Here is a 143,248-nt window from a genome sequence, read left to right as displayed (position 1 = left end):
AATTTTTCTTTAAGAGATTTTATTTTTTTTCTTTCTGCTTACGGGGGAACAAAGCTACCTCTCCAAAAGTAAACACAAAGAGAACTTATTTACACAGGGAAGTTTGAAGACCTTATCAACATGCACACAGTGTGAGATAGCAGTTAGAAACAAATTTAAGCAGGCGACTGTGCTCCAAAGGACAGAGAGGTTATTTCTATGAAATTCAACATTTGGAATCTTTCTCTAGCTTCTCCCTTTTTCATCAGCCCAAAACAGTGCAACGGTATTCTATGTTTTCTTGTTTGATTCTGTCCTTTATATAGGTCTTATATATCCACTAAGAGTGGGCCCTCCATACGTTCTGTCCTTTTCATAAGCTCTTAAAATACTATGACACTACAAAAGGTGACCCTCTCTTGAATCTCTGAATATCTGAAATTTTAACCTCATGATACCTCTTTCTTTATAGTTTATGCTTTCACATATCATTGGTACCAGATATGTTTAGATAGTTTTGAGCTTCAAAATGAAAACTAACGCTGGAAAAGGAATTAGGCTGACTACCTAATACTAGACGATGGATCTGACAGGAGAAAAAGAGTGGTCTCTTTTTTTAATAGAGAAGAAATCTGATTCCCACCACATCAAGACTAATCTTGTTTTTATGTTTTTCTCATATGTAAGAGACTGCTTTTACATCAACTATCCTCCTGTTTTTCATTAAAAACAAATGATGAAAAATAAAGCATTAATAAAAACAACTTATTGAAAGTAAATGATAAATATGTTGTGCTTTTAAAAAACAACCTCTTGTGTTTATAAAACAGAGTTTTCATTTCTAATCTCTGAGTGTCTATGAATCTCCTTTAGGAAGCAAGGGTCTAGATAGTAATAGCATCCAGATATTAAGGGGTGCAGGGGTTCTCTCAACTTTGGCTTCTCTGATAGTGAGAGTGTTGGTTGATCAAATGACTTACTGAATCCTTTCTATGTGTGGCACTGAGGAGAGTATGATTGTTATGAGATATTTTTTTCCCTTGTTACTTTGGCAATAATTTTTGTTCATGATGACATTTTAATTTTTTGCTTTAAAACTAAGAACTTTAGGGATGCCTGGGTGGCTCAGTCAGTTAAGCATCCAACTGTTGATTTCAGCTCAGGACATGATCCCAGGGTTGTGGGATCAAGCCCCACATTGGGCTCCATGCTGAACGTGGAGCCTGCTTGGGATTCTCTCTCTCTTTCCCCTCTGCCCCTTTCCCCTGCATGTACTGTCTCTCTTCCTCTCTCTCTCTCTCTCTCTCTCTCTCTCTCTAGAATTTAAAATAATAAGATAATAAATTTTTTAAAAATAATAAAACTAAGAACTTTATAAGTGAAGCTTTAAAATGTATTATTTTAGGGGCGCCTGGGTGGCTCAGTCGGTTAAGCATCCAACTTCAGCTCAGGTCATGATCTCACGGTTCGTGGGTTCAAGCTCTGCCTTGGGCTCTGTGCTGACAGCTCAGAGTCTGGAGTCTGCTTCAGATTCTGTGTCTCCTTCTCTGTCTGCCCCTTTCCCACTCACATTCTCCATCTCTCTCTTTCTCAAAGATGAATGAACATTAAAAAAAAAAAAGTGTTAATTACATGGGGCGCCTGGGTGGCTCAGTCAGTTAAGTGTCTGGCTCTTGATTTCAGCTCATGGTTTGTGGGATTGAGCCCCACATCAGGTTCTGCACTGACAGTATAGAACCTTCTTGGGATTCTCTCTCTCCCTCTTTCTCTGCCCCTCCCCAGCTGGTTCTCTTTCTCTCTCTCTCTCTCTCTCTCTCTCTCTTCCAAAAAATAAATAAATCAACTTAAAAAAATAAATAAAAGTGTGTTTACAAAGGTTCAAAAGAGAAATGTGGAAAATAGAAAACATAAGCCTATCTCCCACAATCCCATTCCCCAGAGGTCAGGCTACTAATGCACAATCTTTTGATCAGTTTCTAAGGCATACACAAGCATACATATGATAAATACATTACATTCTTTTATTGTATGTATTACATAATATGTTGATAACATACATCATATTCTGTAACTTGTTTTTTTTAACTTACCAGTGCATCACAAAGAGCTTTTTCTTTCATTAGAGTTTAACCTCATGCTTTCTCTTGGGCAAACAGTACTAAATGATATTATAATTAACGATTGATTTGTAATAGACATGTACGATGTTTCCAATTTTTCTCAGTTCATTCACTTTTTTTTTTGTCTTTTTTTTTTTTTTTTTTTTTTTTTTTTGCTTAACCAATACCTGTTGGAGAGCCTGGGCAGATGCCAGAGTCAGAAGAGCTCACCTTGTCCCAGGACACACCTACATAACAGCCGTACAGGCACAACTAACCCAGAAAAAGACTGGCACAACAGACTCTCCACAGTTCATCGTAGAGAGGAGCCCACATTAAAAAAGGGTAGGAAGGGAGACACAGTCAGGAACAAAACTCCTGGAAACTATCCACAAATGGAAAGGATGCCACAAGCATGAAGAAGGGAGAGGAACAGACCCCACATCAGGTACCCCAGAACGGGAGACCTGCACTGGGAACCCAAGTTCCCATAACATTTGGCTTTAAAAGTCAATGGGGCTTAACTTTGCAAGTTTTTATAATCAATGGGACTTAACTCCAGGTACCTTCAAAATCTGTGGGTTCAGGCTCTGGGAGAGCCAAAGGGCAATAGGAAATAGTCCCCACCCTTAAAGAGACAGCATAACAAACAATCCCTCCAAGATACAACATAGAAACAGCACTTTGAGAAGCATCTGAGGTATGTGGGAAGTAGATTTATTTACTAAACTCAGAACATGCCCTGGGGAGGCAGGGATCTTTAGGATATTTCTTTTTTTCTTTTTATTTATTTTTTTATCTTTTTTTTTTAATATATGAAATTTATTGTCAAATTGGTTTCCATACAACACCCAGTGCTCATCCCAAAAGGTGCCCTCTTCAATACCCATCACCCACCCTCCCCTCCCTCCCACCCCCCATCAGCCCTCTGTTCTCATTTTTAAAGAGTGTCTTATGCTTTGGCTCTCTCCCACTCTAACCTGTCTCTCTTTTTTTTTCCCCTTCCCCTCCCCCATGGGTTCCTGTTAAGTTTCTCAGGATCCACATAAGAGTGAAAACATATGGTATCTGTCTTTCTCTGTATGGCTTATTTCACTTAGCATCACACTCTCCAGTTCCATCCACGTTGCTACAAAGGGCCATATTTCATTCTTTCTCATTGCCACGTAGTATTCCATTGTGTATATAAACCACAATTTCTTTATCCATTCATCAGTTGATGGACATTTAGGCTCTTTCCATAATTTGGCTATTGTTGAGAGTGCTGCTATAAACATTGGGGTACAAGTGCCCCTATGCATCAGTGTCCTGTATCCCTTGGGTAAATTCCTAGCAGTGCTACTGCTGGGTCATAGGGTAGGTCTATTTTTAATTTTTTGAGGAACCTCCACACTGTTTTCCAGAGTGGCTGCACCAATTTGCATTCCCACCAACAGTGCGAGAGGGTTCCCGTTTCTCCACATCCTCTCCAGCATCTATAGTCTCCTGATTTGTTCATTTTGGCCACTCTGACTGGCGTGAGGTGATATCTGAGTGTGGTTTTGATTTGTATTTCCCTGATGAGGAGCGACGTTGAGCATCTTTTCATGTGCCTGTTAGCCATTTAGGGTATTTCTTCAAGAGCAAAAGACCTGGGGGTGCCTGGGTGGCTCCGTTGGTTAAGAGACTGACTTCAGCTCAGGTCATGATCTCCTGATCCATGAGTTCGATCTCTGTGCTGACAGCTCAGAGCCTGCAGCCTGTTTCAGATTCTGTGTCTCCCTCTCTCTCTCTGCCCTTCCCCCGCTCCCACACACTCTCTCTCTCTCTCTCTCTCTCTCTCACAAAAATAAATAATCAATAGAGGCGCCTGGGTGGCTCAGTCAGTTAAGTGTCTGACTTCGGCTCAGGTCATGATCTCACAGTTCGTGGGTTCGAGCCCCACATTGGGCTCTGTGCTGACAGCTCAGAGCCTGGATCCTGCTTTGGATTCTGTGTCTCCTTCTCTCTCTGGCCCTCCCCTGCTCATGCTCTGTCTCACTCTGTCTCTCAAAAATAAATAAATGTAATAAATAAATTTTTAAAAATAATCAATTAAAAAATTAAACAAACAAACAAACAAAAAGAACAAAAGACCTGACAGGTGCCATTTCTCTTCCATGCTTCCTACCCCCCCCCCCCCCAGCCAAGATCGCCCAACGCTGGTGGGAAACAGCTCCAACACTCTCCATATAACTTGCTAACACTGCTTGCCCTGCTCCCATGTTCTCTTGTGGACTTGTCCCATCCACCGCAGCACACCCCACTCCAGGGTGGCTCCTGACATAGCTCATTCTGCAAGCAGCTTCAAAAGTGACCAATGCCCCTCTTTCCCAAAGGAGAGGGAAAGATAACCACACATGCCAGTTTGACAGCAGCCCCAGCAGGGGTCTGGGGGCAGACACCTGATCTGACTGCCAGTCCACCCACCACAAAAAGCTCACAAGGGGTAGTACAAGGAGAGAGTCCTATAGTTCAGGGTCACTGAAATCCCAAAGGACTGGGAGAAGATATCTGGTCTAACTGTAGGCACCGCCCATCAACAAAAGCCTTTCAAAGGACAATATAGGAATGGTGCCCTACAGTTCCATGCAATCACAGCCCTGGCAAACAAGTTTAGGGCAGGCATGTGGTCTGACCCATCTACAAGCCTAAGGCTCCCCCATATTGGCCCCTTAACAGGACAGACACCAAATCCTGCCCACGACAGGCAAAGGGAGCCATTGCAGCCAACTGGACTGAAAACAGACATGGCTCAGCCACAACATAAAGTGCAAGCCATACACACAGGAGACCCCCTGAAACATCTGGTTCTGATGAACTGGGGACACTGCCTAGGACCTCTTCTTCATGAGGACATTACTTTCAAGATCAGGAGATGTAACTAACTGTCCTAAAACATAGAAAGAAGAGAAAGAGCATGCACACAAGCAGGGGAGAGGCCGAGAGAGGGGGAGAGAGAGAATCCCAAGCAGGCCCCACACTGTCAGCACAGAGCCTGCCACAGGGCTCGACCCCACAAACTATGAGATCATGACTTGAGCCAAGATCAAGAGTCAGATGCTTAACCAACTGAGCCACCCAGATGCCCCATTCTCATCACTTTTATTCAACATAGTACTCAAAGCCCTAGCTGCAGCAATCAGGAGAAAAATAAATAAATAAATAAAAGGCATCCAAATTGGTAAGGAAGAAGTTAAACTGACACTATTTGCAGATGACATGATACTATTTATAGAAAACTTTAAAGACTCCACCAAAAATAACTGCTAGAACTAAAACTGAAGCAGCAGAAAGAGAAATTAAGAAAAGCAACCTCATTTACTATTGCACCAAAAAGAATAAAACACCTAGGAAGAAACTTAACTAAGAGGTGAAAGACATATACTTCAAAAACTGTAAAACTTTGATGAAGAAATGCAAATGACACAAACAAATGGAAGGATATTCCATGCTCATGGATTGGGAGAACCAATATTGTTAAAATGTCCATACTGCTCAAAACAATCTACACATTTAATGTAATCCCTATCAAAATACCAAAAGCATTTTTCAGAGAACTAGAACAATTAATCCTAAAATCTGTATGAAACCACAAAAGACCCAAGAAGAACCAAAACAATCTTGAAAAAGAATAAAGCTGGAGGTATCACAATTCCAGATTTCAAAATACATTACAAAGCTATAGTACTCAAAACAGTACGGCATTGGTGCGGAAATAGACACATAGATCAATAGAACACAATAAAGGGTCCAGAAATAAACCCACAACTATATGGCCAATCAGTCTACAACAACAGAGGCAAGAATATACAACGGGAAAAGATAGTATTTTCAACAAATAGTGTTGAGAAAACAGGACAGCTACATGCAAAAGAATGAACCTGGGCCATTTTCTTAGACCATACACAAAAAATAAAGTCAAAATGGGTCAAAGACCTAATGTAAGACCTAAAACCATAAAACTCCTAGAAGAAAACCTAGGCAGTAATTTATTTGACATTGGCCATAGAGACATTTTTCTATGCATGTCTCCTGAGACAAGGGAAACAAAGTCAAAATTAAACTATCGGGACTTTTGTGCAGTGAAGGAAATCATCAATAAAACAAGAAGGCAACCTACTAAATGGGAGAAGATATTTGCAAATGATACATCCAATAAGGGGTTCATATCTAAAATGTATAAGGAACTTTAACTCAACACCAAAAAACCACAAATAATCCAATGAAAAAATGGGCAAAAAACATGAATAGACATTTTTCCAAAGAAGGCATACAGATGGCCAACAGACACATGAAAGGATGATCAACATCACTCATCATTAGGGAACTGCAAATCAAAACCACAATGAGATGTCACCTCATACCTGTCAGAATGACTAAAATCAAAAAGACAAGAAACAGTAAGTGTTAGTGAGGATGTGGAGAAAATGAACCCTCGTGCACTCTTTGTGGGAATGCAAACTGGTGCAGCCACCCTGGAAAAGAGAATGGAGGTTCCTCAAAAAGTTAAAAACAGAATTGCCATACGATCCAGTAATTCCACTACTATGTATTTACCTAAAGAAAACAAAAATACTAATTCAAATGACACATGCACCCCTATGTTTATTGCAGCATTGTTTACAATAGCAAACATATGGAAGCAGTCCAAGTGTCCATCAACTGATGAATGGAGAAAGAAGATGTGGTATACATATACAATGGAATATTACTCAGCCATAAAAAAGAATGAAATCTTGCCATTTGCAACAACATGGATGAAGCTAGAGGATATAATGCTAAATGAAATAAGTCAGGGAAAGACAAATACTATATAATTTCAGTCTCACGTGGAATTTAAGAACCAAAACAAATGAACAAAGACACAAAGAGACCAAAAAAACACCCCAGATTCTTAAACACAGAGAACAAACTGATGGTTACCAGAGGGGGGACAGGATGGGGAGAAGGATGAAATAAAGGGGATTAAGAGTACACTTACCATAAAGAGCACTGAGTATGTGTATTGTTGAATCACTAGATTGTACACCTGAAGTTAATATAACACTGTGCGTTAATTATACTTAAACAAACAAACAAACAAATAATTGAGTATCAGCCACAGTAGTAGGCCCGGGGGAAACATGAGTTTCCTGCCTTAGTGAAAGTCACATTCTAGTAGGTGGGGTAAACAATAAACAAACGAAAAGTATTATGAGAGCATATTTAAAATGGTGGAGTCAGGGAAGACCTCTCTGAAAGCAACATTTGGGTGCAGAAATATGTGTGAAGTGATGGCATCCCTTCATGCAAATACCTAAGGAAAGGAACATGCACACCCTGACAAAAAATAAACTTCTGTGAAGGACTGTTTGAGGCCAGAGTGGCAGCACAAGTGGGTAGAATTGTAGGTAATACACTAAGAGAAGTAGGCAGGGACCAGATTACTGGGACCACATAGGACACTAGTAAACATTTTTATTTTTCTGAGTGTGAGAGGAAGGATCTGAGAAATATGAGTTAGGGATTGACCCAAATAAATACAATCCTGTGTTAGTTGCAAAGAAAACATTTCTTTTTATTTCCATTTTTGGTTTTAATCCTTTATGAGGGAAACTCAGAGAAATGCCTGGAAGCACAAATATTGAGCTCTTTTTTGCCCGTTTTCCTAAATATTTTGGGTGTAGACTTCTTCCTTATAAGTTCCAACTGAGTTTCTAAATGCTTTACTATGACAGGCATCCAGTCATGATTCTCCCTGCAGGTTCCCACTCCCACTGGTGCAGCCACCCTGGAAAAGAGAATGGAGGTTCCTCAAAAAGTTCTCGGCTGTCTCTAGGGTAGGCAGGTCCCTGGGCAAATATTTCGTCGGGGCTCCTGTCTATAAAAATAAGTTGATTTAGGAGCATCTAGATGGCTCAGTCAGTTAAGTGTCCAACTTAGGCTCAGGTCATGATCTCGCAGTGAGTTTAAGTCCCACGTTGGGCTCTGTGCTGATGGCAGGGAGCCTGAAGCCTGCTTGGGAATCTGTCTCTGTCTCTCTCTCTCTCTCTCTCTCTGTCTTTCTCTCTCAAAAATAAATAAAACATTTATAAAAAAAAAAACAGTTTAAGGGGCATCTGGGTGGCTCAGTTGGTTGAGCAGCCAACTTCAGCTCAGGTCACAATCTCATGGTTCGTGAGTTCAAGCCTCACATTGGGTTCACTGTCAGCCTGTCAGTGCAGAGCCTGCTTCGGATCCTCTGTTCCCCTCTGTCTGCCCCTCACCTGCTTGCACTCTCCCTGAAAATAAATGTTTTTTTAATTAAAAATAAGTTGATTTAAAAATATATTATAAAAGGCTACCGGGGGCGCCTGGGTGGCGCAGTCGGTTAAGCGTCCGACTTCAGCCAGGTCACGATCTCGCGGTCCGTGAGTTCGAGCCCCGCGTCAGGCTCTGGGCTGATGGCTCGGAGCCTGGAGCCTGTTTCCGATTCTGTGTCTCCCTCTCTCTCTGCCCCTCCCCCGTTCATGCTGTGTCTCTCTCTGTCCCAAAAATAAATAAACGTTGAAAAAAAAAATTTTTTTTTAAAAGGATACCAGGCTGGCTCAGATGGTAGAGAATGTAACTCTCTGTCTCAGAGTCATAAGTTCAAGCTCCATTTTGGGGATAGAGGTTACTTAAAAATTTTTTTAAATACATATTATAAAATTCATAAGTCCATGTGAAGTATAGTGACTTATTGATGAAGACTTAAAATAATAGGTAGATTTCTTTATTGTTCAATCAGTACATGTAAAGTTTCTTCTTGATATCCAGCTATCATCTCTTCTTGTTTGGTCCAGGAATCATTTTCCACTTTCCTTTTTTTTTTTTTTCCTTTATTACCAAATGAGCTATTTATTGCTAATTTCATATGTTTTGCCACAAGAAACAGTAACAATGCTGTTATTACTCATAATTCCATGGCATTTGTAACATGTTTGTATTGAAATAATATGAATCTTCTAGCCTCTACAATACCTTACTACCATTTATTAATATTAGTTGCATCATTACCTTTCACTTTGCATTATCCATTGTGCTACCTATAAATACTGGCTTCCAATCATTCAAAGATTGCTATGGCACTTCTTAAATAATAATCACAAATTCAAATCTGATCTAGAATGTGCAGGAACATGTGAAGAATTTGTTTTCTGATCCTGTTGAATGTGTGATTTAGAATCCTAAAGCATAGCATGGAACAACCATCTTCCAACTGTATCTTGTCTTGATATAATATTGAATTAGGGGCTTGACTTATTTAATATGAAATGATATAACTTGGATTGGATTAATATGAAATAAAGAATATTTCTAATAATATAACATATAGGATTTGCTTAAAAATAATAGAAGAAAGAGGTGGAAGCAATCCAAATGTCCACTGACATACGAATAGACAAAGAAAATGTGGTACGTATGTGCAATAGAATATTATGCAACCTTAAAAAAGGAAGGAAATCTTGTCACATGCTACAACATGGATGAACCTTGAGGACATTGTGCTAAGTGAAATGAGTCACTCATAAAAAGACAAATAACATATTATTCTACTCATATGCATTATCTAAGGTAGTCAAAATCATAGAAACGAGATAAAAAGACTGGGAGCAGGAGGAAAAGGGGAATTCGTATTTAACGATAAACAGTTTAAGAAAGTATAGTTTCAGTTTTGTAAGATGAAGAAGTTCTAGAGATGTGTTACACAACAATGTGAATACACTTAACACTACTGAACTGTGCACTTGAAAATGATTAAGAAGGAAAATTTAGTGCTTTTAAAATCATATATTTAAAAACTAATAGATTTGTTCATTTTGGCCACTCTGACTGGCGTGAGGTGATACCTGAGTGTGGTTTTGATTTTTATTTCCCTGATAAGGAGCGACGCTGAACATCTTTTCATGTGCCTGTTGGCCATCTGGATGTCTTCTTTAGAGAAGTGTCTATTCATGTTTTCTGCCCATTTCTTCACTGGGTTATTTGTTTTTCGGGTGTGGAGTTTGGTGAGCTCTTTATAGATTTTAGATACTAGCCCTTTGTCCGATATGTCATTTGCAAATATCTTTTCCCATTCCGTTGGTTGCCTTTTAGTTTTGTTGGTTGTTTCCTTTGCTGTGCAGAAGCTTTTTATCTTCATAAGGTCCCAGTAATTCACTTTTGCTTTTAATTCCCTGAGAAACTTAACAGGAACCCATGGGGGAGGGGAAGGTAAAAAAAAAAAAAAGGACGTTAGAGTGGGAGAGAGCCAAAGCATAAGAGACTGTTAAAAACTGAGAACAAACTGAGGGTTGATGGGGGGTGGGAGGGAGGGGCGGGTGGGTGATGGGTATTGAGGAGGGCACCTTTTGGGATGAGCACTGGGTGTTGTATGGAAACCAATTTGTCAATAAACTTCATATAAAAAAAAAAAAAACTAATAGAGGAGGTGAAAGTCGGTAGAAATATAGATCAAACAAGTTGGCCAAGAGCTGACAACTGGAGAAGCTGTATGATGTGTAAAGAGATTCTTTATACTATTTTAATGTATATTTTATAAGTCTCTATAATAGAGAGCCAAGAAAAAAAATACAAAGGTTTTCAATTCCTGGATAATATCTTAACATAATTTCTAATCACACAGCACTCTTTATCCAAAATGAAAATAGCTTTTCTCTTATGAAAATTTTTTATTTTAAATGTTAACTGTTGGGGTATCTGTGTGGCTCAGTTGGTTAAGTGTCAGAATTCAGTTCAGGTCTTGATCTTACAGTTCATGGGTTTGAGCTCCGCATAGGGCTCCATGCTGTGTAGAGAGTGCTTGGGATTCTCTCTCTCTGTCTCTCTGCCCCTCCTCTACTCATGCTCTCTCATCTCTCTCTCTCTCTCTCTCTCTCTCAAAATAAATAAGTGTTAAAAAAAATAAATGTTGGCTGTCAAAATGAAAGAGAAAAAAAAGCCCTAACCCAGATAAATAAATAAACAAATAAATAAATACCTGAAAAGACCTTGAAAATAGAGATGAAAATAGAAAAAAATAAAAAATCATCACCTACAATCCACTGGAAATATTTCAGTGTATATCCTTCCGGAATTAAATATTTATATTTATATTTATATTTATATTTATATTTATATTTATATTCATATTCATATATTTTTTTAATGATTGCTTATCTTGAGAGAGAGCGAGAGAGTACACACACGAGTGAGAGTAAGAGAGGCAGAGAGAGAGAGGGAGAGAGAGAGAATCCCAAGCAGGCTCCATGCTGTCAGCGTGGAGCCTGACACAGGGCTCAATCTCGCAAATCGCAAGATCATGACTGGAGTTGAAATCAAGAGTCAGACGCTTAGCCCATTGAGCCACCCAGGGCACCCCATAAAAAATCTATTTTTAAATATTATTTGTTGCTATCAGATAAAAAGAACCTATACTTACACCATGTGGGAAATGACTCCTTCCTTGTTTTCAAGAAAGTCTTTCAGGGTACCTGGCTGGCTCAGTCAGTGGAGTATGTGACTTGATCTTAGGGTTGTGAATTGGAGGCCCATGTTAGGTATAGAGATTACTTAAAAATAAAATAAAATCTTTAAGATAAAAAAAGAAATAGATCCATTTTGAAATCTTTCAAAATAGATCCATAATGAGCAACTACATATTGTATATGCAAAATTATGTGTTTATGTGCAGATTTTTTTTCCTCTAGAGTTAGTATTGAAAAAGATCACATTCTAGAAATGGAAGGATTATAGCCTATATACATCTGGATAATCATTATGTTAAATGATATGTAATTGGGCAAAGGGCATAATAAAAGAAGAAAAAGCTTATCAGTGAATAAAATGTTCAAATTTTTTAAATCTAGGGCCTTGTTGCATTGATATTGAAGCTCACCAGTTTATCTTTCCAGAGTTAGGAGGCAACAAAAGTCCATTCAAGCTCTAAAACTGGATAATTTATATAGAGATTGCCTTAATATGACAACTTCAGGTTTTCACCAGTATCAGTGTTTGCTCTAAGACTACAAACAACTCAGATGGTAAACACATTTTAGGGAAAAATTCTGAAATCAGAAAACTACATGTTATCAGCTATATCTTACTAAAACTCAGTTTGAACATTTTAATTTTTTTTCAAGTATAATTAACATACAGTGTTATATTAGTTTCAGGTGTACAATATAGTGATTCAACAATTCTGTACATTACTTCAGTGCTCATCATGATAAATGTACTCTTAATCTTCTTTATCTATTTCACCCATCCCCCTATCCACCTCCCCTCTGGCAACCACCATGTTGTTCTCTAAGTAGTTTGAACATTTTATTTTATTTTTTTAAAGATTTTATTTTTTGTTATCTCTACATGCAGCATAGGATTGGAACTCACAACCCTGAGATCAAGTGTCACATGCTCCACTGACTGAGCCAGCCAGACACCCCTGTAGTTTAAACATTTTTTTAAAAACTTTTTACATTTGTTTATTTTTGAGAGACAGAGAGAGACAGAGGATGAGTGGGGGAGGGGCAGAGAGAGAAGGAGACACAGAATCTGAAGCAAGCTCCAGGCTCTGAGCAATCGTTCAGCACAGAGCCTGAGGCAGGGCTCAAACCCACAAACCGTGAGATCATGACCTGAGTCGAAGTCAGACACAACCGACTGAGCCACCCAGGTGCCCCTTAAACATTTTAAAATTAGTAGAATAAAGGGCAAGATTTGAATAAAATTATAACAATGTTAATTTCCCAGTTTTAATAATTGTACTTTGGTTTATGTAAGATATTAACATTTAGAGAAACTGGTTGAAGCTTATACCTGCACTATTTTTACCACAGTTCTGTAAATCTGAAATTATTTCAAAATGAAAAAGGTTTTGAGTGCTAGTTTCTCTATATATGATTGGCATCTTCTGAGTAAAACTTAGATTTGTCCACCCAGGGGGCTTGGGTGGCTCAGTCAGTTAATTTGATTTCAGCTCAGATTCATGAGATTTCACAGTTAGTGAGACCCAGCCTCACTCCGGGCTCTGCACTGACAGTGAGGAACCTGCTTGAGATTCTCTCTCCCTTTCTCTCTCTGCCCCTCCCCTGCTAGCTCTCTCACTCTCATATATATATATATATATATATATATAATAAAATAAATAAAACAAAATAAAATTCCAAGCTTGATGGTTTAGAAATTGAGAAACGCACACTGTGAGAAGGTAAAAATAAAAGGATGATGGTCTTAGTTACCCTACATCCCAGCAAATAGCAGACATGCAGAGGGCTTCCTGCCCAGAGACCCAGCTACCTTTTTGATGTGTAAAGGAGAGCCAGATACTAATAACTAAGCATAGATACCCATCAAATTCTTAATCTTTAACTTTTTATATAAAATGGAATTCTTATCTGCACAAAGACAAACTAAATATGGAACTTAGAGCCATGCAGACTACAGGAGAAAGGGGACTTAGTGTCATTTTAATTTATTATCATTAGCATAAAGGAAAATATACAAGTTAAGTAAACTAATTTTGTTTTCCTAATAATTGGACATAATTACACTTTCATGAATGTCTTCTTCATGCTTTCTTCCTATGCGTCTGAATGAACTTATCACAAGTTCTCTCTATGTTCAATAAATTTAAGCTAGTGCCTGACCCTTTAATGTGCAATTAAGAACATCTCTGAGCCTGGTATTTAAAACTATGAATAGCTATTAATTTCACAGTAGTTATTATCCAGTAAGCAGGCACAGGTCTTATCTTAAAGCTGTTAGCAACAGAGCCAAGTACGAAAAAAAAAAAAAAAACTGAGTTAAATTGATATAACACAAGGCAAATAGATGGCCTAAGAAAAATTCAAAGCAACGAAGCAATGGTGCCAAAGATCCAGTTTCAGTAAACCAGATGGTTTTATATCATATAGACATTACTGAAATGTTAATTCTTTTCCAGCTTTCTGGTTTTGCCAATATGTTGAAGATAAGATCAGCTTCGTGGAAATGCAAGCTGTGCAATAGCACAGAACTCTGTGCTAAGAATGGCCCCACGATTGTTTAATGGTCTGCTATCCCCATCTTGAAATTCTTCATATATATATGTGTGTATATATATATATATATATATACACATATATATACACACACATATAATTTATTGTCAACTTAGCTAACATACAGTGTATACGGTGTGCTCTTGGTTTCGGAAGTAGATTCCTGTGATTCATCAATTGCATACAACACCCAGTGCTCCTCCCAACAAGTGCCCTCCTCAATGCCCATCACCAATTTTCCCCTCTCCCCCTCTCCCCTCAATCAACCTCAGTTTGTTCTCTGTATTTAAGAGTCTCTCATGGTTTGCCTCCCTCTCTTTTTTCCCCTTCCCTTCCCCCATGATCTTCTGTTAAGTTTCTCAAATTTTACATATGAGTGAAAACACGTTATCTGTCTTTCTCTGACTTATTTCACTTAGCATAATACCCTTGAGTTCCATCCACATTGTTGCAAATGGCAGGATTTCATTCTTTCTCATTGCCAACTAGTATTCCATTGTATGTATAAACCACATCTTTATCCATTCATCAGTTGATGGACATTTGGGATCTTTCCATAATTTGGCTATTGTTGAGAGTGCTGCTGTAAACATTGGGGTCCATGTGCCTCTATGAATCAGCACTCCTGTATCCTTTGGATAAATTCCTAGTAGTGCTATTGCTGGGTCATAGGGTAGTTCTATTTTTAGTTTTTTGAGGAACCTCCACACTGTTTTCCAGAGTGGCTGCACCAGTTTGCATTCCCACCAACAGTGCAAGAGGGTTCCTGTTTTTCCACATCCTCACCAACATCTGTTGTTGCCTGAGTTGTTAACTTTGGCCACTCTGACTGATGTGAGGTGGTATCTCAATGTGGTTTTGATTTGTATTTTCTTGATGATGAGTGATGTTGAGCATTTTTTCATGTGTCTGCTGTCCATCTTGAAATTCTTAATTTTGGAACAAGGGATCCTGCATTTTCATTTTGTACAGGGCCTTGCAAACTGTGGACCTGCTCCTAGCTGAAGGCACCTCCAATACCAATCAGTCTTCATTCATTCTCCTTTTCCCTTTTCTCCTTTCATTTCTTCCCCTCCTGATTCACCCACCAACTAGCGAATTCTTCCTCCTTCATTGGCCTCCTCTGTCCCATTTCTAATGCTTCAAATTCTCACTCCCCTCTCCTCCTTTCCTTTCTATCTAATCCTCACCCATCCCATTCCCCATTCAGGGTGAGATCCTCAAGAACTGGTGTCCCAGGAGCCAGTATGACCAGAGACAACCTGGCTTAGCATTTCAGCCAATGCCAGCTCTGTAGTCTTAAAATGACCATGCTCTCAGATCCTTTTGATCCTGCAGAGATGGGGTGAACTACTGTCCCTTGACTGTTCCAACACACATTTAAAATTTGTATTCCCTGAGGCACCTGGGGAATCAGTCGGTTGAGTGTCTGACTTCAGCTCAGGTCATGATCTCACAGTTTGTGGATTCAAGCCCCACGTCAGGTTCTGTGCTGACAGCTCAGAGCCTGGAGCCTGCTTCGGATTCTATGTCTCCCTCTCTCTCTGCCCCTCCCCCACTGGTGTGCACTCTCATGCACTCTCTCTCTCTCCCTCTCTCTCAAAAATAAATAAAAAATAAAAAAATTGTTTTAAATTTGTATTCCCTGCTTCCTAATTATTCCAGACTGAATACAAGGAAAATCCACCTTTCAGTTAAAGGATGTCTTAGAAAACAAGCTATCTCTCTGAAACAACCTGAAAAATGGATCTGAGGGAGGAGATAGACCAGATACCTGGAGGGCTCCTGGAATCTTGGAAATCTGGGCAGTCCAGTCTGACTCTGTAGTCACTCTTCTCAGCATGGAAATGTTGCTGTGTTTTATTCACACTTACGTAACCTGTCACCTCATGCTGTTAAGATCAATCTGTACACATTTCACAAAAGGCGATGCCCTCTGTTTGCAGAACCTTACTAAATAAGGGAAAGGTGAACATTATAAATTTTGTCTAGCAAAGCTTAAACAAAAACAAATGAAACACATCTGGGGGTGGTGCCAACACAAATGGCAGTAGTTACTCTTGATTTTCAGGGCCCCTGGCAGGTGAAGGCCTGATGATTTTGGCATGAAGGGCTTTGCGCAGTTTCATAAAAGAAAATTCAGTATTTGAACTGAAACATGATCCAGGGTCACACAGACAAATATCTTAGCTCAGTCAAGGTAAAAGAGGAGCTGATCTTGAGTAGGTTCTGGAAAAGAAGTCACGATTCTTAGTCTTGATGATGGGGCAAAGTGCCCCATCAATATTGCTTTCAATAAAGCCCCCTTTCAATATTGCTTGCTTTCTTGATTTTTGAGGGACTGTGGTTTTCTAGTAGAGACATTGTGGTGGTAGAGAGAGGGAAAAAATTATTTTTGTGGGTCAGTGACCAAAAAGTATTTTGTCAAGTAAGTAATGGAGAATGAGTAGCCCGTGGTAACACAAGATATTGTAGCAGATAAACTCCACATTTCCAGTGGTTAGTTAATACAATGAAAGTGTGTTTCTTACTCATATAAAGGACCCATGCAGGTATGCCTGGTCAGAGGGCAGTTCCCGTGGTTATTCCAGGGCTCAAGATCCTTCCTTCTTATAGTTCATTTGTTTTCCAAGATCTCAGGCTCTCTAAATTGGATAGTGTAAGAGAGATGGAGAAGCTGCATCTACTTCTAAAAATCCTGTAGCCCCATTCAAATATCCACCAATAGATGAATGAATAAACAAAATGTGGCATAAGCCTGCAATAGAATTCCACTCCACCATTAAAAAGGAAGGACATTCTGACACAAACTATAATATGAGCGAACTTTGAAGACATGGTAAATAAGCCAGAGAGGAAAGGACAAATATTGTATAATTACAGTTATAAGAGGTATATGAACTGGTCAAATATGTGTAAACAGAAAGTAGAACAATGGTTGTCAGAAATAGATGGGAGAAAGGAATGGGGAGTTATTGTTGAAAACATACAGAGTTTCAGAGCACCTGGGTGGCTCTGTTAAGTGTCTGACTTCAGCTCAGGTCACAATCTCATGGTTCGTGAGTTTGAGCTCTGCATCGGGCTCTGTACTGACAGCTCAGAGCCTGGAGCCTGCTTCAGATTCTGTGTCTCCCTCTCTCTCTGCTCCTTCCCTTCTCATGCTCTATCTCTCTCTCAAAGATAAAGAAACAAATAAACAAAGAAACAAACATACAGAGTTTCAATATCACTCATCACCAGAGAAATGCAAATCAAAATCAAAATGACATATTGTTTTATACCTGTCAGAATGGCAAATGTCAAAAACACTAGAAACAACAAGTATTGTCAAAGATGTCAAGAAAAAGGAAACTTTGTGCACTGTTGGTAGGAATGCAAACTGGCACAGCCATTGTGGAAAAGAGTGTGGAGGCTCCTCAAAAAGTCAAAAATAGAACTACTCTATGATCCAGTAATTGCCGTACTGGGTATTTACCCAAAACTATAAAAACACTAATTCAAAAGGATGAATGCACCCCTATGTTCATTGCGGCATGATTTACAACAGCCAAATTATGTAAACAGCCCAAGTGTCCATCATCTAATGAATGGATAAAGAAGACATGATATATAGATGTATAGACAATGAAATATATATACAATGGAATATTACTTGGTCATAAAAAAGAATGAAATCTTGCCATTTGCAATAACATGAATGGAGTCGGTCAGATCAAATACCATATGATCTCACTTATATGTGGAATTTAAGAAACAAAACAAATGAACATAGGGGACAAGAAAGAGAGAGACAAACCAAGAAACAGACTCTTAACTATAGAGAACAAACTGGTGGCTACCAGAGGGGAGGTGGGGGGACAGGTGAAATAGGTGATGGGGATTAAAGAGTATACTTACCATGATGAGCACTGATATCTAGAATTCTTGAATCACTATATTGTACACCTGAAACTAATATAACACTGTATGTTACTATACTGGAATTAAAATACAAAAAATTCTAAAGCTTAAAAAATAATAAATAAATAAATAAATAAATAAATAAATAAATAGAATGTATACAGCTTCATTTGGGATGATGAAAAGTTCTAGAGATGGGTAGTGGCAACAACTGTTACAACAACGTGAATGTACTAAACACCACTGGGCTGTAACTGAACCATTCAAAAATGGTTACAATAGTAAATTTTATGTTATGTATATTTTACCACAATAATAATAACAAAACCCTCAGCCAAGAACTAATTAAGAGGGTCTAGGAATGAATAGAGAGTGCGAACACCACACTGTAAGAGGAAGCACAAAGTTTGGATGGACAGCTAGCCTTTCTGCCATAACCAGGAAGGGAAAGGGGCAAAGCACTGAAGTATCTAAAATCTATAAAGAGCTCACCAAACTCCACACCCGAAAAACAAATAACCCAGTGAAGAAATGGGCAGAAAACATGAATAGACACTTCTCTAAAGAAGACATCCAGATGGCCAACAGGCACATGAAAAGATGTTCAGCGTCGCTCCTTATCAGGGAAATACAAATCAAAACCACACTCAGATATCACCTCACGCCAGTCAGAGTGGCCAAAGTGAACAAATCAGGAGACTATAGATGCTGGAGAGGATGTGGAGAAACGGGAACCCTCTTGCACTGTTGGTGGGAATGCAAATTGGTGCAGCCGCTCTGGAAAGCAGTGTGGAGGTTCCTCAGAAAATTAAAAATAGACCTACCCTATGACCCAGCAATAGCACTGCTAGGAATTTACCCAAGGGATACAGGAGTACTGATGCATAGGGGCACTTGTACCCCAATGTTCATAGCAGCACTCTCAACAATAGCCAAATTATGGAAAGAGCCTAAATGTCCATCAACTGATGAATGGATAAAGAAATTGTGGTTTATATACACAATGGAATACTACGTGGCAATGAGAAAAAATGAAATATGGCCCTTTGTAGCAACGTGGATGGAACTGGAGAGTGTGATGCTAAGTGAAATAAGCCATACAGAGAAAGACAGATACCATATGGTTTCACTCTTATGTGGATCCTGAGAAACTTAACAGGAACCCATGGGGGAGGGGAAGGAAAAAAAAAAAAAAAAAAGGACGTTAGAGTGGGAGAGAGCCAAAGCATAAGAGACTGTTAAAAACTGAGAACAAACTGAGGGTTGATGGGGGGTGGGAGGGAGGGGCGGGTGGGTGATGGGTATTGAGGAGGGCACCTTTTGGGATGAGCACTGGGTGTTGTATGGAAACCAATTTGTCAATAAACTTCATATATAAAAAAAAAAAAAAATAATAATCCCGGCCTGATCCTCACTCCTCTCCATTCCAATAAAATTTCTGAGCCATTATTTGCTTTTAATGTTAATAGTTCATTCTCACCTTTTAAAATGTTATCAGGGCACCTGGGTGGCTCAGTTGGTTAAGCATCCGATTCTTGGTTTTGGCTCAGGTCATGATCTCATGGGTTCGTGAGCTCTGCTCTACAATATCATTTAAGGACCCAGACTCTTCTTGCTCCATCTTCTCCTAGCGTGTATCTCTTATGCTCTAGCACATCCTAGTTCCAGTCCAAAGGAAGTGGGAAAGAGGAAGAAAAAGGAAGGCAGCTTCCTTCCAAGTGAATGACCTGGAAGTCACATAAGACTTCCATTCCTATGGCTCAGCCACAATTTAGTCATATTGTCACACCTAGTTATCAGGGGGAGCTGAGAGTTAAGTGTCTACCTAGACAGTGATGAACACATTGGAAACAGGGGAAATTTGATTATTAGCAATCTCTGCCATGCGTGGTCATCACATTAAAATCCTGTGCTTAGGGGCGCCTGGGTGGCTCAGTCGGTTGAGCGTCCGACTTCAGCTCAGGTCACCATCTCGCGGTCCGTGAGTTCGAGCCCCGCATCGGGCTCTGGGCTGATGGCTCAGAGCCTGGAGCCTGCTTCCATTCTGTGTCTCCCCCTCTCTCTGCCCCTCCCCCGTTCATGCTCTGTCTCTCTCTGTCTCAAAAATACATAAAACGTTAAAAAAATTTTTTTAAAAATAAAATCCTGTGCTTAACCATCAGACCATATGTAGTAACCGGGTACCAGAGATGGAGAGTTACTAAGAAGAATTTGTATTGAAAGCAACTTAAAGAAATTCTAGGTCATAGAGAATAAGGTAAAAAATAGTCTGTAGAAACAGGTGGCACAAATTGGTAGTGGGATGAACCCTGATTTTGGATTCCAGAAGACTCAGGTTCTCTTTTGCCTTTGCCATTTATTAGTGTACAGGCATGGGCAACTTGCTTAACTTCTCTCAACTTTGGTTTTCTCATCCGTAAAATTAAATTGACAACAGTACCTACTTTCAGAATTACTTTGGCAATTAATAAGTTGATGCCTATGATATCTAAAAAACATGTCAAGTTTAATTTCCAAAACCAGGCTCTCAATATTCTTTCTCAAACCTGCTCTTCTTGTTGTCTTTTCTGTCACAGTAAATGGCAACCTCACCCTTCTGACTTCTCAGACTACAACCCTCGGAGTTGTCATTGACTGTCATTTTCCATCTTCATATCTAAATCATCAGCAAATCCTGTCCACTCTTCACTCAAACCACATCCATAATTCAACCCCTTCTCACCACTTGTTATCCCAGCTGCTGTCCTAGCCAAAGTCATTATATTTCCTTTGCCTGGATTATTGCAACAGCCTAGACAAGAGACTGGCAGCTATTTCTTTGAGAAACTGAATCACTCCAGAGAGAAGATCTATTGATTCTGACATTTGGGGGTCCAAAGTGGAAAAATTTAGTGGTCTTGCAAAAAAAAAAAAAAAAAAACTACAGTGAAGCTGACCTAACAAGACCTACTGACCCATTTCTCCAGAACTTTTTAAATTTAATTTTATTTTTTTTAGTATCTGGGGACACAAAGATTGCCAGACACTTGAAAAATATGTTTTCTGCATGGCAGGTAAAGGTCATAAGCAATTTTTAAAATACTAAGAAAGAAACAATAAAGAGGAAAATAAAAACTTACTCTTTAATTGATATCATCAGAGAGATAAGACGATATTATTAATAGGAAACAACAGAACAAAATCGAGTCCTTGACAATTACAAATTACATAGCAGGCATAAAAAATTCTGTGAAAAAGTTGACAGATGAAACTGAGGAAATATCTAGAAAGAGGAACCAAATGAGAAAAAAAATGGAAAATAATAAGGAAAAGGTTTTTTTCTAGTTTGTTTTGAGAGAGAGAGAGAGAGAGAGAGTGTGTGTGTGTGTGTGTGTGTGTGTGCAAGGCAAGGAGAGGAGCAGAGGGAGAGAAAGAGAGAATCTTAAGAGGCTCCATGCTCAGGGTGGAGCCCGAGGTGGGACTCGATCCTGAAACCCTTGGATCATGACCTGAGCTGAATTCAAGAGTCAGACACTTGGAGGAGTTAAGATGGCGGTGAAGTAGGGGGACCAGGCCTTCCCTCATCCCTGAAACACAGCTATATTGCAGTCAGATCACTTGGAACACCCAGGAAATCTATGGAGTGGCAGAAGGATCTCCACAGGTCAAGGGAGACAGCTTGGTGGGGTCGGGGGCGTGTATGTGAATTGAGGGAGATAAAAGGTGCAGGCACAGAGGGGAGGGAAGCCCTTCTGTGGAGAGACAAAAGGGAAAGATGGAGAGGCTGTGAGATTGTGGCACTGAATTAGTACAGGAGGAAAACCTCTCCGGACCACAGACTAGGGAACAAGAAATACAAAGCATACCTGTTACTATTGTGAAAGTCTCAGGAGCTGAAGATCAGAGTCTTCAAAAGTGCGAGACTATCTCCAGACAGAAGCCACAGCCACATGTGCATGTCTGTGGGGAGGGAGCCGGCCCCAGTGGCAGTAGTGATCTCAGGGTCACATTGGGAGAGAACAGACCCCTTCCTCAAGTACTGTGCAAAGAGGGCTTATTGCCTCCCCAAGGATAAAAGACCCTGCAGGTGCCAGCCAAAGGCCGTTTATTGGCAAGGCAGAGTGGCACCACCACAGAACTGGGTCTATGCGGGTGCAGGATCCTTTAAGACATCAGGTTTTGAATCCCAGTCAAACACCTAGGAGACATGAGAGACTGTGGAGCAGGGCAACCCAACTGTGGGCGTTGCTCTGTGAGGGCTGCCTGAACAGTGTGATTTGAGACACCCAGTTCAGGAAGGAGAGACTGGGGTGTCGCCATTTTTCTCCCCATCACCAACACAGTGGGCCTTCAGGGAACAGGACAGGAGACCCCAGTAGAGGTGGGACCTGCTTACACCAAACCCCACTCCTCTGGGCCTGGTAACTGATTATCTACTGGAAGAAGACTGACATTGAGCCAACCAGACGACCTCTCCTCCAGACCAGCACAGCTACTGGTCCCAGGCACCAACAGCCAGCTGTTTTGTGTTTTTGTCTGTCAGGCTGTCTTTTTCTTCTCTTTTTTTCCTTCCTTTCCTTCTCTTCTCTTCTCTGTCTTTTTCTTTCCATCCTCTTTTTCTTTTTGTGTCAGGCTCATAGTTCCTGACTTTTTTTTTTTTTTTGGTCAGATATATGTATCTGTAGATATATATCCACAGATATATATATATATATATATATATATATATATATTCTCTGTTTTGTTTGTTTAATCAGGCATTTTTACTCTATTCTTTAAAATTTTTTAACGTTTATTTATTTTTGAGAGAAAGAGACAGACCGTGAGTGGGAGGGGGGGGCAGAGAGAGAGGAAGACACAGAATCAGAAGCAGGCTCCAGGCTATGAGCTGTCAGCACAGAACACATGGGGCTCAAACTCACAAACCACGAGATCATAACCTGAGCCAAAGTCAGATGCTTAACCAACTGAGCCATCCAGGTGCCCCTTTTACTCTATTCTTTTTACACCTTTTCTATATCTCCTTCTTTATTTTCCTTTCTCTCTCTCTGGATTAAGCCTTATGGGTTTTTTTTTTTATTCTCTGTTTGATCTTTTATGTGCCCCTTTCATTTTTCTCTTTGTGTGAGATAAGGCTCCCCCCCACCCAACCACCTTCGCTTTTTTCCAGGGTTACTGCAACAAAGAAACCAAAGCACACCTAGTGGAAGGTCCAAACACTCCACTACTACAAGCAAGGATGAGTTTTGCAGAGGACTGACCAGTGCAATAGAGCAGCCAAAATGCAGCAACAGAGTGCATGCAACACACTCCAAAAACATTTCCTGAAGTTCCAGGCCCTGAACAGTATATGACCCTTTTATTATAGTAGTACTTGCAAGTGCAGGACACATAACAAACTATTAAAACATGTAAAAGACAGAAACCTGGCCAAAATGATGAAATGGAAGAATTCTCTTCAAAAGAAAATCCAGGAAGAAATGACAGCCAGAAAATTGCTCAAAACAGATATAAGCAATATATCTGAACAAGAATTTAAAATAACAGTCATATATGACTAATAGCTGAGCTTGAAAAAAGCATACAAGACAGCAGAGAATCTAATGCTACAGAGATCAAAGACCTAAGAAATAGTCACAGTGAATTAAGAAATGCTATAAATGAGATGTAAAATAAACTAGATACAGTGACAGTGAGGATGGAAGAAGCAGAGGAGAGAATAGGTGAAATAGAAAAATAAAATTATGGAAAATGATGAAGCTGAAAAAAAGAGGCAAAGGAAATTATTAGACCACAAGGGGAGAATTAGAGAGCTAAGTGATTCCATGAAACTAAATAATATCTGTATCATAGGAACTACAGAAGAAGAAGAGAGAGAGAAAGGGGCAGAAGGTTTATTTGAACAAATTATAGCTGAGAACTTCCCTAATCTGGGGAAGGAAACAGGCGTCAAAGTCCAAGAGACACAGAGAACTCTCTTCAAAATCAACAAAAACAGGTCAACACCATGACATATCACAGTGAAACTGGCAAAACACAAAGATAGAGAGAATTGTGAAAGCACCTAGGGACAAATGGGCCTTAACCTACAAAGGCTGACACATAAGGGCAGTAGAAGACCTGTCCACTGAACCTTGGTAGTCAGAAGAGAGTGGCAGGAAATATGCAATATGCTGAACAGGAAAAATATGCAGCCAAGTATCCTTTATCCAGCAAGCCTGTCATTCAGAATAGAAGGAGAGATAAAGGCTTTCCCAGACAAACAAAAACTAAAGGAGCCCATGACCACTAACCAGCCCTGTGGGAAATCCTAAGGGGGACTCTTCGAGTGGAAAGCAGCAATGACTACAAAGGACCAGGGACATTACCACAAACACAAAAATCTACAGATAAAACAAGGGCACTAAATCCATATCTTTCAATAATCACTCTGAATGTAAATGAACAAAATGCCCCAATCAAAAGACATAGGGTATCAGAATGGATAAAAAAAAAATAAGATCTAATATATGCTGCCTATAAGAGACTCAGTTTAGACCTGAGGACACTGCAGAATGAGAGTGAGAGCACAGAGAAACATCTATCATGCTACTGGAAAGATAGCCAGAGTATCTATCATGCTACTGGAAAGAAAGCCAGAGTAGCCATACTTATATCAGACAAACTAGATTTCAAAACAAAGACTGTAAAAAGAGATGGAAGAGGGCATTAATCATAATTAAGGGGTCTGTCCATCAAGAAGAGCTAATAATTGTAAATGTTATGCCCCCAGCATGAGAGCACCCAAATATATAAATCAATTAATCACAAACATAAACAAATGTATAGATAATAATACCATAATTGTAGGAGACTTTAATACTCCACTTATAGCAATGGACAGATCATCTAGGCAGAAAATCAATAAGGAAACAATGGCCCTGAATGACACATTGGACCAGATGGACTTAACAGATACATTCACAATGGTTCATCCAAAACCAGCAGAATACACATTCTTCTCAAGTGCACATGGAACGTTCTCCAAAACAGATCACAAACTGGGTCACAAAACAGCTCTCAACAAGTATAAAAAGATTGTGATCATACCATGCATATTTTCAGATCACAGCACTATGAAACTTAAAATCAACCACAAGAAAAAACCTGGAAAGTCTCCAAATACATAGAGGGGACACCCTACTGAAGAATGAATGGGTCAACCAGGAAATTAAAGAAGAAATTTAAGAATATATGGAAGCAAATGAAAATGAAAATACGACAGTCCAAAACCCTCTGGGATGCAGCAAGGGCAGTCCTAAAAGGAAAATACATTGCAATTTAGGGCCATCTCCAGAAGCAATAAAGGTCCCAAATACACAACCTAACCTTACTAGAAAGAAAGGCAGAAGCAAAGAAAGGCCAAAGCCAGCAGAAGAAGAGAAATAATAAAGATTAGAGCAGAAATAAACAATATAAAATTAAAAAAAAAACACAGTAAAACAGATCAGTGAATAAGAGCTGGTTTTTTGAAAGAATGAACAAAATTGAAGAGTCAGATACTCAACCAACTGAACCACCAAGGCACCATGGAAAAGGTTTTTGGTTTTCTTGTTGATTTTTTGTTTGTTCGTTTTGTTTGTTTTTTAAGGCTATCCAGCATGCCTAAGTATCTGTCTAACAGGAAGGCCAGAAAAACAAATGTCTAATTAAAAATAAGAAAGGAAGGAAATTTCAATAAAACCAAAAAGAAAGGTAACCAGGAATGTTGGAAATAATTATTCAAATTGAAAGGGCAAGTTATATATACGTGAGTGTCCAGATTGAAAGATTGCTACAAACAGTGAATGAGAAAATATTTATACCAAAGTGCATCATCATGAAATTGCAAACCACTAAGGATAGAGATGATCCTCAAAGCTCACGGAAAGAAAAAAACTTCACATTAAAAGTTTGAAGAGATAATGGTATCATAATTGTCAACAGCAACATTGGGAAACTAAAAGACTAGGGAGCAATGCCTACAAAATTCTGGGGAAATATAATTTTAAAAACAGAATGCTTTATCTAAGAAAATTATCAGAGAAATATAGGGTAGAGGGAGAGATTCTCAGAAGCACACGTTTGCAAATGTAAATGCAAGCAGAACTGGAAGCTTGTCAACCCACTCTACAGCCTTTCACAGGAAGTAATCAGAGGATATGCTTTGTCAAAATGACAGGATAAACTAAGACAACACCTATTGCAAGAATCAGAAGAAAAACAGGGAAATACAAGAGAGGTGAAGTTACAACAGGCCTACAGAATGACAAGTCCAGATTGGAGCAAGAGGAAGAAGAGTTCCAAGAGGGCTATCTCAGTAATGTGACAGAGCCAACCTGTACAGGCTCGCAAGAGTAGATGGTGTGCTTCTCTTTCCAACTTTTCATTTGGTGACATCACAACTGGTACTTTGAAATCTATCACGGTGGGCATATTTACACAATGGAAGGGAAAAAGCTTAGGGTTCAGTTCCTTCTACCCCCCAAGGAGGGCTAGTTGTTAAACATTTACCAGTCCACTCCTGAACTTAGCAGATTTGCTCCTAAGTTTGAATATATGGAAATTTGTAGCAAGAGATTTTTTACAAAGCTATTGGGAATGTGGGGAATTAGCCATAATTTCAAAACTAAACAAATGGGAAAAAATGAAGCAATTATTATCTCTAGGAAAAACAAAAAGTACACAATAAATATACTATAATTATGATGCATTATCTGGCTCAGCGATGAGCAAATTTTACATAATCATAATAATGAAAGCACTAAATACGGATTTAATCAAAATTGGAGTATAATTATACTGGAAGGAAGAAATGAAGGGAAAGGGTCTGTGAAAGGGAGCTAAAATCTTCACCTGTCATACTGGAAGCAGTGGCAGGCATGAGAATGTCCCTTCTCAGATCTCTAACTGCAGGGAGCATATCTGTACATTGGGCCCTGTTGCTGCACTTTGAAATCTATCACTACATTTATGCAGAGGCCATACTTCCCATGGGCTGCTCCAAACCGGTGACTGAGAGAGAAAGGGATATTAAGGTAGACTGGTTTCTAGGAGATAGGGGATTTCTCCAATAGGTGACTATGATTCAAAGACTCCCCAAGAGCTTGCTGACCTTTCCTTTGAACTGCTCTGTGCTGTAAAGTGATTCTACCCAATATTCCCCCTTTCCCTCTCTCCTGACTTAGTAAGAACTACATAGCAGTCTGACAGCATTTCAGTTTTCCTTTGGTTCCCTCTCCATTTTTCCTTATAGGCATTTCCCTAATAAATTTCCCACTTTTGTGTCCGTCTCTGGGAGGGTCTATACTAACATAGATATCAATTAATAATACCTAAAATTAATTAATCAAAAGATAGCTGTATATACCTTTTTCTCTTAGGATATACATTTAAATATCAAAAGAAATAGCTAAAAGGAGTGATAAAGGGGCATACATTTTTATTTTACTTTTTTAAATATGAAATGTATTGTCAAATGGTTTTCCATACAACACCCAGTGCTCATCCCAACAGGTGCCCTCCTCAATACCCATCACCCACCCTCCCCACCCTCCCACCCCCATCAACCTTCAGTTTGTTCTCAGTTTTTAAAAGTCTCTTATGCTTTGGCTCCCTCCCTCTCTAACCATTTTTTTTCCTTCCCCTCCCCCATGGTCTTCTGTTAAGTTTCTCAGGATCCACATATGAGTGAAAACATATGGTATCTGTCTTTCTCTGTATGACTTATTTCACTTAGCATCACACTTTCCAGTTCCATCCATGTTGCTACAAAGGGCCATATTTCATTCTTTCTCATTGCCACGTAGTATTGCATAGTGTATATAAACCACAATTTCTTTATCCATTCATCAGTTGATGGACATTTAGGCTCTTTCCATAATTTGGCTATTGTTGAGAGTGCTGCTATAAACATTGGGGTACAAGTGCCCCTATGAATCAGCACTCCTGTATCCCTTGGGTAAATTCCTAGCAGTGCTACTGCTGGGTCATAGGGTAGATCTATTTTTAATTTTTTGAGGAACCTCCACACTTTTTTCAGAGCGGCTGCACCAATTTGCATTCCCACCAACAGTGCAAGAGGGTTCCCGTTTCTCCACATCCTCACCAGCATCTATAGTCTCCTGGTTTGTTCATTTTAGCCACTCTGACTGGGGTGAGGTGGTATCTGAGTGTGGTTTTGATTTGTATTTCCCTGATGAGGAGCGACATTGAGCATCTTTTCATGTGCCTGTTGGCCATCTGGAGGTCTTCTTTAGAGAAGTGTCTATACACGTTTTCTGCCCATTTCTTCACTGGATTATTTGTTTTTTGGGTGTGAAGTTTGGTGAGCTCTTTATAGATTTTGGATACTAGCCCTTTGTCCGATATGTCATTTGCAAATACCTTTTCCCATTCCATTGGTTGCCTTTTAGTTTTGTTGATTGTTTCCTTTGCAGTGCAGAAGCTTTTTATCTTGATGAGGTCCCAATAGTTCATTTTTGCTTTTCATTCCCTTGCCTTTGGAGATGTGTCAAGTAAGAAATTGCTGCGGCTGAGGTCAGAGAGGTTTTTTTCCTGCTTTCTCCTCGAGGGTTTTGATGGTTTCCTGTCTGACATTCAGGTCCTTTATCCATTTTGAGTTTATTTTTGTGAATGGTGTAAGAAAGTGGTCTACTTTCATTCTTCTGCATGTTGCTGTCCAGTTCTCCCAGGACCATTTGTTAGAGACTGTCTTTTTTCCAGTGGATGTTCTTTCCTGTTTTTTCAAAGATTAGTTGGCCATATGTTTGTGGGTCCAATTCTGGAGTCTCTATTCTATTCCATTGGTCTATATGTCTGTTTTTGTGCCAATACCATGCTGTCTTGATGATTACAGCTTTGTAGTAAAGGCTAAAGTCTGGGATTGTGATGCCTCCCTCTTTGGTCTTCTTTAATATTACTTTGGCTATTTGGGATCTTTTGTGGTTCCATACAAATTTTAGGATTGCTTGTTCTAGCTTCGAGAAGAATGCTGGTGCAATTTTGATTGGGATTGCATCGAATGTGCAGATAGCTTTGGGTAGTATTGACATTTTAACAATATTTATTCTTCCAATCCATGAGCACAGAATGTTTTTCCATCTCTTTATATCTTCTTCAATTGCCTTCATAAGCTTTCTATAGTTTTCAGCATACAGATCCTTTACATCTTTGGTTAGGTTTATTCCTAGGTATTTTATGCTTCTTGGTGCAATTGTGGATGGGATCAGTTTCTTTATTTCTCTTTCTGTTGCTTCATTATTAGTGTATAAGAATGCAACTGATTTCTGTACATTGATTTTGTATCCTGCGACTTTGCTGAATTCATGTATCAGTTCTAGCAGACTTTTGGTGGAGTCTATCGGGTTTTCCATGTATAATATCACATCATCTGCAAACAGTGAAAGCTTGACTTCATCTGCCAGTTTTGATGCCTTTGATTTCCTTTTGTTGTCTGATTGCTGATGCTAGAACTTCCAACACTATGTTAAACAACAGCAATGAGAGTGGACATCCCTGTCGTGTTCCTGATCTCAGGGGGGAAAGCTCTCAGTTTTTCCCCATGGAGGAGGATATTAGCTGTGGGCTTTTCATAAATGGCTTTTATGATGTTTAAGTACATTCCTTCTATCCCGACTTTTTCAAGGGTTTTTATTAAGAAAGGATGCTGAATTTTGTCAAATGCTTTTTCTGCATCGATTGACAGGATGATATGGTTCTTATCTTTTCTTTTATTAATGTGATGTATCACGTTGATTGATTTGCAAATGTTGAACCAGCCCTGCAGCCCAGGAATGAAGCCCACTTGATCATGGTAAAAAATTCTTTTTATGTGCTATTGAATTCAATTTGCTAGTATCTTGTTGAGAATTTTTGCATCCATATTCATCAGGGATATTAGCCTGTAGTTCTCTTTTTTTTTTTTTGCTGGGTCTCTGTCTGGTTTGGGAATCAAAGTAATGCTGGCTTCATAGAATGAGTCTGGAAGTTTTCCTTCCCTTTCTATTTTTTGAAACAGCTTGAGAAGGGTAGGTATTAACTCTGCTTTAAATGTCTGATAGAATTCCCCAGGGAAGCCATCTGGTCCAGGACTCTTATTTGTTGGGAGATTTTTGATAACTGATTCAATTTCTTCACTAGTTATGGGTCTGTTCAAATTTTCTTCTTCCCGTTTGAGTTTTGGTAGTGTGTGGGTGCTTAGGAATTTGTTCATTTCTTCCAGGTTGTCCAGTTTGTTGGCATATAATTTTTCATAGTATTCCCTGATAATTGTTTGTATCTCTGAGGGATTGGTTGTAATAATTCCATTTTCATTCATGATTTTATCTACTTGGGTCATCTCCCTTTTCTTTTTGAGAAGCCTGGCTAGAGGTTTATCAATCTTGTTTATTTTTTCAAAAAACCAACTCTTGGTTTCATTGATCTGCTCTACAGATTTTTAGATTCTATATTGTTTATTTCTGCTCTGATCTTTATTATTTCTCTTCTTCTGCTGGGCTTGGGGTGTCTTTGCTGTTCTGCTTCTATGTCCTTTAGGTGTGCCATTAGATTTTGTATTTGGGTTTTTTCTTGTTTCTTGAGATAGGCCTGGATTGCAGTGTATTTTCCTCTTAGGACTGCCTTTGCTGCATCCCAAAGCATTTGGACTGTTGTATTTTCATTTTCATTTGTTTCCATATATTTTTTAATTTCTTCTCTAATTGCCTGGTTGACCCATTCATTCTTTAGTAGGGTGTTCTTTAACCTCCATGCTTTTGGAGGTTTTCCAGACTTTTTCCTGTGGTTGATTTCAAGTTTCATAGCATTGTGGTCTGAAAGTATGCATGATATGATCTCAATTCTTGTATACTTATGAAGGGCTGTTTTATGACCCAGTATGTGATCTATCTTGGAGAATGTTCCACATGCATTTGAGAAGAAAGTATATTCTGTTGCTTTGGGATGCAGAGTTCTAAATATATCTGTCAAGTCCATCTGATCCAATGTATCATTCAGGGTCTTGTTTCTTTATTGATGCTACATGATCTATCCATTGTTGTAAGTGGGGTATTAAAGTCCCCTGCAATTACCACATTCTTATCAATAAGGTTGCTTATGTTCATGAGTAATTGTTTTATATATTTGGGGGCTCCCGTATTCGGCGCATAGACATTTATAATTGTTAGCTCTTCCTGATGGATAGACCCTGTAATCATTATATAATGTCCTTCTTCATCTCTTGTTACAGCCTTTAATTTAAAGTCTAGTTTGTCTGATATAAGTATGGCTACTCCAGCTTTCTTTTGACTTCCAGTAGCATGATAGATAGTTCTCGATCCCCTCACTTTCAATCTGAAGGTGTCCTCAGGTCTAAAATGAGTCTCGTGTAGACAGCAAATAGATGGGGCTTGTTTTTTTTATCCATTCTGAAACCCTATGTCTTTAGGTTGGAGCATTTAGTCCATTGACATTCAGTGTTATTATTGAAAGATATGGGTTTAGAGTCATTGTGCTGTCTGTAGGTTTCATGCTTGTAGTGGTGTCTCTGGTACTTTGTGGTCCTTGCAACATTTCACTCACAGAATCCCCCTTAGGATCTCTTGTAGGGCTGGTTTAGTGGTGATGAATTCCTTCAGTTTTTGTTTGTTTGGGAAGACCTTTATCTCTCCTTCTATTCTGAATGACAGACTTGCTGGATAAAGGATTCTTGGCTGCATATTTTTTTCTGTTCATCACATTGAAGATTTCCTGCCACTCCTTTCTGGCCTGCCAAGTTTCAGTAGATAGGTCTGTCACTAGTCTTATTTGTCTCCCTTTATATGTTAAAGTGTGTTTATCCCTAGCTGCTTTCAGAAGTTTCTCTTTATCCTTGTATTTTGCCAGTTTCACTACGATATGTCATGCAGAAGATGGATTCAAGTTACGCCTGAAGGGAGTTCTCTGTGCCTCTTGGATTTCAATGCCTTTTTCCTTCCCCAGATCAGGGAAGTTCTCAGCTATGATTTGTTCAGCCCCTTTCTCTCTCTCTTCCTCTTCTGGAATTCCTATTATATGGATATTGTTGCGTTTGATTACATCACTTAGTTCTCTAATTCTCCCCTCCTACTCCTGGATATTTTTATCTCTCTTTTTCTCAGCTTCCTCTTTTTCCATAATTTTATCTTCTAATTTTCCTATTCTCTCCTCTACCTCTTCAATCAAGCAGTGGTCACCTCCATTTTATTTTGCACCTCATTTATAGCATTTTTTAGTTCCTCATGACTATTTCTTAGTCCCTTGATCTCTGTAGCAATAGATTCTCTGCTGTCCTTTATACTTTTTTCAAGCCCAGCGATTAATTTTATGACTATTATTCTAAATTCTTGTTACGTTATACTGCTTAAATCGTTTTTGATCAATTCATTACCTGTTGCTACTTCCTGGAGTTTGTTTTGAGGAGAATTCTTCCATTCGTCATTTTGGATTGTCCCTGGGGTGGCGCGGAACTGCAGGGTACTTCTCCTGTGCTATCTGGAGTAACTTGTGTTGGTGGGCGGGGCCACCCGATGTCTGTCCCCAGCCCACCACTGGGGCCACAGTCAGACTAGTGTGTACTTTATCTTGCCCTCTCCCAGGGGCAGGAATCACTGTGGAGTGGTGTGGCCCCTGTCTGGGCTACTTGCACACTGCCAGGCTTGTGGTGCTGCTTCGGTGGGATCTGGCGTAGTAGCCGGGGTGGATCCACAAGGTGCACGGGGGGGGGGGGGGGCAGGAGGGGCAGGCTTAGCTCACTTTGCCGTGGTCCCTCGTGGGAGGGATCAGGCAGCACCGGGAGGGACGCAGGCCTGCTGGAGGGATGGATCCACAGAAGCACAGGTTTGGGTGTTTGCACGGTGCAAGCAAGTTCGGTGATGGTGAATCCCTTTGGGATTTTGGCTGGGGAATGGGAGAGGGAGATGGCACTTCCCAGCGCCTTTGTTCCCCGCCGAGCTGAGCTCTGTCTTCTAGGGCTCAACACCTCTCCCTCCTGGTGTCCTCTCCCCCTCCCACTCTCCAAGCAGAGCTGTTAACTTATAACATTCCAGATGTTAAGTCCTGCTGGCTGTCAGAACTCACGCAGTGCGGCCTCTCCGCTTTTGTAAGCCAGACTCGGGGGCTCTGCCTTGCAGGACAGGCTGCCCCTCCACCGCCCTGACTCCCTCCTGCCAGTCCGTGTAGTGCGCACCACCTCTCTGCCCTTCCTATCGTCTTCCGTGGGCCTCTTGTCTATACTTGGCTCCAGAAAGTCCGTTCTGCTAGTCTTCTGGCAGTTTTCTGGGTTATTTAGGCAGATGTGGGTGGAATCTAAGTGATCAGCAGGACACGTGGTGAGCCCAGCATCCTCCTACACCGCCATCTTCTGAACCTCTCCTCCAAGGGGCATACATTTTTAGTCATCTTTAGCACTACTTGACTTTTAGTATATGTGTATATATCAACTATTTTTAAGTAAATTGTCTTTAAACATTTGTTTATTTTGAGAAAGAGAGAGAGAGTGAGGGAGGGGCAGAGAGAGAGAATCCCAAGCAGTCCCACTCAGGGCTCAATCCCAGAAACCATGAGATCATGACCTGAGCTGAAATCAAGAGTCAGACCCTGAACCCACTGAGCCACCCAGGCACCCCTTAAGTAAACTGTTTTTAAAATGACAAACTACTGCTGTAGACATTGGGTGCTTTAGATTATTGAGAGAAACCAAGATTTTATCTTGACTTTATAATCTGTACTTCCAGGAGATGATCAGTCTTTACACGGACTCCTTTCACTTTCCTTTGGACATCAGTGGTTTCCGGTTGATTCATTAAACTCCTTGCAGACAGCTCCACCAAAAGGGAGCAAATGAAGCTGCCATCTAAAGGCCTATGCTGGAATGCAAGCATATTGACAATGTCCTTGAGTTGTTGTTTCTAGGTTTAATATATATGGAAGAATAATTTTTAGAGATGTTATTTTTTCCCTCTTCTCCTATTTTGGGTAGACAAATGTTTAGTATTACCTTGCCTTGGGATTTTTCCAAATGTCATCAAAAGTAGCATGCATCCTCAAAAATTTCACTAGAACTTTTAAATAAAATCCAGGAGAGTAATTTTACACTTACAAAAAAATATTTTATATGCCAGGACAATTTATTAAAACATTATATTTTATTATCTAAAAATAATAATAACTCCACTCCCCGTTTTGGGGATAAAGATTATTTTCCCATGCTTTGCTCAAGCCTTTATAAAAACATTACCTAAGCCTAATCCTTTAAGTTTTCACTGAAAATGTAGTGGGGAGTTCTAGATAAATTAAGAGATTGAAACATAAACTTACAACTATTCCTTTTCATAATTTCTCAAAAATGGCAATTAGGGAAACTTTAAAAAGTATATATAAAGTGGCAGGATTTTTTTTTTAAAGACTACAACAGAGAAGAGAATGTAGAAAGCAGATGGAGGAGTGGAAAATAACTTAGGAGAACAGAGAAAGCTGAAGCCTAACCCCCCAGAGGGATAAACCAAAAAGAAGCAAACTAATCTTCTTGGCACCTAAGTTTTAAGTAAATTAAAGTGAAAAAAGCAAACAAGCATGATATCCTCAAGATTTAAGATACATATAAGATATCAGATATTTCTAGAACAAGAAAAATGTGCTATTTTATAAAAGGAACATTTTGAAAACAAAAGGGGTAACTTGGAAGTTAAATATATTATGGACATTAGAAATGCCAAAAAAGGGGGGGAGGGGGTCAGGTTAGAAGATAAAGTGAAGGAAATTTCACAGAAATTAAAATAAATACAAAGAGATTTAAAATAAAAGGAAAGACAGATAAGAAAACCCATGCACCTGGGTGGCTCAGTCGATTAAGCATCTGACTTCAGCTCAGGTCATGATCTCCAGTTTGTGAGTTAGAGCCCTGCGTCAGGCTCTGTGCTGACAGCTCAGAGCCTATAGCCTGCTTTGGATTCTGTGTCTTCCTCTCTCTATGCCCCTCCCCCACTCATGCTCTGTGTCTCTCTTTCTCTCAAAAATAAACATTTAAAAAAAGAAAAGAAAGAAAGAAAACAAGAAAACCAGAGGAGTTCTAGAGAACAGAAGAAAGAGAGGAAGAAAATTAATAAAGAACTATCACCAAAAAATTCTCCTATTCATTTAGTCATGAATTCACTTATTCACTTTTTAGTGAGTACCTAATATGTGCTAGACCCTGTACTAAGTGATGAGAATTCAGCAGTAAACAATAAAGCAGTTAATTTCCTGACGTCATGGAACTTTCTCGGAAATGAAGGTTATAACTCTTTAGATAAAAAGAGCCCACTGAATACCATTGGCAATAAATTTTAAAATATTGGCAATAAAGCACATCGTCATGAATTTTCAGAACACCAGGGTGACGAAAACCTCCTAAAATCTTCCAGAAAGAGAAGACTTTATATTTAAAAAATCTTGTGAATGAAAAAAATAGGCTTATTAATTCATACAAGAAGCTAGAAGACGATGGGATGATGTCTTCACAATACCAGAAGAAATTATATTCTACCAAGAATTAAATTCCCAGCCAAACTATTAATCAACGTGAGGATAGAATATAGTCATCTTCAAACATTCCAAGTTTTCAAAACTTTTATCTTTATCATGTATCTCTTATTGGGAAGCTACTTAGAAGAGATTCTCTACACAATGGAAAGTTAACTAAAGAAGATGAAGGATCTAGGAAACAGGGAGTCCAACACAAGAGAGGCAAAGGAAGTTCCAGAATGACAGTTGTGCATCAGACCTAGAGAGAAACCAATCCCAATTGGAACGAAAGACCAGGGAGATCCAAGGGGTGGCTGTTTGCAGAAAGAGCAAGAGTAAGAGAGAAAGGGCTTGTGGGGCACAGATAGCTTACCTGATACATATGTGTGACTTAAGAGGACATTTATCCTAGGGGCGCCTGGATGGCTCAGTCGGTTAAGCGGCAGACTTCGGCTCAGGTCATGATCTCACAGTCCGTGAGTTCGAGCCCGCGTTGGGCTCTGTGCTGACAGCTCAGAGCCTGGAGCCTGCTTCGGATTCTGTGTCTCCCTCTCTCTCTGACCCTCCCTTGTTCATGCTCTGTCTCTCTCTGTCTCAAAAATAAATAAACATTAAAAAAAAGTTTAAAAAAAAAGAGGACATTTATCCTATTATCAAACATTATGAATAAATGAATAAAGAATGGGTGAATAAGAAAAGAATAAACCAGGGGCACCTTGGTGGTTAAGCGCTGACATCGAGGAGTCTGCTTGGGATTCTCTCCCTCCGTCTCTCTCTGCCCCTCCCCTGCCCATGTGTGTGCTCTCTTTCTCCCTCTCTCTCTCAAAATAAATTTAAAAACTTTTAAAAAAGAATAAGCTAAAAACAAAAAAGGTAAGTTGTTGAGGTGTAAGATAACTAATTTGTAGAAAGCAATTAAGAATAGGTAAAATTGACAGCTCAGAGCCTGGAGCCTGCTTCAGATTCTGTATCTCTCTCTCTCCCTCCCCCTCCCCTGCTCATGCTGTGCCTCTCTCTGTCTCTCGAAAATAAATAAATGTTAAAAAAAAAAAAAAGAATATGTAAAATTGGAGGGGCACCTGAGTGCTTCAGTGGCGCAGTCAGTTGAGCGGCTCAGGTCATGATCTTGAGGTTCATGAGTTCAAGCCCCATGTCGGGCATTGTGCTAACAGCTCAGAGCCTGGAGCCTGCTTCGGATTTTGTGTTTCCCTCTCTCTCTGCTCCTCCCTTGCTCATGCTCTGTCCCTCTCTCTCTCCCTCTCTCTCTCAAAAATAAATTTTAAAACATTAAAAAAAAGTATGTGAAATTGGAGAAAAAATAGTAGGGTGAACTTGATATTTATCAGGAAATAAATACCTGACAGCCAGTTAAAAATAAGTAAATGATTTTTTTTCTTTGTTTCCATTGCCTCAGGAGACATATCTAGAAAAATGTTGTGATGGCCATTGTCAGAGACATTACTGGCTCTGCTCTTTTCTAGGATTTTTATGGTTTCAGGTCTTACCTTTAAATCCTTAATCCATTTTGAGTTTATTTTTGTGCATGGTGTAAGAAAGTGGTCCAGTTTCATTCTTTTGCATGTGGCTGTTCAGTATTCCTAACTCCATTTGTTGAAGGGACTGTCTTTTTCCCATTGCATATCCTTGCCTGTTCTGTATTGGGACTACATCAAAATAAAAAGCTTCTGCACAGCAAATGAAATTGTCAACAAAACTAAAAGACGACCTACAAAATGGGAGAAGATATTTACAAACAACATACCCAATAAAGGGTTAGCATCCAAAATAAATAAAGAACTTACAACTCAACACCCAAAAAACAAATAATCCAGTTAAAAAATGGGCAGAAGACATGAATATGTATCTCTCCAAAGAAGACAAAGATGGCTAACAGACACATGAAAGGATGCTTGACATCACTAACCATCAGGGAAATGCAAATCAAAACTACAATGATATATCACCTCACACCTCTCAGAATGGCTAAAATAAGAAACATAAGAAACAACAAGTGTTGGTAAGGATGTGGAGAAAAAGGAACACTTGTACTCTGTTAGTGGGAATACCAACTAGTACAGGCAACTCTGGAAGGGAGTATGAAGTTTCCTTAAAAAAATTAAAAATATAACTACCCTAAGATTCAGTAATTACATTACTGGATATTTACCAAAAAAATACAAAAACATTAATTCAAAGGGATAAATGCACCCCTATGTTTATAGCAGCTTTATTTACAGTAGCTAACATGGAAGCAGCCTAAGTGTCCATCGACTGATGAATGGATAAGGAAGATGTGAGATAGATATAGATAGATATAGATACAGATATAGATATAGATATAGATATAGAGATTGAGATATAGATATATAGATATACATATCACAAGGATTAAGAGTACACTTACCTTTTTTTTAATTTTTTTCAATGTTTAGAAACATTACTTCTATTTTTGAGAGCAACAGAGTGTGAGCAGCTTAGGGGCAGAGAGAGAGGAAAACACAGAATCCAAAGCAGGCTCCAGGCTCTGAGCTGTCAGCACGGAGCCCAATGCAGGGCTTGAACTCACAAACATGACCTGAGCCGAAGTCAGGTGCTTAACCGACTGAGCCACCCAGGGGCCCCTAAGAGTACATTTATCTTGATGAGCACTGAGTACTATATGGAATTGTTGAATCACTATATTGTATACCTGAAACTAATATAACACAGTATGTTAACTACTGAAGTTAAAAGTCAAACAAAAGAAACAAACAAAAAAGCATCTTCATAGATTCACATAGATCAGTAGGGATGGTTATGGTAGTGAGGACAGGAGAGGAGGCAGACTTGGGCTTTTTGTTTGTTTGTTTTGTTTTGTTTTGTTTTTCTGGTAATTCCAACAGGTTACACATCTTGGGGTCAGTTTCTATTAATTCCTGTTTTTCTTGATTTTGTGTTCACTCTTTTCCACTTCTTGGCATGTCTAGAAATCTTTTTGTTTTGTGTAGAACATTGTGAATAACACACTGTTTACAATTTTTTTAATAAGTAAATGTTTCTTCTGGTGAGAAGGGTGATGGTTGGATGAGTGTGGCAGAGGATGTCGCTTTTCATTACAAGCCTTGCTAAAATCTGGGGGCACCTGGGTGGCTCAGTCGGTTAAGCGTCTGACTCTTAAATTTCAGCTCAGGTCATGATCTCATGGTTCATGAGATTGAGCCCTGTGTCAGGCTCTGTGCTGACAGTATGGAGACTACTTAGGATTCTCTTTCTCCCTCTCTCTCTCTCTGCCCCTCCCTGGCCCATGCTCAGTCTCTATCTCTCTCTCTCTCCCAAAATAAATGAATAAACTTAGAAAAAAATCTGAGTACGTGTATTTAAATTAAATTATAAGAAAGGCAGGTGGTTAAAAATTGACACTACTTGGAGCAGTATCAAACAGTATATAATAAAATGAAAAATGATGACTTTATAAATCTGTTTTATTTAACATATTTTTAAAGAGTGGTCTATTCTGGCTAGTGCAGGTCCTCTCTGAATCTGAAGAAAGAGCAAGGTAATTAGTCATCCATGAAAATAAGTCCTGGTCCATGACCCTGGAACAAAGAGAAATTAGGTAACTACACCTATCGTGTGAGCATTGCATAATGTATAGAATTATTGAATCACTCACTGTGCTGTGCTCCTGAACCTAATATAACATTATAGATCAACTATAGTTCAATAGTAAAAAAAAATATTTTTAATCAGGAAAGGCCTAAAGCAATTTAGGCAGTGGGTCAACAATGGATCATTAAATAGGCACAAGCTTCTGATCTGCCTTCCATTCACCATTTCTCATTTTTCATAGAAGCCATGTTTGTAAGGAACACTGAGTCATTTTGCAGCCTGATTATATGCATATTCTCCTTTCTTCTGAAAAGGGAAGTGGTATACAATTCTCAGTGTCAAAAGAAGAAAGAGGGAACAATGTTAAATATTTGTAAAGTATTATAAACAGAATAAAACTGGAAAAGAAAGGGAGAGCACAAGTGCATTGAATGAAATTTTATAACTTGGCAATTTTTATTATTATATAAACCTTGGGCAAAGACTCTGAAGTCTCAGCTGGGATGGATTTAATACTGAACCAGGAAAATAGCTCTGTAAATTCTCCAAGCACTTAAAATTTTTAAAAAGTTGGGGCACCTGGGTGGCTCAGTGGGTTAAGCTTCTGACTTCAGCTCAGGTCATGATCTTATAGTCTGTGAGTTTGAGCCCCACGTCGGGTTCTGTGCTGACAGCTCAGAACCTAGAGCCTGCTTCAGATTCTGTGTCTCCCTCTCTCTCTGCCCCTCCCCTGCTCTCTCTCCCTCTCTCTCTCTCAAAAATACATAAACACTAAAAAATATTTTTAAATAAACATTTAAAAAATTAAAAATTTTAAAAAAGTATTCTTTAAATTCCTTCATGTAAGTTTTGACTAAATAAGTAAAATGCAGAGATTCCCCCAAGAAAGAGAAATAATGGAATAAACAAAAGGATGAAAACTCCTGTCCTCCCCTCAATGATTGATGATACTATAAAGATGAAAAAAGGCATTTCCTTATAATCCATTCTTGGTCAAATACTCCATTAATAGTTTGTTCTCCCCATCACCTACTAATATCATGCTTAATAATGTATATCAAATGGACTGGAGACTGTATAGCACGTAAGGGAAAACAGCAACAATGATTAAGTAGCCCTTCACCTCCCTTCTTCCTTTCATTCTTCCTCTAACTTTCCCTTCTTCTTTTCAAACAGTCTGTTTAAATAGGGACAAGTAGATAAGCAGAATAAGGAGAATGGCAAGGGACAAGGGTACGGAGGATCTCAGCTTTACTTTTCGCAGCAATAAAGAAAAATCGGGTAATTACAATAGCAGCGATTCTGCATCACATTAGAGTCTTAAGGAAAAGTGATAAAATAGAAAGCATTATCAAATCAACAATATCTGGGTCAAAGGTGAAGTATTCCTCTATCTATGGAGCCTGTAAAAATTATTCCAGCTGGTGCTACTTGAAGCTATTTGGCAAAACAAACTAAAAAAAAAAAAAAAATAGACCACAAAAGTAAAGATGAAATATTACCTCCTCCTCCAAATGTGGCACTAAGTAGTTCTGGCCATAGCATGACCTTTCCAAATCTATTTTCCTAGTGCATTGAAGTGGAAAAATTGAATTCACCAGAATTCCCTTCAGGGAGAGGGCTGTATTAGTACAGAAGACAAGCTTTGTCAAACCTGCATATGTTGGAAGCTGAGAAATTGAGAGTGTCTGTGGATAGAATGCCCTATGGAGGACAAGGGGATGAATTTTGTGGTGGTTTCAGGAAAGGAAGAGAGAGAGGCAGAGAGGTGGTAGAAGGTGGATAATAGAAGCCACAATGTGACAGCTCCTTAAGACTACCAACCCATTCTTCTTGCAGATCTACAGGAAAAAAATCATGGCAGGCTTGAGGTTAGTGAGTAGGAAATGGTGAATGTACAGATTTCATCTCCAGGGTGTCGTGGGGGCTGATCAGAGATGTATCCGAAGGAAAGAGGAATTAGTAAAGGCAGAGGAAAGCATGAGGAATCAAGAGGACATCAGACCCTCACAAGCCATGATATTAGGGTTTTGAATCAAGTTTAGCCAACTCTTAGACAGACCACGTGCCCAAAGGACATACAGGTAACCAGTTATTTGTTTGTGAACTGAGAAAAGAGACAGAGCAGATTAAACAAAAGCATTTATTTGCATCAATACTTACTGCATATCAGAATTGCAATTCAGGGAGCATAAACATGAGTATAAACCCAAATTGTGTCCCCACAGGGAACAAAAATCAAGGGTTTTAAAAGATGAAAGGGAATGCTCGTACAATTGTTTACAAAGAATTTTGACTGATGTTGTCAGCAGAAAAATTAACCTTGGCTGAATATAATCGGTTGGTAAGGCTATCACTAAGCAAAGCAGCAAGTTGCAGGTGCTTTTGCAGAGTCTTTGGAATATTTGCAGCTTGGCCCAGTTCAAAAATTCATGGTTCCATCTGCTCAGGACACGCACAAGGCCCACTTCCTTGATGGTCTCCTGGGGAGCTCCATTTTAAAACCCCTTGACATAAGTGACTCCATTTCATTTTACCTTTCACAGTTTTATTTTGTGGTTTTTGTTTTTCAACTTTTCCAGGCTGCTTTGAATGAAGGTAGAAAGTCCAGTTTGATCTCAGATGAAATCATTTTAGAACCAGGCACGCCCCTCACAGTTACTGCCAAACTGTTAGACTCATGTGGAGGAAGGGGGCATGAGCTGTAAGAGCCTTTGGAATTCAAACTGTGTCACAGGGGAATTAAGGAGACTGCTGGGGTAGTGATTACAGACTGGGATGGGGGGTATTGAGAGTTACGGGAGGTGCAATTTAAGAGAGAATATTTCAGACAGAGGCCCAGGCATACCCAGTGAAGTATGAGCTTCCTAGAATGCAAAAATCCAAGAAAGTCTTGATGACCTGGGGGGCTGGATGTTGATATACCCTCGCCCTTATCCTACTTTACCTACCTAAAAAGGATTTTCAAAAGACTGAATGGCTTCTGTGGAGACGGTGATCAAGCAGATACAGGGAACCCTCCTCTAGACTCCAGTTATTAGAGACAATTTGAAAGAGGGCAAGGATAGGACAGGAGGACTTGGAGTTATAAGCCAAACATACCACTGACACAAAGAAAAAATGGCTATTAATGTAAAATGAGCAGGGTCCAGCACTGGGCAAAGGCATCAGTGCATTTATATTGGTGACAAAATGCTTGCCAGACCTCAAGAAAAAATTGCTACAAGTCATATGCCAATTTTGAGGCTATTGCAAAATGCAAATTTGGAAAGATCTCTCTATATATGTGAATATTAAAAGGACTTTTGCATGAAAGATGCAACAAGGTGGCAGGGAACACAATTTGGAAAACAGGACCAGTTGGAAGACATTGCTCTAATAGTGATTTAAGCAAAAAATATTATAAAAAGTCAAGTTCAAGGATCTCCTTCTCTCCCTCACCCAGGGTGAAAAGGTATACCACTTCAGATTCGGGAGTGCTCTAGAGGTAACTTAGTCCCCTTTGTTCACTCTGGTCCCTTAAATAGCTGATTATACATCCACATATTATACTCTCTCTAATCAGGAAATGGTGTTCCCATATACAAGCCATTCACCTAAGAAACCCCACATCTTCCCAGCTTTGATTCTTGGCTCTCTCTGCATATTCAGCAAACTGCATATGTTCTTACTCCTGGTATCTCCTCTGGCACTCTGTGCTAGCACCAGGATCTTGCTTAATTTGTACAGTTCCCTGGAAGAAGCAGCAATTATTATCTTAGGTGGGGATTCCACACCCTTGCCCCTGGACCCAAGATATAAAGAGAGGGCATCCAGATGAAAATCAATATTTATGGCCTTAAAGCCCCAAATAACAACATTAAATAAACATAAGCAATATGCAAAATATAACAAGTCTTTCTCCAAGGTTCCAACACCTGAAAAAATAAAAATCCAAGGAATACACCTAAAACAAAAACACTAGCTACAAAATATTCTAGAATATTCTCAACCTGTGTCTGGCAAGTGCAATTACTTGAATCCCAGCCTCTTCTAATTTTTTTTCTGTCCTTGAAACAGTTTCAAGATCATTTCCAAAAGGGCCCTGCTATGGCAGGCCAGATGAAAAAAAAGAAAAAAAAAGAATAAGGAAGCTGCCTTCTTAATGCAAATTACAAAATTGCTATATTTGAATCAGCTGAAGAGCAATGATCTGAAAATGTCCTGATTTGCCTGACAGTTTTATCATATAGAGGAAGTGACTAGGGGAATTGCTACTCTGTGGCAAACTCTAACCAGTAAACAAGCCTTTGCTGGTGAAGTGGAAATGACTAGAATCTCAGGAGAGGGGTGCCTGGGTGGCTCAGTCAGTTAAGCAGCCAACTCTTGATTTCAGCTCAGCTCACGATCTCATGGTCAGTGGTTGGAGCCCTGCATCAGGCTCTGCACTGACAGAGTGCAAGCTGCTTGGGATTCTCTCTCCCTCTCTCTCTCTCTCTCTCTCTCTCTTCCCCTCATCTGCTCGTGCTCTCTCTGTCTCTCTCAAAATAAATAAATAAACATTAAAAAAAAAAAAGAATCTCTGGGGCGCCTGGGTGGCTCAGTCGGTTAAGCAGCCGACTTCAGCTCAGGTCATGATCTCGCAGTCTGTGAGTTCGAGCCCCGCATCGGGCTCTGTGCTGACTGCTCAGAGCCTGGAGCCTGTTTCAGATTCTGTGTCTCCCTCTCTCACTGACCCTCCCCCGTTCATGCTCTGTCTCTCTCTGTCTCAAAAATAAATAAACGTTAAAAAAATTTTTTTAATTAAAAAAAAAAGTCATATTGGAAAGGGCTGAGGTACAGGGAGGAATGAAGGATTGTTGTCCTCTTTGCTATCTTGTACAGAAAGTTACTCAAGGATGTTTAGCAGAGGAATAATGTAATCAAATGGACATTCTAGAATGATTACCCTAACAGTGTATTGAGAGGCATTGCTTTAATCCCTCAAATTATACTACAGAAAACACACAAGTTATATTCAGTCATCACTTTGCATGGTTCTGATATGCACAAAATTCAGTTATCATAAGTTTAAGTTAAATAGCACTATCCCTCAAGGATGCAGTTGAAATCTCTGTTATCAGGGTATAGTAACTGCATGATTATATAAGGTATCAACTTCCCTGCTTTTCCTCAGTCCACAAATCACTGTGTAAATAACAGCTGCATATCATGATCAGTGACTAATCACATCACTGTTTTCAAAGTCTGTTAGTGATTGATCACTGCACATCTGTAATTCAATTCACAGATAACAAAGGATGTAGTTGCAGATGCTTCTTGTCTCTCAGTGATAAACCCACGTGACATTTTATGAAAACAGATCATTGAAAGAGGGAATTGGCCAAGAAAAATGGAAGTACAGGAAAGAAACAAAAAGTAGTAACACTAGATGTAACATAGTAACACTAGATGAAATAGCTGACCATGGGACTGGTGACATTACATATGCAGCCAGAAGAACTTAACAAAGGCAAACTTATGAACATAAAGCAGGAAAGTAGTGACTAAAAGGATAAAAATGTCCCAGGGGATGGCAACAGCAAAAAAAACTTTGCATTAAAGCAACTCTTGGGGCGCGTGGCTAGCTTAGTCAGTTAAGCATCCAACTTTGCCTCAAGGTCGTGATCTCATGGTTTGTGAGTTTGAACCCACATGGGGCTCTCTGCTGAGTGTAAGGAGCCTGCTTCAAAACCTCTGTCCCCCTTTCTCTCTGCCCCTCTCCCACCTGTTCTCTCTCTCTCTCTTTGTGTGTGTGTGCGTGTGTGTGTGTCTCTCAAAAATAAATTTAAAAAAAAATTAAATAAATAAAATAAAGCAACTCTCAGAGCTATTTTACAACACTAAAAGCACAAGGGATAAAATGTTAGAAACTGATTCAAACTTAGGAGTATAATGGGGCGCCTGGGTGGCTCAGTCGGTTAGGCATCCAACTTCAGCTCAGGTCATGATCTTGCAGTCCATGAGTTAAAGTTCTGCGTCAGGCTCTGTGCTGACAGCTCAGAGCCTGGAGCCTGCTTTAGATTCTGTGTCTTCCTCTGCTCACCCTCTGTCTCTTTCTCAAAAATAAATAAAAACAAACAAAAAAGAAATTAAAAAAAAAAAAAGGAGTATGAGAATTAGCCAAAGCAGAAAAAGGATGCTAGCTCCACATCATAAATTATACGATGAGAAGGCAAGTGTTATTCAAACTACTTGGGATATTTGTTTTACAAATAAACATTTTAATTCTCAATCGAAGGTTTTAAATTATTTAATTAATTATTTATTACTAAACAAATATTAGTTTTACTATTCTTTTTTCTTTTTCTTATACATTTATAACCAACAATAAGACAGTTTTTAATGTTTTGACAAAGGGTCGCAGGACAACTGTAATTCTTCCCATTGATTATTAAGATTGCTTGGCATGGTTCCAGTTTGCATAGTCATTTTTATGGTCCCATAGTAGTGTGTAAACAGAGGACCGCCTGTACGGGAAACTTTCAAATCAGGCAATGAGATTGTTATTTACAGTTACCTGGTTTGGAATTGCTTTGGGAGTAGCAACTCTGTAATTAATAAGTAAATAAAACATTAGTTGTTAGGGAAACAAATTGAGTTTTAATCAGCAAAAATATTTTTAATTAGAACTAATACGATGGCTTAAAAAAAAAAGATTAAACTGCTTTAAGATCTAGTGAACTACTTCAGAAGGAAAACTGGGGATATGTTTTTCCCTAAACATTACTTCAGAGACAGCAATAATGATGCATGATGAACAGCAAGTAGACCTTTATCAAGAATAAAAGCTTTCGGGGCGCCTGGGTGGCGCAGTCGGTTAAGCGTCCGACTTCAGCCAGGTCACGATCTCGCGGTCCGTGAGTTCGAGCCCCGCGTCGGGCTCTGGGCTGATGGCTCGGAGCCTGGAGCCTGTTTCCGATTCTGTGTCTCCCTCTCTCTGCCTCTCCCCCGTTCATGCTCTGTCTCTCTCTGTCCCAAAAATAAATAAACGTTGAAAAAAAAATTAAAAAAAAGAATAAAAGCTTTCTGTTTCAAAATAAAAATCTGTTACAACATCATCAAAAATGAAAGCCTCCAATTCTTTGAAAGCTGCCAGTGTTCGGGGGGCTGGGGGCTTACTACCAATCTTGGGAACAGCATACTCTGTACTGGTCCCTCTGATCATCTGAGCTAGAGGAATAAACAAAAACACCTCAAAAGCCAATTCTTCCATTGCTTTCCTATACCCTTGGTCTGTCTGGTCCCAAAATGCCAGTTGTGAAAGCATTAAGGGTGAATACCAAATTGTGTGTCCAACAAACCAAGTTCATGCACCAAAAAGGGTTTTAAAAAGATAAATGTTTAAATCATAGCTCTCTTCCCTCCACAATAAAATGGATAAAAATACATATCGCTTTTGAGAAAAGGAAGAAGAAAAGAGACAGGGAAAATGCAAACATGGGCCGTGGGTAAGTTACAGGTATTTCTTCCGAGACTCTCTTCATACTAAATTACCCTAGCAATCTAAACATGCATTTGTTTTAAGGTATTAAGAAAACGGCCATATTTATTTATTGAACAAGTGCCTACTGTGTGCCAGGCACTGTCCTATGCACCTTATGAATATTCACTCAGAATTATCCCACTTTAGAGAAAGAAACTAAGGTACAGAGAGGCTAAGTAACTTGCCCAATATTCCAGCAAAGCTGGAATTTGAAACCAGGCAGACCGGTCAAACAGTCTGTGCTGTTTTTCACTGTACTATGACAGACATATCAATGCTTTCCACCCAGAAGTTTAGTTTGCTGTGTTTTTATTTTACTTTTCAGATCCCTCCTATTGACTTCTGCTTGTTCTGTGGAAACTTGGAAAGCATTATCCTCTTTACCCATGTATAGGAACTTGTACCTGATTCAGGATCTATGATTTTCATTCTGTGAACTTTCAATGAGATCAGATTCTACATAGAGCAGACATGTGCCTCTGTTTCTTAAACAAAGGCAGGACTATTTTTATAAAGTGATAGTCTTTGAATAAATAGTTATAGCTACTCAGCTCTAGTGTTAATATGTATCAGGCAACGTGCTAAGCACATTTATGCACAGTTCCTTCTGTGCGTTACATAATAACTCTAGAGGTAAGCACCCGTATAATGTCTATTTTAATAGATCAGAAAACAAGGTTAAAGAAGTTAAGTAAGGTTCTAGGGTGCCACCTGGGTGGGTGCACGAGAGTCCCTGATTCCAGCTCAGGCCTGTGTACTGGGTAGTGAGGAAGAGCAGGACCGGAGTTCAGGGACCTGGGCTGGAGTCCTGGCTCTATTACTACCTCACTTTGTTGCTGTCGGCTTCAGTTTTCTATTTCAGGAAATGGCCACCGTTCTCCATGCCCTTCCTTCCAAAACAGGTGGTGGTTATAAAGGCACGAAAGCTCTTCAGAAGTCGCAGTCTGCAGGCAGAGCCCCCCGCCTTAATTTTCACCCATGGGTGGCTGAGACCAGCAGAGGCTTCAGGGATCACCCTGGTTCAGAGCACAGCCCAGAAGGGCAGGTGTGTAATCACTTTGGATGGAGCTAAGGAGGGCCCTGCTCATCTACCTCTTGACCAGAATTAAGGACCCTCACGTCTGAGTCCTGACTTTACAGAAGCTATGTTTGGAAGTAAGGAGTCCTTAGACCTGAGGAGGAGTGAACCTGGGTTCCCATAGCCACTCACCTGGGCCCATGGCTTTCCTTCTTTGGGTCCCGACGTTTCTGAGCTGTAAGGTAAGAGTTTAGGACTTGAACCCAAAGTGTGGTTCTCAGCATTCCTAAAGCCTCCACCATTCATCTGAGAGGAGGAGCAACAAAGTGACATTCTGTTCCTTTATCTACTTACCTTTCTAAATTATAAAAGTAACACAGTGACATTTTGAATAGAGCCTTTCCCTAAGACTAAGGGCTGAGTGGGAAGTACCTGTTTCCTGTCTCAGGGCCTGATCTGTTTCAGCTTGGCCTGGGAGAATCTTTCTGCTAAGGGACTGAGGAGAGTATTAGGTTGAAGAATAGACTCCTTAGATCAGGGGTCGACAAACTATGACTGACCTACAAGCCAAATCTGGTCCACCTGAAAGGTTTTTAAATTTTTTAATGACTGAGAAAAAAATGTGACATGTGAAAATGATATGAAACTGAAATTTCAGTATCTGTAAATGAAGTTTTTTGGGGAACACACACACACACACACACACACACAAAGGTTATAAGTAACTTGTTCAAAGCATCACAGTCAGTAGTTGTGGAGCCTGGACTCAAGCCAAGTTCATCTGACTCTGAAGATCACTGCTTTGTCTACAACCTTATATCATTCTGTGTCATTTTCCAAGGTGGATGTTTTCTTACAAGAATATTCAAAGAGTTTAAGGAAAAGCAGAAGCCAGATATGGTTTACAAATAAAATTCTTCCTCTGAAAAATGAGAAGCCACACAGATAACCAGTGACTAACCTTTTACAATCAACAAGTCATTGATGAATAAATACTACAAAACAAAATTTAAATGGAAGTTTTAACTATAATGAAGACTCCCTTCTAAGGCATAATTGTCATTAATATTTCTTACCTAATCCAGAACATTTCTCAGAAAAAAACATAACACTTTACAAACACCTTGCCCGAGTCTTCCTTAAAACCCCTAATAGTGCTGACTTTTCCAAAATAACTATTTTTCAAAGTGCCTGGGTGGCTCAGTCGGTTAAGCATCCAACTTCGGCTCAGGTCATGAACTCACAGTTCGTGGGTTCTAGCCCCGTGTTGGGCTCTGTGCTGACAGCTCAGAGCCTGAAGCTTGCCTCAGATTCTGTATCTCCCTCTCTCTCAGTGCCTCCACACCCCACTCATGCTCTCTCTCTCTCTCTCTCTTTCTTTCTCTCAAAAATAAACATTAAAAAAATTCAAAATAATTATTTTTCAGAACCTAGACAGCCTTCACGGTGTTCAACAATCCCAGCCAATGTTCCTACCACAGTTTTTTCATTGTCTCTGTATTTCTCTATTTCCTATTATCAGTGAAGAAAGAGAACACTTTAAAATATGGCACATATCCTTTCAAACACCATTTCCTTGAAAAAGAAATATAAAGAGAAAGCAACAGGAAACAGTGTGTGCTAAATTGATTTTAGACCCAATACCTGATGTTTTCCAAGATGGATTAACTTATAATTTGGAGACCATTCTACATGCTTATTTACAACTTGGCTATTTTATTGTAAATTATTTATTTAATATTTATTTATTTATTTTTATGTTTTTATTTATTTTTGAGAGAGAGAGAGAGAGAGACAGAGTGTGAGCAGAGGAAGGGCACAGAGAGAGGGAGACACAGAATCTGAAGCAGGTTCCAGGCTCTGAGCTGTCAGCACAGAGCCCAACATGGGGCTTGAACTCGTGAACTGCAAGATCATGCCTTGAGCCGAAGTCAGACACTTAACTGACTGAGCCACCCAGGCGCCTCTATAAATAATTTAAATGACTCTCATATTGATATCTTTCTTTTTCTAAGTTATCTTATTTTATTTTTTTCAGGATCCTAGTGTTCCCGAACAATTACCATGATTTAATGGCAGGCGGAGGAGGATAAGAGTTGCCATTTCACTTTATTCCCTCTTCAGTTACAAATGCCCCTCTTCCTACCAAACACACACACACACAACACACACACACACACACACACATACACATATATACACACACACAGAAAAGTAAAAGCCCCATTCATTTTGGAAGAATGTGTTCAGTTATGATCTTTTTACATGAACTTTACCTGTTCCATTGGGAATCTATCAAAATACATTTAAGAAAATATAAAAGAAACCTGATTTAAAATGAGATGTTTTATTATATTTCAAATTAACCATAAGGCATCTATTTACTAATTAATCAATCCTTAATTCTCAAATTTTCCTCTGGGATAACTCCTTTTCATTTCTCCCGTAACCCCACCTTGGTCCCATTTAAAAATTTTTTGAATATTCAATAAAATATGTTTTTAAGTAATAAGGAATTTCCTCCATTTTTTAGGTGTTGGACATATTACCTGAAACTGGATTCACCTCTTATGATCTAGCCAAAAAACGCAACCAGGCCAAAGAATATAAAAGGTAAGGAGAGTGTTAGGGATGTTTCCCAAAGCAGTGTCTGTTTGAACAACAAAACTGGGTAAATTTTAGGCTACGGGTGCATACATATTCATGACTGGGCTTGAGCAATGGGGAGCTCAGCACAGAATTGAGGCATCATCAGTTCTCTGGTTCCAGTTAGTTCGGTATCTAAGTGCTCAATGGGGGTTCAGCCCTGCAAAGTTAGCACAAGAATGTGAGTCAGCTCAATCTTTACTTTTGAATAAGCACTGAGAGTTTTACCACTGATTTATTGTCTCAGGTTATCTCCTGGCATGATAATGGCTGTTTGCTCTTACATTCTTTTGTTCTTTTAAAATCATTGACTACTGAGGTCTATTCTGCAATTTCATCATACCCCAGCAAGTTCTGCAAGAAGTGTGCTTTGGACAAGTAGTGCCAGTCAGGCATAGGTCACAAGATGGCTATGGGCCTAACATGACTTTTCTTATGTCAGAAAGCTATGTCTCATCTTTCTTTTTCTGGGAATCCCTAACTCTTTCTGCCTGAAGACAGAGGGGTGTAAGAGCTAAGCACGTAATTTTCCCCTTCAAAGCCATGGGTCAAGCCTGCAAGGAGGATAGAGAAAGAAGCAAGATTCATATAGAATTTAAGAATGAAGCATTAAGCTGGAGTGAACTGAGTACTATTAACTAGAATAGGTAGAGACTAGATGAGGTAACACAGGAAGCTTCTTTGCCCTCACACAGCAGTGAGAAGGCAACAGGAAAGTCTCCGTCAGCATTCATTTACACAAAGCCACAGATAACATCCCTTTCTTTTTTTTATATTTTTATTTATTCTTCAGATAGAGAGAGACGGAATGCAAGTCCCGGAGGGGCAGAGAGCAACAGAGACACAGAATGCAAAGCAGGCTTCCAGCTCCGAGCTGTCAGCACACAGCCCGATGCAGGGTTCGAACTCACAAACGGTGAGATCATGACCTGAGCTGCAGTCAGAGGCTTAACCGACTGAGCTACCCAGGCGCCCTCATAACAGCCCTTTCCGATGCATTTCCTCCAGCCTTCACTGGCCTAGGGTGTCTAAATCAGGTGTTTTTGCTTGCATAATCTAAAAGTAGAATGAAAGGTTGAAGAATTTTTCTACACATCTCTAAAAAGCACATACAATGTGGTATCATCGTTCTCAGAGCTCATTCCTATAGTGAAATGCCCACGTGCATAAAAGGAAAGCAGCTGCCCCCTTTGTAACCAGTACCAAAGAAAAAGTGCACTTTGCCGTCTTTATTACAGCCGCCATCCGTCTTCATGCATCACTCCCTAAAGCTCTAGCATTACAGGGAGTTTCTGCTAATGCTAGATTGAACTGTTTAATGGGTGGAAGAATTAAACAAAAACAAAAACAAAAGAGCCATCACAAACTGCAAATTAAGGGATCAGCAAAACCCCTGCTGGTTTAAAAATCCCATTCGACCTTGCCAATACACTAATTAATATAATAAAACACACAAAGATCTTGCTTAAAATTAAGCTAGCAGGCTGCCCACGGCTTGCTGCCCACTCTCTGAGCAAGCATCTGCTTAGAATGTAACCAATTGTCTCCTTGGGAGGTTAAAGGAAGGGAGGGGAAAATGGCTTTGGCAGAGTCTAACAGTTAACTATGCCCTTTTTGAAAATAGAATTCTTACCCTGTTTTTAATGCCAAGCACATACAATGTCAAGTAAATTGGTCTCAATACAAAACATGACAGAACTGCAGCGAGTGCATGAAAGCACTACTATTTACATTAACAAAAATAATAGCAAAATATATATATAATCTCATAATGTTACCCAGTATTTGAAAATTTTCTTCTTGGGGCGCCTGGGTGGCTCAGTCGGTTGAGCTTCCGACTTCGGCTCGGGTCATGATCTCACAGTCTGTGAGTTCGAGCCCCGAGTCGGGCTCTGTGCTGACAGCTCAGAGCCCGGAACCTGTTTCGGATTCTGTGTCTCCCACTCTCTCTGACCCTCCTCCATTCATGCTCTGTCTCTCTCTGTCTCAAAAATAAATAAAATAAACATTAAAAAAAATTTTTTTTTAAAAAAGAAAATTTTCTTCTTTCCAACTTTCAGCGTTCTCTTATGCCTAGAACAGAGCTTGGTACATGTGAATATGTATTTAAGAACTCTAGTAAAAAACCATACACCTGTTGATGTTTCACAGACATTGTTAATGTTAGTGATGCAGTGTTAGTTCTTGATGTCCAAACTCAGAAGCCAAACATCTTGTTTTGCTTTGTTCAATCACTACTCATTATGCCCATCACTGTTCCAGGCACAATAAACAATATTAAAAAAAAAAAAAATTAAAGCTTCCAGGGGCACCTGGGTGGCTTAGTTGGTTAAGTGTCTAGCTCTTGATTTCAGCTCAGGTCATGATCTCAGAGTTCATGGGATCAAGCCCCTGTCAGCGTGGAGCCTGGTTGGAATTCTCTCTCTCCCTCTCTGCCCCTCCCCCACTCTCTCTCATACATACACACACAGTCTCTCTCTTTCTCTCAAATAAATATATATATATATATGTTTTTTTTTTTTTAATTAAAGCTTCCAGGGCATCTGGTTAGCTCAGTTACTTAAGCATCTGACTCTTTTTTTTTTTTTTTTTTTTAAATTTTTTTTTTTCAACGTTTATTTATTTTTGGGACAGAGAGAGACAGAGCATGAACGGGGGAGGGGCAGAGAGAGAGGGAGACACAGAATCGGAAACAGGCTCTAGGCTCTGAGCCATCAGCCCAGAGCCCGACGTGGGGCTCGAACTCACAGACTGCGAGATCGTGACCTGGCCGAAGTCGGACGATTAACCGACTGCGCCACCCAGGCGCCCCTTAAGCATCTGACTCTTGATCTCAGCTCGTGTCTTGATCTCAGGGTTGTGATTTCAAATCCCATGTTGGGCTCCACACTGGATGTGAAGACTACTCTAAAAAAATTTTTTTTTTAATTTAAACCTTCCTTAAGCTGTTTCGGTCTGCAAGAAAAAAATGCACAAATAGGAAAAGTTAAATAACAGTACAGAGAAATAAGAACTGAGTGACTCATAACCAGGAGTAAACTGCTATATTTCTCTTACTGTTCCTTTTTTAAAAAATTTTTTTCATGTTTATTTATTTTAGAGAGAGACAGACAGACAGACAGAGTGCGAGTGGGGAGGGACAGAGAAAAAGGGAGACATAGAATCCAAAGCAGGCTCCAAGCTGTCAGCACAGAGCCCAACGTGGGGCTCAAACCCACAAACCGTGAGATGGTGACCTGAGTCAAAGTCGGATGCTCAACCGACTGAGCCACCCAGAGGCCCCAGCACATTTTTTGAAAATTTACCTTTTACACCATTAAATTACCTTATCATCTTTGACCTGAGCTGAAGTCAGACATTTAACTGAGCCACCCACGTGCTCCTCTCTTACCGTTTCTTATGCCATTTATTAAATATCTTCTGCATGCTAGACACTGTAGTAAGCCACGTACCTATGTGATTTCATTGAGTTCTCACTGCTTTGCTTCAGAGTAGGTTTTATAATCCCTAGTTTTATAGAAAAGAAAATAGATACTCAGAGAGATTACTCAAGGTAATAGTAAAACACGGAGTTTAGGATTCCAGATGTCTTACCTCAAAGATTATACCTTTCCAAGATGTCATGCTGTCTCCTATTTTTAAAACTTATAAAGTACATTTGTGCCCCTTCTCAGAGCTACAGAGGTATTTAGGAATGGTATAATAAATTGCCATGTACTCATCGTCCATCATCAGTAACTATCTCCTTGTAGCCAATCCTGTTTTATATATACTTGCACACCCCTCACCCTACTCATTACATTATTTTGAAGAAATCCCAGATACCATGTTATTTCTTTTTTTTAATTTTTTAAAATGTTTATTTATTTATTTTGAGAGACAGAGAGTGCATGCGAGCAGGAGAGGGGCAGAGAGAGAGAGAGAGAGAGAGAGAGAATCCTAAACAGGCTTCACACTGTCAGCACAGATCCCGACTTGGGGCTTGAACCCATGAACCATGAAATCATAACCTGAGCCAAAACCAAGAGTCAGACACGTAAACAACTGAGCCATGCAGGCACCCCAGATACCATGTTATTTCACCTGGATTTTAGTGTATCTCCAAAGACAAGGGCTTTTGTAAAGAAAAATCTATAGGGGCACCTGAGTGGCTCAGTTGGTTAAGTGCCCAACTTTGGCTCAGGTCATGCATGATCTCATGGTCCATGGGTTCTAACCCCGCGTTGGGCTCTGTGCAAAAGCCCAGAGCCTGGAACCTACTTCAGATTCGATGTCTCCTTCTCTCTCTGCCCCTCCCCTGCTCACGCTGCCTCTCTCTCAAACATAAACATGAAAAAAATTTTTAAAAATCTATAATCACAATACCATTATTACACCTAAAAAATTAACTAGAATTCTTTCTTTTTTGTGGGGGGGAGAGAGACAGAGCATGAAGTTGGACGCCCAACCGACTGAGCTACCCAGGCGCCCCTTAATTAACAAGAATTCTTAATCCAAATATCCAATACATGTTCAAGTTACTCCTCTTGCCTCATAATTTTTTTATGGTTGTTTAGTTCAATTCAGAATCCAACTAGAATTCACACATTGCATGTGGCTTCTAGGTCTCTTAAGTTTCTTGAAACTTAGAGTTCTCCCTTGAACACTTTCTTTCTTGGTAGTCTGTTATTGAAAAAACCGAAAGTAGGAGACAGGCTCAGATATGCAAGCATCTAAAGGGTTTTATAGGCCATTGTGAGAACTTCAGGTTTTAAGTGCAATGGAAGGTCATTAGGAAAATAAAATGTGATCTCAATTTTTTCTAGCCTCATTCTCATGTGGACAATGGATTATGTAGTGGGCAGGAGTAGAAACAGGCAGAGTCATTGCCATCTCCAGCATTAGATACTGCCCTTAATCTTGTGTCCCTCAGCTATGACTTCACATGAAGATTTTCCTGTTTTCAAGATTATCAGTGACTACACTGGATGTAGACATTTCCTACCAAACAGTTCTATTTGGGACAGGGGACAACTTTCTTTTGGGGATTCTTGATAATTAACATGAATGAACATACAGCAGATTAATCTTGGCATGGCAGAGAATAAGCCCTCACTTGCTCTGAAGTGCTCCCCTCTGTGCAGAGACAAAGTGGACCTTGGCGAGACTTGCCAGTATGAACTAAACCCCACTGTTAGCAGCAGCTTGTAGCACAAGCCTCACTGAGCCTGCTGAAGTTGGCAGCATTAAAAGAAACTCGGCCCTTGTTAATTATCAGAGCTAAATGCCCCATTCAGGTTTTTCCAGCTTCTACTTCAAAATAAAGTGAATATTTCTAATTCTCAAAGATTTAAAAAAACACACCTTTCAGAAAGAATTAATATGAAAGCTTTTGGGTTTGCATGCTGCCAATAATATTGAAATGTAAGTGCCAGGAACGGACCTTTCCTAAACCGGGGTAATTAATAATAAATTATTTTATTCTTCTCTTTTAAAAGATTAAATTTCCCCAGGGCACCTGGTTGGCTCAGTCGGTTGGGCATCTGACTTTGGCTCAGGTCATGATCTGTAGTTGGTGAGTTCAAGCCCTGCATGGGGCTGACTGCTGTCACCATGGCGCCTGCTTGGGATCCTCTGTTCCCCTCTCTCTCAGTCACTCCCCCACTTGCATGCTCTTTCTCTCTCAAAAATAAATAAACCTTAAAAAAAAAAAGATTAGGGGCCCCTGGGTGGCTTAGACTGTTAAGCTTCCGACTTCAGCTCAGGTCATGATCCAACGGTTAGAGCCCCGCTTCAGGCTCTGTACTGGCACCTTGGGGCCTGGAGCCTGCTTCAGATTCTGTGTCTCCCTCTCTCTGCCCCTTCCCCACTCATACTCTGACTCTCTCTCTCTCTAAAAATAATAAATAAACATTAAAAAAATTTTAAGGATTAAATTTCCCAATATTCTCTAGAAGGCACAATAATTTTTGTCACTATGAATTGTTTTTTATAAGTTACTTCCTGTTTACCAGTTCCTTTGGAACTCTGTTGCATAGTCACAGTGACAACCCAGAGGAATGTCCTGGTTGAACGTACTTCATGTCAGACTGCTTAGGTTTGAATCCCAGCTCTGCCTCTTAATTGTGTAACCTTCCTGAGATACTTAATCTCTCTGAGTTCAGGTTTTCTCCTCTAAAAAGTGGAGATGGTAATAGGAATGTGTCATAGGCTTGTACTGAGGACAAATGGGTTAATATCTATAATGGATTTTGAATACTAAAAATAGTGCTATAATATTTAGTGCTATATTATTATTATTAGCTACCTCCAAAGATTTAAAATGTTGTTGAGGTTATGATTCTTTCTTTCTTTCTTTCTTTTTTTGTGTTTAATTTTTTAAGTACATAGTTCAATGGATTTTGGTATATTCATAAAATTGTACAGCCGTCACCACTATAATTCCAGAGCATTTTCATCATTGCAAAAATAGATTTGTACATTACCAGTCACTCCCCACTCTCTGGCAACTGCTCATCTACTTTTGGATACTATGGGTTTGCCTGTTATGGATATTATACATAAATGGAATCATAGACTACATGGCCTTTTGTGTCTGATTTGTTTTTTTTTTTTAATTTTAAGGATTTTTTTTTTAATTTTTAAAATTTTTTGAGAGAGAGAAAGAGTGTGCCGGTGGGGGAGAGGGGCAGAGGAAGAGAGAGAGACAATAATAAGTAGCCTCCACACTCAGTGCGGAGCCCGATGTCGGGGTTCCCATGACCTGGGGATCATGACCCAAGCTGAATTCAAGAGATGGAGGCTCAACTGACTGAGCTACCCAGGTGCCCTAAGGTCTGACTTCTTTCACTTACTATAGTATTTTCAAGGTTCATCCATGTTGTAGCATGTATCACCAGTACTGCATTTCTTTTTGTGGCTGAATAATACTCCATTGTATGGACATACCACATTTTGTTTATCCTTTCATCAGTGGATGGACATTTACATTGTTTCCACTTCGGGGCTATTATGAATAATGCTGTTATGGATATTCATACACAAATTTTTGTACGGACATAAGTTTTCGGTTCTCTTTGGTAGATACTTAGGAATGAAATAGCTGTGTCACGTAATAAGTCTACTTTTAACTTTTTTGAGGAACTGCCAAAATGTTTTCCAAGGTGAGCACATCATTCTGTATTCCCACCAACAGTATATGAGGATTCCAATTTCTCCTGTTCCTCATCAGCACTCATTATTGTTTGCCTTTTTTAGCATAGTCATCCTAATGGGTGTGAAGTGGTATCTCACTTTGGTCTTGATTTGCAATTCTACTAATCACTAATCATGTTAAACATCTTTTCATGTGCTTATTGGCCATTTGTGTATCTTCTTTAGAGAAATGCTTACTCAAGTCCTTTGCCCATTTTAAAATTGAGATGTAAATATTCTTTATACATTCTGGTTACACGTATCTAATCAAGTATATACTTTGCATATATTTTTCCCAAGTGAGTTGTCATTTCACTTTTTGATAGTGTCCTTTGAAGCACAAAAGTTCTTATTGTTGAGGAAGCCCACTTAAGAATTTTTAATTTTAATCTTTTATTATTTGTGCTTTTGATACCATATTTAGAAACCATTGCCCAATCCAAAGCCACAAAGGTTTATGCCTAGGTTTTCTTCTAAGAGTTTTATAGTTTAGCTTTTACATTTAGGTCTTTGATCCATTTTGAGTTAATTTTTGTATATGGTGTAAGAGAGGGATCCAAACTCATTCTTTCGCATCCTGGCTAGTATGTCTATCCATCTAGCAGTACTACACTGTCTTGATTACCACACCTTTATAGTAAGTTTGAAATTGGGAAGTATAAATCCTTCAACTTTGTTCTTCTTTTTAAGATTGTTTTGGCTACTCTGTGTGCTTTGTATTTCCATGTGAATTTTAGGATCAGCTTGTTAATTTCTGCAAAAAAAAAAAGAACAGTTCGGATTATGTTGAATTTCTGGATTAATTTGGGAAGTATTGACATATTAATGATATTAAATCTTCCAACCTATGACCATGAGATGACTTTCTATTTATTTAGGTCTCCTTTTGTTTTATTCAACAACGTTTTATGGTTTTCAGTGTACGAGTCTTATATTTCTTTTGATGTTATTATAAATGGAATTATTTTCTTAATTTCATTTTCAGATTATTCATTGCTAGTGTATAGAAATACAGCTAATTTTTGTGTATTGATCTTATACCCTGCAAACTTACTGAACTCATGTATTAGCTCTAATAGTTTTGTGTGTGTATGGATTCCTTTGGATATTCTATATATAAAATTCTGTTATCCATGGATAAAGTGACTTTTACTTCTAGCTTTCCAATTTGAGTGCATTTTATTTCTTTTTCTTGGTTAATTACCCTGGTAAACCTCCAGTACAGTGTTGAATAGAGATGGCAGGAGGGAGCATCCTTGTCTTGTTCATGATCTTAAGGGAAAGTTTTTAGTCTTCCACAGTTAAGTATGATGTTTAGCTGTGAGTTTTTCACAGATATTCTTTGTCAGGATGAGGAGGTTCTCTTCTATTTCCAGTTTGTTGTGTGTTTTTTATTATAAAATGTTGTTGGGTTCTCTCAAGTGTTTTTTTCTGCATCTATTGAAATGATCATGTAGGTTTTTTCCCCCTTTCAGTCTTTAATATGATATATTAAATTGATTGATTTTTCATAGGTTGAACTGTACTTGCATTCCTGAGATAAATCCCACTTAGTTGTGGTGTACAATCTTTTAAATGTGATGCTAGATTCAGTTCACCAGTACTTTGTTGCAGATTTTTGCATCTGTGTTCATAAAGAATATTGATCTATAGTTTTCTTGTGATGTCTTCGTTGGTAATGGAATAATGCTAACTTCACAGAATGAGCTGGGAAATTGGGACAGCTATAGGAATCTGTTCATTCATGTAGGTTATCTAGACCTTCAGTTGACATTTAATTGTTTACAGTATTCCATTGTAATCCTTTTTGTTTCTTTAAGTTGGTAGTAATTACCCTATTTCCACTTGTGATTTTAGTAATTTCAGTCTTCCTTCTTTTCTTCTTCATCAGTCTTGCTAAATCTACCCTTTTGCTACTATTTTTCAAAAAAAACCCTTTAGGTTTCCTTAATTTTCTCTTTTGTTTTTACATTCTCCAGTTTATATAATTCCACTCATTGGGGCCTCTGGATGGCTCAGTTGGTTAAGCCTCTGACTTCAGTTCAGGTCCTGATTTTGCGGTTTGTGAGTTTGAGCCCCGCATCTGGCTCCATACAGACAGCTTGGAGCCTGCTTTGGATTCTGTCTCCCTCTCTCTCTGCCTCTTCCCTGCTTGCACACTGTCTTTCTCTTTCTCTCTTTCAAAAATAAATGAACATTAAAATTTTTTTTATATAATTCCACTCATTTATTATTTCCTAACCTCTATTTGCTTTCAGTTTACTTGATTTAAGCTCTTTATTGTTTTTTTTTTCTGATATAGGCAATTGCAGCTATACACTTTTTCACCCTGCTCTAAGAATATGCTTGTTGATAAGTCATTCAGGACTAAATGCATGGAATATCAGTTGTAATGCCTAGCATCCGAAGACCTAAAGGTATTAACAGGACACAGATTTGTTTTTCTGCAAGAAGAGCAAGAGCAGAGCTCATTATCAATGTTAAATTTGTATTATTATCTTCAATATACCAACTAAAAGCTATCAAGCCTAATATTATTTTCAGAAATAGGCTATAAATAATAAATGTAAAACTTAAAAACTAACACTCCATTAATTTCTCCCTGTCGATCAGCCAATATTTTCCTCATGTCCACACTGATATATCTATCTCAAACTAATTGTTTATTTATTTAACCAATGGTTGAATCTCTATGTTGTTTGTTAAGCCTTCTGATGAAAGAAACTAGAACTAGGCTAACTCTCTGTTCTTCTAATTATGCTTTAAAAAAAATTTCTTGGAAGAGAGTTTCTACTGGGAACAGCTAAATAAACAATTTTAAGAAAGAAAAATGTACTGGCAAGTACCTCATCCCTCAAGTCCCAGTGCAAATACAACTTTTCTTTGAAGACTTTTCTGATCTTCCGGAAAAATTATGTGTTCCCATAATTTTCCAATATATTTTTGTTTTATAGGATTTGCCATGTTTTATTGTTATTATTTGTGTTATGGTGTCTTCCCTAGTAGACTGGTAGACTGTAAGTTCTGGGAGGGTGAGGAGCATGCTTTATTCATCACTGTGTCACCAGGGCCTGGTACCGTGCCTGAGACTCAACACTATATTCATCTGGGAACATGGCTACCAGCCAGTTCTGGGATTTTAGCCATGAGAATATGTGACACTTTGGAAGTTCATTTCACATCTGTTGTCTTCTCATTTATTCTCTCATTATCAAAGTGGTTGGGATTGATTTTGTCATCTTCATTTTAAAATTAGAGAGACATAGTATGGAGAAATTAAATGACTTCCCAAAAGTTACACAATGAATAAAAGTCTAAGCTTTTATGTAAATATTAAATTTTATTTAAATTTATTTGGAATAAATTCTCTATCATCAGCCTGCTAAAATGATGCCATGTGCTTCTCTGAGGCTGCCTCCCATAAGGTATCTATCTATTAACAAATCAAGTTCATGGGTTTTTTTTCCTAGTATAAGGCAAATATTCCTAAAATAGAAGGAAACATGGCAAATTTTACCAAAATCCCTAGGTGAGAGACTACTGTTGGGTTTTTTTTAAAACTTTCTCTTTAACTTGTATCAAAGCTATCAAATTTAACTTTTAGAGAGTTGTTTCCTTTTGTTTCCATTCCTTCCACCTTGAAGGTAGAGTGCTTCCTTCACTACTGCTCCTTTACCAACATGCTCCAGCAGAGGGCGCTCCAAGGGCTTTACAACTATTAGAGAGTCTCACTTCCTCCCACTCCACATATCCAAAAGACAAATTTTAATCTAATTCTGGTGCCAAATCATTGAATGGGTCTGGCTTTTCCCTGGCTCCTACATTAGGAGCTGGTAGGCTTTGAACAACTTGAAGAGAAAGACTGTATTATATCATAAATCTCCATATTCAATTAAGGTTGTATTTAAATATTCAATATGAAGTACAGAACATTTTTAACACTTGATTTGTTATAGTTAGAGATCATAACAGATGATGATTAAATGATAACAACCATGCTCCCCTGCCCCCCACCCCCAACAAAGGTGTAGCTTGTCCAGTTGTCTCAAAGGATGACACACAAAATTTTTTTCCTGGAGGAACAGTACTTTTTAACGACAATATGCTCTATGCTTCACAATCTCATCACTAGAGATGACCACTGTTCAGTGTGCCACGTAACTAACATTCCTATGCATATACAAATGTGTTTATTTTTATAAAGCAGGGATTGGACTCTATACCTTTATATCTATTTATTTGTTTGTTTGTTTGTTTATGTAATTTTTTAAGCCCAGTATAATTATATTACTTATATTACAATATAAGGATTCAACAATTCTATACATTACTCAGTGCTCATCACAGTAAGTGTCCTCTTAATTCCCTTCACCTATTTCACCCATCTCTCGTCTACCTTCCCTCTGGTAACCAGCAGTTTGTTCTCTGTATTCAAAAGTCTTGTTTTTGGTGTGTCTCTTTCTTCTTTGTTAGTTTGTTTTGTTTCTTAAATTCCACATGTCAGTGAAATTATAAGATATTTGTGTTTCTTGGACTGACTTATTTCACTTAGCATTATACCCTGTAGATCCATCCTTGTTGCAAATGGCAAGATTTCATTCTTTTTCTCGGTGAGTAATATTCCAGTGTGAGTGTGTGTGTGTGTGTGCGTGTGTGTGTGTATGTGTATAAAACATCTTCTTTATCCATTCATCTATTGATGGACACTTGGGCTGCTTCCATAATTTGGCTATTGTAAATAGAAGAATATTTTTCTATTTTCTTAGTTTAGCAGGTCAAATCCTTAAAAATATCTTTATACCTACAATATGGACCCAAAATTCATCCTACTCTAAATGTACTGATCCATCCAATAATTGAACGTTGATTATAGCAAATTGTTAGTTGGCCTGTGTTTTTGATAGTTTAAGCAATGTCTAAACAATGACAAAGAATGCATTGTGGAATGCTTCTAAAAGATACATTTAGTTTGAAATAAACACTTAAAAAATATTTATTTAAAATAGTAAATCAAGGGATACCTGGGTGGCTCAGTTGGTTGAGTGTCCGCTTTGGCTGAGGTCATGGTCTCACAGTTCATTAGTTCAAGTCCCACATCAAGCTTGCTGCTGTCAGTGCAGAGCCTGCTTCAGATTCTCTGTCTTCCTCTCTCTCTGTCCCTTCCCTGCTCATGCTCTTTTCTCAAAAAATAAATTTTTTTAATGTTTATTTTTGAGAGAGAAAGAGAGAAAGACAGACAGATAGGGCCCAAGTTGGGGAGGGGAAAAAGAGAGGGAGACACAGAATCTGAAGCAGGCTGTCAGCACAGAGCTCAATGTAGGGCTGGAACTCATGAACCATGAGATCATGACCTGAGCCAAAATCAGATGCTTAACCCACAGAGCCACCCAGGTGCCCCTTCTCAAAAATAAAATTTAAAAAACCTTTAGGGACACCTGGGTGGCTCAGTGGGTTAAGCGTCTGACTTTGGCTCAGGCATGTTCTCACAACTCATGAGTTCAAGCCCCTCATCCAGCTCTGTGCTGACAGCTCAGAGCCTACTTCAGATTCTGTGTCTCCCCTCCCTCTCTTCCCCTCCCCGGATCGCACTGTCTTTCTCTCTCTCTCTCTCAAAAATGAATAAAATTTTTTTAAAAAAATTTTTTAAAAATGATAAAATAATAAATCAAACAATGAAAAAAGAGATGGAAAATATTGAGTATCTTCTATAGGCTGGCTATGATGCTAAAAAATTTCATTTGTAAAAATCACTTCCAGGCAGACTAAGGATTTACATATAAAATGTAAACCTCAAAAGCTTTAGAAAAAAAAACAACTTTATGTTTCATGAATAGGAAAGTTTTTTTAAGTTATGAAAACCTCAACCCATTAGATAAAGCTTGATACATTTTATTATCATTCTAATTAAGAATTTCTGATTATCAAATGTTACTATTAGAAAGTAAGAAGAGGGCACCCGGGTAGCTCAGTCCATTAAGCATCCAACTCTTGATTTCAGCCGAGGTCATGATCTCACCGTCATGAGATCCAGCCCTGTATTGAGTTTTGCACTCACAGCAGAGCCTGCTTAAGATTCTATCTCTCCCTCTTCCCCTGCCCCTCCCCTACTTGTACACACTCATTCTCTCTCAAAAAAAAAAAAAAAAAAAAAGGCAAGAAGACAAGCCATAAGCCAGAGAAGATATTTAGTATTCATATAATAAACAGAGAATTACTATTTAGACTATAAAAAATTACTCCTAAAAACCTATCTTGAATTTTTTTTAATTTAAAAAAATCTGAAAAAGAATGAAAATCAAATTTAAAATGGAGGGAAAATTAAACAAAAATTTTGCAGAAAAGGAAATCTGAATATGTAATATTAAAACTCATTTATAACTAGATAAATGCAAATTAGAACCAGGAAATGCTATTTTTTTAAGTAGGCTCCACACCCAATGTGGAATTTGAACTCACAACCTCAAGATCAAGAGTCACATGCTCCACCAACTGAGTCAGCTAGGGCCCCTAGGAGATACTATTTTTATCTACCAGATTGACAAAAATGAAAAAGTCTGGGAAAACTAGGTGTTGGCCAGAATGTGGAACAACTGAAATCCTCAGAAAGTTTTCTCAAAACTGTAAGTGATATAACCATCTTGGAAGACAATTTGGCACTATTTAGTGACATGAAAGTCACCAACACTATGAAATCAGCAATTCTACTTCTTGAGAAACTCTTAATTTTTTTTTAATTTGCTCTTTTTTTATTATTATTATTTTTAATGTTTATTTTTGAGACAGAGACAGAGTGTGAATGGGGGAGGGTCAGAGAGAGGGAGACACAGAATCTGAAGCAGGCTCCAGGCTCTGAGCTGTCAGCACAGAGGCTGATGCGGGGCTTGAACTCACAGAGTGTGTGATCTGACCTAAGCTGAAGTCGGATGCTTAACTGACGAGCCACCCAGGCGCCCCGAGAAACTCTTAATTTTCTATGTAAACTTATACATGTCACAAATGTTCATAGCAGTGTTGTCTGTAATCGTAAAAAACTAGGAATGACTCAATTACCCATCAACAGAAAAGATGAGAAAAGTATGGTATATGCATTCAATGCAATACCATACAACAATAAAAAATGAATAAACCATAACCAAATACATTAACAAGGACAAATATCTCAAATACAATAGTGAGCAAAGAAAGTAAGTTGCAGAAAAATACATATGTTACCATTAATTTAAAGTTCAAAAACATGAAAAATAAATGCAAATATGATAAAACTACAAATAAATATGTGGGAATGATAAATATTACTTTTGGGATAGTGTTTATCTGTGGAAGAGAGAGAGGGATGTGTTTGGAAAGCACCCCACCAGGGTAAGTACACAGTTTATTTAATTACCCTTTCTACCTTTATTTTTTTTCCTTCTACCTTTATTTAAGTGGTACATGCACATATACCATTAAGTGCCAAATAAATGTAATTATTTTAGAACATTTAAAAATTTGTATTAAACATATAATTAGCTCTGAATTGAGATAAGTCATTCTGATAGAATGTGTTAGATTTAAAGAAAAAAAAATTTTAATGTTTATTTATTTTTGAGAGAGAGAGAGAGTGAGTGTGATCAGGGGAGGGGCAGAAAGAGAGGGAGTCACAGAATCTGAAGCAGGCTCCAGGCTCTGAGCTGTCAGCACGGAGCCCAACATGGGGCTCGAATTCATGAACCATGAAATAATGACCTGAACGAAAGTCAGGCGCTTAACCGACTGAGCCACCCAGGCGCCCCCAGAATGTGATAGGTTTAAATTTGAGTCACAAATGTAGAGATAAAGTGTTAGGAGTGTGGTAGGGTCTCCCCCCTAAGGAATATGGTAAGAAAAGACCTCAAGATAGGGGAAGGCAACCTTCCTTATGTTATGTGCCATGCCTATGTGACATCCCTCAAGCCCTTGTAACATGAGACTATCCAATCAGACTGTATGTCTATACATTATCCATATATGGGGGACAAAGAAGTAGAAAACGCGTAAAAAGCCCCTGTGGTGTTCAGGGCTCAGTTTTTTTGGGTACAGACCCAACTGAGCTCGTGCCAGCACAAATAAAGTTGCTTCCTGGAAAGAAAAACCTCGGTGTCATGATTGTGCGAGAATCCTGCTGAAGGAGAAAATGAGATATTGTGAACAAAGAAACTGCAAAATCATATTTGGATTGGGGTACAAAAAAGAAAAGAGATTAAAAAGAAGTTCCTCTATTTCAAATTTTGGAGGCCAAGAGAATTTGGGTGCCACTGAGGAAGTTGGGAATAGTAACTGATTGGAAGTCAGGACTCAGCATGCTGATAATATTGATAGGACATCCAGTGGAGGGATCCACTAGGTTTTTAGAAAGACTCATGTGAGGGGTGCCTGGATGGCTCAGTCAGTGAGCTTATGACTCGTGATCTTGGAGTTATGGGTTCAAGCCCCGTGTTGGATATAGAGCTTACTAAAACAAAACAAAACAAAACAAAACAAAACAAAACAAAAAACCTTCATGTGAGGGGTCACTGGTACAGGGGTCAAGGTAAAACTTAAATGTGAATTCGATACCTGAAGCCAGAAGATGTCAGAGGACTCTATTAGACAGGTCTGTTCTGCAAGAAGAATAACTGAGTAACAAAGAGCAATACAGCATGACCTTCAGCTAGTACTACAGCAGCATCTTCCTATAACTGTCTTTATGTATAGGAATAAGGCAATTCAGGGGTGCCTGGGTTAAGCGTCCGACTCCATTTTGGCTCAGGTCATCATCTCATGGCTCATGAGTTTGAGCCTCTCATCCAGCTCTGGGCGGATCCTGTTTAGGATTCTCTCTCTCTCTCTCTCTCTCCCTCTCAATATAAATAAATAAACTTAAAAATAAAAAGAAAGAAGGCAATTCATAAAAAAAGGAAAAGAATTACCAATGGGAATATTAAAAGTTCATCCTTATTATTAATCAAAGAAATAAATATTGGCAAAGACTTTAAAAAGAAAATAGAATTGATAGAGTTGTCAGGAAATAAACAATTTTATCATTCCTGGTAAGAGGATGAACCTTACTAGGGGCTGCTTAGGTTAAGATATCACAAATCTTTTGAATTTATGTGCCCTCTGATGTTGTAGTTTCACATTTGGGGAAATATCTTGATCATTTAGCTACAAGTTATACAGCCTTTTTTGAAAACCAAAAAACTCAAAATAACCAAAAATGAAAGCTTGATTAAAGGGATAGTAATGGTAAATCCATACAGTGAAACAGGCTACAATTTTTCAATGTTGTCAAACATAAATATTTTTTAACTTGACAATTTATTCAGTATATATTCTCAAATGAGAAAAAAAAAAAGAATGTTAATTCATGTAAAGAAAATGGTCCAAAGGATACACAGCAAGATATTAACTGTTGCTATTTTAGAATAATGATGCTGTTTCAACCATAAATACATGGTGCTTTTATAATAAGATAAAATTACACTAACATTTACTTCTAGTTTTAAAAATGTCTTTATAATTTTTCTGCAGTGGTTCAAAAATATGTTTAGATATCATGAAAGCAAAGAACAAGGAAAACATCAGGATAGAGAAGTTATATCCAGCAAAGCACGTCCTTTATATATTCCTGCCACAAGTAAGCTATCTTTGGTATATCTCATCATTCTACCCTAGAAGTAAAACTGAAGAATTTAAGTTAGAATTATTTCATTTGGGAGGTGATTCCCAGAAGCAGGGGCAGCAGAGATGCAGAATGAGAAAGAGAAGGAAGCTATTAAAGGTGCATTATCATGTAGATTACCTCTGTAGGCAATTGAGTTCAGTTCCCTGAGGAATTCTGGGAAACTGTGTGGAAGGTACCTCAGAGTTACCCCCCACCCCTGCCATGTAAGTGATTTTGCTTTGATTTTTAGTCAACTCCCTCAGTCACTGGTTGAGAGATGCTTGTAAGAGAGAGGGAAGACAGCTAACTTCCCAGCTTCTGGCCTCCTTTGCCTTTGGGTACTCAGGAAGCCAAAAACAAAACAAACAAACAAAAAAACCACAAAAAAAACAAAAAACAAAAAAACCCTCAGGTAAAGAGTCACAGATGTCTGCACAGGGAAGCCTAGGTTCCACCTGCCCAACTTCAGGAAAACCCCTACTGACACAGTGTGTAAAAGTCCTAACATCTGGATATCTCCCGCTTTCCAATACTGACTTTGAATGATTTTTTCCCCACTGAATGCCTACATAATAATATGAAGGTACAATATGAAGGGGTAGGTAGGTTGTGATGATGATAAAAAGAGGGAGAGGATTAACAAGTCTACAGTTTGTTTTAACTGGTCTGTGCTGAACACTGTTAGATGCTGTGGAAATAGAAAGGAAGTGTAATTCAGGGTGCCTGGGTAGCTCAGTTGGTTGAGCATCCGACTGACTTTGGCTCAGGTCATGATCTACAGTTTGTGAATTCAAGCCCTGCATTGGGCTCACTACTGTCAGCGCAGAGCCTGTTTCAGATCCTCTGTCTCTCCTGCCACCGTACCTCCCTTCCCCCACCCCCATCCCCCATGGCCTCTGCCCCTCCCCCCTCTCAAAAATAAACATTAAAAAAAATAAAAGAAGTGTAATTCATAAATTCTGGTCCACAGAGCTTACAATAGAATGGAATGTATACACACGTGAAAATTTAAAGTGATAATAAGGATGTATATAGTCAAGTGTCAGTGCCAGTGATACAGATAAAATGTTGAGGAGAGAGGCCTTTCCGTACTTAAAAGTAGGTCATACACTGAATCATAGGCCAGACCAGAGGATTATATTACAATTGACAATAATGGCATTCTAGGTGATAAGCCCAGCACCAACAAAGGTGTAATAGCAGGTATGCTGAACATCTTCCTGTTGTCTCTATCCTGATTGGTGCCAGAAAATCTGACCTTTTGGACAAAATTAAAAGACTTCCTTGTCCCCTGGCTCCCAGCAGCCACTTTTGGCAGGGGCTGTGCTTGAGGTGAAAGAGAAGGACAAGGAGGTATCTATCCCAACTTCCTTCTCTCAGGGTCACTACAAGTTAGCTGCTTTCCCTTAGCAAGTCTTTACTGTAGTCAGGAGGGCCTGTACACACAGCTTTCTCTCCTCTCCCCCTTCTAGCAACTACTCTCTTGCTAGCTCAGGAATACCGCATTGTTTCTAGGAGCTTTTCCTAGAATCTAGAACCTTTTCATACCTTTATTAAATTTCAAATTGCTCCTCAAATACACCGTGAGTTTTCTGTCAGCTGCCTGATTGAAAGGATGGGAAGAGGCTCTGTTGAGAGAAGAGTGAAATGTTTGACAGAACCTGATAAAAGGGTTCATGTTGCAGAGTAGAGGCAGGTAAGATGGACATTTTCTTTTGAAATTTTTAAAGTTTATTTACTTATTTTGAGAGAGAGAGAGAGAGAGAGAGCGGGTATGTAAATACATGCATGCAGGAGAGAGTCAGAGAGAGAGGGAGAGAGAGAGAGACACACACACACACACACACACACACAGAGAGAGAGAGAGAGAGAGAGAGAGAGAGAGAGAGAATCCCAAGTACCATCAGCTTAGAGCCCAACACGAGGCTCAAACTCACAAAATGCGGGATCATGACCTGAACCAAAATCAAGAGTCAGACGCTTAACCGACTGAGCCACCCAGGTACCCCTTTAAAGAAAAATGATACTACAAATATGAAGATAATATTCTGAGTGAAGTTTAAGCATTCTTTTTTTTTGTTGAAATTTAAACATTCTTGACTGACATGTAAGTGGCTGTTTGCCAATGAGCATGCAGCAAAGGTCATCTCATATTCTCTATCCTGAGCTCTCTTTGGCCTCATTTGTTTTCTACTCAATGGTTGGGAGCATAAAGGAAGTCTTTTTGTGGGTACCTCCACGAGGTAGGCACATATCCAATTACCCGCTGGTCTTCTATGATACAAGTTTTCAGCTGATGATAAAATTAGCAACTGAAACCTTCCAACTAGGCTGAACAACATGCTATTCTACTAGTAATCCAGTTTGCCTCTGAGGAAATTGGCTGAAAGTTTCACTTCTGGTTCTGCTTCCTTAAAAAATAAATGAACTTATAACAATTTCTGTTGTTTAATGTTGGCTTGTAAACTCCCGAAGACAATTACTTACAGAAAGGATCTGAAATTTGAGCTTCTTTCTGGACCATCTTGTGTAAGGATATTATGGGTTCAGGATGGTTACAGGACAGCCAGCAACTATTGAAGGGAAAGAATTACAACATCTACAAAAGGTTGCAACGTGATAGCCTCAAAGTATTGTCTTAAAGTTTCTATGAGAAATGGTCACTGGCTAGTGAAGTAAATTCACATCCATTGTACATCCTCTGTCTGATTACTCAATCTTGGTTTACCGCTTTTCATCAGTGGTTTTCATCTGCTCATCTCTTCTTGGCTCCTGACTGTTGAACCATCTTTCTCTACTGACCCATTGAAAAAAGCAGTCTTAAATTGCTAATTAACAAGGAAAGAAAGCCTGCAAGCCTGGGCAGGCCTCTGTGGCAGTTCCAAAATTTGTAAGCAGCTACATTTTGTTTATCACATATAGATATTATTCTTTTTGCAATTGGAAATTCACACTCCTCAAGGCCTATACTATAGTGAGACTGTTTGGTGGTTCAATGGTCATCAAGGACTCAGGCTCCTCTGTCATTTGCCATCCTATTCATAACTCAAATAACCTCTTGGTCCAAGACGGCTGCTAGAACTCAAGCTATTACTACACTTGATCTTACCCAAAAGGCCGAGAAGGTATTACTTCCAGGAAGAGAGAAGATGAGAGGATCCTCCTAGCTGAATCAATTCCCTTTAAGCAGCCATCCCCAAACCTCCATGCAATGCTTTTATCTAATGCTTAGAACTTACATTTTCAGAGAGGCTGAAAGATAATTTGTTAGCTAGGTACATAGCCACCCCTCAAGAAACTGGGGTTCTTTTATTAACAAAGAAGGCAAGAAGATATTTTTTAAGCAACTAGCAGTATCTGCCATGCTGCATTTAATTTAATTAAACTAATATGAAGATGTTATCAGAAACCTAATGTAGGGGCGCCTGGGTGGCGCAGTCGGTTAAGCGTCCGACTTCAGCCAGGTCACGATCTCGCGGTCCGTGAGTTCGAGCCCCGCGTCAGGCTCGGGGCTGATGGCTCGGGGCTGATGGCTCGGAGCCTGGAGCCTGTTTCCGATTCTGTGTCTCCCTCTGTCTCTGCACCTCCCCCGTTCATGCTCTGTCTCTCTCTGTCCCAAAAATAAATAAAAACATTGAAAAAAAATTAAAAAAAAAAAGAAACCTAATGTAATATAGATCTAAATCTTAATGAAACGAGTACTTTTCCTTTTTTTAATGTTTTTATTCATTAATTTTTTTTTACTTATCTCTACACCTAACGTGGGGCTCAAACTCATGACCCCAAGATCAAGAGGCAAATGTTCCTTCCATTGAGCCCGCCAGGTGCCCTGAAACAAGTACTTTGCATACAGATCACACATTTGGAATACATGTTGGAATTGAAACACAATTGCATTTGTTACACTGTGTCAGTTTCTACCATGTATATGGATACAATTTTGCTCAGGATTGTATTGCACATATTTCAAACATAGATATTGGAAAACAGAATTTCTCTAAATTTGTTTTTCTGATGACTGAAGTCACAATACTTATAGAGGGGGTAGGGATGGAGGCAAATTGCTCTCATCCTGTTACTTCATGGATTGCTCTAGAGAGCCAAATATATAGCCTGAAAGCTCAAACATGTCTAGGCAAGTTCACAGGAAATTGACTTGGGCAGGATGGAGTAGCAAAAGTGAAATGTTAAAAATGAGGGGAACGTGGGTTAAATTATAAATTGTGAAAACTCACAAACACAAGTGATTTTCAAAAGAAAAAATTAGTGCACAAATTGAACCAGCAATGGCCATACCAAAGATGCTTTCTGTTTTAGCTCCATCCATTGACCCAGACTACCCAAAAAACTTATTACTGTAAACAAGAACTATGTATCTACTGTGTAAATATATCCTCAAGTAATGTTCTCTAGCCCAGAGTTGCCCCCACTCCTTTCACTCATTTTTTTTTAACTCAAATTCTGTCTTACAGAGATATTCTGAAGCCACCAGTGGGAATTAGCTATCATCCTTTAGAAAGCAGAGTTGAATAGTTGAGACAAGACCTTAGAGTCTGCAAGCCTTAAATATTTACTATTTGGCCCTTTTCTGAATATATTTACTCAATTCTCCTTTATTTCACAAAGTTGATATGGATTCATTTATTGTCTGAGTGTTTATTAAACAGCTACCATAAATCAAGTACTATGCTCCTACTTTCTATTTAAGCATCCTTCGGATGAATGAAAGAGGTAGATAACTAATTAAATTTCTCACCGGTAAGTGCTACATTTGGGGCAAAAATAGGTTACAATGTGAGCATATATGTAAGAAACTAACCCAGAATTGAGGAGAGGGGACTGTAACCAGGGAAGACTTCCTCAATGAAAATAGTATCTAAGTTGATATTGGATGATGAGTGGAAGTTAGCCAGGCAAAGAGGGAGAAGGCACAGCAATTACAAAGGCCCAGAGAGAAATTAAGGAAATGCAAATATTTCAGAGACTAGAATGGAAAAAGGTTAGCGAAGGTTTAGAGATACCCATGTCTGATTATTGGCAAGGGTAACGAAGGTTAGAACAGTCATAAATTAAAATAGCATAAGCTGGGCTGCAGGGTGAAGGCCAGAAAACGTAGCCATCAGTGTGTTGTGGGGGAGAAGTCAGGAAATGACAGTTAAGGGAAGTTAACACACCACAGTAGAGTTTGGCTGTGAAAAAGGTGATAAGATGGGGTGGAGGAATGGTAAGAAAGTGCAGTCCAGTGACTCTGTAGGACTTGGACGGGCGAGGTGGTGCTGCATAGTGGTTCTTAGGCTACCAGTGTGGAGCCTGACCTGGGTCCTTGAATTCAGGAAATCAGAGATCATTATCTGAGCCGAAGCCAAGAGTCGGATACTTAATGACTGAGCCACCCAGTCGCCCCTAACAAGGTTCGTTCATATAGCTTTCTCCATCCTAAATTCCATTTCTGGTGATTAAAATGTCTTCTTTCCTCCTGGTACAGGGAAGGCAACTTTCACATGATAGTTTTATGAACTCTTTCAGGGAAGAAAGGTGAGAGGGTGAAGCGCAGAGTGACCTTCCTCCTTCTGCCATTTTTCTCAAATTCCTTTAGCTTTATTCCATATGCTAACGTGCCATATTCTGGGGTAGCATGTCTTGAACCCCCTCAAAGGTATATCTTGTTTTGTGAGATATATATATCTTTAAAATAATTGAGAGCACTGCTGTGGCTATATTATTTTTTAGGGAACGACTCTCTCCCCCCCTACTCCTAGTTTATTGACATTTGGTTTGAGAATTTAATTTTCAGGTTTTTTGTGTGATTCTCCTCTCCCAATGAAAAATTCTAGATTGGTCTACTTTATGTGTTCCCCACTCCCCTTGCCATTCTATGCATACCTTTTTATTTCTCTGTTCGTTTTCTGTTTCCTCCACTAGATCTCAGGTCTCCAGGAGTGCAGGGACTATTTAGTTTTGTTCACTGTGTATTTCCCATTTCCTGGCTCAGTGCCTGGCAAATAGTAAATGCTCAATAAATATTTTTGAATAAATAAATGATGAGTATTGAAATTTTGTGTATATTTCTTTGATGTAGTTAGTGACTACAGGTAGTATATTGCTTTGTATATTCAGCAGAGAAAAAAGCAGCTCTGCTGTATAAGCATTTTTTATTTCATTTTTCTTTTAAGTAAGCTCTAAGTCTAACAGGGGTCTTGAACTCATGATCCTGCGATCAAGAGTCACATGCTCTACCAACTAAGCCAGCCAGGCCCCCCTCTATGAGATTTTTTAGGAGACATAGTACACCTGATTAAAAAAAAATTTCTAATTACAGAAAAAAATTCTATTAGAACACAGTTTTATTTATTTATTAAAAACATTTTTTAATGTTTATTTTTGAGAGAGAGAGAGAGTGAGAGAGAGAGCAAGAGCCAGCAGTGGAGGGGCAGAGAGAGAGGGAAACACAGAAACCGAAGCAGGCTCTAGGCTCCCAGCTATCAGCACGGAGCCCAGTGCAAGGTTGGAACCCATGAACCATGAGATCATGACCTGAGTGGAAGTGAGACGCTTAACCCATTGACCCACCCAGATGTCCCGGTTTTATTAAATATATATTGTATTACATCATGCTTCCAGACAAATTTTATAATTGTGTGTGTGTGTGTGCACACTTTGTTTTTTTATGTATTTATGCATTTATTTATTTATTTATTTATTTATTTATTTATTTATGTGTATGCGTGAGAGAGAGAAAGAGAGAGAGAGAGAGAGAGAGAGAGAGAGAGAGAGAGAAAGACTCTGTGTGTGAGCAGGGAGGGAGCAGAGAGAATCCCAGTCAGGTTCCACACTGTCAACACAGAGCCTCAGGCATGACATCAAATGTGGTTTGCTTAACTCACTGAGCTGGAGCTCTGTGTGTGTACACTTTAAAACGGGTCTTGCTCTATTTTTCTAAGGGCATTGACATTAAATTTGTAAAATACAATGCTCTGAAGAGAAATATTTTGAAATCTTAAGGATTATTTATTTCAATTTCTGTTATGTAAAAAAAGTGATTTTTTTTCTGGAAATGAAATTTCAGATTCAAGTAGTCATTTTTTGGTTTTTAGCTAACATGATATTTTTTTAAAAAGCTCTTTTTCCAGCAAACCTATGTGTCAATACAAACCTATGTGTTAATATTCATAAATGTACCTAGAGTTAGATTTATTCTGAAATATATTTCTGGGGTTGTAAATGCTTGAGGTTGTCTAACAAAAGACATATTAGGAAAATATACTTAAAAATTTTTTTCTTTGCTCTCTCTTAATCTCCCACCTCTATATTCCATTGACTTTATGGAAAAATTGGTTTCTTTCAACATCATTTTTCTTTCAATGGTTTTTGGCAGCGTGTGCTTAGGTCAGTTAACTGCTTGCTTAAGTTTACAAACTGTGGGTCTATATTTATAAACACAAGCTGCTGTGTATATCCTCTGCAGAAAGCGTGGAGAAACTGTCATAGGAATAAAAACGGAAGTCCTCCCGCTCCCCCACCTTTTTTTAAAAAAGAGGTATAAACCCCAAGAATACCCAAAGCACAGGAGGGAAGTTGGTGGATGTAAAAAGAAACTGAATTTTGCACGGCCATGGAAATGTAAGCAATGGATAACTCCAGAATTATTTATGCGGTGTCCTGTCTCGATCTGTTTTGAGGACGTCCCTTAGGCCCTGCTCAACCTTCCCCCGCCCCCCGACAGCATCGCGTCAACAGTCTCCTAAAGCCTCCAGCCGCTCCTGAGCGAGAGGGGGCGGGGAGGACGCGGTGGGGGGCGGGCACCCGGCGGAGGTAACAATAAACCACACCTCCCAGAGTGCTGTGCGCGGGCCTCGGCGCGCGCTTCTCTCGCCGCGCCAGAGGCAGCCGTTCTCGGGGCTGAGCCGAGAGGAAGACTGGCGCCTGCCAGGGCTCTACGGGGCCGCGCAGGAGGGCGCGCGTCCGTCGGGTGCTCGCGCGGGTCTAGTGCGGCGCCGCTAGGTGCTGCGGGGAGACGCTGGGTTGCGGTAGCCTGGTTGCGCGTCTGCTGCTTTAGCGAGGCCGGGAGGAACCGAGCGGAGGGACAAGCGGAGGACCGAGGTAACCGCTCTTCTTCCCCCCTCATTCCTCTCTTCCTTTGTGCGGTGCTGTGGGTTCACGCCGAGCCCTCCTTTAACCCAACCCTAAATATCGTTACGCCGCTCGAGCTTTCGCTTCTGGCTCCGGGATACTCCAGCCCTACCAAGCAGTAACTAAAACTCCACAGCTGAGAGGGTGTGGGGCCCATTAAACCGCTGCACGTTTTCTGTCGCTCTGGTTGGCGGGAGGAACGGGGTCGCATTTCCTCAAGGAGATCCTCTGGCTCTGTCATCCCCGTCGGTGGCCCCTTGGCTGTCTCCTCTCGGTCTTTCGGAGACGGACAGGCAGGTGCTTGGTGGCGTGCAAGGAATGAACAGTAGCGGTGCGGCCGGCCGGGTTCGGGGCCCAGGGAGGGCGGCCGGCCTGTGGGTGCGCGGCAGGTGGGCTGTCTCCTGGCCCTGCGGCGTGGGGACTCGCAGCCCGCCGGGGACTGGCTCGCTGGAGGGGCTCGCTGCCCGTTGGGACTTGCTGGTACCGGGGGTTTGCTGCTCGCGTCAGATGTCCCTTCTGCGGGAGTATAGATCCTAATGGAAGAGTGCCTCCTGGTGTGACACCAGTAACCAAAGCCCCTTTCCGAACACGCAGCCGCTCCGTGGAGTTTGTTTTACTGCTCCACAACCAGCTCTTTCTTCCTTCCACTCACTTCTGGGCTTAGTTAACTTGCTGATTTCTTCAGGGAGGGCGATTTGTCTACATAGTTGGGAGTTTTCTAGTCCGGGGTTTACCCTTTACTGGATTTGCACAGCCGTAGCGTTTGCGCTCCTGGGTGTGAAAAGCATTTTACGTATTTTCCCACTTGGCAGTGTTGAATCCGATGACTTTACGTAGGAAATTGAACCTTTCTCAGTGATTCCCTTTTATCCATTTTAATAGCATAACTGTTTTTGGCCCTTTACCCTATGCTAATGTTACCGCCTTGGGAGGATACTTTCGGGAAAGCGTCTCGAAAAACCTGGGTTGACGAAAGTAGTTTATCTGCTGGTTGCACTTTTTCATTATTTTTGTTTTCTGTAAGTTGATAATTGACGTTTGCTGTTCTTTATTCTCACTTTATGAGGAAACCCTTTCTCCATCTCCCTTGAATCCTGACTCTGGCAGAGGGTGGTCTTGGGAGAACAGGAGGACCTCTGCTTGGCGGTTCCTTTTTTCATTGGCTGCTGCTTTTCCTTTTCCTTCCTGAACTACAACTTTCAGTCCCTTTGTATATTGCCTTTTAAAATATCAAATAATAGGAACATAAATATAAAAAGGAATCTTAAGATAACTGTACTCACATATGCACTGTTTCGTATTAACATTTAAAACATTCTTTTAGTATTTGATAAGATTACTATTACTGTGGGTTTTTTTTAATGATAATATATTCTGTAATAATTGCACATTCTGTATTCTGGCAGGAAACTTAATTCACAGTCGGGGTAATTTTTACAAAACAGTATTTCCTCATTTGTTAAGAAAGCCAGGTAAATTTTGACACACCCACCGACTCCTTTTTCAAAACAGAGTTTATATTTAGGGCAGTTTTAGGTTCATAGCAAAATTAAGTAAGGTACAGATTTCCCATATACCTTCTGCCTCCATATGCCTCCTGCCCTGCTCCACATATGCACAACCTCCCTCACTATCAAAATTGCCACGTGGGAATGGTAGTTTTGTTAGAAAAGATGAATCTACATTGACATCATTATCACCCAAAGTCTGTAGTTTAAATAGGGTTCACTCTTGATGTTGTATATTCTATGGGGTTTAGACAAATAACACTTTTTTTTTTTTAAGAGAACTTTTAATAAGAGTTGTAGAGAATGGAAATGAGTATTGTTATTGAAAAAAGATTACAAGGGTGGGTGCCTGGGTGGCTTGTGGGTTAAACGTGGGACTCTCTTGATCTTGATTTTGTTCAGGTCATGGTCTTGCAAGTTGGTGGGATGGACCCCAACATGGGGCTCAGAGTTGACTTTGAAGAAGTCTGCTTGGGATTTTCTCCCCATGTCTCTGCTCCTCCCCTGCTTACACACACACAGTCTCTCTAAATAAATAACCCCCCCCCCACACACAAAAAGATTACAAGATATTTTGAACATCCTAAAAATTAATTTCAGTTAGTTTTTGTGTTTTAAAAAAATTGGGTGTTTAAACTTTTGGTTTCTTATGTTTAAATTTTCAACAAAGTTATCTGTTTTTGTATATTAAGAATTAAAGAGATGAATGAGAAGAAATTCTTCATAGAATAACAAAAATAATCATTTTCTTAGCTGTAAAAGGGGTATAAAATATTGTTATAATGTGAAATCATTTTATAAACTGTCATAATACACTATAATGTTTATTGATATCATTAGTTAGATGCTGTATTTTAAAATTCTGCCAATTCATCATATTTTCAGGTGAATACGGCTTAATACCATCAAACTTTTTTTTTTTGTTTGGCAGAACATGAGAGTTTATTGTCTGGTTATGAATGATTTAGTTTGATGAGTCAGAGATAAAATTATGGAAGAGAGTCAAAAATGCCTTGGGAAAATTTCTACTTCATCTCTCTGGTTCTTAACCTAGATCTATGAGGGTGTCCATAAATAGTCTTCCCAGAGTCTGTGAACTCTGTGTATCTGTACTTTCTGGGGAAAAGACCCCTAGCTTTCAGTAGATGTTCAAAAGGTGTTCATGCCACCCCCCCCCCCCCCCACCAAAGGTTTTAAGAACTATTAGGATCGGTTATCTAGGCAGGCTTGTTTGCTAAACATTTTGTAGATTATTTTTAATATTAGGTTTTAAAAATTTTTTTGAAGAAAGGTAATCTTTGAAGCACCATGAGTGCCTGTTTTTCTTCCAGAACTAGTAGTTGATATTAATGATATACTATGTTCATATAAATAATAGTGCTGCTTCTTATATATGGAGATGACACCACTGATTGGTCCATTGTTGTTAGGCAGATACTGCCCATTCCTCTCTTCCCTTAATGTTTATTATTTATTTTTGAAAGAGAGAGGGGGGGGGGCGCCTGGGTGGCTCAGTGGGTTGAGTGTCCAGCTTCGGCTCAGGTCATGATCTCACAATTCGTGGGATCGAGCCCCGCATCAGGCTCTGTGCTGACTGCTTGCTAAGAGCCTGGAGCCTGCTTCAGATTCTGTGTCTTCTTCTCTCTCTGCCCCTCCCCCACTCACGCTTTGTCTCACTCTGTTTCTCAAAAATAAAGAAATGTAAAAAAAAAAAAAAATTAAAAAAAAAAAAAGAGAGAGAGAGACAGCACGAGCAGGGGAGAGGCAGAGAGAGAGGGAGACACAGAATCCAAAGCAGGCTCCAGGCTCTAGGCTCTGAGCTGTCAGCACAGAGCCAGACACAGGGCTTGGAATCCATGAACCGTGAGATCATGATTTAAGCTGAAGTTGGAACCTTAATGGACTGAGCCGCCTAGGCGCCCCTCCCCTCCACTCTTGATGGGCAATAGAATAGGTCCCAAGGAATGACACCCAAATACAATCCAGCATGTTAGAATCTTATTTTGAAATGCTTAAAGATAATTTGGTTTCCTTATTTTAAAATTTGAACATTTTTTCTTTTCTCTACAGAACACCAAATGCTAAAGAAAATTAAGTATTTTGTTTTCCAAACTAGATATTTGTTGTTATGTGATATTTCTTCTTGTATAGCACGGAGTGTAAAGTTTTATTAAATCCTAATTGATGGTTATTTTGACTTACAGTGTTGCTGGTTTGGAAAGAATTTGGGTATGATTTTTCAAGAAATTGACCACCTGCTTATATAAATTAGATTATAATTTATAATTTTAGTTTATAACATTTAAAATTAATCTTATTTGCATTTGGGGAATTTTAGAGTTAGGTTAGAGTTCTAAGTTTGGGTTCATTCTTATAATAGAGTTTGGAAGTAAGCTATATCAAACTGCCCTATTTTTCTTTTTAGTATTAGGTTGCTGGGCTCTGAGGCTTTACGGTGTGAAGCCAACTTGTTTCTGGATCAGTTTCGAGTAGCATTCACAAGGCCTGAAGAGTAGGAAGTGAGTTAAGTGTTGCAGCACAAACTTAATAACGAATGTATGCAGCAGAGTAATATCTTTTTGTCTTTTTCCTTGAGATATTTTTTACTTTTCCTTTTGATATTGTTATTTTCATATGAACTGGAAAGCTTTTCGAAGTTCAGATTCTAAGTCAATTCTTGGGAATTTATAGAGTAGTGTAACAGAACTGTGTTTGACTCACCAGGTTTGCTTCTTAATAAAATTAATCTGAGAGGTTTAGATAAATCTCAAAGATCAATTAGAGGTGGATACTAGCATTTGCATAGTACTTTGCATGTACAAGGTAAGTCACTATGCTGCATCTTTAGTTATTTTAATGCAGAGGATTGCTTATTACTTTAATAATGAAAGTTTGAGTTAAATTAATTGGATCTAAAACAAAGGGGGATCATTTCAGTAAAAATTTTACCTATGGAAAAACTATCATTTTAAGATCAGTGATTTTATGTGTATTCTCTTATCTTTGAACTTTAAAAAATTGAAAAACATTTCCTGTATGGGGAGATAATTATTAATTTTTTTTTTTAACGTTTATTTATTTTTGAGACAGAGAGAGACAGAGCATGAACAGGGGAGGGGCAGAGAGAGAGGGAGACACAGAATCAGAAGCAGACTCCAGGCTCTGAGCCATCAGCCCAGAGCCCGACGCGGGGCTCAAACTCACAGACCGTGAGATCATGACCTGAGCTGAAGTCGGACGCTTAACCTACTGAGCCACCCAGGCGCCCCGGGAGATAATTATTAATACCCCATTTTAGTTCTTATAATTTATATATACCATACAAAGATATAGTTAACGTCATCTTTGGCCTTGTGGTAAGACTTTTGGCTTTGTAGTCAGGCAAGCCTATGTTGAGTCCTTGGCATTGCCACTTAATAGCTTTGTGACCTTGGGTAGCTTTCTTAGCTTCTCTGAACTTCTTTATCCACAACTGTCAGGTAGGAATAATACCTCTTTGGGTTGTCCCAAGGATTGAAATGAACAAATGTTACATATCTAGCTCAAATAATAGCAGTTACTTGTATAGTTTATGTGCTAGACAGTTTATTAACTCATTTAATTCTTATAACAGTCCTGTAAAGTTGGTACTGTTGTTTTCCACATTTTTACAGATGAAGAAACTGAGGCTAATGAAAAGTTATATAACTAAACCAAGGTCATACAGCTAGTAAGTAGATAGTAAGCACTCAAAGCTGACTGTTGTCATTGAAAGAACAACAACAATAAGGAAGACTTAGGCTAATATAACCAGTCCTTATCTTCTTCTGTAGTGAAAAATGCATCTGCATGTAGATTATTATAAAGCATATTTTATTTGTTGGAAAAGATGTTGATTGGAGTATTGTGTTCCTGACTAAGGACTCGGGATCACATAATTTATAAAAGCAATAATGTTCATTTATTGAATGCCTATTGTAAACTAGATACAGGGTTAAACATTTTATATATTATTACTTCATTTAAACTTCACAACAAACTTAAAGCTGAGGTTCAGAATGATTTTATTTTATTTAAAAACAATTGTTTTTAATGTTTATTTCTGAGACAGAGAGAGACAGAGCACGAGTGGGGAGGGGCAGAGAGGAGGACACAGAATCTGAAGCAGGCTCCAGGCTCTGAGCTGTCAGCACAGAGCCTGACGCAGGGCTCGAACTCACAGACTGCGAGATCATGACCTGAGCCGAAGTCGGATGCTCAACCGACTGAGCCACCCAGGCACCCCCAGAGTGATTTTAAGTGATGTGCCCAAGGCTAACAGCTAACAGAGAATCCCAAACTGATCATAAGGTCTGCTATTAATCATTAGTTTATGTGCCTTGTGTTAGCTATTGCTAACAGATTTTTCTAAAAATCTAAGCAACAGCTTAAGGAATTTCAAATACAAGAAAAGTACTCTCGTAGTTTAGAAGTAAACAGTGATTACCTAAAACTAGGGTCTTAGAGGCCAAACTCAGCTTATTCTCACTTTTGTAAATAAAGTTTTATTGGAACACAGCCACACTTAGTTCCCTTATGTATTGTCTCTTGATGCTTTCATACTGTAATGGCATACTTGAGTGGTCATGAAAGAGACTGTATGGGCCACAGCGCCTAAAATATTGACTGTTTGGTCCTTTATGGAAAAAGATTGATGATCTGTGACCTGCCCAATCCTGTTCTTTTTATAAATGAAGAAACTGAGACTTGGGGAGATTAGGTAACTTACCCAAAATGTAGCTAGTTAAAATCCAATTATACTGATTAACTCACTGTTACTTCTGCTATATCATGCTACCTCTTTTTCTTTTTGTTTTTTAAAGTTTTAACTTATTTATTCATTTAAGTAATCTCTCTACCCAACATGGGGCTGGAACTCACAACCCTGAGATCAGGAATCACATGTTCTTCTGACTGAGCCAGCCAGGTGCCCCATGCTACCTCTTTTTAAGTTCTAAAAACAACTGTACCTTATGGTCATTATATGAGGGACTCTAAAGCATTGTAAAATGTTTATGACCTATAAGAATATTTCTTTTTAAAATTTATTTATTTTTGAGATTGAGAGAGAGAGTGCAGGGAAGGGACAGAGAGAGAGGGAGAGAGAGAATCTCAGGTAGACTCCACACTGTCAGTGTGGAGCCTGATGCAGGGCTCGAACCCACAAACTGTGAGATGTGATCTGAGCTGAAATCAAGAGTTGGATGTTTAACCAGCTGAGCCACCCAGGTGCCCTGACCCATAAGAATATTTAACCCAGTTAAAACAGGCATGCTAGCTGTGATAGTAAGTATTTAGTCATTTCTTTTTTATTCTTAAAATTTGAAGAAATTTTGGGAATATGCTTTGTATGTCCCATGCCATAAATTTCTGTGGCCCACTTTCAACTTATGTTTCCTTATTTTCCTTCACAGATTTTTCTATAGTAAATAGAAATTTTTGTAATCATTCCTTAATTGATTCCGAAACAGCAATTGCAGTTGGAACCTATCTTGTAGTTGGAAATCTATCACATCTCCATATTTACAAAATAGAGATTGTACATCTTGCCTCCAGTTTTCTTTCCATTTACCTTTACATTATCCATGGAACCTTCCTTCCTTCCTTCCTTCCTTCCTTCCTTCCTTCCTTCCTTCCTTCCTTCCTTCGTGTCCAGCACATAGCGTAGTGCAAGGCTTGAACTCATGACCCTGAGATCAAGACCTGAGTTGAGATCAAGAGTTGGATGTTTAACTGACTGAGCCACCTGAGTACCCGTATCCATGGAATTAAAAAAACACATTTTTTAAAATCTTTATTTATTTTTGGGGGGGGGGGACAGAGTGTGAGCGGGGGAGGGGTAGGGAGAGAGGGGGACACAGAATCTAAAGCAGATTCCAGGCTCTGAGCTGTCACCACAAAGCCCCACGCAGGGCTCGAACTCACGAACCATGAGATCATGACCTGAGCTGAGGTTGAACGCCCAACTGACTGAGTCACCAAGATGCCCCTGGAATTTTTCTTTTTTTAATGTTTATTTATTTTTGAGAAAGAGAGTGTGAGCTGGGGAGGGGCAGAGACAGGGACAGAGGATCCGAATCAGGCTCTGCTGATAGCAGACAGCCCAATATGGGGCTCGAACCCACAGACAACGAGATCATGTCCTGAGCTGAAGATAGATTTAACTAACTGAGCCACCCAGGCTCCCCTTCATGGAATTTTTTAAGCATTGAGTTGATATGATCAGATTTGAATTAAGGAATGATAACTGGCAGCAGTAGGAAGGATGCACTGGTGAGAGAAGAGGCTTTGGGAGGTTGTCATCATAGCTGTGAGATGATGGGGCCTGTGACTAAAGTGGTGTTGCCGGAGAAGAAGGGCCAACATTATATGAGAGAAATTGAGGAAACATAATGTATGAAACTTGGTTATAATTAGGTAGAGTGGAGTGGGAACTTTGAATGCATGGGAGCTTTCGCATTCAGTGGGGAACCTTGATCACCTGGGATAGTTTGTGTTCTCCCTTAATATCCAGTACGTCTCTTTACTGTTGACTTTACTACATTATTTTTATCATCTGTTTTTGTCCCATCTGGGTAATTCAGGCTCATTAATGGTAGGAATTATGTCATGTCTTATCCTTTTTCAAGGGGGACTTATTTTAGATAACTTTTTAAAAGGTTAGATTACTTTTGTGCATATGTTTTTTAAAAGTTTTTTATTTAGTTTGAGAAAGAGCATGTGTGAGAGTATGAGCAGGGAGGGGCAGAGAGGAAGACGGAGAGAGCGAGAATTGCAAGCAGGCTCTGCATCCGGCTCAGCATGGGAGCCCAATGTGGGGCTCTATCTCACAACTGTGAGATCATGACCTGAGCTGAAATCAAGAGTCAGGTGCTTAAGCGACTGAGCCACCCAGGTGCTGCCAGACTCACCTTGAATAGCACTGCTGTAAAGCACTTAGTTGTTGCTTTCCATATTCATCTTTGAATTTCCATAACCTGCAATATAACATGTGACTGGTTGACGAAATGAATAGGTTTCAAGGCAAATAAATGGTGTTTGCCCTTAACACTGATAATATTTCTATTTTTATTGGAATTCCTTGAAATGTGATTTTAAAACCATGTGACTTGCATACACATATATATATATGTGTGTGTGTATGTATGTTGGTTCCTGTGCTCACCTTGTGAAAGTAAAAGGAAGTTTCCAAACTCCTAGAAGACGGATTCTTGTATAGCCATGGTAACAATTAGTCACTTGAACCAGTTTTAAACCTGCTTACTGAATACATGACAGTTCTTTGGAATTATTGTTTTTAAGTCACTGTGATCAATCAATAACAACCTACCTTACTGAACAGGATTTTGCAAGCCAGCTAGTCAGTGGTAGCCCTTTTAGTAGCACTGCTTCTAAACCTCTAAAAATCCACCAATCCCTGAACTCCAGATTTCCTCCTAAACCCTATATAAGATTAGCAATCTGCTCTACTCAGGTCTGTGCCTGACCAACATAGCTCTCCCTAAGTAAGTAATTATTATCTAGCTTTGTGTTCTTTATTTTGATTGGCTATTGAGTGAGAAACATCTTTTCACAGTCAGAAACAAATTATTGGTAAATTTATTTTTTGGTAGGCTTTATATTTTTATTCAGATTGTCATTTATTAATTTAAGTACAACCCTGTGACCCCTATGACCTTCTTAAAACAATTTCTTTTAAAGTTTATTTATTTATTTTAAGAGAGACAGAGACTATGAGCAGGGGAGGGGCAGAGAGAGAGAGAGAGAGAGAGAGAGAGAATCCCAAGCATGTTCTGTGCTGGCAGCATTCGATGTGGGGCTCAAACTCATGAACCACGAGATCTTGACCTTAGTGTAAACCGAGAGTCAGAGTCGGATGCTCAACTGACTGAGCGACCCAGGCGCCCCACTCCTGTGACATTCTTAAACAAAACTAGTAATAGAGTCCCTACTTAAGAGAGAGTTCATACACATTACTCACATACTTAGGTAAAAATTCAAGTTTTTAAAAAATATTTTTGTTTCTTTTACTACTTTATATTAGACTTTCTGACTATTATGACTATAATAAATTTTGTTAGCCAGTTCAAATAAGGGAGGGGATGATTATGATAGTGAAACAATACTAGATAGCTTTCTTAATAAAACAGACCCCAAAATAGGAACATCTTACAAAGTATTCAGTGTAGTAAAAACGTTGATCATAGACTCTGGAAATGACATTAGTATTTAACGAGCAGACTTTGATAACAATTGTATCTAATATGTGGTAATGCTAAGAAAAGCATTTTTTAAAGAAAAACATTTTTTTAAGTCACAGTAGTTAATTGTTAGGAGTCATGTGTACCTTGACCAAGTAGTAACTATTGAAACTGTAATCCAGTTTGTCAAAGCAGGGTCTTCTCTTTTAATTATTGGTTCAATATATTTTCTTTTGGACTGTTTTTTTTTATTAAATATAATTTATTGTCAAATTGGTTTCCATACAACACCCAGTGCTCATCCCAAACAGGTGCCTACCTCAATGCCCATCACCCACTTTCCCCTCTCCCCCACCCGCATCAACCCTCAGTTTGTTCTTTGTACTTAAGAGTTTCTTATGGTTTGCCTCCCTCCCTCTCTGTAACTTTTTCCCTCCGCTTCCCCTCCCCTCTAGTCTTCTGTTAAGTTTCTCAGGATCCACATATGAGTGAAAACATATGGTATCTATCTTTCTCTGCCTGACTATTTCACTTAGCATAATACGTTCCAGTTCCATCCACGTTGCTACAAATGGTCAGATTTCATTCTTTCTCATTGCCAAGTAGTATTCCATTGTATATATAAACCACATCTTCTTTATCCATTTGTCAGCTGATGGACATTTAGGCTCTTCCCATAATTTTGCTGTTGTTGAAAGTGCTGCTATAAACATTGGGGTACAAGTGCCCCTATGCATCAGCACTCCTGTATCCTTTGGGTAAAGTCCTAACAGTGCTATTGCTGGGTCATAGGGTAGATACATTTTTAATTTTTTGAAGAACCTCCACACTGTTTTTCAGAGCGGCTGCACCAGTTTGCATTCCCACCAAGAGTGCAAGAGGGTTCCTGTTTCTCCACATCCTCACCAGCATCTGTAGTCTTCTGATTTGTTCATTTTAGCCACTCTGACTGGCGTGAGGTGATAGTGTGGTTTTGATTTGTATTTCCCTGATGAGGAGTGACATTGAGCAATGTTTCATGTGTCTGTTGGCCATCTGGATGTCTTCTTTAGAAAAGTGTCTATTCATGTCTTCTACCCATTTCTTCACTGGATTATTTGTTTTTTGGATGTGGAGTTTGGTGAGTTCTTTATAGATTTTGGATACTAGCCCTTTATCCAGTATGTCATTTGCAAATGTCTTTTCCCATTTCATCAGTTGCTTTTTAGTTTTGTTGATTCTGCAGTGCAGAAGCTTTTTGTCTTGATGAGGTCCCAGTAGTTCATTTTTGCTTTTCATCCCCTTGCCTTTGGAGATGTGTCAAGTAAGAAATTGCTGTGGCTGAGGTCAGAGAGGTTTTTTCCTGCTTTCTCCTCTAGGGTTTTGATGGTTTCCTATCTCACATTCAGGTTCTTCATCCATTTTGAATTTATTTTTGTGAATGGTGTAAGAAAGTGATCTAGTTTCATTCTTCTGCATGTTGCTGTCCAGTTCTCCTAGCACCATTTGTTAAAGAGACTGTCTTTTTTCCATTGGATACTCCTTCCTGCTTTGTCAAAGATTAGTTGGCCATACATTTGTGGGTCCAATTCTGGGTTCTCTATTCTATCCCATTGGGCTGTGTGTCTGTTTTTGTGCCAATAACATACTGTCTTGATGATTACAGCTTTGTAATAGAGGTTAAAGTCTGGGATTATGATGCCTCCCACTTTGGTTTTCTTCTTCAGTATTACTTTGGCTATTTAGGGTCCTTTGTGGTTCCATACAAATTTTAGGATTGCTTGTTCTAGCTTCGAGAAGAATGCTGGTGCAATTTTGATAGGTATTGCATTGAATGTGTAGATTGCTTTGGGTAGTATTGACATCTTAACAATATTCTTTCTTTCTTTTGGACTGTTTGATTCAAAATTTAAAATCTCTATTCTTTGCGGGGCGCCTGGGTGGCTCAATTGGTTAAGCATCTGACTTCAGCTCAGGTCATGATCTCATGGCTCGTGAGTTTGAGCCCCACGTCAGGCTCTGTACTTAACAGCTCAGCGCCTGGAACCTGCTTTGGATTCTGTGTCTCCCTGTTTCTCTGTCCTTCCCCCTGCCCTGCTCACGCTCTGTCTCTCTCTCAAAAATAAATAAAAATTAAAAAAAATAAAAAAAACCCTCTATTGTTTTTGTAAATAAAAAGGAAATAATGAATATAGCCTAGGATGTAATATTTTGTATCATCTAAAATCTTCACATAACTGAATTATAAAGAGTACGAAGTTACTTTAAAGAAGAATGAGTCTAGGCTTTCTAGAACAGGAGCTTGTGAAGATGCCCGGGTAGGAGGATTCTAAGTGCACCTCCTCCAATGGACACACCAAGGTACAACTAAATAATGTGCAACTTACTCTGAAAATGACCTGAAGACTAACAGAAAAGCTGTTTCACAACTGAAGACATATAGAAAAAGCCCCATTGACTAAGGTAGGGAGGGACAGAGATGTGGCTGGGAACAAAACCCCCCGTACAGGGAGAGGGATCTCACAGGTCTGGAGGTCCTCCCTGGGAAGTGAAGGGATCAAGCCCCATATTGGGTATCCCACAGGAGACCTGTGCTGGGAAAATGAGCCTCAATAACATCTGGCTTTGAAAATCACCACAGCTTAACTCTAGGAGAGTTAGAGTGCTATAGGAAATGGAGACTCTGCTTAAAGGGCCCCCACACTATATCACTCTCTCTGAGACCCAGCACAGAGGCAGCACCTTGAAAAGTACCTGGCTTATATGTGGAAGAGATTTGTTGACTAATTTTAGAGCACATGCTAGAGAGGCTGAGACCTGTAGGAACTTTCTCTAGGAATAAGTGCTGGCAGGCATCATTTTTCTTGCCCTCCTTCAGCCTAACTGGCCCAAAGCTGATGGGAGCCAGTTCTGACACTCTCCATCTACCCTGTTAGTACTGCTCCCCCACCCAGCATTCTTTTGTGGATCTGACCTCAAAGCAACTCTTATCCTGACATACCCAACAGACAGCCTTGGTGTTCCCTTTCCCTCTAAAGCAATTGCTACCCCATCATACCCAGCAGGCAGCTCCTCCCAGTGACTCCTGCCCCAGGTGGGAGCAACCTTGCCCATCAGCACTCCTGCAACAGTTATGGCTAGGCCTCTCAGCCAGCTGCACCAGGGGTTAATCCCACCCACCAGCATGCCCATAATAGCTGCATCTGGGTCATTTAGCCAGCTGTGCTAGGGGCCAGCCCTGCCGTCAGTGTGCCCATGGTAGTTGAGGCTGGTCATTGCAGTCATCCTGGGTGGGTGCCAGCCCCATCAACCAGTGTACTTGCTGCAGTCATGGCCCAGTTACAATAAGAGGGCACATGCAGTCCACACAGGGGATTTCCCTGGAGCACCTGGTTCTGGTGACCAGGGAAGTATTATGCTGCTGGGCTGCATAGGAAGTCCTCTACACAAGGCTGCTACTTTCAAGACCAGGAGACTTATCTGACCCATTTGACATAGAAACAGAGTCAAATGACAGGAGGAGAGAGAAGACTATGTTCCAAATAAAAGAATATGATAAAACCTCAGTAAAAGAAGTAAATGAAACAGATAAGCAACTTACTCGATACAGAGTTCAAAGTAATCGTCATAAACATGTTTGCAAGACTTGAGAGAATAGATGAACTGAGTGAGAATTTCCACAAAGAGAAAATTAAAAAAAAAATCAGACCTGAAGTATATAATAACTGAAATGAAGAATACATTGAAGGGAATCAATAGCAGATTAGAAGATGCAGAAGAATGGATCAGTGATCTGGAAGGTGAGAGAGTGGAAATCCAGCTGAACAGCAAAAGGAAAAAAACGTTTAAAAAAATCAGGATTGGTTAAGAGACTTCTGGAACAATATCATACATACTAACATTTGCATTATAGGGACCCCAGAAAGCAAAGGGAAAAAGGGGCAGAGAATTTATTTGTAGAAATGATGGCTGAAAACTTCCCTAACCTAAAGAAGGAAATAGACATCCAGGTCCAGGAAGTTCCTAGACTCGATGAATCCAAAGAAATCTTCGCCAAGATACATACTAATTAAAATGCTAGAAATTAGAGGTGCCTGGCTGGCTCGGTTAAGCCTGTGACTTTGGCTCAGGTCGTGATCTTGTAGTTCATGGGTTTGAGCCCTGTGTTGGGCTCTGTGCTGACAGCTCAGAGCCTGGAGCCTGCTTTGGATTCTGTGTGTCTCTCTCTGCCCTTTTTCTGCTTGTGTGCTCTCTGTCTCTCAAAAATAAACAAACTTTAAAAAATTATAAAATGTTAAAAATTGGAGATTCTTAAAAGTAGCAAAAGAAAAGCAACTAGTTATATACAGGGGAAACCTCCTAAGGCCATTAGTTGAGTTTTCAGCAGAAACTTTGATGACTTTAAGGGAGAGGCATGATATATTCAAAGTGCTGAAAGGAAAAAACCTACAACCAAGAATACTCTACCCAGCAAGATCATTCAGAGTTGAAGGAGAGTTAAAAGAGTTTCTCAGAAAAACAAAAGTTGGAATTCATCATCATTAAATAGAATTTACAGGAAATTTTAAAGGGACTTCAAGTAAAAGAAAAGGCCAAATTAGCAATTAGAAGATCATGAAAGGGAAAAATTTCACTGGTAAAGGCAAACATATAGTAAAGGTAGTAGACCAATCACTTAAAATGCTAGTATGAAGGTTAAAAGATAAAAGTATTAAAATTAGTTGTATCTACAGTAATCAAGAGATAACACAAAATTAAAAGATGTAAAATATAACATGAGCATAAAATATGGAAGGAGGAGTAAAAATGTAGTGCTTTTAGAATGGATTAAAACTTAAGTGACAAAATATACTGCCATATACAGAGAATGTTATATATGAACTTCATGGTAACCACAAAATCAAAGCCCTATAATGGTTACACAAAAGATAAGGGATTCCAGTCGTACAACTAGAGAAAGTCATCATATCACAAGGGAAGAGAGCAAAAGAAGACTAGAACAGAGAAGAACTATAAAAACAACCAGAAAACAATGAAACAGGTACCTACCATATCAGTAGTTACTTTAAATGTGAATGAAATAAATGTCCCATAAAAAGACATAGGGTGACTGAATGCTTGATGAATCAAGACCCATCTTGCTTAAACTCAGACCTAAAGACACATATAGACTGAAAGTGAAAGGATGCAAAAAGATACTACATGTAAAAAAAAAGACATTACCTGTAAATGGAAGTGAAAGAAAAGCTGATGTAGCAATTCTTATATTAGACAAAATAGATTTTAAAACAAAGAGTGTAACAAAAGACAGAAGGGCATTACAAAATGATAGAGATCAATCTAGTAAGAAGATATAACAATTTAAATATCTATGCACCCAATATATAAAGCAAATATTAACAGACATAAATGGAGAAGTTGACAGTAATACAGTAATAGTAGGGAACTTTAAAACCCCACTCATATCAGTGGACAGATCATCCAGATCAGGAAACAATGGGTTTGAACTATAAATCAGATGGTCTTAACAGATCTATATACAACATTCCATCCAAAAAGAGCAGAGTGCACATGGAACATTTTCCAGGATAGATCATGTTAGGCTACAAAACAAGTCTCAGTACATTTAAGAAGCAAGCATCTTTTCTCATCACAACGGTATGAAACTAGAAATCAATACAAGAAAAAAAAACCTGGAAAAAAACACAAATATGGAAGTTGAACAACATGCTACTGAATAACTAGTGGGTCAATGAAGAAATCAAAGAGGAAATAAATACGTGGAAACAAATGAGAATGGAAACACTCTGGTGTGTGGCAAAGGCTTACCTCAAGAAACAAGAAAAATCTCAAACAATTTAACCTTATACTCTAAAGGAACTAGAAAAAGAACAAAGCCCAAAATTAGTGGAAGGAAAAAGGTAACAAAGATTGGAGCAGAAATAAAATGCTCTTAAAAAATGGCAGAAATGAACAATGAAACTGAGAACTGGTTGTTTGAAAACAAAATTGATAAACCTTTAGCCAGGCTTATCAAGAAGAAAAAAAGGACTTAAATATATAAAATTAGAAATGAAAGAGAGTTACTATCAATACCACAGAAATATAAAGGATTATAATAGACTACTGTGAAAAATGATATGCCAACAAATTGGACAACTTAGATGAAATGGATAAATTTCTAGAAACATAGTCTTCCAAGACTGAATTAAGAAGAAATAGGGGCGCCTGGGTGGCTCAGTCGGTTGAGCGTCCGACTTCAGCTCAGGTCACAATCTCAAGGTTCGTGAGTTCGAGCCCCGCGTCAGACTCTGGGCTGATGGCTCAGAGCCTGGAGCCTGCTTCCGATTCTGTGTCTCCCTCGCTCTCTTCCCCTCCCCCATTCGTGCTCTGTCTCTGTCTCAAAAATAAATAAACATTAAAAAAAAAAAAAAAAAAAGAATAGAAAATCTGAATAGACTGCTAGTAATGAACTTGAATTGATAATCAAACTGCCAACAAACAAAAGTCCAGGACCCACTGGTTTCCCAGGTGAATTCTACCATGCATTTGGAGAAGAATTAGTACCTATTCTTATTAATTATTCCAAAAAACAGGAGAGGAAGGAGTGCTTCCAAATTTATTTTACCAAGCCAGCATTACTCTGATACCAAAACCAAAGACACCAAAAAAAAAAAAAAAAAGGAAAATTACATATAAACCATTATCTCTGGTGAGCATAGATGTAAAAGTCCTCAACAAAATATTATTAGTTAATGAAATTCAATAATACATAAAAAGGACATTCACCACTATTAAGTGGGATTATTCCAGGGATGTGAGAATGGTTCAGTAGTCATAATTCAATGTGATATATCACATTAACAAGAGGAAAGAAAAAAAAACCACATGAATATCTCCATAGATGTGGCAAAAACATTTAACAAAGTACAACATTCATTCATGTTAAAAACTCAACATGGGTTTAGAGGGAACATATCTCAACATAATACAGGTCAAATATGAAAAACAAGCAGAGGACCTGAATAGACATTTTCCACAGAAAGCATTTAGATAGCCAACAGGCACATGAAAAGATGCTCAACATTACTAACCCATCAGGGAAATGCAAATCAAAACCACAATGCAGTATCACCTCACACCTGTCAGAATGCTCATTATCAAAAAGACTAGAAATAACAAGTCTTGGCAAGGACATGAAAAAAAGAGAACTCTTATGCACTGTTGGTAATGTAAATTGGTGTAGCCACTATGGAAAACAGTATGGAGGTTCCTCAAAAAATTAAAAATGGAAATTACCTATGCACCCCTATGTTTATTATAACATTATTTATAATATATATGGAAGCAAGCCAAGTGTCCATCAATAGTGGATAAAGATGTGGTATGTAAATACAGTGGAATATTACTCAGCTATAAAAAAGAACGAAGTCTTGCTGTGTGCAACAACATGGATGGACCTAGAGGGTATTATGTTAAGTAAAATCAATCAGAGAAAGACCAATACTATATGATTTCACTTCTGTGTGGAATCTAAAAAGCAAATGAACAGACAAAAAAACTAAACAGACTCTTAAATACAGAGAACAAGTTAGTGGTTGCCAGTGGTGAGGTAGGTGGGAAACTGGTGAAATAGATTAAGGGGATCAAGAGGTATAAACTTCCAGTTATCAAGTAAATCACAGGAATGAAAAATACAGCATAGAGAATATGATCAATAACACTGATAATTTTGTAGGTGACATATAGTGACTACACTTACTGTGGTGATAATGCATAGAACTGTTGACTCACTGTGTTATACACTTGAAAAAATAAAATGTGTATGTCAACTATTCTTCAGTTAAAAAAGAAATAAGAGAAGAATGAGTCTAATAACACTATGTTGCCTATATAGCAGTAGTTACTATATAGTGATTCTTCAAAGTACCATTTGGAGTTCCTCTTTCTACTTAGTACTGTTCTGATTAATGTGTAGTATAAAAGTCATTCTTTGCCTATAAAGACTTTAGTTATGAGAATAATACAGTATGAATTAATATAGTGTTCTGCATAACAGTATTATATATTGATAGCACATGTAGATTATAAGTGCAAAGAAGTTAGAAAAAAGAAAATAGAGTGACCTAATGTAGTATCTTTATGCTTTTGCTGTAAGTCTTGTTTTCTATAATTCATTGTAAGTTGTGTTTACATGTAAAAACACATTAGTTATATATTCTCTGCATCAAACCAGTAAAACCGTCTGCTTCTGTTTGAAATACCTTTTCTTCAGAACTTCTTATTTTCTGGATTGATAATGATTTTACTAGCATTTAGGGAAACAAAAACATGGTCTCATTTCCTGTCTGCTTCAGTAGGATTAACACAGTACGGTGTGGTAGAAACAGACCTCCGTGGATCATCTCTTTTTTTCTTTTTCTAATCTCTTAATATATTTGAGGAAGGAGTAGTATCTTATTTTTTTCTCCCTAAGGGCCAGAATCTAAGTACATTTTTTTTTTAACATTTTGGGTTATAGAGTTTAGGTTGAGATTTACTTTCACTTAATACTAACATACAGCCTTTATAAGTCCTAAAGTCTGCTAAGTTCCTTGGAGGAGTGAAGTGTTGTAGGGAATATTCATTTCCTGCTTTTATCTCCCATTTTATTATATATAATAGATTTTTTAAAAATTGAGGGTGCTGTGTTCTTTGAATAGACCATTTTAAAAGAATTTGATATAGAAAGTTTTTGAGCTGTTGTGTCTTACTCAAATCTGATGTCAAATGTAAAAATGATTTTATAAAAATGAATATAATGCCCTTTTCATAGAGCAGTCCTCTGACAAAGGAAATAGATTTGTGACAATAATAAATTAAGCCTTTAAACAGAAGCTAGAGTGGTTTGGTACAAGGGAAAATGTGTATGATAGTTTTGAATCATGTGTACATAAACCTAGTGAACTTTAGAAGTAAGATCAGTAATACTTGCCATCATAATACTCAGACTCTTGGGCACAAAATATGGTATGATGAAAGTTCTGGATGAAGGAAGACTCATTAGCTTAACTAGCAATGAAGAGTTGACCCTGTTTTTTTATACTGGGGGAAAAACACAGCCAACAAAATCATGCTGACTCAATCACTTATGACCCAGGCTTATGTGGGCAAGATACATAGATTTTTTTTTTTTTACATAGATATTTTTAAGATACTCTTCTTTAAGAGTTAACATTGTATTAAGCAGGCAAGTCTAAAACACAAAAGGAATAAAATCATTCAGAGAACTGCAATGTACTGTGTGGATTCACAGAAGGGTGATCATACCCCATCGGGAGAATTTAGAGAAGGCTTCCTACAATTCAGAAACATTGTTTAAGTTTGGCCTACACATCATTCCCTCACAAGAAATAGCTTGAGTACTTGCACATATATTTGAGAAAAATGGAATAGTGAAGTCTGATAAAGTAGAAAAAGAATGGGCTGAATTAGAGCTGAATTGAAAGCTCCCATATTCTACCTGTGTGACTTTGGGCAAGTCAGGGATGTTTAGGCCATCTATAATGTAGTTGTGGTGCTTAAATGAGAGTATGTGTAAGACTTCTGGCAAATGTGACACACAGTGGTTTAGTCAGTAGCCTTTCCCCCTCCCTTCTCCTACTTTATGTCAAAAAATAATGGAGGAAAAGACTGGAAGGTAAGTTGGAATCAGAGCAAGGAGAGGTTGGCTTTGAATGCCAGGAGAAACAATTTAAACTATGGTTTGATCAAACAGTTTGGAATTGACACTGAGAGCTAGATAAATCTGGCAGCATTGCCCTTATTAGTTGTTTAGGGATGATAGGGGCATGGTGATTGGTTAATGGGAGCTATTCTAATCCAGGCAAGTTTTGTAGGTCTCAGAGTACCATAGTCTCCTACCCCCCTTATCCATGGTTTCATTTTCTGCAGTTTCAGTTTTGTGAGGTCAACTGCTGTTCAGAAGCAAATGATCTTCCTAACGTATCATTAGAAGGTCAGTAGTAGCCTAACAGTGTGTCAATGCCCATCATTCATCTCACTTCACAACTTCACTTCAACTTATCATGTAGGCATTTTGTCATCTCACATCACAAGAAGTGTGGGTACAGTACAATAAGATACTTTCAGATGGAGTACACACAACGTCTGAGACAGACACCACACTCACATGACATTTATTACCATATATTGTTACAATTGTTCTATTATTAGTTGTTAATCTCTTACTGTGTCTAATATATAAGTTAAAGTTTATCATAAGTATGTATGTATAGGAAAAACACATAGTATGTATAGGGTTTGGTACTATCTGCAGTTTCAGGTATCCACTGGGGGTTTTGGAACATATCCCTTGCAGATAAGGGGGTCACTGTACAGTGAAAGAGAGTTGAATTCAGTGAATTCAGGAATAGGAGAGATTTTCCCAAGCAGGTTCAGGGGAATTGAAAGTGATAGGTTATGAAAGTTAGAGGAGTTAGGTATGGCTCAGGTTATGAACTAGGGCAACCTAAAAAATGACATTGCAGGGGCACCTGGGTAGCTGTTGTTTAAGTGTCTGACTCTTGGTTTTTAGCTCAGGTCATGATCTCAGAGGTTCGCGAGTTCAAGCCCTGCATTTGGCGCTGTGTTGATAGCACAGAGCCTGCTTGGAATTCTCCCTCTCCTCTCTCTCTCTGCCCCTCCCCACTTGCACTCTCTCTAAATAAATAAACTTAAAAAAAAATGACATTGCCACATGCAAAAGTCGGGGAATTAGAATGGCTGGTTTTAGAGGGGAGAAGAGAGGGACCTTGATTTTTCATGTCTTTGTTGTTTTTTTCTATTTCACTTGCTAAGTGCTCTGAGCAGTAGTATAGTGGATGATAGCACAGACTCTTGGAGCTGTGCTGCCTAGGTTTGAATATTGGCTCTCCCACTTACTTGGGCTGCATTCCATCTCATTGTGCCTCAGTTTCCTCATCTGTGAAAGGGGCAAGACAAAAATTGCTGCCTCACAGAGCCATAGTGGGAGCTAAATGATTTACTAGACATAAAATACTGAAAATAGTGGTAGGCAGATAGGGTTGTGGATCGTGAGGTTGATGATGGTAGTATTTCGAATGATGGTGATGGTGATGATGTCTGCCTTTATATCTTAATCTAGTGGGCTGATTTATCCCTTTAGGAAATAGACTGGCTTGTGATTATATTGCCTTTTGTGTCCTTATCATGAATATGTTGGAATGTAACTGTCTTTTTTCTATTTTATTTTAATCAGATTTTATTTTTCCATTTTATTTCTTGTCATACAGTAAATTTTTATATTTTTGGTGTTTGTGAAGTTTTAGTCTAAAACTTATATATATGTGTAGTTTCTGATCCATTTTTAGTTAATTTTTATGTGAGGTGTGAGGCTTAGGTCAAGGTTCATTATTTTGTATATGGATATCCAATTGTTTCAACATCATTTGTTGAAAAGACCATCTCTTCTCCATTGAATTGCTTTTGTACCTTTTCAGACCAATTGGCTAATTGACAGATGAAAGAATAAGGGCGTTATATATACACACAATGGAATATTAGCCATAAAAAAGAATGAAATCTTACCATTTGTGACAATATGGATGGGCCAAAAGGGTATTATACCAAGTGAAATAAATGAGACAGAGAAAGAGAAATGCCATATGATTTCACTAATATGTGGAATCTAAAAGACAACAACAAATGAACAAACAAAAAACATAAACATTCTGATAAATACAGAGAACAAACTGGTAATTACCACAGGGGAGGAGGCTGGGAGTGGATAAAATGGGTGAAGGGGATCAAGAGGTACAAACTTCCAGTTATAAAATAAATAAGTCATAGGGATGAAAAATGCAGCATAGGGAATATAGTTAATAATATTATGACAACAGTCTATGGTGATGTATGGTAACTACACTTGTTGTGGTGAGCATTGCATAATGTGTAGAATTGTTAAATCACTGTGTTATACACCTGAAACCAGTACAGCGTTGTATTTCAATTGTACTTAAATAAATAAATAAAAAAAATCAGGGGTGCCTGGCTGGCTCAGTTGGTAGAGCATGTGATTCTAGATCTTGGGGTCATGAGTTTGAGCCCCACATTTGGTGGAGATATCACTTAAAAAAATAAAGATTAAAAAAATCAATTGGCCATATTTGTGTGAGTCTGTTTCTGAACTGTGTTCTATTGATATATATGTCTGTCCATCATTATCACATTGTCATTGTTTATTTAAGCTTTTACATTTAAAATAGTTTTAGATTTCTCGGAAAATTGTGAAGATAGTACAGATAATTCCTGTATACCACCATCCACTTTCCTTTAACATTTTTCACTAAATTGGTACATTTCTTAAAGTTAATGAACCAGTATGATACATTATTAATGAAAGCCCCATACTTAATTCAGATTTTCTCATATGTTTTTGTTTGTTTTTTGATTTTTTAAATAAGCTCCATGTGGGGCGCCTGGGTGGCTCAGTTGGTTGGGCTGCCGACTTTGGCTCAGGTCATGATCTCGCAGTCCGTGAGTTCGAGCCCCGCGTCAGGCTCTGTGCTGACAGCTCAGAGCCTGGAGCCTGTTTCAGATTCTGTGTCTCCCTCTCGCTGACCCTCCCCTGTTCATTGCTCTGTCTCTCTCTGTCTCAAAAATAAATAAAACGTTAAAAAAAAAATTAAAAAAAATAAATAAGCTCCATGCCCAGCACAGAGCCCAACACAGGACTCCAGCTCGTAACCCTGAGACCAAGACCTGAGCTGAGGTCAAGAGTTGGATGCTTCACTGACCGAGCCACCCATATTTCCTTAGTGTTAACTAATGTCCTATTTCTGTTAGAGGATCCCATTCAGGATACCACATAACAGTTAGTTGTCATGTCTTTTTAAGCTCCTCTTGGCTGTCATAATATCTCAGATTTTTCTTGTTTTTGATGACTGTATTTCTTCAACACTTGAGTAGCACACTCCACTGAGTTCTTTTGCATCTCCTCCAACATATTGGCAGTTTTGATCAAGACCTTTTAGTAGCACGTGGTTACAGAGGAGTAGGGGGTGGCCAATTGCAATGGTCTCCTGGGGTAGAGGCTGGCGACCTGGTGGGAGCTACTGTGCTATCCAAGCCCTAGCATCTAAGGAGCTCCATGCCAGCTGCTGCTGTCTAGTCTGTCTCTATGTATTTTGTGATTTCCTCTTTGATTTCTGGATTAGCTCATTCATTGTTTACTAGCATGTTATTTAGCCTTCATGTGTTTGTGTTCTTTCTAGGATTTTTCTTGTCATTGCTTTCTAGTTTCATACTGTGTGATTAGAACGGATGCATGATATGATTTCAGTCTTTTTGAATTTATTGAGACTTGTTTTATGGTCTAACATGTAATCCATTCTGGGGAATGTTCCATGTACACTTGAAAAGAATGCATATTCTGAGGTGCCTGGATGGCTCAGTCTGTTAAGCGTCCAACTCTTGATTTTTGCTTAGGTTATGATCACATCATTCATGAGATGGAGCCCTGTGTCAGGCTCTGCACTGACAGCATGGAGCCTGTTTGGGATTCTCTCTCTCCCTCTCTTTCTGCTCTCCCAACTCATATTTGCACACGTTCTCTCTCTCTCTCTTAAAATAAATAAACTTAAAAAAAAAAAAGAATGTGTGTTCACTGTTTTGGGATGGTGGGATGTTCTGAATACATCTGAATGTTTTGAGATACAGTGTTCTAAATACATCTGTCTGGTCAAGTGAGTCATTCATTCAAAGCCACTGTTGCCTTGTTGATCTTCTATCTGTATTATCTATCCCATTAAGTGGGGGGTTAAAGTCCCCTACTATTATTGTATTACTGAAATTCTTTCCTTTGTCTTTTAACAGTTACTCTATTTAAGTGCTTTCATGTTGGGTGCATAAATATTTATCATTGTTATACATTCTCTTGTTGGATTGTGCCCTTTATCATTATGTAGTTTTCTTTGTCTCTTGTCACAGTCATTGTTTTAAAATTTATTTTGTTCAATATAAATATTGCTACCCCAGCTTTCTTTTCACTTCTATTTTGTATGATTAATGTTTTGTCATCCCTTCACTTTCAGTCTGCGTGTATTTAGGTATGAAGCGAGTGACTTGTAGGCAGCATATAGATGGATCTTTTTTATGTATTCAGTCACCATATGTCTTTTGATTGCATCATTTAGTTCATTTACGTACAGAGTGATTCTAGGTGGGGGTGCCTGGGTGGCTCAGTTGGTTAAGCTTCTGACTTCAGTTTGTGATCTCAAGGTTTGTGAGTTCAAGCTCCACATCAGGCTCTCTACTGTCAGTGCAGAGCCTGCTTTGGATCCTTTGTCCCCCTCTCTCTCTGCCTCTTCCCTGCTTGCTCTCTCTCTCCCTCTCTCTCTCTCTCTCTCTCTCTCTCTCTCTCTCTCTTTCTCTCTCTCTCTCATAGACATACATCAAAAAAAGTAATTATCAGTAGGTATGTACTTATTGTCATTTTGTTACCTACTTTATAGTTGTTTTTGTAGTTCTCTGTTCCTTTCTTCTCTTGCTTTCTTCCCTTGCTGTTTGATGGATTTCTTTAGTGATATTCTTAGGGATTCCTTTCTGTTCATTTTTTGCATATGAATTACAGATGTTTAATTTGTGGTTACCGTTAAGTTCACATACAACATCGTATGCATATAGCCATCTTTGTTAAGTTGAAGGTCATTTACTTTAAACCCATAAACCCATTCTTCTTCTTTTTTTTTAATGTTTATTTTTGAGAGAGAGAGACACAGCGCAAGTGGGGGAGGGGCAGAGAGAGAGGGAGACACAGAATCTGACAGCTCAGCAGAGAGCCCAATGCAGGGCTCAAACCCATGAACCATGAGATCATGACCTGAGCTGATGTAGGACGCTTAACTGACTGAACCACCCAGGCGCCCCTTGATCTACTGCTTTTATTATGTTTGTATTTACCTGTGAAATTTTTTCATTTTTTAATTTTCTTACTCTTGACTACAGCCTTTTCTTTCCACTCAGAAAATTCCCTTTAGTTTTGTTGGTATGGGAAACTATTTATCTCTCCTTGTAGTTTGAATGATAGTCCTGTTGGATAGAGTATTCTTGGCTGCAGTTTTTTTTCCTTTAAGCACCCTGAGTATATCATGCCACTCCCTTTTGCCTGCAATGTTTCTGCTGAAAACTCAGCTGATAGCCTTATAAATTTTCCCTTGTATGTAACTGTTTTCTTTTCTCTTGCTGTTTTTAAAATTCTCTTGTTATTACTCCTTTTTCCACTGTGTTATGTATCATGGTGTGGACCTCCTTGTGGTGATTTTATTGGCAGTTCATTGTGCCTCCTAGATATGGGTGTCTCTTTCTTTCCCCAGAATTGGGAAGTTTTCAGCTATTCTTTCTTCACATCAGTTTTCTTTTCCCTCTTCTCTCTCTTCTCCTTCTGGGATCCCTATCATGAGAATGTTATTGCACTTGATGATGTCACTCAGTTCTTTTAACCTATTCCAATTTGTATCATTCTCTTTTTCTGTTCAGCTTGGTTGCTTTCTTTACTCTCTCTTCCAATTTCCGTATCCATTCTTTTGTGTTTTCTAGTCTGATGTTGATTCCCTCTAGTGTATACATTTTTAATTTCAGATATTGAGTTCTTCATCTCTGGTTCTTTTTTCTTGCCCTTTTGTGATAGTCTCACGGAGGTCTTTCAGTCTTTTCTCAAGTTCCATAAGTATCTTTGTGACCCTTTGAATGCTTTATCAGATATATTGCTTATCTCCATTTCATTTAGCTCTTTTGCTGTGATTTCCTATTCTTTCATTTGGGACATATTCCTATGTCTCCTCATTTTATCGAAGTCTGTGTCTTTGTTTCTATGTATTAGGAAAATCAGCTGTGTCTCCTGTTCTTGAAAGTGTGGCTTTATGAAGAAGAGTTCCAGTGGTGCCCTGTAGTACAGCGTCTCCTGTTCACCAGAACCAGGCACTTCAGGGGTGTCCCCTATGTGTGTTGCGTGCACCCTCCTATGAGTGTTGTGGCTGAGCTGTGTTTGCTTCAAGTCCAGTTGGTTGGAGTGGCCCAGCTTCTCTGTTGTTTGCAGGGTTTGGTTGCCATGCCGTTAAGTTGCTAGTCTGGGGCTACTGTGGGCTTGTAGTTGGGTGGTGTCAGCAGTCAGACCAAATGCCTGCCCTCAGCTTGTGTGCTGCAGCTGTGGTAACACTGAACTGCGGGGCACTTTTCCTGTGTTGTCCCCTGAGAGGCTTTTGTTCGTTGGCAGGTCTGATATCAGACCAGATGCCTGCCCCCAGTAAGTCTGCTGAGGCTGCAGTTGCACTGGTGTGTGTAGTTCTCTTCCCCTCTCCCCAGGCACAGGGAGTGGTGCTGTTCCCTGATTGGGCTTCTTATAGGATGTGTTGTAGCAGGAGCTGCTTTGGAGGGATGCTTGCCAAGTTGGACAGGGTTGGATGGGGCAGATCCACAGGAGAACACAGGGGCAGGGTATGTGGTGTTAGCTAGTGCCGTGGAGCATGTTCCTAGAAATGTCCAGCTACCTAGGCTTGGGGGTGGGAGGAGAAATGGCACCGGCCAGATCTTTTGTTCTTAAGTCTCCTAAAGATTCCTGCCTGTCCAGCACATGTTCTGAGATTAAATAACACTTCTTCCTACGTATCCCAGGTGCTTTTCAAATTGCTGCTTTTATATTGGGTCTTTCAGGGCAAGGACTCAATTTCCTAATACCTTCTGGCTTTCCCAGAGTCAAGCCTGCTGATTTTAAGTACCTGGAGTTAAGCCCCACCGGTTGTAAAAACTCATGTAGTTAATCCCTACTGGTTTTCAAAGCCAAATGTTACGGAAATTTGTCTTTCCAGTGCAAGTCCCGATGCCTGACGTGGGTGGGTATTGTATGGACATAATTCTTTTGTTGTCTGTACTTTTGGTGTTATATTCAAGAAATCATTGCCATATCCAATGTCATGAAGCTTTTCCTCTGTTTTCTTCTAACAGTTTTATAGTTTCAGGCTTTAAATTTAGATCCTTAATGCATTTTGAGTTAATTTATGCATATGGTATAAAGAGTCTAACTTCATTCTTTTGTGTGTTGGTTATCCGCTTTTTAGGTAATGTCTTTTTATAACTGGTAATTTTCTTGGCTTTGATGTCTGTGTTATGAGATAATGTGTCTCCTTCAGTTTACTTTTAAGTACTGTTAGCATGGTATATCCGTTTCTATCCTTTACATTAACTTATTTGTATTTTTATACTTAAAAGTTGGTGTTGTTTCATAGGCAATTTAATGTTGAGTCACACTTCTTATGCAGTCTGACAATCTTTTTTTTTTTTTAATGCCTTTATTTGAGATAATTTTAGGTTTATTTGCAGTTGTAAGAAATAATCTTGTATACCCTTCATCCAGTTTTCCTCAATGGTAATATCTGACATAGCTTTAGTACAATATCACAACCTGGAAATTGACACTGATTCATGTGACCACATCATAGTCAAGGTCTAGTTCCATCACAAGTATCTTTTTTTCCAGTTCCATCACAAATACCTTTTGCAAACCCAGGCATTCCTCACTTCTCATCTTTCCCTAACCCCTAAACCACTAATATGTTCTCCATCTCTATACTTTGGTCATTTTGAAAATGTTACATAAATGGAATCATACATTCCAAAAGCAGGTAACCCTTTGAGGTTGGCTTTTTTTTTTCTTCATTCAGCATGTTACATGTTTTAGTGGCTAACTTTTTAAAAAATTGCTGAGTAGTATTCCATAATCTGTGCCTTTTTTGTTTATTGGTGTTTAGGCTGTTTATATTTAACATGATTTGATATAGTTGGGTTTAAATCAGTCATCCTTCTCAGGTTATTACAACTATGGCCCTGGGGCTAAATCATGCCTACCAGTTGTTTTTATAAATTTTTATTGGAACACAGTTATGCTCAGTTATTTACTGTTGACTGTGGTTGCTATTGTGTTTCAGTGGCAAAGTTGAGTAGTTGTGATAGAAACCTCATGCCCCATTGAGGCTAAAGTATTTACTTTTTGGGTCATTTACAGACAAAGATTGCTGACCCTGTCCTAGACCAGTCTTGTTCTTTTATAAATGAAGAAACTGAGAATTAGAGATGTGTATGGACATGCAGTTGATTTTTGTGTGTTGACTTTGTAGTCTGCTTTGCTGAATTCATTAATTCTGCAGGTTTTTTTGTGGAGTCTTTGGGATATTCTGCCTATAAGATCATATCATCTATGAGTAGAGGTAATCTTCTAATTTGCATGCCTTTTATTTCTTCTTGACTAAGTGCTCTGGCTAGAACTTGCAGTACTCTTGAATAGAAGTGGTGAAGGATGGGCATCCTTGCCTTGTTTCTGATTTTAGCAAAAATGTGTTCTTTCACCATTGAGTATGATGTTCACTGTGAGTTTTTCATGAATGGCTTTTATTATGTTGAGGTAGTTTCCTTCTGTTTGTAGTTTATTCAGTGTTTTTATCTTGAAAGTGTGTTGAGTATTATGAAATTATTTTTCTGCATCAGTTGAGATGATCATGTGGTTTTTTTTCTTTCATTTTGATATAGTGTACTATATTTATTCATTTTTATATGTTGAACCACCTTGCATTCCAGAAATAAATCCCACTTGGTCATTGTGTATAATCCTTTTAATATGTCACCGATTTTGTTTGCTATTATTTTGTTGAGGATTTTGCGTTACTGTTCATTAAGATTTATACGTTTGTAGTTTTTTCATAGTCTTTGTTTGTCTCTGAATCAAGGTAATGCTGACCTCACAGAATGAGATGGGAAATATTCTGTCCTTGTCAATTTTTGGGAAATGTTATGAAGGAATAACATTAGTTCTTCTTTAAATAAAATGCTTGGTAGAATTCACCAGTGAAGCCGTTAGGTCCAGGTCTTTAATTTTGGGGGAGATTTCTGATTATTGATGTAATCATTGACTCTTTTTTTTTAAGTTTATTAATTTATTTTGAGAGAGAGAGCATGAGTGAGGAGGAGCAGAGGGAGAGGGAGAGAGAATCCCAAGCAGGCCCCACAGTCTCAGTGCAGAGCCCAATGTGGGGCTCAGTCTCACAAACTGTGAGATCATGGACCTGAGCTGAAATCAAGAGTCGATCACTCAACCAATTAAGCCTCTGAGACACCCCAATAATTGATTCTTAGTAGTTGTAAGTCTCTATTTATATTTTCTTTTTTTTATTTTTTTTTTATTTTTTTTTTATTTTTATTTTTATTTTTGGGACAGAGAGAGACAGAGCATGAACGGGGGAGGGGCAGAGAGAGAGGGAGACACAGAATCGGAAACAGGCTCCAGGCTCTGAGCCATCAGCCCAGAGCCTGATGCGGGGCTCGAACTCACGGACCGCGAGATCGTGACCTGGCTGAAGTCGGACGCTTAACCGACTGCGCCACCCAGGCGCCCCTCTATTTATATTTTCTATTTCTTTGTGATTTAGGTTTTATTTCCTAGGAACTTGTCTATTTCATATTCAATTTGTTGATGTATAATTGTTTATAGTATTCTTTTATAATTATTTTTATTTTTGTAGAGTCAGAAGTAATGTCCCCATTTTCATTTCTAATTTTACTAATTTGAGCCTTCTCTCTTTTTGTCTTAGTTGATTTACCTGAAATTTTGTCAATTGTATTGATTTCTTCAAAGAACCAACTTTTGGGTTGTTTTCTTCTGCCGTTTATCTGTTTTCTGTTTTATTTATTTTTTACTCTATATTTCATTTCTTCTGCTAGTTTTGGGTTTAGTTTTCCTTTTCTGGTTTCTTAATTTGTAAAGCTAGGTTATTGATTTGAGATTTTTAAAAAATGTGTTTATAATCGTAAGTTTCCTACTTAGCACTGCTTTTGCTGTGGCTCCTGTAAGTTTTGGTATATTGTGTTTTTATTTTCCTTTGCTTCTAAGTATTTTCTTTGTTTTTTTCCCCTAATGTTTATTTTTGAGAGAGAGAGAGAGGGTGCAAGCAGGGGAGGGACAGAGAAAGAGGGGAACAGAGGATCCAAAGCAGGCTCTATGTTGACAACAGACCGCCTGATGTGGGGCTCGAACTCACAAACCATGGGACCAGGACCTGAGCCGAAGCCAGATGCTTAACCAACTGAGCCACACAGGTGTCCCATGCTTCTAAGTGTTTTCTAATTTCCCTTGTGATTACCTCTTTGATGCATTGGTTGTTTTTGAAAGGGTATTAATTTTCCCATTTCTTCCAATTTTCCATTGTTCTTTTATCATTGATTTCTAACTTCATCCTGATGTGATTCAAGAGGATACTTGGGGGAGGGGCCAACATGGCAGAGAAGTAAGGGGATCTGAACTTCCTGCGTCTCTCAAACAAAGAAGTGTTGAAGCCAAAGGACTTTGAGCCCCAAGAGTTTGGGAGGAAAAGAGACTGGGTTGCTACCAGGAGTACACCGGGACAACCTGCCGGGCCATAGGTGTGTGATTGTAAACTGGCAGAGATAAAACAAATGGAGGGGAGAGATCGCCTTCTGTGGAGAGACAAAGGGAAAGAAAGAGCGGCTGGGGAAGCATAAGACTGTATCTGGACAAGAGAAGAACCATGACGGGGATGGAGAAAGATCCAATCTCTAATTGTGGGCCTTTCTCCGGATTGGGGCCAGCTGCCCTGTTTGTGCACCTGGGGAGGAGGGGAGCCAGCCCTGGGCTCGGTGGCTAGGTCAGGGGTGCAGTCTGCAGTAGGAGAAAGTGATCCCCTCCCTTGGAGTGCTGTGGGACAGGACAAAGCCTGTCGGGGGACCACATATGGGATGGCAAAGAGCTGTGCTTCCCCAATACCAAGGAGCATGGAGCAGGAGTTTGAATCCCAGCCAAGTGCTGGGGCATGGGAGTCGGTGGAATGAAACGAACTGCCTCGTTTGTGCCTGCGGCACAGTGAGGACGGCTTTTACAGAGTGGTTTGGGTCACTGGTCTGTGGAGGAGAGACTGGCGGGGAGGAGGGTGTCGTCATTTTTCTCCCCACCACCACCAAGGTGGGACCTCAGGGATCAGACAGTAGGGCCCACATTGGAGGCGGAACCCCCCTACATCAAACCACACCACTCTGCGCCTGGTAACTGCGTATCTACTAGAGCGGCATAGATGCTGAGGAACTAGATGGCCCCTCCTTCAGACCAGTGCTGCTGCATTGCCTGGATTAATTCGCAGACAATTCTAATTATATAGATATATTTTTCCTTCCTTTTCTCCTTATCTCTTCCCTCCTGTAGTCTGGGTACGCTGGTTGTTGGTTTGTTTAAGCAGACATACTTAATCCATTCTCTTGATACATGTTCTGTACCTCCTTCTTTACTTTCTCTCTGGAATAATTAAGCTGTATAGTTTCTCTCTCTGGACAACCTTACCTTCTTTTATTTTTCCCCCGGCCTGCTCCTTTACTTTCCTTTCTGTCTTTCTGGATTAAGCCATTTAGTCTCTCTGCCTCGTCAGTGTTTTTCTTTTTCCCTACCCTTGTCATTTCTCTCTTTGTATGTGCTCTTCCATCAGCACCACCTCTACCCTGTTCTTTACTTGCAGCTGGTATTTCTGGTTTTTTGCTTTTGGGTTGTTTTTTTCCTTTCCTTTTCTTTTTTTATTTGTGTGTTTCTGTGTTTTGTTTTCTGTTTGTTTTCCTTTCCAGGGCTACTTCAAGGAACAAATCAAAGCACATCTGGTGGAGGGTCCAAAGCATCACTATGAGTAGGGAAATATAATAACCAAAGTCACAACAACACAAAGCAAGTAACACTCTCCAAAAAACACCTCCTGAAGGGCCAGGCCCTGGACAGTGTATGACCCCTCTTTAATATAGCAGTGCTCACAGGTGCAGAGCACATAACAAACTTTTAAAACACATAAGGTACAGAAAACTAGCCAAAATGATGAAACAGAAGAATTCTCCTCAAAAGATATTCCAGGAAGAAATGACAGCTAAAGTATTGATCAAAACAGATATAAGATTAATTGGGCTTGAAAAAAGCATAGAAGACACTAGAGAATCTATTGCTGCAGAGATCAAGGAACTAAAAAATAGTAATGTTGAATTAAAAAATGCTATAAACGAGGTGCAAAATAAAATAGAGGTGGTAACAGCAGGGATTGAAGAGGCAGAGGGGACAATAGGTGAATTAGAAGATAAAGTTATGGAAAAAGAGGAAGCTGAGAAAAAGATAAAAAAATTCTGGATCACAAGGGGAGAATTAGAGAACTAAGTGATTCAATGAAAGGTAACAATAGCCATATCATAGGAGTTCCAGAAGAAGAAGAAAAGAGACAGAAAGGGGCCAAAGGTGTACTTGAACATATCTGAGAACTTCCCCAAACAGACATTCACGTCCAGGGGGCACAGAGAACTCCCTTCAGGTGTAACTTGAATTGATCTTCTGTATGACATATCATAGTGAAACTGGCAAAATGTGAAGATAGAGAATTCTGAAAGCAGTTAGGGATAAACGGGCCTTAACATACATAAGGGTAGTAGCAGACCTATCTACTGAAACTTGGCGGGGCGGAAAAGAATGGTGGGCGACCTTCAATGTGATGAACAGGAAAAATATGCAGCCAAGAATCCTTTATCCAGCAAGCCTGTCATTCAGAATAGGAGAGATAAAGGTTTTCCCAGACAAAAAAACCAAAAAACAAAAAACAAAAAACTGAAGGAATTCATCACCACTAAACCAGTCCTACAAGAGATCCTAAGGGGGACTCTGTGAGTGAAATGTTGCAAGGACCACAACGTACCAGAGATATCACTACAAGCATGAAACCCACAGATGACACAATGACTCTAAATCCCTATCTTTCAATAATAACACTGAATGTAAGTGGACTAAATGCTCCAATCAAAAGACATAGGGTATCAGAATGGATAAAAAAACAAGACCCATCTATTTGCTGTCTACAAGAGACCCATTTTAGACCTGAGGACACCTTCAGATTGAAAGTGAGTGGATGGAGAACCATCTCTCAGGCTACTGGAAGTCAAAAGAAAGCTGGAGTAGCCATACTTACATCAGACAAACTAGATTTTAAACTTAAGGCTGTAACAAAAGATGAAGAAGGGCATTATATAATAATTGTGGGGGTCTATCCATCAGGAAGAGCTAACAGTTATAAATGTCTATGCACTGAATTCGGAAGCACCCAAATACATAAAACAATCACAGACATAAGCAATCTTATTGGTTAGAATGTGGTAATTGTAGGGGGCTTTAATACTCCACTTACAATAATGGACAGATCATCTAGACAAAATCAGTAAAGAAACAAGGGCCTGAATGATACACTGGACCAGATGGACTTGACAGATATATTTAGAACTATTCATCCTTAAGCAGCAGAATATACTTTCTTCTTGAGTACACATGGAACATTCTCCAATATCACATACTGGGTCACAAAACAGCACTCAATAAATATAAAAGAATTGAGATCATACCATGCACACTTTCAGATCACAATGCTATGAAACTTGAAATCCACCACAGGAAAAAGCTTGGAAAACCTCCAAATACATGGAGGTTAAAGGACATTCTTGTAAAGAACGAATGGGTCAACCAGGCAATTAAAGAAGAAGTTAAAAAAATATACAGAAACAAATGAAAATGAAAACACAACAGTCCAAACCCTTTGGAATGCAGCAAAGACAGTTCTACGTGGAAAATACATTGCAATTCAGGCCTGTCTCAAGAAACAAGAGAAATCCCCAATACAAAATCTAACAGCACACCTAAAGGAACTAGAAGCAGAACAACAAAGAAACCCAAACCCAGTAGAAGAAAAGAAATAAAGATCATAGAAGAAATAAACAATACAAAATAAAAAAAAATCAGGATAACAGATTAATGAAACTAAGAGTTGGTTTTTTGAAAAAATAAAATTGATAAACCTCTAGCTAGGTTTCTCAAAAAGAAGAGACGGGGCACCTGGGTGGCGCAGTCGGTTAAGCATCTGACTTCAGCCAGGTCACGATCTCACGGTCCGTGAGTTCGAGCCCCGCGTCAGGCTCTGGGCTGATGGCTCAGAGCCTGGAGCCTGTTTCCGATTCTGTGTCTCCCTCTCTCTCTGCCCCTCCCCCGTTCATGCTCTGTCTCTCTCTGTCCCAAAAATAAATAAACGTTGAAAAAAAAATTAAAAAAAAAAAAAAAAAAGAGAGGACCCAAATAGATAAAATCACGCATGAAAATGGATTTATTACAATCAATCCGTCAGAAATACAAGCAATTATCAGTGAATACTGTGAAAAATTATATGTCAACAAACTGGACAACCTGGAAGAAATGGACAAATTTCTAAACACCCACACACAACCAAAACTCAAACAGGAAGAAATAGAAAATCTGAACAGACCCATAACTAGTGAAGAAATTGAATCAGTTATCAAAAATCTCCCAACAAATAAAGAGTCCAGGACCAGATGGCTTCCCTGGGGAATTCTACCAGACATTTAAAGCGAGATAATACTTATCCTTCTCAAGCTGTTCCAAAAAATAGAAATGGAAGGAAAACTTCCAGACTCATTCTACGAAGCCAGCATAATTTTGATTCCCAAACCAGACAGAGACCCAGCAAAAAAAAGAGAACTACAGGCCAGTATCCCTGATGAATATGGATGCAAAAATTCTCAACAAGATTCGAGCAAGTCATATTCAACAGCATATAAAAAGAACTATGATCAAGTGGGATTCATTCCTGGGCTGCAGGTCTGGTTCAATATTCACAAATCAACCAATGTGATACATCACATTAATTAAGAACCATATGATCCTGTCAACCGATGCATAAAAGCATTTGACAAAATTCAGCATCCTTTCTTATATTTCTTTTTATTTTTTATTTTTTAACATTTATTATTAAGGGACAGAGAGACACAGAGCATGAGCAGGGGAAGGGCAGAGAGAGGGGGAGACACAGAATCTGAAGCAGACCACAGGCTCTGAGTTGTCAGCACAGAGCCCGATGCAGGGCTCGAACTCACAAACTGCGAGATCATGACCCGAGCTGAAGTCGGTTGCCCAACTGATGGAGCCACCCAGGTGCCCCTCAGCATCCTTTTTTAATAAAGACCCTCAGGAAAGTTGGGATAGAAGGAACATACTTAAACATCGTAAAATCCATTTATGAAAAGCCCACAGCTAATATCCTCAATGGGGAAAAACTGAGAGCTTTCCCCCTGAGATCAGGAACACAACAGGATGTCCACTCTCACCACTGTTGTTTAACATAGTGTTGGAAGTCTAGCATCAGCAGTCAGACAACAAAATGAATTAAGAGGCATCAAAATTGGCAAAGATGATGTCAAACTTTCACTTTTTGCAGACGACATGATACTCTACGTGGAAAACCCGACAGACTCCACCAAAAGTCTGCTAGAACTGATACATGAACTCAGCAAAGTCTCAAAGTACAAAATTCAGGTACAGAAATTGGTTGCATTTTTATACACCAATAATGAAGCAACAGAAAGAGATATCAAGAAATTGATCCCATTTATAGTTGCACCAAGAACCATAAAACAACTAGGAATAAACTTAACCAAAGATGTGAAAGATCTGTATGCTGAAAACTATAGAAAGCTTATGAAGGAAATTGAAGAAGATACAAAGAAATGGTAAAACATTCTGTGCTCATGGATTGGAAGAATAAATATTGTTAAAATGTCAATACTACCTAAAGCAGTCTACACATTCAATGCAATACCTATCAAAATTGCACCAGCATTCTTCTCAAAGCTAAAACAAACAATTCTAAAATTTGTATAGAACCACAAAGGACCCTGAATAGCTAAAGTAATACTGAAGAAGAAAACTAAAGCAGGAGGCATCACAATCCCAGACTTTAGTCTCTACTACAAAGCTGTAATCATCAAGACAGTATGGTATTGGCACAAAAACAGACACACAGAATTGGACCCACAAATATATGGCCAACTAATCTTTGACAAAGCAAGAAAGAGTATCCAATGGAAAAAAGACAGTCTATTTAACAAATGGTGCTGGGAGAACTGGACAGCAACATGCAGAAGAATGAAACTAGATCACTTTCTTACACCATTCACAAAAATAAACTCAAAATGGATGAAGAACCTGCATGTGAGACAGGAAACCATCAAAACCCTAGAGGAGAAAGCAGGAAAAAACCTCTCTGACCTCAGCTGCAGCAATTTCTTACTTGACACATCTTCAAAGGCAAGGGAATTAAAAGCAAAAATGAACTATTGGAACCTCATGAAGATAAAAATCTTCTGTACTGCAAAGGAAACAATCAGCAAAACTAAAAGGCAACCAGTGGACTGGAAAAAGATATTTGCAAATGACATATTGGATAAAGGGCTAGTATCCAAAATCTATAAAGAACTCACCAAACTCCACACCTGAAAAACAAATAATCCAGTGAAGAAATGGGTAGAAGACATGAATAGACACTTCTCTAAAGAAGACATCCAGATGGCCAACAGACACATGAAACGTTGCTCAATATCACTCATCAGGGAAATACAAATCAAAACCACACTGAGATACCACCTCATGATGGTCAGAGTGGCTAAAGTGAACAAATCAGGAGACTATAGATGCTGGAGAGGATGTGGAGAAATGGGAACCCTCTTGCACTGTTGGTGGGAATGCAAACTGTTGCAGCCGCTCTGAAAAACAGTGTGGAGGTTCTTCAAAAAATTAAAAATAGAACTACCCTGTGATCCAGCAATAGCACTGCTAGGAATTACCCAAGGAATACAGGAGTGCTGATTCATAGGGGCACATGTACCCCAATGTTTATAGCAGCGCTTTCAACAATAGTCAAATTTGGAAAGAGACTAAATGTCCAACAACTGATGAGTAGATAAAGAAGATTTGGTTTATATATACAGTGGAATACTACTTGGCAATGAGAAGGAATGAAATCTGGCTGTTTGCAGCAACGTGGATGGAACTGGAAGGTATTCTGCTAAGTGAAATAATTCAGTCAGAGAAAGACAGATATCATAGGTTTTCACCCATATGTGGATCTTGAGAAACTTAATAGATGACCATGGGGAAAAGAAGGGGAAAAAAATAGTTAAAAACAGAGAGGGAGGGAGGCAAACCATAAAAGACTCTTAACTACAGAGAACAAACTGAGGGTTGATGGGGGGGTTGGGGAGAGGGGAAAGTGGGTGATAGCCATTAAGGAGGGCATTTGTTGGGACAAGCACTGGGTGTTGTATGGAAGCTGGTTTGAGAATAAATTATATTAAAAAATAAACATCAAAAAATTTTTTAAAAAGTATACTTGGTATGCTGTGTATTTTTTTAAATCTGTGAGACTTAAATAGTGGCCTAATGTATTGTCTATCCTGAAAAATGTTCCACATGCACTTGAGAAGAATATGTATTATGTTGGTGGACTGTTCTTTATATGTCTTAGATCTAGTTGGCTTACTGTGTTATTTAAGTCCTCTATTTCTTCTGTTTATCCTTTATTGTCAACGGAGTATGAAGTCTCCAATTATTATTATGGAACTATTTATTTTTCACTTGAGTTCTGTTAGTTTTTGCTTTGTATATTTTCATGATCTGTCATTATATGCATAAATTCATAATTGTTATATTTTCTTGCTGTATTGATCCTTTTGTTAATACATAATATCCTTTTGTTTTTGTAACATTTTTTGACTTAGTCTGTTTTATCTGATATGCCATATTTGTTCTCTTTTGGTTACTTTTGGCATGGAAAATCTTTTTTTTCCATCCTTTCCATTCTAACTTACTTGTGTCTTTGGACACAGCTAGTAATTATTAAATTTTGGTTTAAATTTTTAAATTTTAATTAAAAGGTTTTTTAATGTTTACTTATTTTTGAAGGAGAGAGAGAGTGCTAGCACGAGAGGGGCAGAGAGAGAGGGAGACACAATCTGAAGCAGGCCCCAGGCTCCAGGGTGTCAGCACAGAGCCTAATGCAGGACTCAAAGTCATGAACCGGGAGATTGTGACCTGAGCCAAAGTCAGATGCTTAATCGACTGAGTCACACAGGCACTCCTAATTTTATTTTTTAAATTTATTTTAAATTATTCCCTTGAATTGTAGAGGAAACAAGATTTGGTGTTGGAAACCAAAGTTATAGTAATAGCAGCTTTTACATTAATAATTGCTTTTTCTTCTTTAAATGTAGTAGTCTCTTAAACCTGTTGGAAACAAAAAGTGTAGTTACCAACCATTGCTACAGTAATACTAGGTTTTGTAGTCATACATGTGTTTACTTTCTTGAGCTCTTTATTTTTCCATATGGCTTTGAGATACTGTTAAGTGTTCTTTCATTTCACCTTGTAGGACTCTCTTGAATATTTCTTGCATGACAGGTCTAATGGTCACAAACTCTCCCAGCTTTTGTTTATCTAGGAATGTCTTATTTTCTCCTTCACTTTTGAAGGTCAGTATTGCCAGATATAATATCTTCGATTTGTCTTTTAGTACCTTAAACATATCTGCCTATTCTATCTGGCTTCTGAAGTTTCTGATAAAAAAATCTGCTAAAACTCTTATTGAGGATTCCTGTGTCTGACAATTCACTTTTCTCTTGTTGTTTTCAGGAATCTCTTTTTATCTTTGGGTTTTGAAGGTTTGATTATGTCTTGATGTGGTTTCCTTTGAGTTCCTCTTTCTTAGAACTTATTGAATGCTTATATTGATGCTTTTAATCAAATTTGGGAAGTTTTCGGTTATTATTGCTTTAAATATTTTCTCTTCCCCTTTGTCTGTCTTACTCTTCTAGGATTCTCATAATGTGCATGTTGGTCTGTTTGCTGGTTCATAGGTCTTTTAGGTTTTGTTCGTGTTTTTTCAGTCTTTTTTTCTTCTGTATTTACCTGAGAGTTGATATTTCCCATTGTCTTGTCTTCAAGTTTGATAATTCTTTTTTTTTTTTTTGCCTGTTCATATCTGTCACTGAGTGTCTCTAGTGACTTTTTCATTTCAATTATTGCACTTGTCACTTCCAGAAACTCTTTTCAGTCTCTATTTAGTTTTTCTTTTTCTTTTTTGAATGTATTGGTTATTTTCCTGATTTTCTTTATATCTTTAGTTCTTTGAGCATCTTTAAAAGAGTTTTTTTTAAGTCTTTACTATAAAATACTCCATTAGTTCTTTTTTAGTACAGTTTGTTGTCCCTCTCCCCACCCCACCCCTTGAATGGGCCATATTTCTGTTTCATTGTATCCCTTGTAATTTTTCTTGTTGTTGTTGAACACTGGGTATTTGAATCTAATAATGTAGTAATTCTGGAAATCATTGTCCAGATTAATTCTTCTTTAAGGTCTGCCATTTTTTGTTTTTGTTATTGTTCTTTTTGTTTGTTGTAAGCCATCTCTGTGCTAATGATCAGCCTGAGGTATATAATTTAAGGTCTTCTCACATCTTTTCTGAGCATTTCCCTTGGCATGCATTGTCACTTTCTAATTTTCCTTGTATATGCTCTTGTTTTTTATTGTCTTGACTGTGAAAAGGAGAAGGGGGGAACAAACAGTAAGAATGGAAAGGAAGGGCACGAGCCTTTTAAATTCCCTGTAAGGCACGTCAGCTGAGAGGGAGGGACTTCTAACAGTAGGTGGAGGTGTATTACCAATGACTGTCCACCTCTTTACCTGCACTTCTGTGATCAGAAGCAGTAGTCAGCACTCAGCAGAGATCACTGATATTTGGAGGACTAGGTCCTTTTTGTCCACCCCAACTCCTGAAAATTGTGTAAGCTGCTCTAGGAACATGTACCTGGCTGCTTACTTGCGATCTGACTGAGGATGTGGGGATGGACAGGTGCTGTTGTACTTAAGAGCTGAAGTTGACAAAATTAAACATTTCAGTCTTTCCCTGAAGTTGTAAGCCTTCCACAGACTCTACAGTTTGATTCTGCCAGTACAATTTTTGCCTAGGTATGGGAGATAGATTCCTGCTGCTTCTATTCCACCATCTTTCCAGAATTTTCAAATTAGATTTTAAAGGCATTCCTTCACTGATATAATTAGCTGAGGTAATTATTATGACATTTAGCATAGAGCTGCAAAGTTACTTGTTCTTAAGTAGTAATTGATGTGGTCATTTTATATCTAGTTTTGTAAACTATAATTATTAATGATACTTTTCTTTTGGTTTGTTTTTATGTGTTTTACTGTTTATTTTTCAGTCTCAGCCAATTGGACAATGGCAGTTTGGGTTTTGAAAAATGTCTGAAGGTTAGTGGGCTGCATCTACCTTCTGCTTCCTCCACACCCCTTTTAAGAGAATAAATGGAATATTTGAGAAGAGAGCTATATTAAAAGAAGAGTGTTGCAAATGGCTTCAGAATCTGTGAATGCAAAACAAGCTAGGAATCACTGCACAAAGGGGAAAAGGCAACAGCACCAGCAAATAAAGAATAGGTCTTCAATTAGTGATGGTGATGGAGAAGACTCTTTTATCTTTGAAGCAAATGAAGCTTGGAAAGATTTTCATGGTTCCCTTCTTCGGTTTTATGAAAATGGAGAACTGTGTGATGTCACACTAAAGGTAAGACTTTTCTTCTTTTTCAAACTATTGTATTATGAAAAATGAGGGTTTCTATAACCATAGAGGGTGAATTTTTGGTATCATAATTGTTATAGTCAAAATGATTTTAGTCTCAATCCTTTTTTATTGAAGGTGAAAGGATATAAAGGAAGGTGAGTAAAGGAGGATTAGCACAAGGTAAACTTGTACTTATTAAGTATTAATATTCATTATTTCATAGTTAATTTAACTTCTGAGAGTTCTGGACCTTACAACAACAAATAGTTATTATTACTGAAATTAATAAATTGCTGTCGACCAGTAAGCTTTTAACTTGTGTATTTAAAAATCCTAGCATACTCACTTACTCTTAATGTAAGTTAAAAGTTAGGAATTCTTGGTTGTTTACTCAGCTGCAGTAGTATTTTAGTACATGTTCCTATTCTGGTAATTTAATCTCTACTTTAAAACAATGGTCTCTTAAGTGAGATTCTCTATACCTGATAATGAAGTAGAATCTATTTAGACTTGGATGAAAAAGTGTAGTAAGTTTTAAGTCTGTGGTCTATAGACCACATGTTGTGTTATTCTGCTGCAAAAGACAGTTTTAGTAAAATTGGAAAAGTGATAAAACAGTGTGGAAGTCTAATTGTTCCTCATTACTTGTTTAAAGTACTTTTACTATTCTTATATCTCAGTGTAATATTAAATTTTTTTTTGATGATTCATATGCATCCATGAAGCATTTTCCACATTTGATTTGCCACTTTGGGATCTCTTAAATTTTGCTTTTGCTTTTGCTTTTGATCAGACAGCTTTTTAAAGCTGAGTCATAGGGATGGAAAGCATACTTGAAGAATCAGACCAGAGAATACTCAACAGGAGTCTGTAAACTGAAAGCATAAGCTTTGAATTTTAGATCCAGAATGTCCAGGGGTATAGTATTATACTGTGGATAAATGAGCTATATTCTCTTTCCTTAAACTGTTACTGGTGTTATGTATTTCTAGGCCCTAAGATTTTGAGAAGAAAACCATTATATAATTCTAGCTCTGTGTGAAATTTAGCTATGTATATATATTTTAATGTAGAACACTTAAGTTCTTTTGTTCTGTATGTATATTGTTTAATTTTATGCCATTGCTCTAATTTTTAACCGTGGTGTGAAATTCAGTGACCCACACTGGCTTTAGCAAAAATAAAAATGTAAAATAGATTGTTGGAATTCAGTTATCATTCAGCAAATGGAAAATAATTAGAGTATTGATTTTATAAATTTTATAACTGAATTTTAGAATAATTTATATAACATATAACATACTGCATATAGATATTAAGTGAAAAATAGGGATATAGCCACTTAAAGACAACTCATAACTTTGTTTATTGTGTAACTTTAGCAATAGATTGAAATAAAAACTCCCAAAGAGTCAGTGGTTGAAAATTAAAATACTATGTTTTAAACACTGACAGGGGCGCATAGGTGGCTCAGTTGGTTAAGTGTCCAACTCTTGATTTCTGCTCAGGTCATGAGCTCATGGTTCATGGGATCTAGTCCCACATTGGGCTCTGCCCTGGCAGTGCAGGGTCTGCGTGGGATTCTTTCTATCCCTCTCTTTCTTCCCTTTCCCTGCGCATTCTCCCTCTCTCAAAATAAATAAACATGAAAAAAATTAAAAAAAAAAAGTAAACAGTGACATGAGAAACACTTCATTAGGCATGAGAATCACTTCAGTAATTTAAAGGGACCATCATTTTTATTTTTTCATCTGTAAAATTAGAGTGATGATTAGGTTTTTGTGAGGAATAAGTGAATTGGTACAAGTAACGTCCTTATGGCAGTGCTTGGTACATAATAACAAGTATCAGCTCTTTGGATCATTATGTATACTACTATAATAGTTCCAAGAGTATCAGATAATTCTACCTATCGGTGTATTCTGTTCCTATTCATTAGAAAGTGTTACAACTTAATCTCTTAACAGGTCTCTTACTGGATTTGTTTCTTAATTCTTTTTTTTTTTAATTTTTTTAGCATTTATTCATTTTTGAGAGACCGAGAGAGACAGAGAATGAGTGGGGAAGGGGCAGAGAGAGAGAGAGACACACACACAGAATCCCAAGCAGGCTCCAGGCTCTGAGCTGTCAGCACAGAGCCCAACACGGGGCTCAAACTTACGAACCGTGAGTTCATGACCTGAGCTGAAGTCGGACACTCAACCGACTGAGCCACCCAGGTGCCCTGTGGATTTGTTTCTTAATTCTAATTCAATATTTCTTCAACTGTCAGAATTTAACTGTCATAGAACAATTAAGTCAAATAGGATTACAGATAATTCATAATGCCCTGTTCAACATAAATTTCACTTTTTATATTCATCTAATCTTAAGGATTATTCTGATATAAAGTCATCCCCTATTTTTTTTTTTAATTAGTATGTTTCCTTTGACCATTATTGCTTTTAAGGCAAACATTTTAGAAAGACAGTTATTGGGGCACCCAGCTGGCTCAGTCAGTGGAGTGTGCAACTCTTGATCTCAGAGTTGTAAGTTTGAGCCTTTGTATGTAGAAATTACTTAAAAAGAAAATCTTTAAAAAAAAAAAACAATTATCCAAATATATTTTATTGTCCATATATAAGGTCATTAGCCAATTTTAAAATTCCAAAATGAGCACTTATATTGGAAACAAAAAAAAAGTTTATTTAGCAGATACTTACTAAGGTCTTACCCTAGTATATGGAGAGTATAAATAAATTTGAGTAATATTCTGTTCTTGCCTTGAGGGTATTTGAAATTTATCCAGAGAAAGGCACATACACACCTAACTATAATATAATTTAGTGATTATCATTTTTGTGTTATTTTTATGGCAGCATAGGAGAGATCTATGAATTATGCCTGAAAGGTGATTGGAAAGGCTTCACATAAGAGATTATTATCTTGAGGTCATTCCAGGGAGAGGTGAAATTTGCTTATATATTTTCTTTGTTTATTAGGGAAAAATTTTATTTTTTAATTTATTTCTTAGATGTTTATTTTAAGAGAGAGAGCACGAGCAGGGGAGGGGCAGAGAGAGAGAGAGAGGGAGAGAGAGAATCCTAAGCAGGCCCCACTCCCAGCACGGAGTCTGACACGGAACTCGATCACACGACCCTGGGATCATGACCTGAGCTGAAATCAGGAGTTCGTTGCTTAACTGACTGAGCCACCCAGGTGCCCCAGTGGAAACATTTTAAAGAATATATCCAGGGCGCCTGGGTGGCTCAGTTGGTTAAGCGGCCGACTTCGGCTCAGGTCATGATCTCGCGGTCCGTGAGTTCGGGCCCCGTGTCGGGCTCTGTGCTGCCAGCTCAGAGCCTGGAGCCTGCTTCGGATTCTGTGTCTCCCTCTCTCTCTGACCCTCCCCCGTTCATGCTCTGTCTCTCTCTGTCTCAAAAATAAATAAACGTTAAAAAAAAAAGTTAAAAAAAAAAAAAGAATATATCCAGTAGCAGGTCTAAAATTATATAGGGGGAAAGCTTTCTTAAGGGCAGCAGTTTGGTGATAAAAGACAGGGGAATTTGTCTTGCAGAGGTTGCATAGCACTCATGCTTAAACCATGTGTTCTAGGTCAACAAAAGTAACGTTTACAAAGATGCTTCTACTTCTTTATGATAGTTTGAGGAAATGTAATTGTTTTTGTTAAAGATCATAGTTAAATTTTACTTGAAGAGATTAACAGAGATTATTAGAGGAAGGAAACCCCCTAACTTGTTGATGCTTCCACTGAATAGTTTTATTCATATTATTTGGCTGCTTCTTCTTTTTTTGAAAATACATGTTTCTTTGAGTTTTTAAAATAAACATTTATAGAATTTGGATAAATATTTTCAAGATTGTGTTATAATTTTTTGGTGTCAAACTTCCAAATGACCAGGTAAGAATAAGTACTCTGAAAGACTGCAGGGAAACAAAATATGTGAGCTGCATTATAGTACCATACTTCCAATAGGTAGAAATGATAAAATTATTATCCTTATAAATGTAACAGTTAACTCCTGATGGGAAGGCAGACATAATCTAATGAAATGATAAATGAGAAGGTGATTCTGTCTTTAACACTTAAGCATTCTATGTTAAGCTGTCTAATGAATGTTCATCTTTCTGACATTCAAGTAATAAATTGATATTTTAACTTTTTTCATGTTGCTCAGAAGGTGTATTTAAATACTTATATTAGTAGATTCTTGTTTATTTGACCCCTAAAATGTTATCCATCGTTTCCATTGTGCAGGTTTTTCTAATGAATGTAGTAAGATTAACCAAGATTGTAGCATAGTGAATGTGGCTAGACATTATAATGTGATAATTCACTACATGTAAGCCAAACTATCTTGGTTTTGTATATCTAACCCCTTCTTGACCTTGGCTGTAAAATGCTATTTTGACTATTCAAACTGATTAAAATTGGTGGATTATCGAAAAGAGTAGCTAAGAGGTTAAAAGGACAAAATTAACAAGGGATTAAAACTGAGAAATTAGAATATAGCTTCTAAACAAACATAAAAGACGGGCATTTGGATTTTTTTCTTCCACCCTATTTCTGTCTCACTGTTTGTCTTCTGCATTTTTATTTCAGTGTAGTTCTCAAACACTTAGTTTTAATTAAATGGCATAATTATGAACATTTCAAACTAATACACTTTAGTTTTTGTTTCAATGATTTAAAAACAAGTTTAGTGTATTTGTAAATGATTTTTAACAGTCTGTATTAATGGGATTTTACAATTAATACTTAGAAGTAAAGTGAACCTATGTAATAACAACTAGTTCACAAAAGAATAGTTACCAGAATGACCAAATGTTAAAAAAGTATTAAGTATTAAGGGGGCACCTGGGTGGCTCAGTTGGTTAATAAGCATCTGACTCTTGATTTCAGCTCAGGTTATGATCTCACAGTTTGTGGGTTTGAGCCCCACATTGGGCTCTGTGCTGACAGTGCGGAGCCTGCTTGAGATTCTCTCTCTGCACCTCTCTCCCTCTCTCTCTCTCTCTCTCAAAAAAAAAAAAAAAAAAGAGTGGGTGTATTATCTTTAATCACTTTGATTAGGGGTGTGATTGTGTGTGTATTAAATATTCAAGTTTTAGTTTATTGAATCAAGAAATTAAAATAGAGTTGTTGAGGAACAAAGTTTTATGAACAGTATGAAAATAATTTGTGGACCATTGATTTGTACAGTTGGGGTGAGAAGGTAGTGTTAAAATATTGTTTATCTGGAAATTGTAGAATTATGTTTTATGTAATGGCATGTTGGCAAATTTAAGCAGATTTATGCCATGTGAGGTTTACATATATTTGCATAGAAACTAAATCTCAATGGTGGCATGTGCAGAAAATTTTAAAAAAGGATATTTTCAGCCTGTTTTTAAAATGCTTAATATCAGATTTCAGATCCCATTTTAGGGCTTAAGTGAATTTGAAAACATGCCAAACTTTCTGCTTTAGTATAGGGTGCAACTTGAGTCTCAGTAAAATCTGAATCTTACCTGTGGATTCTTTTAAAAAATTAAATACAATATAACCAACAGAGATGATAATCTTGTATTTGTTTTTTTTGTTTGTTTTGTTTTTATAATGTTTGTTTATTTTTGAAAGGCAGAGACAGAATGTGAGCAGGCAAGGGGCAGAGAGAGGGAGACACAAAATCTGAAGCATGCTCCAGGCTCTGAGCTGCCAGCACAGAGCCTGACGCCGGGCTCAAAGTCACGATCCACGAGATCATGACCTAAGCTGAAGTCAGCCGCCCAACTGACTGAGCCACCCAGACGCCCCATAATCTTGTATTTGTTGAAGGGATATTCATTCTTCCTCCACATTAGTGAGAAAAGGTCAAGAGGAACATTTATAAACAAAAGCATTTATTATACATTGTAATACTCCTCAGGCCTTTTTCTTTAGAAGTTCTCATTTTAAAATTCATTCCCAAATAATGAGACACAACTGTAAGTGTATTACATAGTCAAAATGCTACATGAAAACAGGAATATTGGTAAAACACTAGCCTACTGTATTTAATTTTCTTTTTTAATGTTTGTTTATTTTTGAGAGGGAGACAGAGCATGAGCAGGGGAGGGGCGGAAGGAGAGAGGGAGACACAGAATCCGAAGCAGGCTCCAGGCTCTGAACTGTCAGCACAGAGCCTGACATGGGGCTCGAACTCACAAACTTTAAGATCATGACCTGAGCTGAAGTTGGACCCTCAACCGACTGAGCCACCCAGGTGTCCTGTAGCCTACTGTATTTAAAGATTACCTAACACAAAGTGCTAAGAAAACTGGGTAACTACTGCTGTGTTAATAAGGAGATAACTGGTACTCAGTACCAGAACTTCCAGATGGAAATAAAGGTGTATGTATAAAACATAAAACCCTAAGAATACTAGAATACGTGAAGTTAATGTGTTTAATATTAAGCATAGCATCTAAGGCAGAAATTATAAAGACAAAGATTGGTTTGATTGTGTAAAAATCTAGAGGGGGTGACTAAAAAAGCACACTATAAAAGAGAAAATTTTGAACTAATATATGGCAAACGACTCACACTCTAAATATATGAGGAGTTCTTACAAAAACATAAGAAAAAAAACATAGAATAAGTTTATAGAAGAGGTAAAAATAGCCCAAAATTAATGAATGATTCGATGATATTAGTATAAGATAAACTAAAATAGATAATATTTTCATGCATTAAATTAATAAATACTTTTTAATAAGTTAGTACTCAGAATATGGCACAAATATTGTAGGGAGATCAGAGATGGACAATTTAGCAGTCTGTATCCCAAACTGTGTCTATCCTTTGAAATACCATTTCTGGGGCGCCTGGGTGGCGCAGTCGGTTAAGCGTCCGACTTCAGCCAGGTCACGATCTCGCAGTCTGTGAGTTCGAGCCCCGCGTCAGGCTCTGGGCTGATGGCTCAGAGCCTGGAGCCTGTTTCCGATTCTGTGTCTCCCTCTCTCTCTGCCCCTCCCCTGTTCATGCTCTGTCTCTCTCTGTCCCAAAAATAAATAAACGTTGAAAAAAAAAATTTAAAGAAATACCATTTCTTTTTAGGATTTTATCTGTAGGAAATTAAATAGAGTGGGAGTAAAGTTTCAATTACAGCAAAACTTACTACATTGTCACTTAAAATAGCAAACTATTGACAGTAGTGTAATTTTTTAGGAAATAAGGTAAAATTTTAGTGTTTAAGTTTATTTATTTAAAGCAGAGGAGGGACAGAGAAAGAGAGGGGGAAGAGCATCCCAAGCAGGCTCTACACTGTCAGCGTGGAGCCAATTCATGGCTCAAACTCACGAACTCTGAGATCATGACCTGAGCTGAAATCAAGAGTTGGACGCTTAACCAGCTGATCCATCCAGGTGTCCCTTCATTATTATTCTGTTTTTTATATTATTTCAAAATAATTTAATAAGGAATGAAAAAAACTTTATTTAAGCTCATAGTAAATACTACTAAATAGTGGTCTGTTTACTTTGTGCTTCAATTTTCTCACTGATAAACTGTGGTTATATAATAGTGCCTACTCATAGGGGCATTGGGACAATTAAGTGAGTTAAGTAATATGTGAAAAGCACTTAGAACAGTGCCTGACATGACGACTGCGGTTGATAATACTGTGTTGTATATTTGAAAGTTGCTAAGAGAGGAAATCTTAAAAGTTCTTGTTACAGGGAAAGATAAAATTCAGAATTATGTGAGGTGTTAGATGTTTACTAAACATTGTGGTAATCATTCCATAATATGTACATACATCAAATCATTATGTTGTTTAACTTAAACTTACATAATGTTAGATGTCAATTATATCCACAAAACTGGAAAGCTTTTTTTAGAAAAGGGACTCACAGACCAAAAACAAGAATAGTGCCCAAGTAGTGCTAGATGATATATGCTGTTCTTCTTCATTCACAGAATGCTTCTGAAATTTGAGATTAATACAGAAAATCAGCTTACCAAATATACATTGTGGATAGAAGTGTAGAAGATAAGGGGCTAATCTGGAAGAAGAAAGTTGCCTGACTTTAAGAAATTGCCCTACATTAAAATAAGTGACCAAAGGATTACACTGTTAAACAAATACACTAAATTTGTGTGAAGTTTTTGTTCCTGCTACAACAGATGCTCAATGCTGATGTAAAACTGATTTTGATATTAAACTGTCTCCTTTTGTTTGTTTGTTTTGAACAGGTTGGCTCAAAGCTAATCTCTTGTCACAAACTAGTATTGGCTTGTGTTATCCCTTACTTCAGAGCCATGTTTCTCTCTGAAATGGCTGAAGCCAAGCAAACACTGATTGAGATCAGAGATTTTGATGGTGATGCAATAGAAGACTTGGTAAAGTTTGTCTATTCTTCAAGGCTCACTTTGACTGTTGACAATGTCCAACCTCTTTTATATGCAGCCTGTATTCTACAGGTTGAACTGGTGGCTAGAGCTTGTTGTGAATACATGAAGTTACATTTTCATCCCTCCAACTGCCTGGCGGTAAGAGCCTTTGCAGAAAGTCACAATCGAATAGACTTAATGGACATGGCGGATCAGTATGCCTGTGAGCATTTTACTGAAGTAGTGGAGTGTGAAGACTTTGTGAGTGTGTCACCCCAGCATCTCCATAAGCTTTTGTCCTCCAGTGATCTAAATATTGAGAATGAAAAGCAGGTCTATAGTGCAGCCATCAAGTGGCTTCTTGCCAATCCTCAGCATCATTCCAAATGGTTGGATGAAACACTTGCACAGGTAGGGGCTGAAATAGGATTGTGTATAGAAATGAAATGATATGGAAGCAAATTAACATGTGTCATTTATCAAGAAAAGTGCAGACTACCCAAAGGAATATAGAAATCATTGTGTAATATGATGTGAAAATGGCTTTCTGTTTACTTTTCTGTTTATTCACTATGCTATTTAAGGATAAGTCTGAATTGCATTTAATTAGAAATATCATTCTTTGCTTTTTAACCTGAATGGGTTTCTTGTTTTTAAAGTTTCTTCCTTCCTTTCTTTTCTTTCTTTGTTTCTTCCTTTCTTTCGTCCTTTCCTTTCTTTCTTTCTTTTTCTTTCTTTCCTTCTTTCCTTCTTTCTTTCTTTCTTTCTTTCTTTCTTTCTTTCTTTCTTTTTTCTTTTCTTTTCTTTTCTTTTCTTTTCTTTTCTTTTCTTTTCTTTTCTCTTCTTTTCTTCCTTTCTTTCCTTCTTCCTTTCTTCCTTTCTTCCTTTCTTCCTTTCGAGAGTGAGCACAAGTTGGGGAGGGTCAGAGAGAGAGGGAAACACGGAATCTGAAGCAGGCCCCAGGCTCTGACTGTCAGCACAGAGTCTGACGCAGGGCTTGAACTCACGAGTCGTGAGATCATGACCTGAGCTGAAGTCGCAGTTTTAACCCACTGAGCCACCCAGGCACCCCTAACATGAATGTTTAAAATAGCCCTTTGAGATTGCAGTACTGAATATTTTATTTATGTTGATAGAAAATGGTTCTGAGGAAACAGCTCTAAATAACTATTGTTTTATGATGAAGTTTCTAAATTTTAGTGAATTTCTTATTTGGAAAGAACCACAAGACATCACTTTCCATTTTGTTTTCTCACCACAGTTTTACTTTTGTAACCTCAGAAACATGGCTGTTTTTTATTTATTTGTTTATTTACTTATTGTCAACAGGGTAACTTGGATCGGGAGATAATAGGCCTTAGAAATGCTTTGAATATGTTTGTTAACAAAAACAAAAAGTTTTTTTTTTTAAATTTTTTTTTTTTCAACGTTTATTTATTTTTGGGACAGAGAGAGACAGAGCATGAACGGGGGAGGGGCAGAGAGAGAGGGAGACACAGAATCGGAAACGGGCTCCAGGCTCTGAGCTGTCAGTCCAGAGCCCGACGCGGGGCTCGAACTCATGGACTGCGAGATCGTGACCTGGCTGAAGTCGGACGCTTAACCGACTGCGCCACCCAGGCGCCCCAAAAACAAAAAGTTTTATTATCTTGAAGCTATATCTTATTTGTGTGAATGCTTATGTACTTTTAACTCAAAATCATATTACCTGGTTTGATCATCCCCTTTATTCGCTAGAAAATCAGTGCATCTTTAAGGGAAGAATGGTGAGTGCCTCTACTGAAAGAAGGGATGCATCCCTGATTTAGTATATAACCTTACAAGGTCATTGATTTGAAGAAAACAACGCTTGTTTAATATTATGACTGTTTCTGTTTTAGAAAGAAATCACATTTCCATTTGTTCAGTCTTAGCTTTAAAAGGCAAAAGAACAAAACATAGCGATTTTGTTTTGATTGCACCTTTTCTCTAGCAGCAGTGTGGCCTTGTGATTCTGACACAACCATTTTTGGAAGTAAGTAACTTGAATGAAGACATTGAATTATTTTATCCAGTCTGCTTAAATCTGTTTTTAAAGAGGAGAAGATGCATTTAACATATAATCTGATCTCATCAGTGCACCGTACTGAAAAATCACTATAGAACTTGGCTCATTGAACTTCACTCACATGTTAGAAAGGCTTTGTGAGGTAAATGAGTTTTAAAAAGAGAACATAAACATACTACAGTTGAAGTAGAGAATGAGCTCTCTAATTACAACTTAAACTTCATATTCACAACTATTCATGATCTTAGGTTCGTCTGCCACTGTTGCCAGTTGATTTTCTTATGGGTGTTGTGGCAAAAGAACAGATTGTCAAGCAAAATCTAAAATGTAGAGATTTATTGGATGAAGCAAGAAATTACCATCTTCATCTGAGTAGCAGAGCAGTACCTGACTTTGAATATTCCATTCGGACTACTCCAAGGAAACATACTGCTGGTAATGAAATTATTCATTTTATCACCTACTTGAAGGATCTTTATGGTATCTGAATATTGGTTATGTATGCCCAAACTTAATTCTAAGGGGGCATCTGGGTGGTTCAGTCAGTTGGTTGTCTGACTCTTGGTTTTGGCTCGGGTCATGATCTCATGGTTTGTGGGTTCGAGCCCCGTGTTGGGCTCTGTGCTGACGGTGCAGAGCCTGGTTGGGATTCTCTTTTTCCCTCTCTTTCTGCCCCTTCCCCATGCTCACTCTCTCTCAAAAATAAACTTAAACAAATAAAAATATTGAATTAGTGGGGCGCTTGGGTGGCTCAGTCGGTGAAGCGTCCGACTTTGGCTCAGGTCATGATCTCATGGTTCATGAGTTCAAGCCCCATATTGGGCTCTGTGCTGACAGTTCAGAGCCTGGAGCCTGCTTCGGGTTCTGTGTCTCCCACTCTCTCTGCCTCTCCCCTGCTCACAATTTGTCTCTCTCTCTCAAAAGTAAAATAAATTTAAAAAAATTAAAAAATATTGAATTGGAAAAGATGGCAAAGCAGTTGTAGACATTTTTTTAATGTAGTCATTTGGCAAATATTTATCTAGTGCCTACCACATGCCAAGTTCTGGGGCAGGCATCAGAAATGCAGATACACATAGCCAGCCCTATTTTGAGAGAACATGCAGTCTGATCTAGGGAAATAGACATGTGAATAAAAAAATGCACTGAAGTATTAAAGGGACATTGATATATTCATAAGTATAATGGGAAACACAAAAGAGTGGTTATTTTTACCTTGGAAGGGTCAGAAAAGGTTTTATAGAGAAAGTAAACCTTAGTTTTGAATAATAAACAGACGTTTTCCTAGGTGCCAGTTAAGGAAAGGGGTATTCGGTTCCTTTTGCATCTCTTGAATGTCTAGTACATACCAGGCACTGTGATAGCCCTGATTAGTACAAAATGTAAGTTAACATATAGTCCTAACCTATCTTGGACTCTGGAGACAGATATCAGCATAATCATTTCTAAACTGTGTTAAGTGAATGATATTACCAAAAATTGCCATTGGAACCATTGAGGATGAGCACTGTATGCATGTTGCAGAAACATGAAATTTAAGAGAAAGAGAGGGAGAAGATCAGGTTAGACAGTGCAACAAGGCCTTTATGCTGTGCTGGCTTTATCCTGTAAGGCATTGGTTCTCAAAGTATAAAGGAAGTGGTGGCCCCTGGCCCAGCAGCATCAGCATTCACTTGGGAACTTGTTAGGAATACAAATTCTTGGATCTACTCCACACCTATTGAATCAGAAACTCTGGGGGTCAGGCCCATAAATCTGGTTTATGCCTTCCAGATGATTCTGTAAACTTCACTGAAGTTTTGATATTTGTTAGATTGCAGTGAAATATGTATAAAATAAAAATTGCCATTTTAACCATTTAAAAAAAGTGTTTATCCATTTAGAGAGAGAGAGAGAAAGAGGGAGAGAGAGTGAGTGTGTGAAGCAGGAAAGGGGCAGAAAGAGAAGAGAATCCCAAGCAGGCTCTCCACTGTCAATGCAGAGCCAGAGCTGGAGACGGGGCTCCATCCCACGAACTGTGAGATCACGATTTGAGCCGAAATCAAGAGCCAGACACTTAATCTACTGAGCCATCCAGGCACCCTTAACCATTTTTAAATGCATATAGTTTAGTGACATTCGCTAAAGTTTTTAAGAACTACTGATGTAGGTAATGGAAAGCTGTTGAAAGAGTCTTGTAATTAGTTTACTCTGTTGACAGTCTGAAAGCCAAAAGACTACTACATGGGACATCAAGTAGAAATGTGGCTTAGATATCTAGCTTGGAAGGCATTGTGGTACAGATGGAATTTAAAATCAAGGAATGAATGTACTTTTCCTGTGTGATCATGAAGTATGTGAGAAGTAGGCTAAGGATGAAATATGGGAAACATGTGAAAGAGAAATTATTGGAGACAAAAGGAAACCTTGATATTATGGAAATCAGGAGAGTTAAGGAGTTTCCCCCAAAACAGGGTGATCAACATATCAAATGTGGCAGTTGTATTCAATAAGAAATTAATTTAGGAGTTTACTGGATATAGTTATGACCTTAGCAACAGAAATTTTACAGAGTGGGTGAAGATCTAAACCATACTATAATGAGATGTTTGCAAACAGAGATAGCTGATGTATCCTATTTGAGACATTCAAATTGGGAAAAAAAGAAAATCAGATTTTTTAGTAACAATGACATTGAAATTATCCAAGTAACTCATTTTTTTAGCATTTCATCAAAATTTTGACTTTCTAAGTATTTTTTCCACACTAATTTTTAAAAAATTAGGGAGCTATAATTTTGATCTCTATTTTGTGGCTTTACCTTCAGGTGTGCTATTTTGTGTAGGTGGTAGAGGTGGATCTGGTGACCCCTTTCGCAGTATTGAATGCTATTCTATCAACAAAAATAGTTGGTTTTTTGGGCCAGAAATGAATAGTCGAAGGCGACACGTCGGTGTAATCTCTGTGGAAGGTAGGTCCATTATTGTCTTAAGTCATAGCACATGATGATAACACTCTTTATAAATATGTAAACTTTGACAATTTCTTTCTGTAAGAAAATTGCTAAATTATAAAATGTTTCAATATTATCAATAAAATATTTGGGTGGTGATTATTTACCTGCCTTATGCCCATAGATGCTCAGCGAACAATCTCTTGCATGTAGATGCTTCAGTGGGAGATGAGTAGTAGGGAGAAGGGAGTTAAAATAAAGAGTTAAACTCTTTTGAGTTATATTTGCAAAATAAACCAAGGAAAAGTGTTTATTGAACTCAAATAAATATATATCAGCTTTTTTCTATATATTTATTATTGAAATTATATATATATTTTTACTGGTTACTGAAAATGAAATAATTACAGAAACATGGATAAATTGTTAGGAGACTTGAAAAATTAACTTTTTTTCTGATTATAGAAGCTTTTTTGGGGGAAATTTGAAAACATTCTAATAAGTAAAAATCATCTATAATCTAAACACCCAGAAATAATCCTAGTTGACATTTTTGTATATAATCTTTACAGTTATTGTATGTGTATTTTTAATAATTTCATTTAGAAAAAGTTTGATCATATGTATTGAATTTTATATTTTCTTTATATAACATAATGAGCATTTTAAAAATTTTATCAAACATTCTTTGAGAGCATGATTAGTGATTTCATCTACTAAGTAATAAGTTGGGAAACCTAAGGTAGGATAGTGTTTGAGCATTTAAGTAACTTCATATACAGCAGCACATTCCAGGCATTTTATTAAGTAGAAGCTTATAATTATTTTAATTTGACTATTTGATATTAATTCATGATGTTGAACAGAAGAATAGTTTGAAATTCTCATGCTATTCTAATTATATGTTGAGTATAAATCTATATAACAGTTTACTTACTTGGAATCAAATGAAAATGCCTCTCTATTTGACAGGTAAAGTGTATGCAGTAGGTGGACATGATGGAAATGAACATTTAGGTAGCATGGAGATGTTTGATCCTCTCACTAATAAATGGATGATGAAGGCCTCAATGAACACAAAGAGGTGAATCAGCTTGGAAATTTTTTTTGATTTGTTGGAAAATAAAGCTCCCAATAATTTAAAGGGCTCATTTTCTGCTTTTTACACTTTTAGAAACTTAAAATACCTTCTTAAACACATTTTGTTAAAGCATCCATTGAGAATATATTTTATATTTTTATATTTTAGAATATAGTAACAATTGATATAGTTTCCATGTAAACCTGAGCATTGACTTTTTTTTTTTTTTTTACTTTTAACTCTGAAATAATTTTAGGTTTTCAGAAAAGTTGCAAAAATAGTAGAGTTCCTGTATACCAGTGGTTCTCAACTAAAGATGATTTCACTCCCATTTTGGAATGCTTGGCAATACCTGGAGACATTTTTGGTTGTCATAGTTTGGGGTCGGGGATGTTGGGGGAGTTGTTGCTGGCATCTAGTTGAGAGAGGCCAAGGATGCTGCTAAAAATCCTGTAATGCACAAGAAAGCTCCCCACAGCAAAGAATTTTCTAGCCCCAAATGTCAGTAGTGCTGAGATAGAGAAATCCTGCTGTATATACTCTTTACCCAGTACCTATAATGTTGACATCTTACACCATCGTGGTACAATTATTTGAACCAGGTAACTAACATTAATACAAAGATATTAATTAATCCATAGACCTTATTCAACTTTTGGCAGTTTTTCCACATATTCCTATGCTTTGAATTGGTTTTTCTTATCTAGTTATATTGGCTATTAATCTAATTCAGCGTGAATAGTAGCAGAGATAGGCATTTCTATCTTATTCTTGATCTTAGTAGAAATGTCTCTGTTGTTTCCCTAGTAAATGAGATACTGGCTTTAGGACTAAGGCATAGTATTTCAACATGTTAAGAAAATATCTCTCATTTTTTACTTATTTTTTATTAGCATTAATATTTAAACTTTTCATCTACCGTAAATTGAAATATATGTTGCTAAGTGGATCAGTCTAAAGAGGAGAAAGATTTGCAGTAGCATGACTTAGTGGATGTTGACTAGCCTGTTCAGAATTTTTTTAATGACTATTCTACCGAATTTTCAGGTATCTTAAGGTGGCATCAAGGTTCAAAAGCATAGTAGACCAAACATACTCTAAATTGATAGGCAGTAATACCTAAAAATATTAAGGTTACAGGTTAAAAGCCTGCTTTAGATATTATGAAATATGAAATATACCAGTACAATATGGTGGAAAACCAGGTTTGCAATTAATTTATGTTTCTTATGGAGAAAAGTACATGAACCAATATGAAGCACAGCTCTTAAAAAAAAAAAAAGAAAGAAAAGGAAAATGAATACAGTGTAGTTGCCTGTCTTGAGAAGTGGAGTCTTTATATCAAGGAAGATTGTAGTGGTATTCTTTATGCTGATCTGTCTGTATCTATAGCTGGGGTCTCAGTGGGATATACAACATCATTTGGGAGATGGTAATAAAAGTTAGACTCTATACTTTTTTATTGCATCCTTTTAAATTTATTCTGATTGGATTTTTTTTAATGAATTTAACCTGCTAATACAGTAATATATGTTTATCATTTGAAAATAATTATGGTAAATGGGTGCACACAGAAATTATTGTAAATGTGAGAGTTATAACCTGGGATGCATGCAAGGACTAGCAGGTTAGTAAGAAACCTGAAAACTGTGTCATATAAAAAATTGTTGAAGATTTTTGGTTTGGAGAGAGGATTTTTAAATTTTATTTTACTTCCAGTGTAGTTACCATACTGTGTTATGTTAGTTTCAGGTGTACAATATAATGATTTAACAGTTTCACCCGTTCCCTACCCACCTTCCCATTGGTACCATCTGTTTGTTCTCTATATTTAAGAGTCTGTTTTTTGGTTTGTTTCTCCTTTTTTTTTGTTCCTTTGTTCCTTTGTTTTATTTTCTTAAATTCCACATATGAGTGAAATCATACGGTATTTATCTTTCTCTGGCTGGCTTATTTTGCTTAGCACTGTACTCTCTAGTTCCATCTGTGTTGTTGCAGATAGCAAGATTTCATTCCTTTTTATGGTTGAGTAATATTTTTTGTATGTATATACCACATCTTCTTTATCCATTCATCTATTGATGGATACTTGGTCAGGTTCCATAGCTTGGCTATTATAAATAATGCTGCAGTAAACATAGGGATGCATATTTTCCTTCAAATTAGTGTTTTTATATCCTTTGGGTAAATACCCAGTACTGGATATTAGGGTAGTTCTATTTGTAATGTTTTGAGGAACTTCTGTACTGTCTTCCATAGTGGTTGCACCAGTTTGCATTCCCATCAATGCACAAGGATTTCTTTTATTCCGTATCCTTGCCAACATTGTTGTTTCTTCTGTTTTTGATTTTCAGCCATTCTGAGAGGCGTGAAGTGGTATCTCATTGTGGTTTTGATTTGCATTTCCCTGATGATCATTGATGTTGAGCATCTTTCCATGTGTCTTTCGGTCATCTGGATGTCTTCTTTGGAGAAATGTCTGTGTGTGTCTTCTGCCCATTTTTAAATTGAATTATTATTATTATTATTATTATTATTTTGGTGTTGTGTAAGTTCTTCATATATTTTGGATACTAGCCCTTTATTGGATATGTCATTTGCAGGTATCTTCTCCCATTCAATATATTTTAGTTTTGTTGGTTGTTTCCTTTGCTGTGCAGAAGCTTTTTATTTTGATGTAATCCCAGTAGGTTATTTTTGCTTTTGTTTCCCTTGCCTCAGGAGACATAAGTATAAAGATGTTGCTATGATCAACATTAGAGAAAATACTGCCTTTGCTCTCTTGTAGGATTTTTATGGTTCCAGGCCTCACATGTTGGTCCAAGTCTTGGCTAAAAACCAGCTTAGCATCATGATAAAAAGGCAAGGGTATAAAAATTAAAAGTGTACTTTAGAATTTTCTCCCATGTTTTAATCTACGCATTATAATTTAAGCTATTGGTAGTTACTATGTAGCATAAATTCAGTTCTATACAAGTATAAAAATGTTATTTCTAGGTAAGTGACAAGTAATAGTGTATTTTAAGACCAGTTTTTTTCTTCCCTAGGATTCTTTCTCCTTGTGAAGAAAAAAGAAAAGCTAAAAATCTCTTTTCAGCAGAACTCTCTTCACATTTCCATCTAATATCTCATACTATAACATGAGAAGAAAACCCAGTTAAAAACATTTTATGTTAAATTAATTAAAAATAGAAAATTAGATGGCAGTGTGATCCCCATGTGCAGTTCAGTTTAAAATTGCTCATCACGAGGCGCCTGGGTAGCTCAGTTGGTTAAGTGTCTGACTTTGGCTCAGGTCGTGATCTCATGGTTTGTGGGTTCAAGTCCCACCATCAGTGCACAGCCTGCTGTGGATCCTCTGTCTCCCTTTCTCTCTGCCCCTTCCTCACTCACTCAAAAAAACAAAAACATTAAAAAAAAATAATAAAATTGTTCATTTTCATATTAGCCATTTTTAACTCTTACAGAATGTTGCTACAGTTTGCAAACCTTGATATAAACCTCAATATTTGAAGTTAGGTTTTATTAGTTTGGGTTTGTTTCTTTAAATAAAATTGCAAGATAAAATTAAGGTGTTTTGAATTTTATTCTCTGTACAAAGCTGCTCTTAGGCAAGATTTTCAGTATTTATCCAGATAACTCTTTTTCTTCCATTATGTTTTCACTCTGAATCAAGAAGGCAGAATTATTCTCATATCTAGGTTTATGTGAATTATTGAGCTGTCTTTGACATCCTCACTCTATTTGCTGAATTGTGAATTTGAAAAAGGAAAAGGAAAGGGTAATCTAATTTAATCTCCCATGTGGTGCAAAATAGATATTATTTTAACAAATACACATATAATTCATGTAATTCACTGGGAGGAATTACAGAATGCTCCACTACATTTATTAGAAATATAAATAAATGTTACCATAAATCCATGGAAGGAATGAAATTACCTTGGGAGAGAAAGTAAAAGTGATAAGAGGCCTTAGGGAACTTCAGAATTTGACAATGAAGTAGAAAAGAAGGCGCTGATAAAGGAAACAGAATAGTACCAGCCAGAGATTTAGGAGGGAATTCACACGTGTGATTTCATGAAGATCAACAGAGTTTTGAGTAGTAGGAAATAGCCAATAATGTCATATGCTCTTGTGGTTTGGGATGGTGGTGGGGAGGGAGATTTATCTGGCACACATCTGCCACGATATAACACCTGTATGTCCTAGCATGCACACACATATTCACACACCTGTGAGTTTTTATTGCCACAGTATTTTGTAAGTCATTGCTTGATACTCAAGAGAAACGAGGTTAAGGGGACTGAAAATGAGTAACAACATTATCTTTAAGAATTCTTCGTAGGATTCTCTTTAATTAAAGAGTTAGAATCTCAGTTAAACAGCTGTGCTCTCCAGTAATATAGCTAATACATAGCACTAAATATGGGCCAGTTGCCATTCTAAGTGCTTTACCTATATTAACTCAATACCACCCATGTCTGCTCCTTTCTCAAATGGGTTACAGATGAAGAAGCAAGGTAGTAGATGTTTATAAAATATACTGCTTTATCCAAAGTACATACCAACTCAGGGACGGATTATAGTTTTAGAATAGTTTAAATCTTTTTTTTTTTTTAACATTTATTTATTTTTGAACAGAGAGAGACAGAGCATGAATGGGGGAGGGTCAGAGAGAGGGAGACACAGAATCCGAAACAGACTTCAGGCTCTGAGCTGTCAGCACAGAGCCCGATGCGGGGCTCGAACTCATGGACCTCAAGATCATGACCTGAGCCAAAGTTGGCCGCTTAACCGACTGAGCCACCTAGGTGCCCCAGTTTTAGAATAGTTTAAATTTTGATTGCTTTGAATGTGTTTTTTAAGAAATTGATGGAATTTTTTTTCTGATCACCATTACAGTGAGTTAGCTTTTAACAAGGGCTGTCTCCTTCTTTTCAAAAAGAGAAATAAATGTCCATCAGAACTAAACCAATGTGATATAAATCATGTAATATTAAAATTGATTCTTTTGTGTGGTACAGTGAAACCCTGCATCAAAACACGTGCTCTGATGGGCACCTGGGTGGCTCAGTTGGTTAAGCGTCAGACTTCGCTCAGGTCATGATCTCACACTTTGTGAGTTGGAGCCCTGCGTCAGGCTCTGTGCTGACAGCTCAGAGCCTGGAGCCTGCTTCGGATTCTGTGTTTCCCTCTCTCTCTGCCCCTCACCTGCTCACGCTTTGTCTCTCTCTCTCTCAAAAATAAATAAACATTAAAAAATTAAAAAAAAACCCAATAACACGTGCTCTGCAATTACATTAATTTAGAATTGAGATTGACTTCTGACCTCCATAGCAAAATATCTGTGTCAGTTCATTAATCTCTTATTATGCAGCTGTGTGTTTTGCTAATTGAATGTTTTGGACTCCACTTATGGTATTTTGTTGGGTTTTACTTTATTTCATTTGAGTTTAAAGTAACCTGTGTAGGCTGCATATTATAAAACTCCAGAGGGCACTGTTCATATAGAGTCACACAGTTTGGCAGCCTTGTAGTCATCTGTTTAGAAGCTTTGATAAATCTAAAAATAATGGGGAAAAAACACTGAGGTTTAACAAAGTAAACGACTTCCCGTTAGCATGATATTTTCACTACTTTTTTCCTGGAAACACAACTGGATGCTAAAGTGTGTTTTTATTGTCTTTGCAGGCGAGGCATAGCCTTGGCCTCCTTGGGAGGTCCAATTTATGCAATTGGAGGGTTAGATGACAACACTTGCTTCAATGATGTAGAGAGATACGATATAGAATCTGATCAGTGGAGTACAGTGGCACCAATGAATACTCCCCGTGGAGGAGTTGGCTCTGTGGCTCTTATAGTAAGTTATGTGGCAGTTTGCTTATTGGATTGCATCATGTCACATCCCTAACCAAATAAGGAAAAGTCTGCTATATTCATTTCTCCAGGATGCAGAGATTGATTGCACACCATATTATGTCATGAAACACTGCTTTCTTGCACAGTCCAGTCTACCATTAAGACCATATATAAATCATTTAAAAATCTAATGTCATGTGTTTTTATTTTTTCTTTATTTAGAACCATGTTTATGCAGTAGGTGGCAATGATGGAGTTGCTTCTTTATCTAGTGTGGAGAGGTATGATCCACATCTGGATAAGTGGATAGAAGTTAAAGAAATGGGTCAACGAAGAGCAGGCAATGGAGTTAGTGAGCTCCATGGTTGCTTATATGTTGTTGGTGAGTGGATGGTATTTCTCTAGTTTAATTTATTGAAGGATATACAATGATAGTGTCATAAGACAACACAATAACACAGATTATGTTGCAGTTAGGCTCAAGTGGAATTAGTCCTAAGATTTGCTTTTGAATTATTAAGGTTCACATTCATGCTTTTTTGTTTACATCTTCATCTGTCATGTTTAAAATTTCTACTTTCATATTTTTACTAGGAGTAGCAAATATATCTAGAGTAGAAGATTATACTTAAGATACATGTTTTTTAGTGTAAGGACACAAATGTACTTTGCTATAATAAATCTTTAAAGATCTAAGACATTTTTTCTCATCTTCATTTCAAGGGAATTATGTTGACTTCTTTAAGCAAATGCTTTTTGACTCACTGAACTGCAGAATTGGATGGAACCATAGGGCAGTGCTTTCTCAAACTTTGATATGCATATGAATATTCTGGAGATACTGTTAAACTGCAAGGAAGGAGCCCAGATTCTGTATTTCTAAGAGCTCCCAAGTGATAATCAATGCTGCTTCTGGTCCATTCAGCACACTTTCATTAGCAGGGTTTTAAAGAACTATGAAATGGGAATAATAGAATTACTAATGAGGATTAATGAGAATTATCTTTGAGAGACTTATTCTAAGAATTAGCGATAATATATATGAAGCATCTCAAACTGCATCTGGTACTTTGTAGTTACCCAGTTAATAGATAGCAATATTGTGATTGCTAATTCCCTTCTTTACAGAGAAACATAACATAAACATAATGTGAACTTATCTTACATGATGTGTTATGTAAATGTATGTTTAGTGTTACATAACTTATAGTTCTCGATAAGGAAATGTGGGATAGTATTAGCATTGAAATATCTGCAAGTAATAGAAGTCATGTTTCTATGTGCTTATGTGTATTAAAGAAAAGAAATAACATAATTTACCTTCAGATCCTATCTGACCATCATAGCTTTGTGAGGTAGCAGAGACTCAGCATGAATAAATTACTCATAGTCACATGCCTGTACTACTGACAAAGCTGGAATTTGAACTTGAGTCTATGAGAAACCAGAGTTCTTGCAGCACACCACTGCTGTCTGTCACAGCTCCCTATTTGGGAGAGCTGTCCCTATCTTGGTCATGGTGGTAATGATACTACTGTATGCATTTGTCAATATTTATTGAATTATGCACATAAAATTGGTGAATTTTACCTCACTTAAGTTGATTTAGTAAAGTTAAATCCATTAGAGAGTTAACTGTTGGTTGTTGCTTTTTTTTTTTTTTTTACTGACCTTGTTTCTAAATAGACTGATCGTTATAGCAATACTTCCTGTCCTCAGGAAAATAGGCTTACTTGCTCAGGAGAGTTATTACTCATGTAGACTGAGATGGAGTCTAAAAAGAGGCACAGTTATCTTTAAAGGAAAAAACCCTCAGGAATATAATAAGTAACATTGTTAGAATGATATATGGAGAGGACTGTCATCATCTAGAATATGTAGCATGAAGATGTAGTTTTGGCAAAAATTGGTGGAAATTCAGTCATAGCCATCTCTGTAATTATGAAGGCCATTAACAGTATTAAGGGAAACAGTTGGAAAACTTTAACATATCTAAATGAGTGAAATGATTCAGTGGTAGTTTATTCTCAAGCCCTCTGTTTAAAAATATGATACACACTGTACACATAGAGAAGGAATCTCGGTACTATCTTCCTTACCTCTAGGAGGCTAAGGACAAATTATATAAATGTTTGTGGGGGTTTTTTCTTCTAAATTATCTGCTTAGAGACAGGGACTTCGAGTTTTTCCACTTTAAGATTTTTAATCTTAGTATTGAGGTAAAATACTATCTAAATTATCTTGAATTGTAGAAAATGTCTGATTTGACTTGGTAGTGATGATGGCCATTGGGGTGAATTTTTTCCTGGATTTTCTCTATTTTCTAAAATGTCAGAAGATTAGGTTGTAGAAGCTATTGGATTGAAATTTAATAGTTAATTTCTATGAGATGTAGTACTATTAAAAATCTTTTTTTTTTTAATATAGGTGGTTTTGATGATAATTCTCCTCTGAGTTCAGTTGAGCGGTATGATCCCCGAAGCAACAAGTGGGATTATGTAGCAGCACTTACCACTCCCAGGGGTGGCGTGGGGATCGCAACAGTGATGGGCAGAATCTTTGCAGTTGGTGGTCATAATGGCAACGCATACTTAAATACAGTGGAAGCATTTGACCCAGTGCTGAATAGGTAATTTTCATGTTTTCCATATGGTTTAATGGGATCTTCCAGTAGCAAATTACTCCAGAGTGCTAAAATACTTATAGTCATAGCTATTAATTTAAAACATTTGGGATATCTTATCGCCCTGAGGAAACTTGCTGCCTTTCAAAACCAGTCTCAATAATAGGGAGTTTTTGTTTTCAGTTAGTATTTTGAGTAAAATAAATCATGCTTTAAGATAACACACTTTTCCCTATATCTTTACAGGTGGGAGCTGGTTGGATCTGTGTCTCACTGCAGAGCTGGAGCAGGTGTAGCTGTGTGCGCCTGTCTAACTAGCCAAATTCGAGATGTAGGTCATGGATCGAATAATGTGGTGGACTGTATGTGATTTGAGGTCCAGCCACCAACAATTTAGTCATATTTCATATGCAGGAAAGACAACCAAGGTTTTGTATGATCACTTTTGAACAGTTTTCACTACTGCTAGAGTCTTATTTTAAATGGAAGCTGTTGTAGTGTGACTAAATGCAGCATTTAGATGGTAGCTGAAGAATTATTAGTAATAAAGATAAATTTGATACTTCCCACTTTAGCAAATAATGGGATAGGGAAGGAAAACAATCTAACCTGAAATCATACCTCCTCTGAAAAATGTTTAAAAAAGTACAAAAACCTTGAAATCCCTTTTTAAAAACATTTTGGATAAATCAAAATGTAAAATGGAATTATTTCCATTTTGCCTGAGTTTTATCTTTCCTTTTGCCTAAAAGTGTTGACTGTAGGCAGTGGACTTTTCCTAGAGGGGTGATTAGAACCTATTCATCAACACAAGTATATTATATCAGGATACATGAGAGACCTCCTTTTGAAGATCATTTCTACTTGGTGCTGATGAATTTATGCCTTGCTTTTTTCTAGATGTCAGTTTTTAAATTTCTTGGATATTTACAGAAGTAGAAAAAATGTTTAATCTTTCTGAGTGCCACTAGCTGAATTTTCAGAAGCTTTATGGGAGAGCTATCCAAGCGCTTAATTTCAGTTTGACTTGTTAGGGTACCAAATACCTAGCTGAACTAATTCCATCTAAATAAATCTATACCTTCATTTTTTCATCTCATATGAAAAGATTCGTTTATTAGCAAAAATTGAATCAGAGGAAATGGCTTTAGAGTTAATATTATTCTAGTGCCCAGTTGAGACACCTTGAGAAGAAATGGTGTCAATTACATGACTCACTGAGGGAAATCTGAAAATATTTCTTTAATTTAATCATTTGGTTTTGAGCCCAGGATTATTATCTTTCCATTTTGCTCTTTTTTTTAAAACAGTATCAAACATGAGTTTATTATCAGAAAATGAATGCATTTTTACAAAAATTCTTTACAGAGTGTGGTTTACAGAATGTGGTTCAAGCCCATCATTACCAATAAAAGACATTGTTGGTAAAAACAGAGAAAGATTGAAACTACTGTTTTTTTCTGTATAATTAATCCCCTCCAGTATATTTATTGAGCTTCAACTGAAAATATTTCTGTTCATTAATTTGAAGCCAGGATATTGATAAACCTATTGATTTAACAGCTCTTCATGGTTTTAACCAGTATTATAAAATGGCCTATTCATTATATGTAAATATTTATATAAATATTTATGAAGAATATTAAAATATTCTGTTTTGTATTTGTAATGCACTTTGGTACCTTTTTTCCAGGCCTTCCTACATTTTCCTGTTGTCGTGCCTCAGAATTTAGTGTAGTTTCATTGCTGGCAGCCATCTGGTTCACAAAGAATGAGGGCAGTGAGGAACATTACCCCCATCCATCCAACTCTGAAGTTCATTGCCTAGTAACTCTGATGGCCTTCATTAAAAGGCAACCTCAAGAGTACCTGGCTAGCTCAGTCAGAAGAGCATGCTACTCTTGATCTCAGGGTCATGATAGCATGCCTCATGTGGGATATAGAGATTACTTAACATAAATTTTAAAACTTAAAAAACAAAACAAAACAACCTGGGCTTGTCAGTACAGCAGGGTAGAAAGCCACATTACAAAAGCCAGTGCCTATTTGGTATATTAGACCAAAAAAATAAAAAATAGTAAGAGGGCTAGCAGATAAAGGTCTTTCTTTCATGAGGCAGATTTAAAAGTTCCTAAATTGTGCCTTTTTTTTTTTTTTTTGCTATCAGCTCATAGGCAAGTTCGTAAGTCATCGCTAGATTTGAATCAGTGTTCTCTTGTGTAACTATAACCATATTTCAGTCAGTCCCCAAAGCATTTAACTCAATAGCACTCACTGGACAGGTTATAAACTAGCTGGATATGGAGAATAAATCTCAACACCTGGCTTCAACTGTCTATTTCTTATGTCTCATGGAATTCTTGTGAATAATGCTTGTCTGGCTGTGGTTACTAGTATGTTTTACTTTTATTTTGTGGGAGAGGGGATCTCATTGATCTTACTGTTTCTAAGATTATTTAAAATGCTTTTTTTCTTTAATATATTTCTGCCTAGCACATGTAGAGTTTAGGAGCATAAAGGTGTTACATTTGTTTCTGGTTTTTATTATACTATAGTCATCTAACATACTAAATTGGTACCCTGGCTACTCATAAAATAGGAACTACTCATAAGGGAAGTAAAGTGAAGTAAAGGAAACATGTAGCTGTCTGTTATATTATGTGTAGATACTTAGGAGCATAGTCTTGAAGGACCTGACAATAGTATGAAAAGATAAATAGTGGAATCAATATACGCAGTTTATTAAAGACACATTTTTGAGATAGGAAATGACAATCAGGCTGAAGGACTCCTGCAATTGAAAGATAATTATATTCATAGGAATAATGACATGACATTATCAAAACAAATGGCTACTTAACTGTGAGGACTTTCATTTTAACCTTTGATGTTAATAGGAATACCAAACAGTGATCTGAAATAGAGATAACATTCTGAAATAAAGAAAAATTCTGGCAAAAAATTAAAAAAAGGTTCACATATTATTTTTCTTCAAGAGGAATTGTAGATGTGTGGTTCTCCCATAAAGTCATTAAAGCCACTGCTTTCCTGTATGGTACTGCCACTTTAAATTACTTGATATTGTTTTTTACTAACTTCACTGTACTCGGCATAACTGATTATTTTAAATTATTTTAAGTGTTTGAATAAACTTTGTATTGTACTCCCTCTAAGGAGTATTATTTATTCTCTTAATTCCCACACAAATTTATAATGCTGTTAAATGCCTAGATAAGAGATTGTTGAGATTACATAAACTCCTCTTGGAAATGGTAAACTTAAGAATTTTCTTGTTCCTTTTTCTTCGTGTCTTACAGAGAATGCATTAAGAATCTAATTCATATCTTTTAAGTTAAGAATGTTTCCTGTGATTTCTTACATCAGACTCCTAAAGAAATTATTATTGGTGTGTCATTGGCTATCTCTTTATGTGGAATTAAAAGTTGCAATAGTATTTTCTTAGAGCCATATATAAATTGTGTAGTAATACTCCAACAAATCAAAATAATAAATTATGATATGTACTACCAAATACTGAGATCAGAGTTGGATTCACATCAGTACAGTTGGTTCAAAATATACTGCATATATGTATTATGAATAGCAACATCTATAAGGTCTATGTAACTTTGTATCTTATTTTTTTGATGGCTTTTACAGAATCCTATCAAAACTATGTAATTGTTTATTCTCCATCCTTGAAATTGATTTAGTAGGTTGGCTGTAATATTTTTTCTTATATAAAGGATGTTTTTGTTTAACTGAAAATAGATTTTTGTTATCCTTACAAATATTAAAGGTTAAAGGCAACTAATATAAAAGGTTTCACTAAGCAAATGATGAAGAAGTGGTCTCTTCAGCAGCTGCAGACTTGTACTATCTAGAAATGAGATAAATGCATAAAGATGGGTTAGGATGAATGTTGCCCTTCTGAGTAAGTAACCTGCTTTTTTTTTTTTCCAATTATGTTGGCATTGCTAAACATTTTTCTGACAATGGCCCCAAGAGCCTACTTATAAGGCATCCAAGAGGATTAGTCTCATCATTCATCTTAGTCATATGTTGATTTGTTTTTTAATAAAAAAAAATTTTTTTTAAGATTTTATTTTTAAGTGATCTCTACACTCAATGTGGGACTCAAACTTACAACCCCAAGATCAAGAGTCACAGATGTTAATTCTGACTAGAATCTTAACTTGATTATGGCCATGTGTACTTTATTCATCAACCTTGATTAAAAATATTTTATAGTTATAACGGGAAATCTACCATCAAAAAATAAGGTTTTTTTTTTAATAGAAAATTTTTTTGCAAGTCAATGGAAGATTTCTAGTCACCTTGAGCAATAGTAACTTTAATGAAGGAACTATGTAGCTCCTTTGAGGATAACCTTATTTGATACAAAAATCTTATGGTTTTTGTTGTTTAAAAAAGTTACTTGATGGTCCATACTAAGTTCAGTCTACCTGAACAAACTCTTTAGAATATAAGGGGTTTCTTAAATTTGGATAATAGTTGAGGGGAGAATTAATGACATAATTTTTTTAAGCATGTAGTTTGTACCAGTCACTTTATAACATTTTAATCTTTCAAAAATTCTGTATTTTACAGTTAAAAAATAGATTGAAAGACATTAAGTGACTTGTCCAAGATCCATAACTAATGAGTGATTGGCCAGCTAACCTAACCAGCTGTTATGTCTGCTCTTACAAGGTAGTATACATACATTTAAGGAAAGTTGATTTCCTTTTTCATAGTGTCTTAGCAATATAAAAGTATTTCTGGTCACTGTGTATCTGTTTTTTGTCCCTTTAATTTGTTAAAATCGCGATATAATTGACATACAACATTAATTTCAGGTGTACACCAT

The 143,248-nt window shown here is 38.1% G+C and overlaps 1 protein-coding gene across 3 annotated transcripts; it reads left to right on the top strand.

The window, feature by feature from the left end:
- Window positions 1-75,124: 75,124 nt before the first annotated feature.
- On the top strand, window positions 75,125-141,546 carry KLHL8 (kelch like family member 8). Of its 3 annotated transcripts, XM_047090484.1 has the most exons (11): window positions 75,125-75,205; window positions 115,122-115,483; window positions 123,696-123,842; window positions 123,924-124,244; window positions 126,129-126,315; window positions 128,687-128,830; window positions 129,785-129,896; window positions 135,588-135,756; window positions 135,978-136,137; window positions 138,183-138,384; window positions 138,625-141,546. In XM_047090484.1, exons 2-11 carry the CDS (start codon window positions 115,271-115,273, stop codon window positions 138,746-138,748), a joined length of 1,779 nt encoding a protein of 592 aa, XP_046946440.1. In that variant the 5' UTR covers window positions 75,125-75,205; window positions 115,122-115,270; the 3' UTR covers window positions 138,749-141,546. The 3 variants fall into 3 exon arrangements, with proteins under 3 accessions (XP_046946440.1, XP_046946439.1, XP_046946438.1); XM_047090483.1 differs by having other exon boundaries at window positions 123,696-124,244; window positions 128,705-128,830; XM_047090482.1 differs by having other exon boundaries at window positions 123,696-124,244.
- Window positions 141,547-143,248: the final 1,702 nt, after the last annotated feature.

Source organism: Lynx rufus, unplaced genomic scaffold, assembly GCF_022079265.1.
Source record: "Lynx rufus isolate CCGP_SWC_20201006 ecotype Redwood Valley unplaced genomic scaffold, mLynRuf1.p SCAF_3, whole genome shotgun sequence".
NCBI classification, from domain to species: Eukaryota; Metazoa; Chordata; class Mammalia; order Carnivora; family Felidae; genus Lynx; species Lynx rufus.
This window is presented reverse-complemented; position numbering and strand designations above follow the sequence as displayed.

Bases quoted from the DNA above. Each gene is read 5' to 3' on its own strand.
- KLHL8 (XM_047090482.1), top strand. From the start codon at position 115,271: ATGGCTTCAGAATCTGTGAATGCAAAACAAGCTAGGAATCACTGCACA. The intron at 126,316-128,686 runs GTAATGAAATTA...CTTTACCTTCAG, and splicing joins TCCAAGGAAACATACTGCTG to GTGTGCTATTTTGTGTAGGT. The intron at 138,385-138,624 runs GTAATTTTCATG...ATATCTTTACAG, and splicing joins TTTGACCCAGTGCTGAATAG to GTGGGAGCTGGTTGGATCTG.